The sequence below is a fragment of the Leptodactylus fuscus genome, chromosome 8 (genome assembly GCF_031893055.1).
Source record: "Leptodactylus fuscus isolate aLepFus1 chromosome 8, aLepFus1.hap2, whole genome shotgun sequence".
Taxonomy (NCBI): Eukaryota; Metazoa; Chordata; class Amphibia; order Anura; family Leptodactylidae; genus Leptodactylus; species Leptodactylus fuscus.
This window is the reverse complement of record NC_134272.1, coordinates 20,368,396-20,502,675: the sequence shown is the minus strand read 5'-3', so window position 1 is coordinate 20,502,675 and position 134,280 is coordinate 20,368,396. Positions and strand designations below refer to the sequence as shown.

The following is a 134,280-nucleotide window of genomic DNA, read 5'->3' as shown; positions in this document are numbered from 1 at the left end:
GTCTTGGGAATGTTCAGACTATGTGACTTAGGAAAAGGGGGGATGACTTCATTTATTTTTTACTTTTTTTTTTTTTTTTTTTTTTATTACTTTTCTCTATCATATCAAGAGTTTCTCTATTATTTGCTCATCCCGGTGACCCCCGCGCCCAGCTAGGAGTCCTGGTAACACCCCTTCCCCTAGATACTAGGAGTCCTTGTTTATCTCCCCTCCCCCCCCACCAAGCTACTAGGAGTCCCGGTGATCACCCCAGCTACTAGTAATCCTATAACACGAGTCGTCATTTTAGCTCGCTCTTGTATTTGAAGAATCGAGACCTGGTGGGAAAATACGCTGAAGTGGTGAGAAGCGTGCAACGTGTTTGCGCAAGTGTTTTCGTAACAGACTGATTTTCCAGCACTTCTCCTGTCTAGCTGTTTCCCCACTTGTCCAAGGTGACAATTTCTTAGAAGGAAGCTTGGTCAATCGTCGTCTGTTCCTCTTTCAGTCTCTGAAAATAAGAGTCTACATGACATGGTCAGAACTGGTCCTCTGCAGTGTACGGTATAATCTGCAAGTGTTTAGACCCAAACCCTGCTGCAGACCCCCAGTTTTGGATTATTAGTCCTCCTACAAAATGGCTGCCATCTGCCCATTGTCAGATCAGACTGTGCTCGGCCTGTTTATACAGGTGCAGGCTCTGGCAGGTCCTGTGTGTACAGAACATAACAAAGGATGTGTGACTGATGGGAAAATACAACCTGGCTCCTAATTCAGAAGATTAAGAGCCAGGTATAGCTGTAAAGCCCACAAACAAGGGCATAAAGAAAGGGGAGGGGGTAGCCCAAATTACAAGCCCACTTCATAGACCATGATCATTCAGGTTAGGACGGAGCTCTCTGCTAGGACTGGTGTATCTATAACAAGGGGGGGGGGGAGATCCTTTACACTTCCAAGAAAAACTAAGTGAACCTTGGATTTCTGAATAGATTAGATGTGACCTGATTGTATCCAAGTCACATTTATAGACAAACACAATGTAACAAAATGAATAACAGGTGCATTGTTCCAGTATTTTATCGAGCATATTGAATAAATATCCACATTGCAGGAAGGGAAAGTAAGTGAACCCCTGTGTTAATAATTTGAAGAACAAATGAATAAAACATGTTTCATGTAAGGAGACGAAATGTGCAATGTGGGTTTCACTCTTTAAATAAAGGCACACCACGCCTGGTTATTGATAAATCTGTTATTTTCTCGAGAAAGATTAGTGAGTGTGACCCATACTTCGAAGCAGATAACTTTCTGACGACTTGTTATAAAGAGGTATGAACCATTGCTAAAAATCTGGGTGAAAATTCACAATTAGAAAAATGTCTACAACTAGAGAGAATTTGGGATTGTTGCTGTATTCCCTATGTAATCCAAGAATACAATTGGCTGTTCTGAAGGAGGTGAGAACAAACCAAATCTAACAAAGATAAGACCCACAGAAAACTCTACAAACTGAAAAAAAACACACCATGAAGGAAGCCGCTGCTGGCCACAAAAAAAAAAAAATTACCTAGAGAGATGGCCCTTCATGGTGTAGTAGATCCATTGCAGAGATCAGTTCCCAGAACAGGCCAGCGGCGGTGCGCTCTTGTGAAACCGGTGGATATATTGATGATGTATCTAGTAGAGATGAGCGAGTACTGTTCGGATCAGCCGATCCGAACAGCACGCTCGCATAGAAATGAATGGACGTAGCCGGCACGTGGGGGGTTAAGCACACCGGCTACATCCAAGCGGAAGTACCAGGTGCATCCATTCATTTCTATGGAGCGTGCTGTTCGGATCGGCCGTTTTGAATAGTACTCGCTCATCACTAGTATCTAGTCTTTAGCTGCTGCTACTTCTCAGGACCAGAGATGGTCGTTGGTACAAATGAAGAACAAACCACCACCCCCCACCTCCCAAAAAAGCTGGGTTTTTTGACCTGAAGAAGATGCTGGCGCAGTGATGAAATGCGTTGTCCTGTTTCAATAAAATCTGCATCATGTACCAAGTGCCATCATATCCACTCTGACTTCCTGTGAGTACTATTTGAAACTCCCGTTTCGAATAGCACGCACCCATAGGAATGAATGCACGCAGGGGGTTAAGCGGCCGGCCGCCGGCAAAATCGGCGTGCCGGCTGCTTCCATTCATTCCTATGGGTGTGTGCTATTCGAAACGGCCGTTTCGAATAGTACTCACTCATCTCCAGTTATGATCCCACAAACTGGGGATCTCCTCTTATTATTTATATGCTTCCAATTCCTAGCTACCCTGTGAAGGGTGATTGATTCTAGCTGGAAAGGCAGGCGCAGGACTCTTCTGCATGTTTGAAATCTTCTCTATGACCTCATAGCAATCTCTTTAGTTTATAGTAATAGGTCTTGCAAATGTAAAGCTAGATTCCATCCAATGGGAATGATCCTTTTATGGCGTCTCTTCTAATCAGAAATGCTATACCATATGAAGAATTCATATATTAAATCATAACTAAACTTTTGGACACGTTGAGATTTTCTGACAGTATTAGTATCATTAATAAATTTTGGAATACCATATACTTTATTGACAATAATGGGTCCTTTCTGTCAAATCCTACAGTTTTCACTCTCTCTCGCTTCTGTATTGAGAGCTGTTCCTGCCTCGCACTGAATGTTACTGTGTACAGGAGTGCGGGGATGTGTAACATGTCGAGAAATTCGAGGGTGGGGGTCACCTCATACAGTTATATCTTAGACATTATAAAATGTACACACTTACACTTAGGTTACGGCGCTGTCTATATTATTTCCAGAGATATCACTGATTGAAAACACAGTCAGGATTAGGAAATTTCTATGCAGCTGTAAAAATCAGTGGGGGTCCGGGATGTTAAATCTGATCTCTGAGGCCCGGTTCACATCTACGTTCGGGTTTCCATTCAGAGAGTCCGCTTGGGGACCCCCCCCCGAATGAAAACCTACACATATTAAAAAGTGCTTACCTAAGGAAACCCGTGGACCCCATAGGCTATAATGGGATCCATGTGCTTCCCGCACGAAATGTGGAGAGAAAAGTGCTGCTTGCAGAACTATACGCTCTGCATGTTTTGTGTCGAAACTGAGCAGAAACTACATGTACCTTATAGTCTATGGGGTACGCGGGTTTCCAAGGTAACCACTTATTAATGTGTATAGGTTTCCGTTCTGGGGGTCCCCTGAATGGACCCTGAACGCAGATGTGAACCGGGCCTAAGAGGTCTGACAGCGCCCCATGTTCAAGTCAAAGCTGCACATCTAGTTGCCTAAGGACCTCTGGTGAGGTTTTCACAGGTCCTTAAGCAATAGTAGTGACACACAGCTCTGCACTGCTACACTGAACCCGAACGCAGATGTGAATAGGGCCTTAGTATTGTTTACATGCCTGCGCTGCTCACTCACCATATTCTTGATGTCCCCAGTTGTGGGTAATATACCTAGTTGTATCTCTGTCAAGTATCTGAGATACCTCTGCAGCATCCATAACCATCACTATTAAGAATAAGTTGTAGGGATGGGGTCTTGGTACAAGTTCGCACTTGGGGCACCAATAGTTTAGTTGAAGGGGTACATTATAGCATGTGGGAGCCACTGATGGGGTATTATCTGTAAAGCGCTGCAGAATATGATGGCGCTATGCTAGTAAGCTAAATATATAATTTGTGCGAGTCAGGTATGTCTAAGGTGCGGTGATGGGAGGGGGGGGGGACATTAATGAAACCTTTGCACTGAGTCCAACAATGTGTTAAAACAGCCCTAACTACCACCCAGATAACAGTGAAAGATCAGTAACAAAGTTCATGAAGGTTTAAGCCTGAGGTTCTGGAGCCAATGTGAGCACATGTGGTGCTGCGTCTTGTCTTCCATTAGACGACCAATAGAACTGACAGAACTGCAGCAGGTTTAGCCCCCCATTGACCTGAAAGTAGAGCTGACCCCAAATTAGAATTTCTCAAAACAATGTTCCTTAGAAACAAAAGTCCCTCAGAACATCACAGGAAGCATGGAGTGCAGAACAGGATGAAGTTTGGCTTATGATGTGCGTCGGAGTCTCCAGAATAAATAGTAAGTTTAAGACCAAAAATAACATCGGCCTTGCGGTTGTACTCCGCAGGATTGTGAGTGAGAATTAATTCAAAACAGGAAAAAAAAAGTTATCAGCATCTCTTGAAGATATCCGATATCACTGGAGACGTCTCCTTGTAAAGATGGCACCGCTCTTCTAAGACAAGATTGACAAGTTCTTGGACACCAAAAACCACAATGTAGGATTCTTGACTGTCATGTTGTCGTGAAAAGAGGTTTCTGCGTCCAAAAATAACGTGCCAAACGGGAGCGAAATCTAATCCAGAAAAGATCAAGGGCTCTCATTGTGGAGGCGGAGGTCTACACCTGTTTTCGGGTAAGAGGTGCCACCACCTGGAAATGATTTTTAACAAACCCAAGGAACCTCTGCAGGACCTTCCAATATGGCGGCAGCTTGGAGTGTGGCAGAATCTGGAACAGTGGCTGTGAAAATTCAGGAGAATTCCGTATCGTTAGTTGTATAAGGCGGCCATGGAAAACAAAACTGTTTCCTTTGTGTGGTTTGGACAGGATAACGGAAGAACAATCAACTTAGCCAATATAGGACATACTAAAAACTGTTTGTGCCAGTAGTTTCGCACAGTTGTGTCCGCCTTAGGGTCCATTCACATCATGCTTTTTTTTTTTTTTTACATCTGTTTAGCAGATCTATTTAATGGACGTAAAAAACAGATGATGCGTATATATATATATATATATATATATATATTAGCTTTTACCTGCGACTTTGTCCGCGGAACCCCGACCCCCTGCGGGACCCAACTGGAGCGGTGCGCAGGCTTGTTCCTTTGCCTTGTGTCCGCAGCGGGCCCTTCCTACACCTATGGGTCCATGGACCCTTGGAGACCACCCTGCGGCCCGCTGGAACTCTTTACCTGGTCTCCCCCCTGGCGCCCACCACCCCCCTTTGTCCCTACCCGCTTCCCCATGTGGTCACTCCTTCCTCCTACCCCATGCCCCCTTCCTCGGTCTTACATACCCCATGCCCCCTTTTCCCCCCACCAGACCCTGTCAACCAGAGCCGCACCTCCCATGAGGCGACCTGAAGCGAGCGCTTCAGGCGGCACTATGCCAGGGCCTCAGGGAGGGCGGCATTTTTGCTAACCTAAGTCAGTCCAGGATAAGCTGTCCTGGACTGGCTTAGCACGGAGCGGTGGTTTGGGGAGGCCACTGGAGCAGCGCTGCTCCAGCAGCCTCCCCGCACGCTCAGGCAGAGAGCAGGCAGTCTCCGGGCCTGCTCTCTGCCGGCGAACGGCGCTAAGCCCCGCCCCTCCACTAAGCCACGCCCCTCCACTAAGCCACGCCCCCGCTCCCGCTCCACCCCCTCCCCGGGAGGCTTTCTGCACTTCGCCTCGGGCGGCGAAAGGGGCAGGTTCACCCCTGCTGCCAACCATGTGTCCCCTTTCCCCCTACCAACCTGTGGCCCCATCCTCACCACACCCTGGGCTTCCCGTGCACCGAAGTTCCGACTTGTAGTGTCCAGAGACGGCAGACGTTGCGGGACAGCTGGCCGAACCAGCATTCCAGAGTGCGGCACAGGCGACCCCCTGTCCGGCCGCGGCAGAGTACTGCGGTCCCGTGGTGAGGCCAAACAGGTGGGGCAGCGTATGGACTTGTCGCTGCCCCAGAGTAGAGGCCCTTGTGCAGGATGCTCTGGACCTCTCAGAGATGCCATGTTGGTGTGGATGGCAGCCGGACGATAACTCTGCCCACATAGAGAAGCGGCACCCAATCAGGTGAGCTGCTGAAAGGGCTGGGATGATGTCATCTCAGGTCCTACAGCGTGCCAGGTCCTGCAGCGAATTGAACTGTAAGAAGCATCGGGCACGAGAGTGAATTGCGGTGGTGTACGGGAATTCCATGTAGCCTATCGTTCAATCTGGGACCGAAGGTATGTATGTGCGCAATTTCAGACAAATCTGTTCGCCCATCCAGGTGTAATTGAGGAACAAACATCCAAACACACAAACATCCAAACACACATACTTTCACCTTTATAATATTAGTAGGATATATATATATATATATATATATATATATATATATATATATATATATATAGTCCCCACGGGCCGTAATCACAGTGCTAAAGCGCTGCGGAAAGAACCACAGCGTGATCACATTGCGGTTCTTTCCACAGCGCATTGAAGAGAAAGTTCACGTAGTTTTCCTCCGCAGACATTCTCTTACCATTATATCTAATGGAAAGCCACCGGCGTTTCCGTAGATATAATTGACATGCTGCAATTTGCAAAGCCGCATGAATCCCATCCCCTTTGCTTGCACTGTAAAACACCCCGATTTTTCCCGCAGCGTCTCTGGCGTTTTACAGTGCAAGCAAAGGGGATGGGATTCATGCGGCTTTGCAAATTGCAGCATGTCAATTATATCTACGGAAACGCCGGTGGCTTTCCTGTAGATATAATGTTAAGAGAAAGTCCGCAGAGGAAAACTGTGTGAACTTTCTCTTAAAAGCGCTGCGGAAAGAACCGCAATGCGTTCATGCACCCCGTGGGGCCCCGGCCTTAAAAAGATTTTTCTACCAAAGCAAGTTATCTCAGAACCATAGGATAGTGGATGACTTGCAGATCAGTGGGCGCTGACCTCATAGACCCCACTGATCAGGAGAATGGGGGACTGTCAGTGGGAGTGCTGGGGAGATCTTGAAGTACAATGCTTGGCTATCTCCAGCACCCCCATTGAAATGAACAGAGCGATGCGCGTTCTGCCTGACCATTGCTCCCGTCAGGAGAACAAAGAAGGGGGGGAACACCGAGCGTACTTATAGTGTAGATGAGTTTGCAATGGATGTTGGAAATAAAAATGAACAGAGAAATGGACCAGTTGGCCCTCACCTTCAGGTGTTGTGAATGAGTCACCACACCAATGGAAGCCTAGAGGTTGAGGTGGCTGCAGAATCCAAAGACTGGTCTCCAAGGACCACACGGTAATGGAAGGAAGATGGCCAGTGGCTAGAGATGGGCATCTGCGCTCTCTGGTCGACAGATTGGAGTGTCGACAAGGTGAATAAAATATATGACCTTTACTGGACAAAAACCTACTGCACAATGAGTTTCGAGCTCCACAGGCTCTTCTTCAGGTGCACAATTACTTGCCAGCTGAGGTCACATGTGTGTTGCTCTATTCAGAATGAGTCTGCAAGTTATCCCCCACCCTATGGATAGACCATGGTAACTCCTTGCTACTCCTGCTTTGTGTGGGAAGGAAGGACAATAGGGCATGTGCACCTGGTGCTGGTTATTGGGGCACGCTCACGCGAGGGGTGTTTGTGGGAGTTTGGGGTGTTGTCAAAAAGCCATTATTTATGTATTCGGATACAGAGAATTGAACCTTTGCTTTGGGTGATGGAAAGCCTAGCTACAGCTCTGACATGCACCAGGAGGATCAGGAGCGCACCTCCACCAAGCCCACCACCATGGCGCATGCAGAGTGACATTGCTGTACTCAGAGGAGTCTTAGTTTTTTTGGTTGACCCTCTACCCCCTTGATTTTATAAAACAAATTAGCATATGACATAACTTATTTATCTAGACATTACGGAAACGCTGAGGACACGAACCAGCCTCTACATCTAATGGGAAGAGGAATCATATTTGGGCCACCCTTCTAGAAAAACCCTGCCTGTGCCCCTGAAGTTCTCGGAGTGTTGTCAGCAAAAGGTGAAAAGAGAAATAGAGATTCTTGAGGAGTCTGGAATTGAGAAGGCAGCTCTGGAAGTGACTGGGGAGGTACATGGGAACACAAATAAGTCACTGATAAAGTCACTGCACGTGCTCAGTAGCCTCCCCGGGGTGTGTGGTCACTCCTGGTTACATCACTGGGATTACTACAGCTCTGGGCGGATCACTGGTTTTCATGCTAAAGGTTACAGTAAAGATTTTCTTTCTATGGAACGTCATCAACAACAGCAAACTCATGTCTGCTCCGTGCAGTGATACGAAGATCTCTAATATATAAGTTATATCTCTATATACTATATACCGTGGGTGTCCAGACTAAAAGCGAGTCTTAACTACATATATCATCAATGCAGGCGATGATAATAAATTTTAATATATTTTATTCAAGAAAAATGCTTCTTTCTCCTGATACTTCCCTCACTGTATCTGTAATAAACTCACCCGATGTGCCCACTGAAGTCTATGGAGAGAGGAGAAGGAGCAGACAGAGGGCTCAGAGGTAAAACAGGGTCTAATCTACCCACACTTTATAGCTCAGCTCTGTGAGGAGGGTCTCCCTGACCAACTACATCACCTGCCTTTTTTCTTCCCCACCTAACCTCTCCATAGACTTCAATGGCTTAAGAGCTTATCTCTGTGTATCGGAGACAGTGTTCAGTCCAGGAGAAAGGGAAGGGGAGTAAAGAGGAAAAAGAAGCATTATTCTTTAATAAAAAAAAATATATATGCCCAGATTATTTATTGATATGCTTTTATACCCAGGTTATAGCAGCACACGTTAGATCTGGATTTCTTTGCTTGTATTTGTTTCTACTGACCATCGGTTACAAACATAAAGTATTCCGTAGAAATCTCAGACAATACCAGGAAGAGCGTGGGAACTGGCAACTTGTTCCTGAGAAAGCTTTATTATGTTGTTTCAAGGTCACTCCATGTTCAGCTTCAACAATATTAAAGTGATAAATCAGAATATAAAGGGGAACTCCACCTTATGGGGCTTAGAAATAAAGTGTCTGGCCCATGGGCTCGGTAGTGACTTTAGTGGAGCTTTGTCGCAGTACCAGACACAGCCACGGCATCGCAGATCATGAAAACCTTTTTCTAATTCGGGACAATTCTGGGTGTCCGTGATGTTTGACCTAACCAAATCCCACTACTAAGGGCTCAAAGCAACTGGAAAAGCCCCACATTGACATGACGTGACTCCCACTGCGATATATCCTGAGGTCTAGAAGTTTCTAGGTTGGCTTCAATAATCCACCCCCAAATAGTGGTAACACAAGAAGATACAGTACATAGAATGGATGTGCATTGCACATATGTGATCCTCAGCCGGGTGCAGTGTATATAAAATAAACCCAAGGATTAGTAAATCTTGGGCGTCTTCCATAAACTATACTCCGCCACCTCTTATGTGGCCAATCCTCATGTACGCTCCTTTAGCCATAAGGCTTTAGGTTAATGCTACGGCATAAGCTTTATTCTGTCACACCCTCTATCCACGGGTGTATCCTAAATACACTGCTCCCAATTGAGGATCACATAGGTACAAAGTAGAACCATTCTATGTACTTTATCTTCTTGTGCTGACACTATTTGGGGGTGGATTATGGATTATTGAAGCCTTTTCTGAGTATTATGGGAGGGTAGGATCAACGGTAGCAGCAACGGACCTAGACAGTCAGAGACAGACACAAAAATTCAGGTACAAACAGCTTTTACCCTGTACATTTATGTTCCCCAAAATGGCTAAACAAAATAAGTCTTAACAGTCAGGCAGGCAAAACAATAACAGAAATCCTGCTCGTCTGAGCTACTAACTAAACAAAGAAAGCCCTAACTGTCCATGTGGCTTGCTTCAACCACATGGTCAACACTCAGGGTAAAAACAAAGGCGAAAGTTCATACTGGTCTCTCACCAGTTTTCAGAGTGTTAGGGCTCATTCACACGGGGCAAGAGGGGGCAGATTTTGACGCTGAATCCACCTCAAAATCCGCCCCCTCACAATAGAGGTCTATGTAGACCGCTAGCGTAATTTTTTCCGTGAGTGGTTTGTTCCCGCTCACAGAAAAAACAAGTGAGCTGACCTTTCTTCAGGCAGATTCCGCGGCAGATTCAGCCGCGGCGTCCGCCTCACGACAGCAGCCTCTGGACTAGGCCTATTCATTTGGGCCTACTCCAGAGCGGGAAAATCAGGGACCAAAATAAGTGGTCCCTAGCCCCATGTTAACGGGGCCTTAGGACAGAACCCGACTCCTCCTCTCTCCCCAGGAACTGCCCAGGCCTGAGGTCTTGACAACCATTTCTAGGCCTTTTAATGAGGCCCAGCTCCCACCTGTGCTTGCAGGACAAGATGGGGTTATCAGAAAGGCCTTTTCACAGCTGAGGTTTTTTAGAGATCTGTGTTGTATCCTCTCTTAGGGCCGGTTCACTTTAGCGTTTGGCTTCCGTCTGGAAGGAGTCCGCATGAAGACCCCCCGAAACGGAATACCAACGCAACTGCAAGCGCTTTGCAGTGGGATCTGTGTAGGCAGTGCGCGGCAAGCACACGGACCCCATTATAGTCTATGGGATCCGTGTGCTTAACTGCACAGCGCTTGTATTTGCATTGGTATTCCATTCGGGGAGGGGGGGGGTTCCTCATGCAGACTCCTTCCGGATGGAAGCCGAACGCTAATGTGATCCGCCCCTAGCCATACAGAATCTGGGGGACATATAGCGACCTTCCAGAACTTTACCTGTCACCTTCTCACAGTATCTACTAGAAAAGTTACGTTTCCTATTGATAGGTTCCAGTTTCCTTTCCCGTAATTTTATTCAGTTTGGTGAAACGTTCCCTCAGCGATTGTACAGAGTTATTGGGTGATTTTAGAGCCTTGTCCATTGTGTACGTGACAATTCCCGACATTCTTGGGGCCAGCGAGACCCTCTTATCAGCCGGTCGGCACTTTCTGGAGGAAGGAAAATCATACAAGAAAATGAAAATGGCCGATAAGTGACACAATCAGTCTGATAACCAGGAATATAACTGTAGGGGGTGCAGGGGTCGCCACCATCACTCCAGGCCCTCTGGCACTTTATAGCTGCCAATAAAATCTGGGGCACTTTAGCCCCAACCCTACCCCTTTGCAGTTGACCATGCCCCTTCCCACCCAATTCCTGGGTTTCTTCGCTTTTATGCCTCCAAAGACACCAGTACCAGGTAAAGTGATGTCACCAGCTGCAATGATTTAACCGTGCACAGTGATGTCACCAGACACAGTGATGTCACCAGGCACAGTGATGTCACCAGGCACAGTGATGTCATCAGCGATCTCCCACAATCCCCTGCTCTTCCCTTTCTGGATGGGGCCTATAGCCCTGTTCATCCAGAGCGTTCTAGTTCTACACTGAGCCATGTTATTTAGATATAGGGTTGTGAAGCTATTCCTTCCGGATAAGCAGTGCCATCACCGTGATCTGTCGCCATGTTCAGTGCCTCCATCTTGTAACATTGTGTGTGTGAACTGAGCCTCAGCTGGGTGATTGGGCATTAAGAGACACGGTCTGTCACGGGGTTAATGACTGGAGATAAATAACCAGATCTACATTGTGCGGTGTCGCTGTCACTGTGTATCAGAGGTCACAAGGAGACGAATGCCCTGCTGTGTGCGTTGCGTTACCAAACAAGACGCTAGGTGTGGAGATAAGTCTAGCGCAGGTCAACTGACCAATCTGATTTCATCTAAGGGCGTCTCCTGCAGTCACACTTTAAGCTGCAACTATATTTTACTATTTTTATACTACTGTCACATCCAGAGCTGCATTCATAGTTCTGCTGGATTTCTAGATGGAGATGGAGGCAAGAGTGTGAATCATGTTTGCCGGCGACTCGTGACTCATTTTCGTTAATAGATCCCACATTGTGGTCTCAAAAATTGAGTCTACACATGAGGCCTGGGTGCAAGATGTTTACTACACATCATCGGAGGGCAAAACTGACAATGAGGCAAAGGGACGCAGTCATGTCATCGTCCCTATCTGCCCTCCCCCATAGACTACAGGCCTGTAGACTCTCATGCTGTATCAGGGGATACTCGGACAATCTCAGAGGGTATCTGAGACACTAGACAAAAGGTCTTAGGCCTTGCACTCACGATACCCCTTATATGCATCACTTACCTGGAGAAGTAAGTGCCCCCTGCACCAGAGGGCACTATGAGAAGCAGGTCCTGGCTCGTGGCATCTCCTACACACTGCCCTGACTAAAGCTGATACACAGAACAGACCGGGGGTTTTCCTGCAGAGGATGATACTGTATATACTTTATATCCTCTATACATTATATCATCTACATGCAGCATCCCAGAAGGGCTTCTACATAAGGTGTTTGTCCATTGTACTTCTGGGTCGTGTTGGTATGTCCCGTCCTATATGTTTTATGCTTTATGCAATATTCCCATATTATTTTCCCCACTGTGCAGTTTAAACCAGTGCCTTGGTCTGGCCCTGGCCAATCACAGGCCATTGAGCGGGGTTGTAGGAGACCTGCGAGGAGAAGAATAGCCTTTCTTAAGGCTATTCCTACGTTTTAGTTAGAAAAAAGGGTATCCATTGATAGGATCCCTTTAAATTGGTGGATGATGGAGGGGGCAATTAAACTGGGGCAGATGAAGGGGGACATTAAATTGGTAGCAGATGAAGGGGGACATTACTCTGGTGGCAGATAAAGGGGGACATTAAACTGGTCACAGTTCAAAGAGAGTAATTATACTGGGGGAAGATGAAGGGGGATATTAAATTGGTGGTAGATGGAGGGGGCATTAAATTGGAACAGATGGAGGGGGACATTAAACTGAGGGCAACTGGAGGAGAACATTAAACCATGGGGGTAGCTGGACATATCTGCCTCCAGCTGCCCCAGTTTAATATCCCCCTTCAGCTGCCCCAGTTTAATGTCCCCCTCTGTTTGTCCCCAGTTGAAACTGGGCCACGAGGAGGGGGACTTCATACTGTGGGGCAATTGGAGGGGAACATTATAATGTGGGGGCAATAATGCTGGGGTAATTGTAGGAGCATTATACTGTGTGGGGGCATAAAGAAAAATGGGTCAACATAGAAGTGGGTGGAGCTAAATTTGCTGTGGCACGCCACACATTCTGTCCCTCTTTCTGTCCTTGGAAAATTGGAAGGTATGGTATACTGTATCCTAAATACACTATATCCTCTATAAACTATATCCACTATATACTTTCTATCTTCTATATACTTTACTATTTTCTCAGATTGCAGTCTTTCATACAAATAAATGACACAGCTGAGGATATAACTGAAATTCTTCATCATGTGTTTGGAACGTCTTCTGCTGCCAAACAATTAAAGGGAATCCCCACCTCGACTACTCCCAACAATCCTCAATATACTATACGCTCTATACACCATATCCGGCCCTGTATATACCCCTTGTGTACTGTGCTGTTACATCTTATTGCTCCTTCGGGATTTTTTATCCCTTTGACTTTTTTTTTATTTTTTCCATCTGTTTTCTCAGATTGCAGATTTTCCTACAGATAAATTACACAGCTGAGGATATCATTGAGATTCTTCATCTTTTTGTGATTTCCGACGGAGGGAAGAAACTGCGCCATAAACATAGAACGTCTTCTGCTGCCAAGCGATTAAACGGTTAAAGGGAATCTCCGTGTCAACTACTCCCACCAATGTGAGGATGTCATATGGGGGCACCCCGGGGGACACGTACATACCTGACATACCTCATACCCCACATATGGAAATAATATGTAACTAGCAACCACAACAAACATCTATATACTGTATATATGACAACTGCCCTCGCCCAGTTACAGCGGGATCATGACTAATACTCGCCTACTGAGGATCTAAGCTAATGCGCCACAGACCCTGCGAGGCTTATACATCAACAACATTAAGGAGACTTCAATTCCCTGGTTTTACTTTCCGTCTACTCGCTGTGTTTCAGTCTTCAATGACTCTTCATGAAACAGACTGCTCAGGATGGACAGGGCTGTGCATGGCTTATGGGAGGATGCAGGCTAAGTGCCCATTCACACTATGTGTAACCTGCAATTACAAAGCTGCATTTGTGGGGTCTGTGGGAAGATGGCGCTTATGCAGTATAAATATAGACTGTTTGGACATACAGTAAATACTCCGTTTGCTCGACGCACTCGCTGGTATCAGCCCCTGCCAGGGAATTCGTCTTCTTCCTGCCAGGTGACGGCAGCCAATAAACAAAAGAACTTTCCACTTGTTGTTAAGTCAGAAATGAACCCGAGACCATCACGTTAGGAAAGTCCTTGTATAATTAATGTCATAGGACAAAGCCGGAGAGACAGTGTGAAACACAGAGCGTTAGACTGCGAGTTGTGCAGGTCATAGATGAGACCAAGAGCATTAGACTGCAAAATGTGCAGGTCATAGATGAGACTGAGAGCATTAGACTGCAAAAAGTGCAGGTCATAGATGAGACTGAGAGCATTAGACTGCAAGTTGTGCAGGTCATAGATGAGACTGAGAGCATTAGACTGCAAAATGTGCAGGTCATAGATGAGACTGAGAGCATTAGACTGCAAGTTGTGCAGGTCATAGATGAGACTGAGAACGTTAGACTGCGAGTTGTGCAGGTTATAGATGAGACCGAGAGCATTAGACTGCGAGTTGTGCAGGTTATAGATGAGACCGAGAGCATTAGACTGCGAGTTGTGCAGGTCATAGATGAGACTGAGAGACGCAGAGCGTTAGATTCTGGCATTCATAGATGAGATGGAGAGAGACAGACTGTTAGACTGCGAGTTCTAGCATTCATAGATCAGACGTGTCTGCCACTAGGAGGCGCTCATTGTATACAGAGTTCACAGGAACCTGCGTATATTTGTATACGTTGTACTTCTTCATGTGGTGTGCTCCGCCTCCATATTGGGAACATCACCCATACACTATTCCTCTTTAGTGGCGCCCCCTATGGCTGTTCTGTGCTAGAAAAACAATCACATGATAATCAGAATTCCTAAATTATCGGACGTGTCCTATATTCTTGTCATTCCGGTGTAGCCCTTTAAGTGTCCATAGTCAGGTATTTCAATGTTTCTGGGCATCGCCACAATGTGCCCCTCCTCATGGTGTGCACAGGTGCGTAGTGATAACTGTTTGTTGGACATACAGTCCTATGAAAAAGTTTGGGCACCCCTATTAATCTTAATCATTTTTAGTTCTAAATATTTTGGTATTTGCAACAGCCATTTCAGTTTGATCTATCTAATAACTGATGGACACAGTAATATTTCAGGATTGAAATGAGGTTTATTGTACTAACAGAAAATGTGCAATATGCATTAAACCAAAATTTGACCGGTGCAAAAGTATGGGCACCTCAACAGAAAAGTGACATTAATATTTAGTAGATCCTCCTTTTGCAAAGATAACAGCCTCTAGTCGCTTCCTGTAGCTTTTAATCAGTTCCTGGATCCTGGATAAAGGTATTTTGGACAAACAATTCAAGTTCAGTTAAGTTAGATGGTCGCCGAGCATGGACAGCCCGCTTCAAATCATCCCACAGATGTTCAATGATATTCAGGTCTGGGATGGCCATTCCAGAACACTGTAATTGTTCCTCTGCATGAATGCCTGAGGATTTGGAGCAGTGTTTTGGATCATTGTCTTGCTGAAATCTCCATCCCCGGCGTAACTTCAACTTCGTCACTGATTCTTGAACATTATTCTCAAGAATCTGCTGATACTGAGTGGAATCCATGCGACCCTCAACTTTAACAAGATTCCCGATGCCGGCATTGGCCACACAGCCCCAAAGCATGATGGAACCTCCACCAAATTTTACAGTGGGTAGCATGTGTTTTTCTTGGAATGCTGTTTCTTTTTGGACGCCATCCATAACGCCTTTTTTTATAACCAAACAACTCAATTTTTGTTTCCAAAATGAAGCTGCCTTGTCCAAATGTGCTTTTTCATACCTCAGGCAACTCTATTTGTGGCGTACGTGCAGAAACGGCTTCTTTCTTATCACTCTCCCATACAGCTTCTATTTGTGCAAAGTGCGCTGTATAGTTGACCGATGCACAGTGACACCATCTGCAGCAAGATGATGCTGCAGCTCTTTGGAGGTGGTCTGTGGATTGTCCTTGACTGTTCTCACCATTCTTCTTCTCTGCCTTTCTGATATTTTTCTTGGCCTGCCACTTCTGGGCTTAACAAGAACTGTCCCTGTGGTCTTCCATTTCCTTACTATGTTCCTCACAGTGGAAACTGACAGGTTAAATCTCTGAGACAGCTTTTTGTATCCTTCCGCTGAACAACTATGTTGAACAATCTTTGTTTTCCGATCATTTGAGAGCGGGCTGTCCATGTTCGGCGACCATCAAACTTAACTGAACTTGAATTGTTTTGTAGAAAGAAATGGTCCAAAATACCTTCATCCAGGATCCAGGAACTGATTAAAAGCTACAGGAAGCGACTAGAGGCTGTTATCTTTGCAAAAGGAGGATGTACTAAATATTAATGTCACTTTTCTGTTGAGGTGCCCATATTTTTGCACCGGTCAAATTTTGGTTTAATGCATATTGTGCATTTTCTGTTAGTACAATAAACCTCATTTCAATCCTGAAATATTACTGTGTCCATCAGTTATTAGATATATCAAACTGAAATGGCTGCTGCAAACACCAAAATATTTAGAACTAAAAATGATTAAGATTAATAGGGGTGCCCAAACTTTTTCATAGGACTGTATCATGTAGTTGAGGCTTTTTTTGTGGCATTGCCTCTATAAAGTGACAGTCCCGATCACCGGACATGGCAGCTAACAGGGTGGACGTATCTGCGCATGATGAATTATAGAATCTTTATCCTTATCTGCAGGTGGATGTCACTTCCATCTTCGTCATCATTTAGATGGAGGAAACAAAGGACATCCGGGATGTGCGGACAACAAAGGCGCTGAGGATGTGAGGCAGAGTGCTAGGCTCAGATGATTAATAGGTAAGTGAGGAGCATTGCAGAAATGGTGTCATCATCATCATCACCACTATCACCATCACCCTCATCACCAGCATCACCCTCATCATCATTCATTGTCACCACTACCACCACCATCATCCTCATCAACACCATCACCCTCATCAACACCATCACCCTCATCATCATTGTCCCCACTATCACCACCATCACCCTCATCATCATTGTCACCCTCATCATCATTGTCACCACTATCACCGCCATCATCACCAGTATCACCCTCATCATCATCACCATTATCACCACCATCATGATCATTACCATAAGAAGGGTACAAAAATGTAGGTGAAACAAAATATTTGGCTATAACATATATAATGTACTGGGAAAAAAGATAAAAAAAGAATGGGAAACAAAAAGGAGAAGAAGAAGAAAAAGAAGAAGAGGCAAAAATTAGAACAAAAGGTTAAAAAAAAGGCCAAATCATAAAAATAGCAAAAAAAATAGAGGCAATAATTGTAAGATTACAGAAAAGAAGAAATCATCGCGAAAATATTTTAAAAAATACCAGAACTGTCGGGTTATTTGCAGGTCCCTACATAGGAGATTTCTGGAAGCTCAGAGTCCAATTCTTAAAATTACAAACTGACTGAAAAATGCCAAATATTTCCGTGACCTGGAGCAGGAGAGGAGTTGACTTATCTGCAGTATCTCCCAGATCCTCCACATCTCCACCTGTTATAACATAAGCATCTTACTCAGTTATTTCCTTTTTGCCACCTGGAAACTGTCAGTAAGCTGAAACAGATCTGTTCTTCTTAGAAAATGTCTCTGGGTCCGGGACATTGCCAGTTGGTCCAAGAAGTAACAACCACATATCTAAGGGAACAAGCTGTAGCTTCACCAGATGTGTCACCAGAGTACTATCCCTCAGGTAGACTGTAAGTCGGAGACCACCATAAGGTCTGCAGTCTTATCAAAAAGGGTCAGACGTATCGAGTTGGGGTTGGCCAGAAAGGTTCCCCAAGAAATCTTGTTTTCTCAATGATGGGTTGTTGTAGGTACCTTGGGCATAGCCAATAACATGAAAGTCTTATAGACCTTGGAGATGGAGAGCAGGGTGGTAATAAGACCAAAAGATGAAGAACCCACTGGTTAACTGGTTAGACTTGGTACCTCAAACATGGAGAGGTCAAATCTGTTCAGACTGATTTAAGGAAGATTTTGGGCGGGCAAATCATTGCCCTATCAGAAGAGATACTTACAAGATCTCTTTTTATCAGATCTATAGGTTCCCGAGAACAAACCCAAGACTATAGAGTTGGCTCTATGGGTTGTGGGACATCCATGTGACTATGGCCAGAAGACCACATAACAGAAGACCACCAAGCAGTTCTCCCTCATCAATATAAGAGCCACAGACTGATTCTCTCTTGGGATTACAGGTATTAGGCTAGTTCACATCTGCGTTTGGGTTTCCGTTTGGGGTATCGCTTGGGGACCCCTGAATGGAAACCTAATCCACTTAAAAAAGCAGTTACCCGCAGAAACTATGTAGACTATCATGAGGTCCATGTGGTTTCAACTCGGTTTCCGCCCAAAAATGCAAAAAATTCAGAGAGAAAAGCACTGCTTGTGGAGAGGGGAAGGGAATCCCCAAACGTAGTATAGGGGCTGGTGTGAACCCAGCCTTACATATAATACAATGCAACTCAAAAAGTTCCAATCAAAAAGAGGAAGCTTCTCTTCAAGACAAACGGAAGGCTGGTCCTGATGTTAGGGGAAGTGTTATACACAGGGAAGATTTTAAAAGTCAGTCTAGACCAGAAGTCTTTGCAGAGACCATATAGGGGTGTCATAGCATTTGGCTCCTCCATAGTTCCCTACATGTTCACAAGAGTACAACGGGCTCTTTTCACCCGAGACTATGGCCAGGAACAGCCCAGAAGACCACACAACAGAGGATCTTTCTCCACAACCACCAGAGACAGCTCTGACCCAACAACAGCTTCAAACAGAACCATTTCAGGTAAGGCCACACATTACTTCAATCACGGGGTCTTAAAGGGGTTGTCCAGCTTCAGACCAATATTAAGAGACAAATGTTATTGTTTGTAGAATAAAAGGTTGTTAAATTTTCCAATATTCTTTTTTTTTCCCCCTATAAAAATTTTATTAACATTTTCAAAGAATTTACAACAGAACTATGAAGTAAAAAGTTGGACGAAATGGTCTGAATGACTCTGTGGACCTCATGCCAAAATAGGTGGAGTTGTGGACAGAGCAACGCCAACATCGGTCAGAGGAAGGAGGGAAAATATCATAGAGGAAAGAAGGAACTCGATAGATAGATAGATAGATAGATAGATAGATAGATAGATACCCACAGTTATGTCATGTACGGTCTGGCGGACACAGGTGTCTGTCACATGACTGTGGACTGTGTATAATATGACCATGGACTGTTTCTTATACACTGAAAGTAAGCAGAATGTATGACAGCGAGCAGAGACCTAGAAAACTGTGAGGAATTGATACAGAAAGTATATTGGAAAATTGTACAACTTCTTATTATATTAACAATAACATTTCTCTCTCAGTATGGGTCTAATAGTGGACATCCCCTTTAATAATACTAAGGACGGGACCTTACTTACAGTGCCCTCAATGTAACTAATCTGAGGACTGTGCTGCGCCCGGTGTACAAAGATGCCGTATTAGTTTTCTACCCAGAGAACAAACAAAGATGATCCCATCAATACTCAGTCAGACAGGTTTTCACTTGAATGTTAATTCTTTGTCCAAAGTATTTGGAGGATTTTGCGCAGATATAAGGTTCTTCCAATTAGACACAGCCAAATGTCGTGGTGGGAGCTGGCGAGACTCCCACGTTGTGCAAGAAAATGCAGATAAGGCTAATGAGTTCTCTTACATGAGGTCACACAAAGAACAAAGCAAAAACATTTCCCTTAGGAGCAATTAAGGAGTTAATTCAGAATTATTGGAAAGTCCCTCTCGTCATAATTAAGTTCACATTTGCGCTGGGCTCTGCATTGTTCGGGTCCGCTGGGGGACCCCAACAACGGAGAGCCTGTCTGCTAAAACAGAGGTTACCTGCGGACACCTGCAGGCTATAATGAGATCCGCCAGATGTCCATTGGGTCTCTCTCTGTTGATTTTCGGCAGAATCTGTGTTGGGGTCTCCTATGAAGACCCCAACTCAGATGTGAACTTAGCCCAAGGGGAAAACTCCAACACATTTGGATAGTTGGGCAGCCAGAAATTGCTGACTTTTATCTTACATGGGGGCCTTTAAGGGGTACCACCATCACCAATGCAGATTATGACTGGATCTCACCCATCTTGAGATAGTCGAGCACTGTTCTGAGTTGTGCAACATCTGCCAGCCCCCCAAAAAAGAAGTGGCAATGTACATGCATGACTTGCCACTCCACTCACACAGGGGGACGGGACCATATTCAGGGTCACACTGGGCCACCAGAGCTCCAGAGGATCCGAGGCTTTAACACAACTATGGTCCAATTGGAGACACCCAACTTAAAAGGGTATGATGGTCTATTTCCTAGAGGTTGTTGGAATTATTTTATCTGGTGGGCTCAAGTAACCCCAGTCTGACCCTGACCATTAATGCTAATAAGGGGCATCCTAACAGTGGATAGGTCATAACTTGCTCCGGTGGCACAACTCCTTTAAGTGGGGTAAGACTATCTTGTCAGACAGTAGTCGGAGAGACAACTATCCACCAGCAGTCCTGATGGCAGCCATAGATTATTTAGGCAAGATGGAAGGATCAAGATTGAAGAAGTTCTGTCTCCAAGAACTAGAATTCTGGACTTAGGCATTAGAGCCCAATATGGTCTCACAAGAGAAACCACATCTAGTTACAGTTGCCTTCACAGTACAGTTTCTCAAGGATCAATCAGAAGGAAACTCATGACTTATCTTCCTTGGAGACAACCATATAAATCCAAAAATTTGCAACTTGGTATACTAAATTATGGAGGTTAGACTGTCTATCCTTTCTGTGGGACAACCTTCAGAACCTATATGCATTAAAAATGTTAGACTGAGGTTCCTTGGGTCCGCTAAATAAAATAATTCTGGAGGCCAACCTTCCAACAACCCCTAGGAAACAGAACACAGTACCCTTCAAATTGGGTTGTCTTTTGCTAGTCCATTATTGTGGACGAATCAGAGAATTTTCTGGTACACTTGCCTAGTCCGGGCTCTACAGTAGAAGGTGCAGATATCACAGTTGATTCTCAATATACCCTATGTCTGGGCTGTGATACCACCGATTCCTTGAGATTACTGGGATTGACGTCAGACTGTTTTCATGCTCCATAAGACTTCCTAGCACAACCGCCGCAGCTCATGTGGGTTGGACCATCGATCATTTCTTCTTCTTCTACCCACAGCCAACAGAACAGATGGACGAGCTCATAAACTGGTACCTTACACAAAAGATCCATTGTAGATATAAAGCAATAATTTCAGAGCTCCAATGGTGGAGACGTTTGTAGCCGGGGTTCTCCAGAATTGTGGGCAGTACTAGAATTTTTGCCTTGCAAATTTCATTTAGGTCTATACAAAGAACAATTGGTTTGACATTAAACATTATAGTCCCTAGTTTGATGGACTATAGAATATATGTGAGACTCTTATGGGGTAAGAGTAGCGTCACGGCCTGTAGTCCTGATATATACATGACTATAGGATACAGAGCCCTCCTAGATATTCTGAGGTCTCTTGGGAGTAGAGCTGTCTATATCATGGCAGGGAGATATATACTAGTCATGGCAACATCTACAGCACCGACTGATGTCTATAAAAATAAGTCCCAGCTCTCTTCTAGAATTTCACATAATCCTCAATGGAAAGGCTAAGGTGTCTCATATCGGCAGCTGTCTGGTAGAGGTTACTAAAACAATAAGAGAAGACGCCACCATAAGACTGACCATACATGACCGGCGGCTGATTGGTCCCCCTGGATCAGTTATTCCTTCTATCTTCCATATACACATGTTTGGCTGAGTATGCATGTGTCATGAGTAGGGAAGGAGATGCAGAGAAGGGAACATGCGGACAGGAAAGTACTTCACAATCTACCTTCCTCCGTGTTCCGTGCGGAGATCTGGTGACAAGCACACGGACCCCATTATAGTCTATGCACAGCGCTTGCAAATGCGTTTGGTATTCCGTTCAGGGGGCCCCCATGGGAATCCCTGAAGGGATTACCAAAAACGCAGATGTGAACGAGGGCTGACACATCTGTCAGGGAGGTAGTCAGGGGTCAATTCACTCCACTCACTCTATCTTGCACTCACCGTCACTCAGGCTGCAAATTAGCGTAAGTTACACTCCAACACACTCCGCCACCATCACCAATTGTATTCAGAATCATGATCAATAGGAATCTCAGACATACACTACTGCTCCCAGCAGTCAGACACCAAACGCACTTCATAAAGGTAATGGGTTCATAGAGCAACACAAAGTACCATTAAATTTAATAACCAAGGGGATATGAATAAAAGATGACAAAACAAGCAAAACAGTTTCTACAATAAAAAGAAACAAAATTGACCAACACTGCGCAACCATTTACTGCATTAGCATGTCATATAAGCGGCCGTTCATTGGTGGAAATTGGCTATTTTGGCCAGAACTTCTGGTCCTGACAGCCAACCCCAAACTTTAGCCAGCCAAAAATAATTTCTCTTGCTGGATGCATGACATCTACTTACCGCCAGGTGACAAGTGGGCGTGGTTTCTTGCTTCATACACATTTATAACATGTAATTTTCTGCAGTCTCGCTCTATAGGCAGGTTGGGGCCGCCAAACTCAAAGCCATATATTGGAAGGTGCAGAAAATTTCTCATCATTGTGCATATTTCCAAAAAATTGCTGCATATAATAGCAGCGCTGCTGCCGGCAAAACTGTGTTTAAAAATAGCACCCGTGATAAAATCCCCCTGATGGTCATTGATGAGACATGACAGGAGACCCCCCCCTCGGACGAGGAGCGGAACGGGCTACTATCAGTCGTGTCATGTGCTCATTCACCGCCAGCTGGTGCTCGGTGGGAATCTGTCAGCCATGCTGGTATCTGATGGATCACATATGTAAAGAGTATATACAAATATCCATAGTAATAATGGCAATATCTATAGCACCCAATATGTAAGGGGTTAATAGAGACTCAGCCTCCGGCCCCTCCTCTGCTCCCTCCTCTTGGCTATTACATGGTATAGCAGTGTTGTGCAGTGTTATGCAGTGTGAGCTGAAGCAGCCCAAGCAGTAAGGTAAGAGCACTATGTGCATGAGGATTCTGCCTATATAGGGGGTCACATACTTTCCTGCTGCACTGCAGCGTCTCTAGAGCCTGTCCTGGCCTTCCGGATTTATTTAACGCTCTCTCTTTATGCCAAGTGTTATTCTCACCTGACTGCATCAGAGGGTCGACCATAGAGCTGACACTTTGCTGCACCGCCTGCAGGGAGCGCTGTCACCACCAGTGGTAGATGTTGGAGGCTCAGTACTGCCTGGCAGGTGCAGCTCCTGCGTCACCTGCATCTTGTTTGTGAACTTACTGATAGTTTCTGCTGTGGGTTTGTAGCGGCTTTAGATGGGGGTACGTTTGTGGTGTCGTACAATATACCCCTAGAGGGGGACGTCCGCTATAGAAGACAGAGCAGCCTGTACGAGGTGTGATAATATGGTATTAATACATTCTATCACACGGCACTTTATATTGGCAGTATATACTGACACTACATTATATATAGGGCTATTTGTACCCTTCAAATTGTACAGCGCTGCAAAATATGTTGGTGCTATATAAATAAAATTTATTAATATGTTTTGAAAAGTCGGTCTGATCACAGGTGACCCCGTTTTCATGGTTGTTGAGGGTCCGAGCCCCATGTGAATGGAGCAGTAGTGTGCGTGCAGGACCACCACTCTATTCACCTCTATAGGACTGAATGTATTGGTGACCCCACATGACCACTATGGCTCTGTTCACACAGGTGACTTGGGGACCCCGTTCTGGTGATTGTTGGGGTCCTGGCGGTCCTACATCCCACCACTTCTCCTTCATACAGAGCGTATTACCCTGACACCGCACTCTATGTAGGTTATAACCACAGGTGACAGTAGGAGCAGCATGCGGTGCAGCGAATAATTGACACGCCATACTGATAAGTCTCCAGCTCGTGTTGCGTGTCTTATGACTGCGGTGACTCCGTGCGGGGTCAGTGTGTCACAGTAACCTTGTACTATGATCATGTTCAGCGCTGATAAGATATAGCAGCAGAGATAAGGAGCAGACTGTGCCCCCCCATTACTGTCACTATGGCCCCCTCAAATATAGCAGTAATGTACGTCACAATGGTGCAGAGGAGGGGCAGGAAACGCATGACAACCACTTCCTACCACAATTGTTACTACAGATTGTGGGTCACCCTGCCAGGAGATGGTAAAGCGGGAACAGGTGGCAGTATAAAGCATGGCCAGGGTGCCCACTGAGACTGGTATACAGTCACCTGTCAACGCATGGGGAGAATCTGACAACTTTCACTGTTTTCAAGACCTCTGCTTGTTGTCAGTGATACCTGACATAATTAGACAGTTGTATCCTCTGGTCTATATATATATATATATATATATATATATATATATGTGTATATATATGTGTATATATATGTGTATATCTCACATACCCCCCAGCCCAAGACAGTCACATGTGCATGACTGCGGGTGCCAACCTTACTTTAGAGTCACGATGAACCTTGCAGGATTAATTTTGTGAATCTTCTTAAAGTTCGCCTGCCAGGTTTGTCTCCAAAAGTGATATTATTATACCCAGGGGTCTCCTCGGACCCCGGAATATAATAAGCGGAGGGTCCAGAGGTGGTAAAATAATAAACCCTGATATTCGCCTGTCCCAGGCTCCCTCGCACCTTCCGATGCTCTTCGATCCTGCACTGACCTCCTGGGTGACATCATGGACCCCTGATTCCTGTGATCGGGCCCCTGTAGCCATGTGGAGCAGGTTGGCGTCATAAGACCCAGGAGTATAATAATGATTTGTGGGTGGCGAACCCCAAAATTCTTGGGTTCAGCTGAACCCAAGATTTTTAGAAGATTCGGAATGAACTCTGCTCATTACATTCGCTCATTCCTATTGCTGATACTCACAGAGCATTGTCTGGACTGGATGCAATTGTAACAAACCCTCCGCTGAGCGCAGGACTAGCTATGTCCAGGGATACTGCCTCTGGAATCTTTTTACTCACTGAGTAGAGATCTGGAAAATCTTTGGCCAGGAATATCAGCACTAAATAGAACTAAAGCCATAAGAGAATGTGTTAACCTGCTTGTTGACAGTTTCCATGTAGTAATGATAGATATTTTGTACATACATAGGAATATGACAGTCTCCTTTCACTACTATAGTGACCGTGTTAGTCAGAGTCCTGGCACGTGGCATGGACAAGGAGATTGTGCTGAGCTGTTATGTTCAGCGCTGCAGGGGAGGGGTACAAGCTGACCAACCCGAACCCACATCCCGAGAGTGACTGCCATACTGAGCCAGCACATAGCAGAGGTCATCTACTCCCCTGAGACTGTATCACACAGGATAGGATTAGATACATGGCCTAGCAGCACATAATGGGGGATGTCGTACCCTCTGCCTCATGTACCTCATTTCTCTTTCACCCACAGATGCCAGTTAAGGAGGGCCAGGTGTATGTGGTGACGGGGGGCTGCGGTTTCCTGGGGTCCCACCTAGTGCGGATGTTGGTGGAGCGCACCAGCGATGTGTCAGAGATAAGAGTATTCGATCTCCACCTGGACGAGACACTCAAGAAACTAAGTAATGGTAAGTTTGGGTAGAGACCTCTGGAAGGTTAAGATAAGATAAATCCTTTAATAGTCTCACCATGGGGAATGTCGGCATGTTACAGCAGAATGGATAATACAGTAATATATTACAAGAAAGATCACATACAAGCTTAGAATAGTAGATAGGGAAGATACTAGGAGCCGTAGCAACTGAAAAGAAAGACTTCAGGATCATTTAGTTCTCTGTGCGGAGTGATCTTCGTTTAGTCTGATATTAATTATACAGCCTGACCGCGGTTGGGAGGAAGGATCTCAGATAGCGCTCCTTCTCACACTTGGGGTGAATCAGACGGTCACTGACAGTACTGCCCAGTATTGTTACAGTCTCATACATGGGGTGGGAGTTGTTCTTCAGCATGGAGGTCACCACGGACAGTATCCTTCTGTCACCCACCACCTGTACTGGGTCTAGGGGGCTCCCCAGGACAGAGATGGCCATTCTAACCAGAATCTTAAGTGTATTTCTGTCCATGGCTGGTATGCTACTCCCCCAGCAGGCCACTCCGAAGAATATGGCTGAGTTGAAAAAGGCCTTAAGAAGTGGCCCCTGGACTCCGAATGCCCTCAGCCTCTTGAGCAGGTAACCCAGGGGTAGGGAACCTTCAGCTCTCCAGCTGTTGTGAAACTACAATTCCCAGCATGGTCCATTCACTTCCATGGGCGTTCCAAGTACAGCAGAGCAAGTATGCATGCTGGGAGTTGTAGTTTTGCAACAGCTGGAGAGCCGTACGTTCCCTACCTCTGAGGTAATCCCTAGTTGTCAGGTTTAGGGTCACCTAATTCTGACCACAGCAGGGTGTGAGCTTATAGACTAACATAATGTAAACTGGGGATCTGTATAGTGATGTCATCAGGCTCCACCCAGGAGCACAGAAATCCCACCCCTGCTTATCAGTAGATATCTAACATATGCTTGTTCTTTATGATTGAGCAGTACCTGGAGCTGCCTATAGGTGGTGCTGTGTGTGTGTGTGGTGGGATCTATAAAAAATCTTCTGATCCCAAATGAACTCAGCTATTGCTAAAATTCTATTATATAAGGTTAATATACAAATCGGTGATTTTATAAATTTTCCAAGTTTCAGTGATCTCGCTTTTTTTTTTTTTGTCAATCCCGTATCCTCCATTACAGCATACTCCAGTCACATCCAGAGCAGCATTCACAATTTTGCTTTTCTACACCTTGCATCTAAGTTTAGATCACAGTGTATTGCAATGAATGATAACAGGCAAGCAGAGAATTGTGGCCGCAGCTCTGTGTGTGACTGGAGTATATTATGTAATTACGGATCTGTACAAGATAAAACAAGGCTGTGTCTCGTATGTAGTCTGACACTGCAGCAGTGGATTAATGTGAAGTATCTGGGTTGGTAGCTTTACAACTAGCATATCATTAGGGGGAGTTATACCGCAGCTGATTATACCCAGGGAGGCCCACGATACCACGCTTGCCATCGCCCTCCGCTGGTATAATGAGCTTTAATAATACCTTCCAGCTGACCTCTAATCCCAAATCCACCTGAGCAGAGACGTAATAACCTCTCACATGTGATGGTGGCATTTAGCACATGTGAACGCACTGAAAGAGATACAGGCTAAAGTTCAGCTGATGTGATGCTCTGCAGGGATACAATACTCTGCACTGTGTATAATTATTACTAGGGGAAGTGGCCGAGAGGGAACTGCGGTTGAGGTGAAATTCTGCTTTTGACAAATAGATCTCAATAAGGTTTCACTTCTACTTGGGTCAAGGATGAGAAACTGAACGTTACGTTATATAAAACATAATGCACTGTCTAATAGGGTTTTATGGTGGGGACCCTGCACTGTGTAATAGGGTATTATGGTGGGGACCCTGCACTGTGTAATAGGGTATTATGGTGGGGACCCTGCACTGTGTAATGGGGCACTATAGCGGTGACTCTGCACTGTGTAATAGGGTTTTATGGTGGGGACCCTGCACTGTGTAATAGGGTATTATGGTGGGGACCCTGCACTGTGTAATAGGGTATTATGGTGGGGACCCTGCACTGTGTAATAGTGTATTATGGTGGGGACCCTGCACTGTGTAATAGTGTATTATGGTGGGGACCCTGCACTGTGTAATAGTGTATTATGGTGGGGACCCTGCACTGTCTAATAGGGTGTTATGGTGGGGACCCTGCACTGTCTAATAGGGTGTTATGGTGGGGACCCTGCACTGTCTAATAGGGTATTATGGTGGGGACCCTGCACTGTCTAATAGGGTATTATGGTGGGGACCCTGCACTGTCTAATAGGGTATTATGGTGGGGACCCTGCACTGTCTAATAGGGTATTATGGTGGGGACCCTGCACTGTCTAATAGGGTATTATGGTGGGGACCCTGCACTGTCTAATAGGGTATTATGGTGGGGACCCTGCACTGTCTAATAGGGTATTATGGTGGGGACCCTGCACTGTCTAATAGGGTATTATGGTGGGGACCCTGCACTGTCTAATAGGGTATTATGGTGGGGACCCTGCACTGTCTAATAGGGTATTATGGTGGGGACCCTGCACTGTGTAATGGGGCACTATAGCGGTGACTCTGCACTGTGTAATAGGGTTTTATGGTGGGGACCCTGCACTGTGTAATAGGGTATTATGGTAGGGACCCTGCACTGTGTAATAGGGTATTATGGCGGGGACCCTGCACTGTGTGGTGAATGCTGGTGTTGGTGGGGAAAGTGGGGAGGGGGATAATACTGCTTTCAATGTAGTGGTGGTGGGAAGGAGGAGATTACTGTTTTGGGGTGAAAGGTTTCAGTAGGAAAATGCTACTGATAGGGGTGTAATAGGGCAAAACTGGTGTTGGTGGGAAGAGGGATAATACTGTCAAAGTGGTTGGGGAGAGTCACAATGCTGTTGTGGTATTTTGGGGAGGTACTTTGTCCTGGACTGTGTTATTTGGCGCTGCTAGGAATAACATGAGTGCTGTGTCTTAGTATGTGTTTGCTGGTGTGGCCTGGTCCAGGTGCTTGTGTACAGGTAGCGGATAGCCGCCCCTGACTATATCACCGGTGTTAGGGAGCCTTCACACGGAGTTTACACTCTGCTCATTCTGAACGTAAACTTGTTCAGAGTGAGCGGCGTAAAAAACCAGATCCCGTTGACTTCAATGGATGCCGGCATACGCGCGCTACTCATTGAAATCAATGGGAGGCTTTTTTACCTATTGCTTTCAATGTGATATGTGCATATACCGGCACCCATTGAGGTCAATGGGATCTGTTTTTTACGCCACTCACTCTGAACGAGTTTACGTTCAGAATGAGTGGAGCATAAACTCCGTGTACTAGGCATCACTTTCACTTTCTCAGGTTTTAGGCATGCTCTGTACAGGCTAACTTTGGTCGTCACAGTATGTAAGCGCTGCCCCCCCCCCGTGATGAATCACAGACGTGTGTTTGTTAATATTATAATAGGAAGTTCTTGTCTCCTTTTGGTTTCCTGATTCCTTCACCTTTTGTATCATCTTCCTTCCTTTTTTTTTTTCTAAACGGGAAATGATGATAAAATCAAATATTTTCCAGAATGTAGAGAAACACAAGAGATTCCCAACACAGTGTAGGATCATCGCTATAATATCCTTTAACACAGTGTAGGGTCACCACTATAGAGCCCCATTACACAGTGCAGGGTCACCGCTATAGTACTCTATTACACAGTGCAGGGTCACCACTATAGAGCCCCATTACACAGTGCAGGGTCACCGCTATAGTACTCTATTACACAGTGCAAGGTCACAGCTATAGCGCCCTATTACACGGTGAGGTCACCGCTAAAGCGCCCTATTACACAGTTCAGGGTCTCCATTATAGTACCCTATTACTTAGAGCAGGGTTACCACTATAGTACCCTATTACACAGTGCAGGGTCACCACTATAGAGCCCTATTACACAGTGCAGAGTCACCGCTAAAGCTCCCTATTACACAGTGCAGAGTCACCGCTATAGTGCCCTATTACACCGTGCAAAGTAATCACCATAATACCCGATTACATATTGAAGGGTTACCACTATAGTGTGCTGTTAGACAGTGCAGTATCTCACAACAGTCTCATGCAAAGAAGCAGGATCGGTTGTTCTGATACCCAAAGCCCCCATATAACCATAAGTTCTCTATAATATTTCAGCCATGTTACTGCCCTTCTCATGTTTTAGTTCCCATATAATGTTATTCCCAATCACTTTGCTGTTTGGGGTTTAATGTTTGATCACATATAGAGCATGGCCCAGGAAGATTAGGGTCCTGCTTTATGAGCCATGCAAGTCCTAAGCAGGAATTATGATTGGAGACAACCCTAACCGTCTGCCAGGGACTTGTCCAATTATTATGATAAGAAATGACATATGATTACGTCCTGGCAGTGCATAGTGGGCGGAAAGCGAAACGTCATCGGTGCAGAAATCAGCAAATGCCTAGCCAAGAAAAATATATAACACCAAATGTGGTGCCCCGTCTTCCCTCCGGAGCCAACAAAAACTACAAAACTATCCAGGCTCTGAAGCAATCAGGAGAAATTTGATCAAGATCTTTATGACTCCTCTCTTCATCTTCTATATACCCATAGATTGTAAGCTCTTGTGACCAGGGCCCACAATCCTCTTGTGTTCTCCTATGTTCTCATAGAGTGGTCCTGAATTTCCCGATAGGACAATGTTCGTGTAGTGGGATTGTCTTTACAGGTCGGACATTGGTAAAGATGTGCTGACTTGGTTGGGCTGTTGATGGGTTTATCATATGTCATATCACGGGTATCTGATACAAAGGTGCGGCAGACTGATGTAACTCACATTAATTTCACATTATGTCATGAGCATTAAAATTGATCTGTCGATCGAATTTCAGGCTGGGATATCGTGTAACACCGCAGTGTCCTGGCACTGACGCCATGTACAGAATTAGAGCGTTATGCAAGTTATGGTAAATAATCCCAGTAAATAGGAGATCTCGTGTCATCGCCTCCAGTTTACCTGGTAATGCTTCAGATTAGTCCTGGGAAAGATTTCTAGTGAACTGTCCCAAATAGGTCCAAACTTTCTCAAATTTTTTCAGAAAATTTGGGTTGTCCATTCTCAAAATGGTGAGCCAGGGGACGAGACTTAAATATCCCTATTTGTTCCATGGCACATCCCTGTGTGAGACGTAGACATGAAGCGTACAGTCATGACCCTATTTTGTGACTGCAAGCCCAGAGAACATTTGACCGGGCCTTGGAGGTTTGTCCACTCCCCCGCGTCATCCCATTTTACAGCCGTCTCCAGGACATCTCAGGAGAGTCTGATTTAAAGGGGATGTTTGGTCCATGCTGTTCATCATCACATCACCTCTGCAGCCAATCGGTGGACTTAGTAGTCACCGCTGAGTCCACTGATTGGCCGCCAAGGCCACGTGATAACGAACGGAATCTCGAAATCTCATCACTTGGGGTTCTTTACGATGTACACTGTGTCTTTAAGGACTTTGTAAATAAAGTTCATTGAGGGGCCTGATAGCAACCTATAAAAATGTAACTTTTATTTGCAAACAAATGAAAGTTAGAATCTGATTGGTCGCTATGAACTATTCCAGGCGTGCACATGCTGTGTGGTCTTCAATAAACTTTATTTATAGAATGTCGATGTTGAAATTTGGTCATGCTAACGGTTAAATAAACGAATATACTGACATTGTGGATGACGCTACTCGCCCTGGGCAGATATATTTATTTTCTCTTGTCAGTGAACACTCGGCTCTGATGTGACGGCAAAGGACAAAGAGTCCCTGTGTTTACACGAGGGGGAGGGTAGATTTAGCTGTGTATTCAGGTTTTATACTGTACCCATGCCAGGGCTTTTATACGGGACAGTTATTGAGAACTCCAGTACCTAGGAATGAGTCTACATATTGGTGATCAATGAGGCTCCATGGTCATATATCAGTAGGACATCACCTTGTGTGAATATGAAGCCAAGGACAAGGAGGAGAGCAGTGTTGGACTGGGCCCCTGGGTACCAGAGTATCCTCCGGAGGGCCCAGGATCTAATACAATAATGGTCTAGCAGAAGAATCCCACATTTGAGGGGTACTAGGGTCTATCCACTATGGGTTATTGGAGGATGGGCCCCAGAATAATTTTATCTGGTGGGTACCAGGAACCTCCATCCAACACCAGAGCTTTGTGTCTGACACCATGGATTTCTTAACAATACATCTGGCCTACTCGGAAGTTCCCTGGTTTCACATGCGAAGAGATGTGCGGGAAGAAGGAACAAGGAACAGGAGGAAAGGAACAATGGCACTGCACAAGACAGTAACAGGGAACTATAGAATATCCCCTGCATAAATCCTCTAACCCAAATAAAACAATGAACAAGAGCCCACCACCCCACACTATGTAATGATCCAGTGACCTTCCTAACCCTTATTGTGCAATCGCATCCAGAGCTGCGTTCACAATTCTGCTGACAGTCCTAACCCTTGACCCATCCAGTAGCGTCCCACAGTCTACAAAGTAATTGCAAACATAAATAAGCAGAGAGAAGATAGACAGGGTAGAATGCTACTTTGGATGTGAGTGGAGTATAAGACAGATGATGGCGAAAGAACCAATAATAATGTAGCAGACGACCTATAAATACTCCTCAGATCATCGAACCGGACACCTTCTACATAAAAGAGAACCTACAAAGCAAAAAAGTCTACTTTGGCTGTGTTCACATCTGTGTCTGAGGGTTTGTTGCAGAAAGGGTTGAGCGATCGGGATTGGAAAAGATCGGATTCTGATGGGTGATCGAGTAAATGTCACGATCGCGATTCCGATCCGGATCTTTTCCGGCGGGATCGAGGTCGGAGGTTATCTCAAGATTGGCTCGACCCTATTCATAGATATATCGTTAATAGGGTTGAGCGATCGGGAAAGATCGGATCCCGATAGGTGATTGAGCAAATTTCACAATCGGCTGGAAAATGATTGAAAATCGGATATGAAAAACAATCCTGAAATCTCAAGATCGGCTCAACCCTAGTTACAGAGTGTCAAAAATCAGCAAAAAAACTCCTTCATGCACCATGTTTTGTCCATCCAAATGATGGTCATCCTAATGGATGCCCTTTAGACATGTTGTAGAAACAGAAATGTAGACTCCCTTCTAACTGCGTGGTATTACACAACATATACAGTGTGAATACATGCCAACAATACACAGCCCCATACTGTTCTAGTACACAATCTCCAAAAAGTTGACGAGCCTGTTACAAAAGCTCACCAAAGGCGATTACATGTTATCGGGATTATTTATGATAAAAACTATCAGATGACTTCCACGTGTTTGGCTTGTTTTCATGGTCGCTGCCCAATATAACAATCTCCCCGTATAGGTTATGTAATATGTCGCTGTTACACGGGTGTTCACGCTTTCGTTTCTAAAATATGTTGGACTCAAGATAGTAATTAAAGGAAGTGATCTGGTATCTCCGCTCCCCACCCTGACGCCTCAGCCAAAAAATCTCTGAAAATGCGCATTTCCCTCTAAATGTAGGAAACATTTCTAATGGACATTAAATGGGTGTTCCCATCTCATAGTTATCTGCTATGTCAACTTGCACCTGCATTGAGGACGATCCCCGGGGCCCACATTTCCTAATAAGTGAAGTCGCTGCCGCTATGTGTACGCCTCTCCATTCTCTTCTGTGTAAATTAGGGAAGCTGCCAAGTAATCGCCCTATTTTTTTCTGAAACTTCCATAGAAGTAAATGGAGAGAGCTGTGCACGTGCTGTAGTAACCTCATCAGATTTGGGCGACCCCCATTCTCCTATGGATAAATGTCAGAGATGGGAATATATCTTCTATATCCTCCAAAGTGGTAGTCATTAACTGCATACATAAATCTGGAGTTCCCCTTTAAAATTATTATGGGCAACCATCTTTCCTAAACTTCTCTGCACTGTTAACAGCGCTTAGTGATATGCTTTACAGCACCGAGATGACCATAGGCAGCAATAGTCTGGATTTTCTAGATTTGGTCTGTGCAGGGAGGAGATAAACTATGACATCATCTATTGTCAGTAGTGATGTAATGATGGGTCAGTAGTGTTACGTATAGAAGAGTTAGCGTTTACTATAACTTGATAGGATTGAGGTGATGGCTCCAAAGAAAACACCTACAAAATTGTCTAGTGTATATTAAGGGTAGTGGTCAGAGTGAAAATTGAAGGATGTACTTTGTTTATTTGTAGTAAATTGGTTTATAGAATTATTATTTTTTTGTGTGATTCCTCTTTAAGTTGTGTTGTGAGCCTCCAGGAATACAACCATTGTCTTTATTCTCCCATAGATCGTGTAAAGGTCAGTCTGATCCAGGGGGATATTTCGTCTCTGGAGGATGTCCGCGGCGCCCTCGCTGGTAGTCACCTGGTCATACACACGGCCAGCCTGGTGGACGTCTGGGGTCGTGTCCCGGCCAGTAAGGTCACAAAGGTCAATGTAACAGGTAAGAAATAATAGTGAAGAACGTGATGTCTTGCCATGACCGGCTCTATTGTAAACTTACTCAGCTTGTGGAATGTCTTATTTCTGGAGCCAAGAAATTATTTCTCAACCACAAGATGTTACTGCTGGAAGAAAAAAGTGAATTCCCTGCCAGTCTCCACAGGGCAAATAAAGACCACCTAAAAATACAACCATATGAGGAAGAGCTGGGGGTAGGTATATAGCACAACGACAGCCGGGGGTGACCTGAGTGTCATGTAGTGGAATATATCACAAGGGGAAAGTCAGTATAAACTACGCACGAAAACCTGGAAAAAATGTGACCGGAAACACAGAGCTCCAAATAGACACTAAATATATCAGTGTGACGTGATGTCTGACCAACGGCCAATCTCTCAAACTTCATGACCCAGCCACAAGCCTGATCCTAATGTATAAACCTTCCCCGGACTGTTATACTGATGGAAAAGCATTCCCCATCCGAGGAAGATTATCCACTTAGAGAAATCCAAATGGCATCTACCCCGGGCGGGACCTCCATAGCTCTGGTTACTACCAGTAATACTAATGATTTCCCTGAGCGATGTCTGTGGGAGGAAAAAAAATATTTACTTTACTGTATCGTCTTCTCCATGAGGCAAGTGGTTCAGGAAGAGGAACTCCCAAATATAACTGCACAGGAAGAGTTGAACAGATATAATACTAAATATAACTACTGCCCCTATGTACAAGAATATAACCACTATAATACTGCTCGTATGCACAAGAATATAACCACTATAATACTGCCCCTATGTACAAGAATATAACTACTATAATACTGTTCCTATGTACACAAATATAACTACTATAATACTGCTCCTATGTACAAGAATATAACTACTATAATACTGCCCCTATGTACAAGAATATAATTACTATAATACTGCTCCTATGTACAAGAATATAACTACTATAATACTGCTCCTATGTACAAGAATATAACTACTATAATACTGCCCCCTATGTACAAGAATATATCTACTATAATACTAATCCTATGTACAAGAATATAACTACTATAATACTACCTCCTATGTACAAGAATATAACTACTATAATACTACCTCCTATGTGCAAGAATATAACTACTATAATACTGCTCCTATGTATAAGAATATAATTACTATAATACTGCTCCTATGTACAAGAATATAACTACTATAATACTGCTCCTATGTACAAGAATATAACTACTATAATACTGCTCCTATGTACAAGAATATAACTACTATAATACTGCTCCTATGTACAAGAATATAACTACTATAATGCTGCTCCTATGTATAAGAATATATCTACTATAATACTGCTCCTATGTACAAGAATATAACTACTATAATACTGCTCCTATGTACAAGAATATAACTACTATAATACTGCTCCTATGTACAAGAATATAACTACTATAATGCTGCTCCTATGTATAAGAATATAACTACTATAATGCTGCTCCTATGTACAAGAATATAACTACTATAATGCTGCTCCTATGTATAAGAATATATCTACTATAATACTGCTCCTATGTACAAGAATATAACTACTATAATACTGCTCCTATGTACAAGAATATAACTACTATAATACTGCTCCTATGTACAAGAATATAACTACTATAATGCTGCTCCTATGTATAAGAATATAACTACTATAATGCTGCTCCTATGTACAAGAATATAACTACTATAATGCTGCTCCTATGTACAAGAATATAACTACTATAATACTACTCCTATGTACAAGAATACTGCTCCTATGTATAAGAATATAACTACTATAATACTGCTCCTATGTACAAGAATATAACTACTATAATACTGCTCCTATGTACAAGAATATAACTACTATAATGCTGCTCCTATGTATAAGAATATAACTACTATAATGCTGCTCCTATGTACAAGAATATAACTACTATAATGCCGCTCCTATGTACAAGAATATAACTACTATAATACTACTCCTATGTACAAGAATATAACTACTATAATACTGCCCCTATGTACAAGAATATAACTACTATAATACTGTCTCCTATGTACAAGAATATAACTACTATAATACTGCTCCTATATACAAGAATATAACTACTATAATACTGCCCCTATGTACAAGAATATAACTACTATAATACTATCCCTATGTACAAGAATATAACTACTATAATACTGCTCCATTGTACAAAAATAGAACTACTATACAACCAGGACCCCATATATTTGTAGACTGATTGTTGCTCATGTATCTGCAGGGACGGAGAATGTACTGACTGTATGTGTGGAGGAGGGAATCCAGTACCTGGTCTACACCAGCAGCATGGAGGTGGTGGGGCCCAATATACGCGGGGATCCATTCTACAGGTAATATATATTCGGTAAAGGGTCACTACACCCCCAGCCTGTCTTACGCTGACTGTAGTGTTTGTAATTATTACTTCTTGTCCAATATCTCCAGTGCTATATATCCGCACCCCGTTTAACACCTCTGCACTGAGTACAGGAGAAGCTTTCATAAATCCCTTTAAAATCTTTATACCACAGGGGTAATGAAGACACAGAATATAACATCTTCCACAACCAAGTGTACCCGCAGAGCAAGGCCAAAGCTGAAAAGATGGTGCTGGAGGCTAACGGAAAGAAGGTAATACCAAAAGTGTCCTGTAGGGGGCAGTACAGTACACATTGTTTATGATGTCATTGTTTATGAGTGAGATGATCATTTGTGTTGTGCAGATAAAGGGCGGGAAGACGCTTTACACCTGTTCGCTGCGTCCCACAGGGATCTACGGGGAAGGACATGAGCTGATGCGGCAGTTTTATCAGCAGGGGCTGAGGACGGGTCGCCGGATGTTCAGAGCCATTGCTCCAGCCACAGAACATGGCAGGGTTTATGTTGGTAAGAAAATAAGCCTACTCCTACAAGTTGACTTTAACTCCCTTTTACTGATCCTGAGTTACATCATGTGCTGTGGTTTAGTCATAATCAAAGCTGTAGTCACACTTCTCACTGCTGCCTCCTGGTGGCTCCATTGGCTTGATCTCTCTCATACCTGTTGTCCTTCTCTATCCCCTCAGGTAATGTGGCCTGGATGCATCTCCTTGCGGCCCGCAAGCTGCAGGACTGTCCTTCTGTCTTGGGTGGGCAGGTGTACTTCTGCTACGACCATTCTCCATATAAGAGCTATGAGGATTTTAATATGGAGTTCCTGTCTGCCTGTGGGTTTCGGATGATCGGCTCACGCCCACTGGTGCCTTACTTCATTCTTTACTTAGTGGCGCTCTTTAATACACTTCTACAATGGCTTCTACACCCGTTCTGCACCTACGCCCCTATACTCAACCCATACACCCTGGCCATAGGCAGCACCACATTCACCGTGCAGACGGACAAGGCGGAGAGACACTTCGGTTACAAGCCGCTCTTCAGCTGGGAGGAGAGCAAGCGGCGGACGGTCAACTGGGTGAGGAGCTTTGAGGAGGAGGAGAAGAGCCGATGACGGGAACCGTAACGGGATATCACCGCTCACCCTCACAGACCAATCATCTCAACAGGTTACGGTCCGTAGACATTTTAAGGACACAATCTGCCCTTCTAGATGTGACATATCTCATTGGGCAGACACATCTGATCACGGCAGTAATAGATTACACAACACCGGATGGTGACAACTATTCTAGGGAGGGATTGTCATCGCTCCACCCTTAAGCAATACTAGTGATGGGTGAACTTATGAGATTAGTTTCGCAAATATCAGACTGAAATCCAAGTAAAATTGATTATTATAGTCTGGGTTCTCCTCCGGCCCCCGAGTATAATATTCGGGGGCCGGCTTTCCTTTTCTGTAGTATCCTCTGCTGTTCTTCTTCCTACCAATCCCTGGTATTCTCTGGCTGTCTATGATTGGGTCTCAGCTGTCACATAGGGGGCGCTGATGTCATTGACCCACAGGCCCAATCACAGCTCTCAGTGGTGACCTGGGGACCAGGAAACATGACAGGGAAGACCAGAACTCCGGACGAGGCCACATAAAGTGGTTTTTAATTTTACACCCCTTCTCTGGCCTCCAAAGACCCTAGAGTATAATAATCAACTATTGCGAGTTCTTCCAAGACTATCAGTTGGTTACGAGCTGCTTCACTTATCTTTATCACATACCTAAAGTGCAATAATCTTGTTCAACATTGGTCACACCGTCATGTCGCATCTACAGAGGAGGCATGGAGCTCACCAAGCATTTCATATTGGGCTCCGAACGTTATTTTAAGTTGGATAATCCTGTAATTTAGCCTAATTGATTCTTGAGGTACAGACCACAAACCACAGGAACCTCAGGAGCTAAAGGGAAAAGTGATTTATTATAAGATTGAAATCCTCCCAGGCACAAGGTCTTGTTCAGATCCTAAATCATTTATAAGAATAGGTTGCAATACCACTCATGACCTATTGGTGGAGTTCTGCTTTACTTTCCTACAGCACACCCTAGAGGCAGGAATCGGTTCTGTAAAAGCAGAATCGGCAGATTTACTTTTCCATATGTACCAAAATTCTGGTGACAAAAAGAAAAATGGCGTCATAGACATTTATTATCTGTATTAGATCAGTTTTGCACCTTGTTATACAATAGGGAAGTGGGTGTGACGAATTTATCATTGCCAAGTCTATTAGCTAGACTCAGCACTATGATAGATTCAATTTTAGGATTAGTAACTCTGCCCTGACATGTCTAGAAATAGTAGAAGCAATATTCAGCAAAGTCTGGACAACAGCCTATAATAAGTTTGTATTCATCTGTATATCGTATATTTTTGTCTTCTATATTAGTCATTCAGGTCTAGATATAGACAGTTTAGCGGAGTGCGGTTTATTATATAGCTGTTATTGTGACCAATATTATCGGGGTCACCGGATACTTCTAATATGTAGATCTATAGTAACCAGCAGGGAACGTCTCACTTACATAATGGCTTTAACGTGGGCAGAACTGGCGAGTCTGAAGGGACTTTGTCCATGTACAAAGAGAGTCACTCCATGGAGTCCTCGAATCTTCTGTAATGACTCTGACTAGGATGACGCAATCTGAATGAAACGTGCCATGTGCTCCTGGACGGCGGCGATAGCGCAATTTTTCCAGCTATTGTTGACATGTTGATCGGCATCTCAGGGGTTTTGGAGACCACTTGGGAGGATGTTACGCATCGTTGATGGTGTCCTACGACTTTTTTGGACGGCCTCCGTCATGAGAAGGGATTTCATGATCCCATTGTTTCCAGTTTTTATACAATCTTCCGAGTACCACTCTTTGAGGGTACGTCACAAACACTACCTGACATCACTTAAACAAATCGGTGACCAAATAGGTTGACACCATGAAGACGCACTACTCGATATTGTACACCAACATCCCGATGAGAAGTTGAATGACTGAAGAGGGCATGGGCACGTATTTGGAAGTCACAGAGGTTTAACGTTGTAATGGCTTTACGGCAGCTACCTGATCTCTCCATGGGGGCATCCCAGCTTTTCCAAAGTTGCATATACTGATCAGCACATTGCATGTTCTATTTAGATTGCTTTGTTCTAGCGACCGTTATTACAGAATATTCGGGGCCTTTTTGGAGTGAATCTCCCGGTATAATGTGGACATAATGGGCGAGCCAGTCAGGATCTTGTCCATGTATACAGAAGCTGGGCACCAAAGTAAAGTTTTGTCTTTGTCTTAGTGGGTCAACGCTCAATCTCAGCAAGTCTCCCACCCATAATAAGCTATGACCAAGAATGGTCTGTCCAGAGCGCTTAACGTCTTAGGCCCGGTTCTCATCTGTGGGTTTCAGGGCAGGACTCCCCGAACAGAAACCTAGTCCTCTTAAAAAAGACTATATAGACTATAATGGGTTCCGTGTGGTTTCCGCACGAAAAATGCAGAAAGAATTCAATTTTCATGCAGATAGGGGAACGGAATGGCCTGAATGCAGATGTGAACTGGGCCTTACTGGATTGGGACTGGATGAGATAGAGGCAAGAATAAGAGATGTTGACCAAATATGGGAATAAAGAGGTACAAAAGACGGAGTGGGCACAAAACGCGTTGAGGAGCATCTTAACGGATGGATTAGGAAAGTGAATAGGCCCGAGAACTCGTGAAGATTTGGAGCTCTGTATCAGAAATGCAAAGCTCCGACCGTAAGGCTGTATTACTCAGTACGTGTTGGTGTTAAATTGTGGATATTTACTTTAAAGCGGCTGTACCAAGATCTGAAGTTATTCCGTATCAATAGGAGAGGGGTTAACTTCATGATCGGTAGAGGTCCGACCACCGATCCTCAAAATGGGGCCTGGTTCACCTGCCCTGATGGAGTGACAGTCAAGTGCGAGGTAGGTACAGTGCTCGGCTATAGGAGTGAGCAGCATATAGAGAATGAATGAAGCGGTAAAGCATGCGCTGTCTCTAGCTCCATCAAGACAGGAGAACCGGAGCCCCATTCTCAGGATCCACAAATCATGAAGTTATTGCCTATCCTAATGTCGTATCTTACTAAAGGATTCTGAAGGACAAAGAAGATATGAGATCCTAATAGGGACTCGCAGGTAAAACCTTTCTTTCATAAGGGACCACAGGAGGAGGAGGAGGATGAACGTGTTTACATCTGTACATTTACAGTTAATATCAAATGCAATACAAGTGCAATAATTTATATTAATTTATTTGTATCAATGATAGTAATTTAATAAATTATACCAATTGCAGTATGTTGTGGTGTTTGTGCGTCAATTTATGGGAACCTGAATTGTAATCATCTAAGGTGACAATGGTGAGAGAGCTCGATCAGAGACTGGGCGGCCATATTACTTTACAATGGTTTACACTGAATGATGGCGCCTTCTTGTGGTCATTTTGTAAACTACCGCTTCTGTCAAAACTCTAAATATCAACACTAAAGGTCATCGACTATGTTGCACATCACTTCCAACTCCTACAAAGAAGCAATAACTACAACCCCTGGTAAAAACTATGGATTCCCCTCATCATGTAGAGGACAGTCTCCGATCTACAGTCTAGAAAATGTACAATTCAGATATAACCCACAGCAATGTGTGTAAAACAGAAGAACATACTGGTCAGGGAACACCTCCAATGTGTAAATGATTGTAACGAATTATTAGAGACTCCTCCATACAATATGCCACTTATCTTCATTCCTCAGTTTGGCCCAGGAGAACTTTATCTCACTAATAAGAAGGCCATGTCCGTGTAGGGAGGCTTTTTAACCATGCACGCTCTCCCAAACATTTTGGAAAAGATATGCAAATACGTTTTCCGTGATAAATGAAAGAAATCTGTTCCCCTAGTGACATCTATAGGAAGGCAGCTCCTTACAAGTCATACTCAACTTTCAAGAAGCCTCAAGACATTGAATATAAACCAAAGCAGAAAATCTTTTAGGAAAAGGTACCTATCTGAAGATGGCTGTATAGGGATTCCTGCCATGAATTTTCAGATTGCGTTTTAGGCAGTTTGACTCCATGTCATTGAGATGACATGAATTTCCTTGCTACCCAAGATACCTGGTTACCTCTGCCTGCACTACTATTTGGGTAAGGATTAGTGTGCTCACCTGCTAAGCTTCCTTCTGCCAATCCCTGTCTGCCTATGTCTGTTTCACTAACCATGTCCTCCGAGCAATGCTTCCGTTTTCTGTTCCATTATCTGCTATTTGGATGCAAATTGTCCTTCTGTCTGACCAAAGTTGTAATTTCTGTATTCTTGCATCTATCTGCCAAAAATGATGCAGGAAATATAGCCTAAATTATGTGAATAAAAACTGAGAATTAGTCTCCAGGTATTTCTGAGCCCAGTGCAAATGCTTCTCTTTGTAAACTTTGGTTAGAGGTAGCCAAGCTACTGGTCTATGCACAACTGACCACTTCTGGAGGTGTATGGTCCTCCATTCAAAGATTGGTGACACCAGCATCTTCACATACAGTGGCCTGAAAAAGTTTGGGCACCCCTGTTGAAAATTACTGTGAACAGTTAAGTTGAAATGATCTCTAAAAAGAATAAAGACACATTCCCGTTTGTATTTTAAGCAAAAACTATTTTTATTTCCATATTTTACATTTTCAAACTAACAAAAAAAGGAAAAGGGCTTGAAGCAAAACTTTGTGCACCCTGATGGTCAGTACCTTGTAGCGCCCCCTTTGGCAGGTATCACGGCTTGTAAATACTTTTTGCGGTCAGACAAGAATCTTTCGCTTCTAGTTTGAGGGATTTTCATCCATTCTTCCTTGTAGACGTCTTCCAGTTCTGAGATTCCTTAGCCTTTTTGCACACACTGCTCTTTTACGGTCTTTCCACAGATTTTCAATGTTCGATCAGGGGACTGTGAGGTCCGTGGTGACACCTAAAACTTGTAATTTTTGTGGAGTTTGAGACGTTCGGGATTATTAGCCACGAGAAGAAGCCATCCTCCTCTTTCCAACTTTTAGCTTTTTTTTTTTTGTTTCCAGAATTTGGGCAAGCATGATTGATTCCCCCCCCCCCCATGCTTACTGTTTCCCAAGGTGTTTCTGTGCCCTTTTTTTCTCCAAACATACCTTTCATCACTAAAGCTAGAGTTCTATTTAACCTCATTGGTCCACAGGACTTGTTTCCAAAATGCATCAGGCTTGTTTAGCTGATCTTTTACAAACTTCTGAATTTTATGGTGAGGACACAGGAGGTTTTCTTCTAATGACGCTTCCATGAAGGCCACATTTGTGCACGTGTCACTGAACAGTAAAACAATATAACACAGCTCCAGAGTCTAAGTCTTCCTGGAGGTCTTTAGCAGTCATGTGTGGGTCTTATTTTGACTTTCTAAAAATCCTGTAGGTCTTTCTTGGTCTTCGAGACATCATCTTGACCTCCACTGTTTCTGTTATCTATCATTTTTAATTCTATTTCAAACAGAGGAAATAGTAACCTGGAAACTCTTTTCTATTCTCTTATAGCCTTCTCCTCCTTTGTAGATTTCAACCATTTTAGATGGTTGCACATCTGCTTAGAACCCCATGGCTGATGTATTATTGGAAAAGAGGAGTCTGATGATTTCCCAATGATGATTTTGTTTGAGCCGTAGCTAGAATAGGCTACTCACAGAGGACCTTTAATGTCCTCATAGATGTGCGCTATTACATACTAGAAAGCCAACACTTTTCCTCATATGTGTCCAAGTACTGGAGATATTGGTGCCATTAGTTTCTGCACTCTACTGTCCAAAGGGCAGGCCCTACTACTCGGCGTCTTTGCTGGGCTGTGAGGAACAATCTCCACCCCACCCGACAGTGTAAGGCTCTGGAAGATCTGACTGGGAGGCGTTCCTCACAGCCCAGCAATGACGTTGAGCTGTAAGGCCCACCTCTCTGTAAGTCAACTTTCCTGATATGGTGCTGGTGATATCCGTGCCGTTTCGGCACCAATACCTCTCCACTGTCAGAAAGGCAGGACTTACAGCCTTGCGATATCGCTGGGCTAGGAACCCCCCCCCCTCCCCGACATACAATACTGTGTGTGTGTGGGGGGTATTCCTCACAGCTCTGTGATGACACTAGGCTGCAAGGCTGGCCTTTCTGACAGTGGAGAGACATCCGTGCCAAAACTAATGGCACCAGTAACTCCAGGACTGAGGTGCATAATACTGGGAAAGCTGAATTAATTGCATTGCCTGCTTTCTAGTGGTAATACCGCACTTCTCTGAAAACATGAATGGTCCTCTTTAAGATCTGAGCCCTTAGTCATTTACCCGAGTGCTCAAATCTTCTAGGGTTCCCATACTTTTTCAAGGTACTCCTTTCCTTTTTTCCACTTTAAAATTATACAAATCCCAAATAATACAAGGATATTGCTTAAAATATTGCAAAGTGTGTTTCATCTTTAACATTATGTCTTTTGGAAATGATTTTATGCTTAACTGTCCACAGTAACCGAACGTTGGACCAGGCATGCCCAAACTTTAGCAGGCCGCTGTATCTGTTTATGCGCATCCGCCAGCCTGTGGAGGATTCTAAATCGAGGAAATCAAAAAATCTCTTCACATACCTATCTACGTCCATCTACCAGCCAGAGGTTGGGGACACTCCGGAGACACCAGCAGCTCCACATACTTGTTTGCAGCTTATCGGTGCCATTTTTACAGCCCCCCTTTAATATTAAGTCTTTATCAGATGGGATATGCCCCCACTGCGAATCGCTCACAAATCTTCTCCCACTTCATTGATCTCTTCTCATAAACTATTGTCTTCTGCTGTATTACACTATTTCACCTACAGAAAGGTCTTTCTGGAAAACCGTGACTTGCTTAATAATGTGGAACAATCTTAACTTACTTTGCCTTTAACAAAAAAAATACCCCGAAATCTAATTAACAAAGTCATCTAAGATTGAAATCCTAAAAAATAAAACAAACAACTAAAACCTAAACACTCCTCTTACCGAAATCCTAATAATATTGAATGGCATAATAATCTGGAACAGTGTAAATTGAGCAAAATTTTTCCAATTTGCGGAGAGAAGGGGCATGACATAAGCGCCAAAATGTGCCATAAATGCCGTAAAATTGTGTCCTAAAATTCTGCCTCAAAGTAAGTTAACTATAACTAAAAAGGTGATATAAATGTAGACTAGACGGTGCAAACAGACAGATTTATCATCCAGCAACAGTCACTGTGATAAATCTGGTGTAGTATCAGACTGCCTACTGTCTATTTCATTACTCTTCTGTATTTTTAGCTCCTTTTGTGTCAGGTATCTGGTACATTCTGCTTAATAAATCTCCACAATAAGGCCAAAAAATTATATATATATATTGTCACGGAATAACACATGACATGACCAACCTGTGTCTATGGAGGAAAGCAGGTAAGCGTCTCCTGGACACCTCTGATGTTGCTCATCTTATGGGAACCTATAGGATCACAAAAACTAAGACTAACTAGTCTGATCCATTTACTCTGTCGGGAGGCAACAAGAGGAAAGAATCCTTCGCTGCCATCATAGACTGGATTGTTTACTACAAGAGCATGACTTTCTGTTGTGATGGCTGATCCTTTGTAGAAGTTCTGGAAGGACCTGCACGGCTTTCTTGTAAGTAAATAATATCACCGGTTATGGGAACTAGATGTTTGAGATGGGACGCTGATGCGGGGATTTATTCTGATCTCCAGACTTACAATCAGGAAGGATTGACATTCTTTTTGTCTTCTTCTGCATCGACATGACGGTATTATAGGTTATCTCTTATGTTTCTAGGGATAAATAATGGAAGAAAAATGACACCTTATTTATGAAATATCCGGGCCGAAATTTATCCACTGCTGTTTCTTAACCCTTTAATGCTTTTCTACATTGTGTACCATCTCTGGCATTACTGACCTGATCCATCGTACAGGGGGAGGCTGTTTTCATGGGGGTTTTTTTGTATCTGGCGCCATGTTTGGGGCCCTTAGTTGACAGGATCTTCAGGATAGTGTGTTATGTCTGTAGGGGCCATTATCGTGCCACTCGCTGTGGATCGGCTCAGCTGTCCCCTTGTCACATGGTATCTGGATGGATTGTACATACCAGACAGCCGAGATACCTCAGTCACCTCATAGATTTTCTGCCGGCTCGGTTTTCCTTCAAGATTCCCTTCTCCTCGTCGGTTTATTTTATCCAAGTATCACCGATGCTGTGGAATTATTCTAATGTTACATAAAGTGAATGTGAAATCCTGGACACCATTTTTTTTTTTTTAAAGTACAAAGAGGTTCAAAATACTGAGATGTTAGACTGAAACTCCATAACCTGTTAGGCTGTATTCACACAGAGGAATTGCCTCGGAATTGGGGGTGGATTCCCCCCCCCCCCCCAATCCCGGGCAAATTCCTCCCGAAATCCACCTCCCATAATCGGCAGCGGGATGCCACGACAGAATGTGGATGTCCTGTACCAGTGTCCCGTCGCAGCTAGACTGCAGCAAAAATGCCGGCGCAAACTGAAGAGGAATTCGTCCTTAATTTCCACCGTGTGAACATACCCTAAGGCCGGCTTCAGACGGGATTTTTTTTGATCCGGAATTTGACGCGGAGGCTGCCTCAGATTCCGGACCAAAAAACTGGTAGGTGCAGTGCACCGGCATCCAGTCGCAGCACTCCGCTCCATATTAGGCCCAAATGAATGGGAGTGTCTTCAGGCGGACGTCCAGGGCTGAAACGGCCGCGGAATCCGCCTGAAGAAAGAGCATGTTGCTTCTTTTTTTCCGTGAGTGGTTTGTTTAAAGAAATGACAGACACCCATTGATTTCAATGGGAGATAGGGGTTTTTTTGGTCAGGATTTTTCTGCGTCAAAATCCTGACCAAAAAACTCCGTCTGAACTCAGCCTAACAGCTCCAAATCCTCTGCACAGACATTACCATATGATAAAATCTGCATCCACCTCTAGAGAGGGAGCCCAATAGTTGAGCCCAAATTCTGGAGTCCAATAATCTCAAAGTAGGGATTTTCTGTTTTTAGGCCAGTCTCTCCACTTTTGAAAATGTGGGTGGGAAAATGGGTGTGGTTATCCTTGGGAAAGTGGGAGTGGTTGCCCTAGGAAGTGGGTGTGGTTAGCCTTGGGAAGTGGGCGTGGTTGTACAGGAAGTGGGCATGGTTAGCCTGGCGAGCTGACGTACTCCAATACAACTTTTTAAAAAGCGACATAGATTGTTCCAATCTCACTCCAGTAAGGTGGTGGTATAGAAGGAGAAGGTGGAGGAACATCTCAGGACAAAATTTATGAAACTGTGAGACTGACAAGTGACATTGACTAACAACTGATAAATCTCTCCCATGTCTACGCAGAGGATTTAGAGCTTTGTATCAGCAAATGGAGCTCTGGCTGCTATAAAGATTTATTATGAGATTATTCAGCGGAGGATAACGTCTTACGAGAAGGAGATTCCCTTTAAGACGAATATATTAACCATTTGCTAGCCCCTAGTTGCAGGGTGTTGATATGTCCTGTACGCTAAGTCACATGATCACACTTGGACACGACTGTAGACACGGGTCACCCACATACATGAGCCACAGGATAGCCGCACACGTACTCTTAAATTTGTCCTCCATTTATCCATGTGTACTCTAGAGGTAAGTGAACTCATTTAGGCCGGGCGTACTTTATCAACCATTTATATTGTTCTCATTCATCTAAAATGAAAAAATAAAGCATTAAAAAAATCTACCGTTTTGTGTATGCAGCTTTCATGCATGCCTGTGTGAATCCGTGTTATCCCATATGTAACTATATTTGACCCGCCTCTAGCCAATTACACAACGAGGCTTGTTTATAGTCTGTAGGAGACGCCTAAACCTGCATTAGGGCCGGGCGATGAATCGAAAAATAACCAAAACCGAACATGATTTTGTTCAATTTGGTTATTTCGCTTCGGTTTTTACAATATTTGCAGTTTTGTCCTGAATTAACCCGAAATGGCTATTATTATACTGTTTCCCTGCTGTCTTGGGCGCTTCCGGGCGACATCACATGGCGTTGCAATGCTTGTGTCTATGTGTCACAACGCCATGTGACTCTGAGGCCCAATCAATGGTCTTTGACATCAGTCAGAAGCGCCAAAGTCAGCAGGGAGTCGCATCGGAGAGGTGAGTAACACTATTTTATGTTTGATCACCTAGCCCTCTGCTTATTATACTCTGGGGCCAAAAGAGACCCCGCAGTATAAGGGTGCATTCACACAATGTAAAATTACGGGCGCAAAATAACGTGGCGTATATGCTTGTAACTCCCATTGAAATCAATGGGATCTTTTTGAGCGCGCAAAATGCTGACACGTGTATACGTGCCAGCTTGCGCTCCATTTTACATCGTGTGAACGCACCCTAACAATAGCAGTTTTGGTTTGCAAGGCAAACCTCGTGAGACAAATCTCACAAGGTTCACACAATACTTAGAGGACCTTTCACGGTCTCAGGCACATGTGGTTTTATATACCACTAGAAAGCGGCACTGTCCATAGCTCTGTAGTGTCAGAGGAGGCGTATCTTACTATCCAGCGATGATGCTGAGGGGTGAGGAACATTTTCCCCCAGTACTAGTCTATGGACAAGTACTGTCAGGAGGAAGGGGTGTTCCTCACTGCTAAGCGTCGTCGCTGGGTGGTAAGGAACGCCTCCTCTGACAGTACAGAGCTATGGACAGTGCTGTTAGGAGGGGCGTTCCCAGCTAGACTATCAGGAACGCCCTTCTGATGGTGAAGAGTTATCAGTAAATGCACCAATATCTGTTCCCCTGGGGCACGTAACGGGAAAACCCACTGTTGGCTTTCTAGCGGTATATAAAACCGCATGTGACCGAGGACATGAAACGTGCCTTTAATCATACTGTATTGGGGCGTGGTTTATCGGAATAATCCCTGTTAATCTTAATCAAGGTAAAATACCCGATTAATTGCTATTATAATTTATGTCCTAATCCCCCAGCTGGAGGCTGCATACACAAAACAGGAGGAGCTTCTATATACTATAGTTAGAAAGTCACTTCAAATTTTATTTTAGGTGCCTGGAAGCAAGAAATAAAATTGGTTGTAAACGTCTACGAACCCTTTAAGAAGGATTTACCCATATGGACCATTATTATTAGTGCTAAAATACATTCAGAACTAAAGAGATAAAACCATAATCCAATTTTCTACTCATTCAAAAACATATAAAACCCAAAAATTTCAATTGACCTAGGCCAAAATAATGGTCGCGAAGAGTTTAGCAATCTACTATTTTGGACAGAATCTTGGGGGCAATCTCAACAAAAGAGTTTTCTTGTACACACTACGAGGCCTGACACCTGACTATATTACAGCTCCGTAACCCTTCTAGGCGTCATTACACAATCTATACACTTCAATACGGCCCTTCTGTATCTCTAAGAATTTTTAAGTAAGTAAAAAAGATCATGGCTTCTCCACTGGGGCTGTATTATGGAGGGATAAAGAGAGAATATGAAACTATATGATATGAAGTGACATTACTGGTCTACGTCACTATATGGCGGCAAACTATTCATCTATGTGACTATATGGCAGCATACTATCAGTCTATGACACTATATATCAGCACACTACTGGTCTATATCACTATATGGTGGCAAACTATTCATCTATGTGACTATATGGCAGCACACTACCAGTCTATGACACTATATGGCAGCATACTATCAGTCAATGACACTATATGTCAGCACACTACTGGTCTATATCACTTTATGGTGATACCCTACTGGTCTATGTCACTATATGGCAGCAAACTATTCATTTATGTCACTATATGGTGGCAAACTATTTGTCTATGTCACTATATGGCAGCACACTACCGATCTATGTCACTATATGGCAGCACACTACCAGTCTATGTCACTATATGGCAGTACACTATCAGTCTATGTAACTATATGGCAGCACACTATCAGTCTATGAAACTATATGTCAGCACACTACTGGTCTATATCACTATATGGTGGTACCCTACTGGTCTATGTCACTATATGGCGGCAAACTATTAGTCTATGTCACTATATGGCAGCAGACTACCGATCTAAATCACTATATGACCGCACACTATCAGTCTACGTCACTATGTTGCGGCACACTACCAGTCTATGACACTACTGTATATGTCGGCACACTACTGGTCTATATCACGATACAGCAGCACACTACTGCTTTACGTGACACCACCGGTCTGTTGCAATATGGCAGCACACTATTGTTCTATATCAATATATGTCAGCCTACTAATGGTCTATGTCGCTATATGGTGGCACAGTACTGGTGTATATCACAATACAGGTCTATGTCACTATATGGCGGCACACTACTGGTCTATTTCGGAAGCATAGAGACTTTGTGGCCCTATGTACTCGGCTCTGAAGCTTACTGGGTGTATGAATCTTCCATATATAAAGGGCATGAGGACACTTTTTGGGAGGGTTTGGCTATGTTTGGCCAGTAGACCACAATCCTCTAATCTCTCATGAAGCTGCATTGATAAAATAGACATAACGTGTTATAGTCTTGGGTTGGTAACCCCCTCCCTCCCAGACAAAAGACATCAGGTAAGTACACACACAAAGAGACATGACTGTTTACTTCACAAAAACACATTAGGGTGAGGGGATTTTCTGATGGGTTTTTTTTTTGTTCTTTTTTTTTTTCAGCAGCACAATAAAAAAACACGAAAAACAACAAACAAAAACAAATAAAGACGACACACTTTTTTTTAAACCGAGAATTCAGATTTTTTTTTTTCTTCTCTTTTTCACGGTTTCTGCTGTAATTTTTTTTTCACATTTTTGTAACATGCAAGCAGTTTTTTTTTCAGAATTTTTTTTTCATTTTCTGATAGTTTTCAACCTTAAAACAACTTTTTTTTTTTTTTTTTTTTTTTTGCAATTCACATTTTTTTTTTTTTTTCAACTGAGACGTATTTAAACATCAAAAAATTTTCATACGGGAGGGAGGGAGTAAAAGGGAGGAGAGGAAGCGGAAGAATGGACACCCTGGTCTGTTAGATTAGGATGTACTGCAGGCCCCAGGAGCAGAAAGGTGTCACGTGCCACGCGTCGTCTTCACCAGGGAGTGCTTGGTACCCCTCCCCTCCACCACCGGGTTTGGAAGGCTCGCTCACGTCTCATTCACTTAGCAGGTCAGTCATCTTTCCAAGGACTTTTTGATGGTAATTTTTGGAGTCAAATCTTCCTCAGAATGATCAAGTCAAGACTTTTTTTAAAAATAAAAATAAAAATTTCACCCCGATTTCAAAATATTTCAAGCTTTGGTATCTAATCTCTTGCAGGACGACCATTTTGTACTGGGAGCAATGGTTTCCACGTTTTCTTGGACAATACTGCATAAAGTCTTTGGAGACCTGTTGGCAAGTTCTCACTTTTTGTGACTGACTCCTTCATGGGTGCGTTATCTCGGAGACACACCTCAGCGCTCACCATGACACGCTGACCCCCTCCCTCCTGCCTCGGACTCTGCCGCTCCCTCTCTGCGCGATCCCTCCTTAATACTCATTGCAATTTCAATGATCCTCGCGACCGGAGACGCCCATTAAAATGAAACAAACATGCAAATTTCAAGGCCGCTAACGGAGAAAAACATTTACAGCAAATCCAAAGACGAAAAAAGCCAATTAGACACCCAGAGATCCAAGGGCACAACACACACAATGGGACCAGAGACGTTCATACGATATGGCTGCTGAGGGCGGCCATTTTGAAACTTGCTTCCTACTGGACACTCTTATTTGAACATGCTTCTGTGTTCGTCAAACGCACCGTAGTAATACACATTCATCACTCTGTTCTCCAATAAGTCTATACTAAAGAAGGAAGGTAGAACACGGCCGGTGCCGAGCACCTGATCGAAGACACTGGTAACAAAGTCGAGAAATGATAAAAAAAAAAAAAAAATCAAAAATAGAGAAAAAAAATTAGATAAGGCTTCGTAAGGAGAGGAACAAGTTCGGCTGTGATCTGCATATTAAAAAAATAAAATAAAATCCATATACCACACACAAGAGGACGGTAACTACCTCCCGCTAGATCTAGAGGTCCCCTTTAAGAAAAAAAAAAATAAAAAAATTCAGTTGCCACGGTTAGACATCAGACAGTTTTCTGACACATCCCGATATCGGACTGAATTGCTCGTATGACTATCATTAGATTTATTATATATATATATCTTAATTTAAATCTCTATATATTTATTTATATGAAATAATTCAATATTAAAGCTGAAGGCAGGACGGACCACGTGTCACTGTGGTGTGTAAAAAATAAAACAAAAAAAAAAACAATGAAATCTGCATAGATACAGTAAAGTAACCCTCCTCGTCTGCTGGGGCAGCCATTTTAATTCGTGACCTAAGCTACTCATGATGGCTGACACGGACAGGCGGGCGGCGGATGGTTGGCTACCCTCTAGCGGATGTAGGGAAATGAACAAAATAAAATATCGTCTAAACATATCTGAGACGTCACGCTCTGAACACGACACGCTGAGGTTTGTTGGCTTTTACCAAAATGAGTTCAAAATGGCCGCCCCGGTTGAGTTCTTGGCCGGAGCTGTAGATTCTTGCATGCACGCGAGAGGCTGACTGTCCCTTTCTCTCTCCCCTTTTGTAAAGGTTAGTTTTTGCTTTTAATTTTTTTTTGTAACTTTTCTTTTTTATTTTTTGTTGTCGTTGGGACAAAAAAAGAAACCAAAAACTTGTAATATCCACAGAGACGGGCTAGATACATGCAAAGGCGACGGCGAGACGAACAGACAGAACGGAGGAAGAGCGCTGAGGAGTCGTGTGTGCTGCTGACTGTATTTTTTTTTTGTAATCTCTGCATTAAAGTTTGTAACACTTCTGGCAGGGAATGGGGACGATGGGTGACCTGGACACGCGCAATGTGAAGTAGATTTTGCTCGTTCTCGCCTCGTGTGATACTGTTAGCCCCCACTAGATGTCTCTGTGCTAATCCCAGCACAGCGGTGATGGACACGCACCTACGCTACGTTAGTGTGCACATCACGCGTCACGTCATTTGCACGGTGGTACATTGAAAGAAAATAAAAACTTTTAAAAATCTGACAAACACTCGGGCCCCGACCGACGCTCCACCATTCTTTTTGCGACACCGCGACGACGTCCCGGACAGAACAGCTGTGAGGTCAGAGTACTTTATTGCTGTATGACGAGATGAGTATCACACTCGCGCTGCCTGTTCTGTTGCTGCCGGGAGTGGAGGGTCGGGGGAGGGATATCGCTGAACATGGGGGGGACAGGGATGAACTTTGGTGGGTTTTTGATTGTGAAAATGATTGTGCGCAGATTGTAGACGACCGTTTCGTGCATATTGGGTCAAGTTTTCCCATAGAGCAGCATTCAGCGCCACGGCCCATCTGTATATGGCGACAGGCGTCTTGGTACTAGACCCTACCCTATAACTATTCTGTAAGTGTCCAGGAAGTGAGAAGTGCAACACAAAAATACTTCCTACACATCCACACAGGATGGTTGCAAATACTGATTAATATAGGAGCGAACGGGGAAATCCATAAGATCACCCGCATCATGGGGTAAAAGGGTTATTATATATGGGACTGGGGTATATATGGGGGGAAGCAGACAAAGCCTTTTAATATACACTACCGGCTATTGCTGCTGGATAAGACATTACATTAGGATAGTCGATGACTTGTGGCTGCGCAGGTCAGAAGGCAATAAGAGAGGGGGCGGGAGATGAGAGGAGTCGGATAGTTCAGGTACTAATGGAGGGCGAGCAGCAGATCTCCTCGTCTTAGCGCGGAGAGAAGATGCAGCGATGCTTCCCCTGCCTATTGCTACAGCTGCAGAATACACAAGTACACACAGTTTATAAGGAGCTCAGCCACACGGTGTCAGCATGCTATTCACGTAGTATCCAGCCTCTCCCCGCCAGCGACCGCCAACTAGAGGACGCCGACTTCCCAAGATGGACGCACATCTCGCAGCTCAACACCGCCACCCAACCCCCACACACACACCACCACCTGATCGAGAAGACGGAAGAGATTTGAGCGCACACACAAGACAGACAAACACTCAGCCACCAGTCAAGAGGAAAGGACAATTTAAAGCGCCAGGTCGGACCCTCTGTCATCCCCACACGCTCAGGGGTCCCCGCGGAACACGTCCAGCAACGTCAAATACAATTACGTTTTTGTTTGACAGACGGGATAACAAAGAATAAAAATGACGAAAAAGTAAAACAAATAAATTAAAAAAAAACGAAAAAAAAAACAGGAACAGACACAGGAAGGAAAAAAAATATTTGGGAATTTTTGGCCCTTTTTTCGCCCCCAGCTCCTGTGGGTGACAGGTGAAGATCTGGCTTTAGGTTGACGTCAGTTAACACTGCTGAGGGGTAGAGTGACTCCATAATATGCGCCCCCATAAGACTGAATTAGCTGATGGTAACCTAACTCCTGAGTGAAACCCACAGAGGCGAAAATGGGCGGCCGCACTCACAGCTTCCTGATCTGTGCGTAAATTCCAATACTTGTCATGTACGTAATATTGTATCTCTTTTTTTTTTTTGTTTCTTTTTGTAATTCACTATTTTCTTTATCTTTCCTTTTACTCTGCTTTGTGCATTTGTTTTTATTTCAGAATCCCAACGTCCCCCCGATAGAGGAGGCGAGTACGACACCCAGCACCACACAACAGATTATGATCATGATCTTCTTCTACATACCCAACGACCATCAGAAGCAGAGGAAAGAGCAGAAAACATGAAAGATGGGAGGAAAAGAAAGAGCATGACCCAGGGAGAAAAAGGGGTCACAGTTGTGAAAGGAGAGGGAGAATGAAGAAGAGGAAGGGAGGTGCAAAATAGAGAGAGTGTAAAGGGAGAGGAAGAGGATGAAGAAGGGGAGAAAGGGAAGAGAGATGTCAAATAAGAGCGGAGGGGGAGGGGGTAAGGTGGGATTCAAAGAAGGAAAAGTAGGAATTGATCAAAGGAAGATGAATGTGGAAGAGATGGGGAATAAATGGATGAAAGAAGGACAGTGGAAGATATTGGGGGAAGAGGCAAAAAATAGTAAAAAGTGAGTTCAAGGAAATGACAGATGAGCAAAGACGGAAAGTGAGACGGGATTACATGTAGAGTTAGGTAAAGGAAGGGGAGGGACAATGGTGGGAAGAATATCAGAAGGAGACGGTGAAGACAGAGATGAGACGGTGAAGGGAGAGAAGAGAGAAAAGAAATTGTCAGCGTGTTATAAGGACAGAGACAGACAATGCAGACCTGTAATAACTACATTATATCAGTCAGCCCTGACGTCGCCGTCCGCTATGGATATTGTACACGTTAGTCCGTGTCCGTCGTGTGTCCTGATGGTCGCTGTGTGGACACGGGATCTACATTCTCCTACCAATCTGTGCAGTGTGTCCCTACAAGTCCACTCGTCTACTCACCCTTCGTGCTTTGCTCTGGTATTTCACAGCTTTCTTGGTATCAGACACTGCTCGCTCCACATAGTCCACCGAGTGCTCCACATTATACTCAATGCGATCTATCATCTCCCCCTGGAAATCAAAACAACAACGGGGTCATTAGGGGTCCACCATGCTTTTATAGGCCACAGTCGAGAGTGTACTTATGGGCTGGTCCCCCTCACCTGACTCTCCACCAGCATAGCCATGTCTACAAACATGTCATGGAGCTCCCGAATGCTGGTCTCTAACTTGATGATCTCATTGTGTCGGGTCTCGATCTCGTTCAGAGCTTGTTTGGTCATCTGAGAGTCCATCTTGATCTGTGGGGAGAACAAGGTTGTCACTTTATGGTTTGGAAATGGATTATTGATTTTTATTTATCTCCTTATGTTGATATTGGAAATGTATTGATGGTTTGCACCGCACTTTAAGGGTCACAATAACTTCTTTGAAGGGTGCAAAATATTGGTCCCTCCAATGGAGTAAATACAGACATTGCCATCTCTTCCTATTATGTCCATTGCTCCAGGGTCCTAGTTTATACTGTAACCTATGGATGGTTTATGATTGTCAGGTAGCATACTCCACCCATACATTTCGATGGCATTGTACACGGGCACTTATCGGTCACATCATATGGTCATCAATACACAACTTCCCCCTTCCCCGGCCCCATTACACACATCGTCTGTAAATATGGCCAGTTTCCCACTCTCCAACATGTCTTCCAGCTCCTCATTGGTCGTGGTTCTGCCAGCTGCCGGAAAGAATTGAAAAACAGAGTCAGTATATGACTACTAAAATATTCACTAATTTATGAATCTCTCACCTGACAAATTTCACGCCCCTTCCCACTGGAATACGTACTGATCTCGAGTTGTCTCTGGATACGGTCCTTGCAGCGGTCTCTGTATTTGGATTGCGTTGCATTGTATTCTGTCATCACTTCCACAAATTTACGGGACAGAGTGGAATGCTGGAAAGAAGATGGAAGAGCGTGAGAATAGGAGAAATCACAAATCAGGGAAACAAGTGGGACTGACATTCACTCTGAAATCTCTGCTGAACTTGCCTCGGTCTGTAAAGACAAACTTCAGCTTACAATCGTATCAAATTGCATTTGGCCAGATATGGCGTTACCCTTCGTCTACACACACATGGCAGCTTATCCTGAAGATTAGGTACAATCTAACTTTTAAAGATTTGCTATTAAGGAGTTCACCTTGTGTTATAAACAAATGTGACAAATTGGTGATATCTAATACCCCCAAAGACTACATCATTTTTTGGAAATGACGGATCAGCAACTTTGAGATCGCCACAATGGAACCCAATGCAGAATCACTTCCACCGAGCTCTCACCTGTGTTTTCCGGATCCGCAGGTCGGCTGAGGAGCGGTTCAGTCCCTCTTCCTGCTCGATGCTCTGCTCGATGGCTGTAAGGATTGAAGGAGATACGGTGAGACACAGCGCTAATTCCTCAGCAGTGTGCAAATAGACAACCAGAGAGATGACCGACCTTTCAACTTGGAGCGCACTTTGTTGGCCGTTTTCTTGATGTCGGCTGTGAGATCCTCCAGTTCCTGCTTGGTTTCTGGAGAAAGGAGATAAATGAGACAGAAGGTGACACCCTGCCATATCCCACCACAGTATATTTACTCCATAACTTCTTCCTTGCAGTTTTCCAGACCTCTGTTTGCCATCAGTGGATGGAAACATCCTTGTTTCCATCCAGAAGCCAAAAGCCCATACAAACCTCAAATTACCTACCTACCTATGTCTCAACTGTATCCAGTTTAGGAAATTATCTGTGAGGTAAAGAATTTGGACTTCTGATGATACACTGTATCAAACCGTCTGTATCTAACTAAGATGTGTAATAAGGCCCTTTAGAACAATTGGAGAGGAATCTGAGGTGGTCTTCTACCTCAAACTTCTCTCTGCAGAACCGGTAGTGAAAGGGCTAGTTCACACGGGCCACGGAATGGCGTATTCTGGTCCTGATTCTGATACGGGAGGACGCATCAGAATTGGACCAAAATGCGCCTGCTACGATTGTCGCGGCATCCCCCTCCAGAGTAGGCTCAAATGAATGCGCCTAGTCCGGAGCGTGCTGTTGCGAGGTGGACACCGGGGCTGACTCAGCCGCGGAATCCGCCTGAAGAAAGGACAGCTCATGGAAAAAAAGAAGCTAGCGGTCTACAAAGACCTCTATTGTGAGGGGGCGGATTCTGAGGTGGATTTGGCGTCAGAATCCGCCCCTTCTTGCCCCATGTGAACGAGCCCAAAAGCCAATTGAAAGCAATAGGAGACGCGCGTATCACATTGAAAGCAATAGGTATAAAAGCCTCCCATTGATTTCAATGGGGAGCGCACGTATGCCGACACCCATAGAAATCAATGGAATCTGTTTTGACGCCGCTCACTCTGAACGAGTTTACGTTCAGAATGAGCGGAGCGTTTACTCCGTGTGTAGGCTCCAATAATCTGGAGCCTGATGTTGACTTTCATGGAGAGGTTCCCTTTAATTTTCCCACAATCCTCCTGTCACTCACTCTCATCGGGATTGGGTGCTGCCAAGATGGCGCTATGCTGTTTCTTCACTTGCTCCACATCCTCTGAGAGCTTCTCGATGCATCCTCGGATCTCTTCCACCTGCAGACGGAAAAGGTCATAATTCAGGGAAAGGGGGCAAAAGCTGGACAGACTGAGGAACGTGGCGAATATTACCGGGAAGTGTTCAAAGAAGGACGGCTCTTCATTTACTAGACTCAGACTGTAATTACTTTAATCTGTCATGTGGCCGGCAGCGACAGGCGACTTCCCCGTACCTGGAGCGCGGACGTCTGATTACTCCACGCACTGATTATCAGTAATAAGGAAACCCCTGGAGGTCATGTGTAGCATTACCAGGGAAAACCAGATTGTTAGGAAAGTCTTAGGCCTCATTCACACCCTACAAGCACCACATAACCAGCACCGTATTCACACACGTCATTTTTGCTGCAGTTTCACAACTGTTTATGTAATGGTAACGTAACCTCACCTGCTCGAAGAACTCATCCATAAAATGGTCCCGATCCACGTGAACGATCTCCTCATCGTCATCGCTATCTTTAGCCTGTGAGGGAGACAAACAGAATCAGGAAGGAGTCTTCACTGTCACAGCACTGTCCAAAGCACGTACACTGCAGAAAAAACGTTGCAGAAAATGCCGCATTCTTAAGAACTAATACGTTTTTGTAAAACATTGATTTTTCGTTCTCTTTTTATCGCTGCATTTCTTCCGTGGCGGTTTTTAGTTGCAATTTGTTACATGTGCCCCTAGCCCAAAAGGGTTAGTAATTGTCAGCATAGTCCTGGGATAGGTCGCGCGGGTCCGACACCTCGGTTCCCTGCTGATCAGCTGTTTAAAAAATGCTAAGTAAGCGTCCATTTTCTTGTGGCCTGTGGGCACGCGTAGTTGGCTCTGCCCAAGGCCTAGAAGTTTGAACCTAGGACGGAAGAAGAGGCCGTTCCTGAAGAAGATGGAGGCTGTGCTGGAGAGTTCTCTCGCAGTGTTGGGGACGCCTCCAGTCCTGCGAGAGAACTCATATGCATACCAACGAAAACTGGGATTTCCACTGAACAGCGGCGCGGAGAAGACATCTAAAGGTAGGAGAAGAATAGCCTTTCTTAAGGCTATTCCTACGTGTTAGTCACAAAAAAAATTGCTTTTTAATGATAGGATCCCTTTAATGACCTATCTTTGGTATTGCAGCTCAGCGCCATTTACATGAATGAGACTGAGCTGCTGCGACAAGGCCACATGACTGATGAACATTACACCACAAGGCCTATAACACTAAAGGAGCTCTGCTACCACAACAAATAGGTGAACCACAGCTGTCCTGAGGTTCAACCCCCTCCCCACAGGTCTGTCCTAAATTATACTAATAAAAAACCTTAAATTTCAACATTTATCACTGTATAGGTTCTGGGAACACAACTACAGTGTGAACATGGCCTAATATTGCTCAAAAAATGGCTCCTTACAGTCTGAGAGCAAACATGTCCTGATGCCCACAGCAACCAATCAGATCTCAGCTCTCATTCTGCCACTGCAGCTTATAGACTGAGAGCTGTGATATGATTGGCTGACTGCCTGACTGAACTAGGTTTCTATAGAAATTTGTTGCCATCTGCTTGGAGGTGAAGTGTTCGGTTTATTACCACAGACATGACCCAGACGAGTCGTGATAATGGGATTACTAATGTGACCCTGCTGGTTACTTCTGTCCGCCATTTTGGTCATGAATATTTTCAATGTACTTCCTGTCCAGTGAAGACTGAGGTAAAAACATCTTATATAATCAATATTTTACTGTCAGCCATAACCCCAGGAGCCCCCGGGTCCCTGTGGTGTCAGGTTCACTCAGTTACTGGGCAGGCCGTGCTCACAAAATGGCCGCCGGCACTAGTACAAGCCATATCATGGACACAGCCTGTAATATAAGCTACTGAGGATATACGTGATAACTAACGCACTACTCATTCTATGTAACTGTTATATCTGATTCTGGAAAAGCTGGGTTACAATAACTGTAATAATATCTGTCCATTTATGAGGAAAGCTGGGTGCAAAAATGTACTGGCAGCCATATTGGATCTGAATCTACAGATCTGAATGGTAAACTAGGACTACAGTGTAAATATGGGTGCACTATATGATGTAGGCCGACGAAAGACACTTACCAAGGAATGTAAGGGGTTAACACGGTCTGGGTGGTATATTTAGTAACTGGCTGATACATCACAGGACGGAGACGGACAAGGTCACACAGGCAGCGAGTAACACAAGCCGTCAGAGGAACGCAAGCAAAACACACGTGGGCTAGTAATGGCCGCAGACATTGATCTGACGTCACACGGTAATAATGATGAATGTCACTGAACTAACTATCCCAAAAATCACAAGTGATGCAGAGGTCAGGTCATAAGAGTGTAATACCGCACACAGCCTGGAGGTGTCACTGTGATATACAACACCACAACCCGAAAAATCACATGTAATATAGAGGTCAGGTCATAACAGTGTAATACCGCACACAGCCTGGAGGTGTCACTGTAATATACAGAACCACACCCCAAAAATCACATGTAATGCAGAGGTCAGGTCATAAGAGTGTAATACCACATATAGCCTGGAGGTGCCACTGTAATATACAGAACCACACCCCAAAAATCACAAGTAATACAGAGGTCATGTCATAATGTGTCATGATACTGCCCACAGCCTGGAGTTGTTACTGCAATAAACAGGACCACAACCCCCAAGAACACAGGTAATGCATAGGTCATGTTATAAGAGTGCAATACCGCCCACAGCCTGGAGGTGTCACTGTAATATACAGAACCAAACCCTAAAAATCGCATGTAATGCAGAGGTCAGGTCATAAGAGTGTAATACTGCACACAGCCTGGAAGTGTCACTGTAATATACATGACCACAACCACAAAAATCACAAGTGATGCAGAGACCATGCCAAAAAAATGTAATACCGCCCATAGTCTTGAGGTGTCACTGTTATACAACAGAAACACAGCCCCAAAAACCACAAGGGATAAACAGGTCATGTTATAGGAGTGTAATACCACCTACAGCCTGGAGGTGTCACTGTAATGTACAGAACCACAACTCTAAAAATCACAAGTGATGCCGAGGTCATAACAGCATAATACAGCCCACAGCCTGGAGGTGTCACTGTTATATACCAAGCCAATATCGCCAATATTACCAATAATGAACTGGTCATGTCATAGGAATGTAATACCACCCACAGGCTGGAGGTGTCAGTGTTATACGACAGAACCACATCCACAAAAATCAAAAGTGAAGAACTGATGTCATAAGTGTAATTTTGTCCACAGCCTGGCGGTGTCACTGTTATATACAGAACCACTGCTCTTTTATCACAAGTGATGCCGAGGTCACATCATAAGAGTGTAATATCACCAACAGCCTGAAGGTGTCATTGCTATACTACAGAACCACTATTCTTATATTACAAGTGATGAGGTCATTACACAAGCGTGTAATACCGCCTACAGCCTAGAGGTGTCACTGCTATGCTACAGAACCATAAATGGGGGTTCCTTTAATAATTCAGCAGCTATGAGTTCGATTCCCGGCATGTTGAGGAGATACTGAGGGTGACATCAGATGCAGAATGTTCCTTCTGATTATTCACATAGTCAGTCTGGAACGGTTCAACCCCCTAATACGGGAAGGAGGCGCAGCAGTAACATAAACCTACGGTATGGCTGACGGTGGAAAGTCTGACATCCAGAGCGGTGTTTCTTGTGAGTCAGCTGATGTAAAATGTAATCAGAGGGAACAGCGGGAGGGAAGGAACAAAAGGGCCGATGACGGTGTCTGCGGGAGCCGTGGCCACTCTACTCGTGTGTACTCACTGACTCCGACTCATTCACAGCATCAATGGCCCGCTCACGCCAGAGCATGTGACTCACGAAAAATGTCATGTTCAGGACCGCAGCCGCCCGCTCCTCAACCGCATGCCCACACTCCATTCATCTGTAGTCATGAATAGAGCCTGCCAGCCCCTCCGCCATGTCACCCCCGGCCTGAACTGACATCTGCAAATAAGGTTTTTGCAGAAGATGTTATAATAACCAGGTGATGGATGTAATAATAGAGAACTGATGTCATCAACGCAATACAGACACTTTATCTAATCCTTCTGAGCTGTGTATCTAATCCTATCAGGTGTGATACTGTCTGCTGAGCTGTGTATCTAATCCTATCATGTGTGATACTGTCTGCTGAGCTGTGTATCTAATCCCATCATGTGTGATACTGTCTGCTGAGCTGTGTATCTAATCCTATCATGTGTGATACTGTCTGCTGAGCTGTGTATCTAATCCTATCATGTGTGATACTGTCTGCTGAGCTGTGTATCTAATCCTATCCTGTGTGATACTGTCTGCTGAGCTGTGTATCTAATCCTATCATGTGTGATACTGTCTGCTGAGCTGTGTATCTAATCCTATCCTGTGTGATACTGTCTGCTGAGCTGTGTATCTAATCCTATCATGTGTGATACTGTCTTCTGAGCTGTGTATCTAATCCTACCATGTGTGATACTCTCTGCTGAGCTGTGTATCTAATCCTATCATGTGTGATACTGTCTGCTGAGCTGTGTATCTAATCCTACCATGTGTGATACTGTCTGCTGAGCAGTGTATCTAATCCTATCATGTGTGATACTGTCTGCTGAGCTGTGTATCTAATCCTATCCTGTGTGATACTGTCTGCTGAGCTGTGTATCTAATCCTATCATGTGTGATACTGTCTTCTGAGCTGTGTATCTAATCCTATCATGTGTGATACTGTCTGCTGAGCTGTGTATCTAATCCTATCATGTGTGATACTGTCTGCTGAGCTGTGTATCTAATCCCATCATGTGTGACACTGTCTGCTGAGCTGTGTATCTAAGCCTAACTAGTGTGATACTGTGTTGCGCTGTGTATCTAATCCTATCATGTGTGATACTGTCTGCTGAGCTGTGTATCTAATCCTGTGTATCATGTGTGATATAGCCTGTGTAGTATCTAGCATCTACAGCTATATGCACTGGGTATATTTCCCTTTTCCTTCCCATATATATCTATATGTATATATATCTACACACTAATTCCCTCCTCCCATCCTCCAGTACCCATTGCTATAATTCTCGTATTTTGTGGTGCGTTCTGGGCTCATAAACCTCCTCATGGAAAAAATGTATTCCTCACTTTAAAGTTTTGCCTCATAAACTGCTGAAGGAGAAATCTCAGAATTAACCAAACCGGGGAAGGCGCGAGCAGCAGTGAAACGCCCATAAGCAAATCCCCTGCGGTCCTCAGTGGGCACAGCTGAATGTGGGACCCCCAGCAGTCACCCCTTCACCATGTCCATTCCTGTGGTCAGGTCACTCACACACTGGTGTATATATCTGCTGTCACCACCATGTGGCGATCTGTGTACAACTATACATAGCTTTTATTCAGGTAAAATGGAGGTGCCCCCTAGTGGTGGAAACAGTCTATAGTGTGAGAGGAGAGGCCTGATGCTACCGTATATATGAAAGAAACGAGCAACACAGCCATACTATGTATACCAGGAGGTGACTATCATCTGTGGGTGCAAAATGGGGGGCAAGACCTGCTCACCGGAGGGGCTACAATCTTAGTGGGGATGTCTATGGTGGGCGCTGACAGCCTTAATGGAGGTGGCCTGTAAGATCACAGTGATCTACATGGCAAAGATGGAGACCGACATGGTGAGATCCTGATAAATTTCCAGAATCCCCATTCAGTAATAAATATCACTGCAGCTAAATAACCATACCGTAATAACTGTACTGTAATAACAATCAAAACCATACCATAATAACCATAACTATACGGTTATAACTGTACTATAATAACGTACTGTAATAACTGAACCAACAAAACCATAATAACCACAATAACTGTATCATAATAACGGTACTGAAATACCTGTACTATAATAGCCCCGCCGTAATATCTGTACTGTACTAACCATACTGTAAGAACTATAAAAACTGTACCATAATAACTGTATCACAATATCCATAATAGCTGTGACATTACCATAATAAATGTAATAACTAAAATGTAATAACCATAATGATTGTACGTTAATAACTGTTATGTAATAATCATATTAACTGTAATAACTGTCATTAATAACCATACCGCAATAACTACCATAATTACCATGTCATAATAACTGTACTAAAATATCTGTACCGTAATAACTATTTACTGTAGTGTAATAACCATAACGTTACCATATTAAAGGGATCCTATCATTAAAATGCTATTTTTTGTCCCTAACACGTAAGAATAACCTTAAGAAAGGCTATCCTTCTCCTACCTTTAGATGTCTTCTCTGCGCCGCCGTTCAGTAGAAATCCGGGTTTTCTTTGGTATGCAAATGAGTTGTCTCGCAGCACTGGGGGCGGTCCCCAGCGCTCAAACAGTAAACTAGTGTAAGTGGCCATTTTCTTGTAGCTGCTTACACAGTAAGCTGGGGTAAGCAGCCACAAGAAAATGGCAGACACAGAAGACGCAGGGAGAGGCCGTTCCAGGAGAAGATAGAAGCGGCGCTAGAGAGTTCTCTCACAGCATTGGGAACGCCCCCAGTGCTGCAAGAGAACTAATTTGCATACAGAAGAAAGCTGGTAGGAGAAGAATAGCCTTTCTTAACGCTATTCCTATGTGTTACGGACAAAAAAATAGCATTTTAATGTATGTAACTGTAATGTAATTAGTGTACCTTAAAAAAAAATACCGTAATAACCATAATTGTAGTGTAATAACTGTACCATAATAATTGTACTGTATAGTGTAGTAACTGTACCATAAAACTATACCATAATAACCATAAAAACTGTAGTGTAATAAATGTACCATAAAAATTATATTGTAGTAAGTATAACTAGAGCCTAATAAACAAATCACATACAACTATACGGTATAACCGTAATAACTGTAGTGTAATACCTGTCCGGTAATACACAGAAGGAGCTTTGAGGAGGTAAATCGTCGAATACCTACGTCTTACATAAACTCCGCATTAGGCCTCCAGTTAGTAATAATCACCCGCCACTTCCTTACACCGCACATTACTCCCCGCGCTCAGTGCACTCTGATCGATGGAACGGTTCTCATCGTGACGAGTGCATTAGAAAATGTAAATATTTCATCAGTCTCCGGAGCCCCCACTAATGGCTTATATTAACAAGAGCGAGGATGGCGGCGATGTCATGTATGAACGCAAAGCAAAGTGACTACAACCCAGCACCGCCTGATCCTGTACTAATAATACTCAGTTAGTAGACCTCTGTACATTGTACGTAATAAACCAGTGCTACCTAATCACATCCAGGTCATATCCAGTCAGTAGATCTCTATATATTATATTATATATAATAACCAAATACTGTCTGATCCCATCTTGATAATATTCAATAGATCTCTATATGTTATATACTATATATATTATGTCTGATCCCAATCTGATAATATCCAGCCAATATATCTCTGTACATTATATACTGCATAATAACCAAGGACTGTCTGATCCCAATCTGATAATATCCAGTCAGTAGATCTCTGTATCCTACTATTATAAATGTGAAAGTTTGTGTGTTTGTTACTCTTTCAAGCAAAAAAGCCTGAACCGATTTGGATGAAATTTGGCACATACATCGTTTGTAACCTCGATTAAAACATAGGCTACTTTTTATTTCGGTAAATGACATGATTTCACGACTGTTATGAATTTATGTTCATATACTATATTACAATGCTCCTGCATAAGCTTATCTGAGGTTGCTGATGAAGCCAGGTCTGTTATCTCTCTATGTAAACACACAGATAATCCTGAGTCCATTGTGTGCAAGTATTTGCATATCTGCTCCAGTGCTGATACACTGGATGGGAAATCACCTTTCATCCAAATTGGTAGTTTGCCAATTTTAAACATGCCAGGAAAAAGAAAATCTAATTTGTCGCAAAATTCTAAAACCACGAGAGCTATGAAGGAAGCCAGAAGTCACAGAGTTCTCCTCAAGCGGAGCTCAAGAGGATTGAGCAAGCTAGGTATCAAGCAGATCTCAGAGCAGCCTAAAAGCCAGAGCAGGCGGATCATTAATGCCAACAGCACACTCATTATATGGCATCCCAGCCAGCTGCTGAGATACCGGAACAATCACAGACACGGTGCGAGGAACAAGTTCAGCGGCAGGCCAGCTTGAGAGCTGGCCGAAACGCCAGAGTAGGCAAATCATCAACGCCAACAACATGCTCATTATATGGTGTCCCAGGGAGCTGCTGAGATGCCGGAACAATTACAGGCACAGTGCGAGGCATAAGTTCAGCAGCAGGACAGCGTGAGAACTGCCGAAACGCAGGAGCAGGCAAAACATCGACAGCAGCAATTTGCTGAATATAGGTGGAATATCAACGCCAACAACACGCAGACGAAGTTGCAGGCATAGGCTAGTTATATATAATAACACAGCAATGTCTGATCCTATCCTGATAATACCTGGTTAGTAGATCCTTGTACATTATAAATAATAACCAAACACTGATCCCATCCGGAAAATATCCAATAGAACTCTGATATTGTATAAAATAACTCAGCGCTCTCGGGTCACATTCTTATAATAGTCACTCAGTAGATTCCTGAACATTATATCTCAGTACTGTCTAATCCCATCCTGATAATATCCAGTCAGAGGATGTCTGTACATTATATATATATTAACCCAAACTCTATCCACTGGGCCATGGGGAACCAATGAAGGGATTGGCAGAGGGGAGCAGCTGATGAAGAACGGGGAAAGAGGTGAATTACCCGAGCAGCACAGGTTAATGTGGACTGGAAGGGGGGGGGGGGGGGGGCCTAATCCCATCCAAATACCCAGTCAGTAGATCCAAGTACATTATATATAATAATGCGCCATTGTCTGATACCATCCTGATAATATCTACCTTATATATAATTACCCAGCGCTCTCTAATCGCATCCTAAAATCCAGTCAGTAGATCTCTGTACATTATATTAAATCTATAATTACACTTTCTCAGTGTAAGGCTGAGGCCCCACATTGCAGAAAAGTGGCTTTTTTGCTGCAGATTTTGTTTTAGCTAAAGCCAGGTGTGGATTGAGCTGAAGGTAGAAGAATAAGAACTATATACTCCCCATTCCTATTTTAGCCACTCCTGGGTTTGGCTCAAAAATCTGTAACAAAATCTGCAACAAAAAAAAGCTGCTTTTCCGCACTGTGGGGCCTCAGCCTTGTACAATATGGTAAGATCGAGTAAAACTTCCCGATCACTTTCCATTTGTAGCCACGGCACATTCAGTCACAATTTGGTCATTCCTTGTAGAAGAGATATTTTATGAGGGCCTAAAAATTCTTATCGACATTATCACGTTTCGTATTGTGTACACAGGCATCTGATGGTCAGTAAAAGACGAGACAAGTGATTCCAGACCAGATCTAGACTGCAAACATCCCTAACATTATTGTCAGATATCCCAAAGCTATCCTGACACGTAAAACACGTAAGCCTTCTATGAATGAAACCGAAGACCAATTATAATAAGAATACTGAAAAGAGACTAAAGACCCCCGGGACAAATCCTGCACTGCACAGAGAGGGCCGGGCAGATGGACGGCCTCAACTATACACCCTCACATTGCCTTTGTCTCTCGCTCGCCGAAGCCGTTCTCTCCTTCTAGCTCTTGTGTCATATCTGCATTCTGTCGGAGTATTAGTGTTCTCTAATGTGTGCAATGCACCAGGCTGAGACTGACGGCACAAGAGAGAGAAATACTAGCAGCAAGAGAGACAATCAAACCAGATGATGTATGGGGAAAAAAACAATAGAGAGAGGGAGAAGCATCAGAGCAGACGGAGCCAACGTCAGGAGAAATGAAGGAAAATCAGCCATCGATGAGGATGGACAGAGCGAAATAAAAATGGCGCAGGCCAGAAGATACACCGAGGTCAGGGGAGAAGCCTCTGGTCACTGCTCGTCCTTCATCGTCCTTCTGTCCATCAGCAATACAAATCTTCCCATCCTGCCTCAGCACACCTCAAGCCAAGACCCCGGCCAGATCAGTCCCTGCGTCCATTAATCCTAAAGGTCAAAGGGTCATGCATGCTTTGCTTAATATCACGTTAATGACCTGAAGCCTCCAGGTGGATCAATAGCTCTGCGGGTGTCGTACCACGGGGACAGTCTGGGTGATAGGTCCCTGGTGAACATCTGCAGCTGATCGGCCATCGATACACAGGGAGGGGGCGGTAATTACACCGTCACACTGTATCTGTGCACACGGATTGCTTCATCCCATGCTATTGATCAGTATGGTTTTCCTAAAAAAAGACATCTGTTCCTTCCAGCTGGAGATATGAGGGTCACCACTGATCTGATGATACCTCAGGCCATACAGTGTGCCCTTCTTAGGACCATAGTAATGAATGTATAAACGAATCCACTTTATATGGCTAGGACAAAAAACATAAAAACGAGAAACAACTCTGATGGTCAATATGTGAAGTATACACCCATTACCTTCATAGCGTATCCTATAGGTGTCCCGTAGGCCTATATAAGCACTGTCATATATGTCCCACAACCCATCTACGTTACTTGACAGAGGTGCTCTTTAAAGACCGACGGGGACAAGTGTGTCCGGCCTCTCATGCTGTCTTTTCTACGTATATATGTACAATCATCCATTTGCTGTTGATGTAACTCCGGTGACTTATTTAACGTCATTCTGAGCTTATCGCCCCATTCAAATGAGCAAAATGTTCCAGTTCAAAGGAATTTTATTGTATTGTAATAATTAAAACACTCAACTATGGGAAGAGAACGGTTCCAATACACGGTGGAAAGTACAAATGGTACTTGCTACGGACATCCTGGATGGTATGTTAAATGGTTAATAAAACTCGAGCCCTAATACAAGGTTGGGACTTCTAAAAATACAGACTAAATAAAAATGGCAACGAATCTGAAAACCACAACCAGTCTCGTAGAATTAGTAGGTCAAACCACCCCAATCCTCTATTTTTCCACAGTCCAACTCCAACTCCTTCATAAATGGCAGCCAAAGTCAGGCAAGAACAGCAAATACCTAGTTCACAAAAAAAAGCCAGTGATTGTATAACGCAAAAGGAACGAATCACAAAAAAGAGGCTTCAACGCGTCTGAGACGAATCTACGCAAGACCCCGAGATGATGTCCGATGATATCAGTAAATGCAAGCACTTTATTTTGACGCTGTAGTTGGTAACTTTTTTCTGACGCCAACTAACTATAATAGTATTCTTGAGACTGTCACCACGATTTTCTTAAGGTTACATACACTTGACGGTTTCTTCATCATAAAAATCACCTCCGAGTTCGTGACAGACATCTGAGGCTGAGCCTTGACTAAGCGCTCCTATACACTTACCGGCCACTTTATTAGGTACACCTGTCCAACTGCTCGTTAACACTTAGGGCTAGTTCACACGTGAACTGCCCGCGCGGGTTTTGACACAGAGAGAGACGCGGCGAGCCGTGTCTCTCTCTTGTCAAAACCCGCCCGCCGCGACCATCGCTGTCGCGGCTTAACCCTCTGCTGTCGGCTCAAATGAATGAGCCGACATAGGAGGGAGCTGCGGGGGGCGGAAGCCGCGCGACTGAGACAGCGCGGCTTCCGCCTGAAGAAAGGACATGTCCTTTCTTTTCTCCGCTAGCAGCAGCTCGCCGCTAGCGGAGTACAGAAGCCCGGCGGTCTCCATAGACCACCATTATAAGGGGAGGTTTTGGACGCGAAATCCGCTGTCAAAAACCTCCCCTTATACTCACGTGTGAACTAGCCCTTAATTTCTAATCAGCCAATCACATGGCGGCAACTCAGTGCATTTAGGCATGTAGACATGGTCAAGACAATCTCCTGCGGTTCAAACCGAGCATCAGTATGGGGAAGAAAGGTGATTTGAGTGCCTTTGAACGTGGCATGGTTGTTGGTGCCAGAAGGGCTGGTCTGAGTATTTCAGAAACTGCTGATCTACTGGGATTTTCACGCACAACCATCTCTAGGGTTTACAGAGAATGGTCCGAAAAAGAAAAAACATCCAGTGAGCGGCAGTTCTGTGGGCGGAAATGCGTTGTTGATGCCAGAGGTCAGAGGAGAATGGCCAGACTGGTTCGAGCTGATAGAAAGGCAACAGTGACTCAAATAGCCACCCGTTACAACCAAGGTAGCCAGAAGAGCATCTCTGAACGCCGCACAGTACGTCCAACTTTGAGGCAGATGGGCTACAGCAGCAGAAGACCACACCGGGTGCCACTCCTTTCAGCTAAGAACAGGAAACTGAGGCTACAATTTGCACAAGCTCATCGAAATTGGACAATTGAAGATTGGAAAAACGTTGCCTGGTCTGATGAGTCTCGATTTCTGCTGCGACATTCGGATGGTAGGGTCAGAATTTGGCGTCAACAACATGAAAGCATGGATCCATCCTGCCTTGTATCAACGGTTCAGGCTGGTGGTGGTGGTGTCATGGTGTGGGGAATATTTTCTTGGCACTCTTTGGGCCCCTTGGTACCAATTGAGCATCGTTGCAACGCCAAAGCCTACCTGAGTATTGTTGCTGACCATGTCCATCCCTTTATGACCACAATGTACCCAACATCTGATGGCTACTTTCAGCAGGATAATGCAATGCCATGTCATAAAGCTGGAATCATCTCAGACTGGTTTCTTGAACATGACAATGAGTTCACTGTACTCCAATGGCCTCCACAGTCACCAGATCTCAATCCAATAGAGCATCTTTGGGATGTGGTGGAACGGGAGATTCGCATCATGGATGTGCAGCCGACAAATCTGCGGCAACTGTGTGATGCCATCATGTCAATATGGACCAAAATCTCTGAGGAATGCTTCCAGCACCTTGTTGAATCTATGCCACGAAGAATTGAGGCAGTTCTGAAGGCAAAAGGGGGTCCAACCCGTTACTAGCATGGTGTACCTAATAAAGTGGCCGGTGAGTGTATAGACCCATCCAAATGGGCTAATCTGCCAATGACCACCCACCTCGGTCTCAGCAGAATTTCACAATTCATAATCTGCAAAAAAATTAAGTTGTGTGAATTTGTTCTAATGAGAAAACACTGAAGATCTGTCAATCTGAGGCGTTGCGCTGATAAATATGGCGACTTCTGACAGATCCGCACCATTTTTCTGTCACGGCCTGATACCTTTGCCACTAGTATTAATATCTGCCCGGACAGAAGGACGAGACAACACACAATACCTAAAGCCATGAGGTCCGTGTGTCTAATTTTTTTGCAGCTTACGTAACGCACAATATGCAACGATAACGGCCTCCACTTATGTAATTTCATAGCGGCTGTTGAGAAAAGTCACATTAATTTTACGCTCTGTAACTCCGGGCACAGGGAAAAAGAATGAAGCGGGTAGAATAGATTTCACCAGCCTTCCATTAGTGCGTGACGTTCAATTAATTAGCGAAACACCTTCATTTACTGTCCCCCCCCCCTCCCCTTCGTGCTGTAGTACATCCCGGGAGCGCGGAGAGACTAGTAATATGAGCTGCTACTTTAGATGGAGGCATTCGGACCCCATAGTAGAACCGTCACATGACAATGATTTACCGTGCCTGCAATCCCACCGCGTCGACCTCTATCCTGAACGCAGCCTCCCGGAGAGACCCTCATTATTAGACTCCTGCCAGCTGCAGAGACCGCCAGTCCCCTAAATACCACGATTACCTCCTCCTCGCAATCACCTGACATTAATCTTAGTAGAAAAGACGTGAATTCCGCAACCAGCCGGGACAGAGGTCAAAACAGACGGCAAATCCAGAAACTCGGCACATAGAGTTATATTAATGTCTCTTTATGTTCGCCAGTAGAAAAGTGTAGTCACTAGCGAAATACACCCAATGACGTCAGCGAGGGAATAAGGATATCAGCAAAATTCAAAATGGCTGCCAAGTCAGCCATGTTCTTCATGTTTTACCTCACACTGAAAATGACAGAAAACACCTCGATAAGGATGGGTTCACACTGCTGCTTTTGTCGAGCTTAAAATATAATCCTCAAAAGCAGCTCCGGTTTTCTGAAGCACTTTTTTTCTTTTTTACATTCAGTCCATCACTGTTTTTAATGGGATTTGGAGTGTTTGGGGTTTTTTTGCCTCAAGATAGGGCAGGACAATAGATGAAGAAAACATAAAGAATCTCGCTGACTCCCAATGAAGTCAATGGAAGAAATTTCAGTCAGAAAAACTTCCGAAAGAATCAGCGTGAACTCGAGCTGGACGATTATTACCTAAATTTTAATTTTCCCTCGTCTACGATTAATGAATGATTATTGTAGGATACATACCTTTTTACACGCCACATCCCCTATTTATAGGCCACTGAATTTTGGTTTAGGTTATTCACTTATAACCAACCAAGACTGGATATCTTACAGCTAGTCACATGTCTTAAAGCCAATGGCAATGTGACACAGGATGGGGTGAAGGCAAAATACCGTAAGTGAAATAATTGATGTGAGCAAGTTCACCATAACTAAGGGTAAGTTAACACAGGAAGCGTATAGGCGGATTTTGGCAACGAGAGCGTCACTCTCGGGTCAAAACCCGCCTGCCTCAACTGTTGTGGCTTCCGACAGTCGCGGCTTCCACCTCCGGAGCAGGCTGAAATGAATGGGTCGACTCCGGAGGATGCTTCCGCGAGGTGAACGCCGCGGATCAACGAGCCCTGGAATCTGCCTGAAGAAAGGGCAGCCCGCTTCTTTTATCTGTGAGCGGCAAAGTAGCCTGGCGGTCTCCATACACCACCATTGTGAGAGGGCGGATTATGACATGGATTACGCGCCATAATCCGCCCCTTCAGTGCCCATGTGAACTGGTAACACTAGTGTTTTTTTAACTCGGTACCCCATTCTGCTTAAAATATGAGGAGAGAAAAGTCCTGCAAGTAGAACTTTTCTCTCTTTCCATGCGGAAACCCAGTGGAACCCATTAGAAGCGGACAACCGCTTCTTAAGCGGATAGGATTTCCGTTTTTTGGGTATAAAGAACGCAATCCCGAACACTGGTGTGAACCTAGTGTAATTGAGATGACTTTCGATTGAGATTATATTACAATTAATTACCAAGCCCTAGTGTGAACCCTGAAAACTCCCGAGCCCCAATGCCAAGATGCTGTAGAAGGGCCTAAATCTCTCCAATTAACGGTCTAGGTTAAAACCATCTACCAATCAGTTGCTTATATGCAAAATTACACAGCCAATCAGCTTACCTGTGCACAGACCTACCCAGCCAATCATCACCTTGAAACTGCCTGGAGACAAACTTACCCAGCTAATCAGTGGCCTGCTTACAAATCCAGCCAATCGGCTGCCTGCATATAAATCCACACGCCCACCCAAGCAATCTGCTGCCTGTATATAAAGGCCTTGTCTCTCTCAGGCCAGTTATTACCTCACAGTTACGGGAACCTACAGAATGGGAACATGTATTATTGTCACATCCCCCAATGATGGCTGACTTGACTGAGCTACTGAGTGACATTGTGGCCCCAAATCACCATCAAGGGCCCCTAATGCTGACTGTTCCCATAAATAATGACATTTCATGTGGAAATAATCAGCAATCCCATCCCATAACACAGGTTCCACATATACAAAACCATTGAGGGCTAGCCCCACCATTACATACTGTGACTATAGTTTCATGAGAAGACGCTCGAGACATAAATCTACAGTCATTGAAATCACTGCGCCAAATAGTTACGTGAAAGAAAACGCCACCTGGTTATATTATAAGACGCCGCATGTAGTAAATGGGCAACCAATCAAAAGTCAGCTTATGGCAGGACTTATTATAGATAACCTAAACTGTGTTTAGGATAGCTCATCGACTGAAGATTAGCGGGGTCCAACGTTCGGGACCCTCGTGGATCAGCTGTCTGGAGTGGACATGGAGTTCCCTGAGCACATCACATCCTGATCGCAGCGCAGTCAAGTGAACAGACGTGGGTTGTGATACCAAGTACAGCCATAAAACACAGCACTGAGGTTGCCAAGCGGTAAAGAGGCCGCAGCGCTCACCAAAACACTGTGGGGTCCCCAAACAGCTCCAACAGCCAGGACCCCTGCTGATCTTCAATTGAAGACCTATCCTGTGTGTCGCCCCACCACGCAGAAGTCGTCACTCCATGTTCCAGCTATGAACACTTCGACCTCATAACTTGGCTGCTGCTTCCAGTGTAGTACAACTCCAGTAACCTCTACGTCCATGAGTCCCGGTACATCATCGATGTAGCGCCCCCCATATATACAGTAAGACAAGTTTACTGTATTGTGACTACAATACACGACTACAGGAATAAATGTCACTCCTGCAGCATCGGGGAAAAGCTGCAATGAAACGTAATCTTTGTCAGCTGGACAACTTTTTATACTGCAAAATAGATGACATCATGAGTCCCAGGGTGACCTCATGCAAAATTTACCAGATGGAGGATGACAGGGCTAAATCTCACACAGAGGACTGATGAATGTCTCCACAACCTCTAGGGAGAGAATCCTGAGTTGGTTCTAAAAACTGAAGCTTGTTTGTCAATGACTCCAGTCTGAACAGGCATTAGAAACTGAATCTCTCCAGTCTGTGCAGGGGTCAGTAAATGACTCTCTTCATTCTGTGGAGATGTCACTTACTGTCTTTAGTCTGTGCAGCTGGCAGTTACTTTCTTCTATCTGTGAAGACGTGAAGGTGTCAGATACATTCCACGGCTTGCACGGTTGTCAGTAACTCTCTACAAGCTGTGCTGGTGTCAAATACTCTACAGTCTATGATGGTGTCAGTTACTCTATATAATCTGTGTAGGTGTTAGATACTTTCTATAAACTGTACAGGTGTTAGATACTCTCTGCAGTCTGTGAAGGTGTCATTTACTCTCAATAGTCTGTGCAGTTGTCAGATACTGTCTTCAGGTTGTACAGTTGTCAGATTCTCTCGACAGTCTGTGCTGGTGTCAGTTACTCTATATAATCTGTGTAGGTGTTAGATACTTTCTACAAACTGTGCAGGTGTCAGATACTCTCTAGAGTCTGTGCAGGTGTCAGTTACTATTTACAATTTGTGCAGTTGTCAGATACATTCTTCACTGTACAGATGTCACATATTTTTTACAGCTTGCACAGGTGTCAGTAACTCTCTACAATCTGTGCAGGTGTCAGATGCTCTCTTCAGTCTGTACAGTTATCAGTTACATTATATGGTCTGTGCAGGTGTCAGTTACTCTCTAAAACCTGTGCAAGTGTCAGCTTCTTTCTTCGAACTGTACAGGTGCCAGATACTCTTTACAATCTGTGTCGATGTCATATACTTAATTCAGACTGTACAGGTGTCAGATACGCTCTAAAGCTTGCGAAGCGTCAGTTACTCTCTTCAGTCTGTACAGGTGTTAGTTACATTCTACAGTCTGTGCGGGTGTCAGATACTTTCATCAGACTGTGCAGGTGTCAGATAATCTCTAGCGTCTGTGCAGGTGTCAGTTACTCTACAATCTGTGCAAGTGACAGATACTTTCTTCAGACTGTACTGGTGTCAGTTACTCTCTACAATATGTGCATTTATCAGACACTCTCTTTACTCTGTACAGGTGTCAGATACTCTCTAAAGTTTTCTAAGATATCAGTTTCTCTCTAGTGCAGGTATCACTAATTCACTCTCTCTAGTCTAGTCACAAATAAGACGCACCCTCCCATATCATATTTGGTGTAGATTTGCAACATGATTTGCACCAGATTTCTGGTATAATTGATAAAAACTCTGGTGGGTGTCAATGGTCCTATTCCCTGTGTGTCCTCATCAAGCCCCCTTTTTGGAAAAATGGAAACGGCAGCATAAAAAAGAAAAAGTTGTAATTCCTCTCCTATCTGTACAGGTGTCGATGACTCTCTCCTATCTGTACAGGTGTCGATGACGCTCTCCTATCTGTACAGGTGTCGATGACTCTCTCTGTACAGGTGTCGATGACTCTCTCCTATCTGTACAGATATCCCTGACTCTCTCCTATCTGTACAGGTGTCACTGACTCTCTCCTATCTGTACAGGTGTCCCTGACTCTCTCCTATCTGTACAGGTGTCGCTGACTCTACTATCTGTACAGGTGCCGCTGACCCTCTCCTATCTGTACAGATGTCGATGACTCTCTCCTATCTGTACAGGTGTCGATGACTTTCTCCTATCTGTACAGGTGTCGAAGACTCTCTCCTATCTGTACAGGTGTCGATGACTCTCTCTGTACAGGTGTCGATGACTCTCTCCTATCTGTACAGATATCCCTGACCCTCTCTTATCTGTACAGGAGTCGCTGACCCTCTCCTATCTGTACAAGTGTCGCTGACTCTCTCCTATCTGTACAGGTGTCGCTGACCCACTCCTATATGTACAGGTGTCTCTGACCCTATCTTATCAGTACAGGTGTCGCTGACTCTCTCCTATCTGTACAGGTGTCGCTGACTCTCTCCTATCTGTGCAGGTGTGGCTGACTCTCTCCTATCTGTACAGGTGTCGATGACTCTCTCCTATCTGTACAGGTGTGGCTGACTCTCTCCTCTCTGTACAGATATCCCTGACTCTCTCCTATCTGTACTGGTGTCTCTGACCCTCTCCTATCTGTACAGGTGTCGATTACTCTCTCCTATCTGTACAGGTGTCACTGACTCTCTCCTATCTGTACAGGTGTGGCTGACTCTCTCCTATCTGTACAGATATCCCTGACTCTCTCCTATCTGTACTGGTGTCTCTGACCCTCTCCTATCTGTACAGGTGTCGATTACTCTCTCCTATCTGTACAGGTGTCACTGACTCTCTCCTATCTGTACAGGTGTCGCTCACTCTCTCCTATCTGTACAGGTGTCGATGACTCTCTCCTATCTGTACAGGTGTCGATGAATCTCTCCTATCTGTACAGGTGTCGATGACTCTCTCTTATCTGAACAGGTGTCGATGACTCTCTCCTATCTGTACAGATATCCCTGACTCTCTCCTATCTGTACAGGTGTCGCTGACCCTCTCCTATCTGTACAGGTGTCGATGACTCTCTCCTATCTGTACAGGTGTCTCTGACTCTCTCCTATCTGTACAGGTGTCGATGACTCTCTCTGTACAGGTGTCGATGACTCTCTCCTATCTGTACAGATATCCCTGACTCTCTCCTATCTGTACAGGTGTCACTGACTCTCTCCTATCTGTACAGGTGTCCCTGACTCTCTCCTATCTGTACAGGTGTCGCTGACTCTACTATCTGTACAGGTGCCGCTGACCCTCTCCTATCTGTACAGATGTCGATGACTCTCTCCTATCTGTACAGGTGTCGATGACTCTCTCTGTACAGGTGTCGATGACTCTCTCCTATCTGTACAGATATCCCTGACCCTCTCTTATCTGTACAGGAGTCGCTGACTCTCTCCTATCTGTACAAGTGTCGATGACTCTCTCCTATCTGTACAGGTGTCGCTGACCCACTCCTATATGTACAGGTGTCTCTGACCCTATCTTATCAGTACAGGTGTCGCTGACTCTCTCCTATCTGTACAGGTGTCGCTGACTCTCTCCTATCTGTACAGGTGTGGCTGACTCTCTCCTATCTGTACAGGTGTCGATGACTCTCTCCTATCTGTACAGGTGTGGCTGACTCTCTCCTATCTGTACAGATATCCCTGACTCTCTCCTATCTATACAGGTGTCACTGACTCTCTCCTATCTGTACAGGTGTCGCTCACTCTCTCCTATCTGTACAGATATCCCTGACTCTCTCCTATCTGTACTGGTGTCGCTGACCCTCTCCTATCTGTACAGGTGTCGATGACTCTCTCCTATCTGTACAGGTGTCACTGACTCTCTCCTATCTGTACAGGTGTCGCTCACTCTCTCCTATCTGTACAGATATCCCTGACCCTCTCTTATCTGTACAGGTGTCGCTGACTCTCTCCTATCTGTACAAGTGTCGCTGACTCTCTCCTATCTGTAAAGGTGTTGCTGACTCTCTCCTACCTGTACAGGTGTCGATGACTCTCTCCTATCTGTACAGGTGTCGATGACCCTCTCTTATCTGTACAGGTGTCCCTGACCCTATCTTAACTGTACAGGTGTCACTGAATCTCTCCTATCTGTACAGATATCCCTGACTCTCTCCTATCCGTACTGGTGTCGCTGACCCTCTCCTATCTGTACAGGTGTCGATGAATCTCTCCTATTTGTACAGGTGTCGATTACTCTCTCCTATCTGTACAGGTGTCCCTGACTCTCTCCTATCTGTACAGGTGTCCCTGACTCTTTCCTATCTGTACAGATATCCCTGACCCTCTCCTATCTGTACAGGTGTCGCTGACTCTCTCCTATCTGTACACATGTCCCTGACTCTCTCTTATCAATACAGGTGTCGCTGACCCTCTCCTATCTGTAAAGGTGTCACTGACCCTCTCCTATCTGTACAGGTGTCGCTGACCCTCTCCTATCTGTACAGGTGTCGATGACTCTCTCCTATCTGTACAGGTATCGATGACTCTCTCCTATCTGTACAGGTGTCGATGACTCTCTCCTATCTGTACAGGTGTCGATGACTCTCTCCTATCTGTACAGGTGTCGATGACTCTCTCCTATCTGTACAGGTGTCGATGACTCTCTCCTATCTGTACAGGTGTCGATGACTCTCTCTTATCTGTACAGGTGTCACTGACTCTCTCCTATCTGTACAGGTGTCCCTGACTCTCTCCTATCTGTACACATGTCCCTGACTCTCTCCTATCTGTACAGGTGTCGCTGACTCTCTCCTATCTGTACAGGTGTCGATGACTCTCTCCTATCTGTACAGGTGTCGATGACTCTCTCTTATCTGTACAGGTGTCACTGACTCTCTCCTATCTGTACAGGTGTCCCTGACTCTCTCCTATCTGTACACATGTCCCTGACTCTCTCTTATCTGTACAGGTGTCGCTGACCCTCTCTTATCTGTACAGGTGTCGCTGACCCTATCTTATCTGTACAGGTGTCGCTGACTCTCTCCTATCTGTATAGGTGTCGATGACTCTCCTATCTGTACAGGTGTCGATGACTCTCTCCTATCTGTACAGGTGTCGATGACTCCTATCTATACAGGTGTCAATGACTCTCTCTTATCTGTACAGGTGTCACTGACTCTCTCCTATCTGTACAGGTGTCCCTGACTCTCTCCTATCTGTACAGGTGTCGATGACTCTCTCCTATCTGTACAGATATCCCTGACCCTCTCCTATCTGTACAGGTGTCGATGACTCTCTCCTATCTGTACAGGTGTTGATGACTCTCTCCTATCTGTACTGGTGTCGCTGACTCTCTCCTATCTGTACAGGTGTCGCTGACCCTCTCCTATCTGTACAGCTGTGGCTGACTCTTTCCTATACGTACAGATATCCCTAACCCTCTCCTATTTGTACTGGTGTTGCTGACTCTCTCCTATCTGTACAGGTGCCGATGACTCTCTCCTATCTGTACAGATATCCCTGACTCTCTCCTATCTGTACAGGTGTCCCTGACTCTCTCCTATCTGTACAGGTGTCGATGACTCTCTCCTATCTGTACAGATATCCCTGACCCTCTCCTATCTGTACAGGTGTCGATGACTCTCTCCTATCTGTACAGGTGCCGATGACTCTCTCCTATCTGTACAGGTGTCCCTGACTCTCTCCTATCTGTACAGGTGTCGATGACTCTCTCCTATCTGTACAAGTGTTGATGACTCTCTCCTATCTGTACTGGTGTCGCTGACTCTCTCCTATCTGTACAGGTGTCGCTGACTCTCTCCTATCTGTACAGATATCCCTGAATCTCTCCTATCTGTACAGATATCCCTGACTCTCTCCTATCTGTACAGGTGTCGATGACTCTCTCCTATCTGTACAGATATCCCTGACTCTCTCCTATCTGTACAGGTGTCGATGACTCTCTCCTATCTGTACAGATATCCCTGACTCTCTCCTATCTGTACAGGTGTGGCTGACTCTCTCCTATCTGTACAGATATCCCTGACTCTCTCCTATCTGTACAGGTGTCCCTCACTCTCTCCTATCAGTACAGATATCCCTGACTCTCTCCTATCTGTACTGGTGTCTCTGACCCTCTCCTATCTGTACAGGTGTCGATTACTCTCTCCTATCTGTACAGGTGTCACTGACTCTCTCCTATCTGTACAGGTGTCGCTCACTCTCTCCTATCTGTACAGATATCCCTGACCCTCTCTTATCTGTACAGGTGTCGCTGACTCTCTCCTATCTGTACACATGTCCCTGACTCTCTCCTATCTGTACAGGTGTCGCTGACTCTCTCCTATCTGTACAGGTGTCGATGACTCTCTCCTATCTGTACAGGTGTCGATGACTCTCTCTTATCTGTACAGGTGTCACTGACTCTCTCCTATCTGTACAGGTGTCCCTGACTCTCTCCTATCTGTACACATGTTTCTGACTCTCTCCTATCTGTACAGGTGTCGCTGACCCTCTCTTATCTGTACAGGTGTCGCTGACTCTCTCCTATCTGTACAGGTGTCGATGACTCCTATCTATACAGGTGTCAATGACTCTCTCCTATCTGTACAGGTGTCGATGACTCCTATCTATACAGGTGTCAATGACTCTCTCTTATCTGTACAGGTGTCCCTGACTCTCTCCTATCTGTACAGGTGTCGATGACTCTCTCTTATCTGTACAGATATCCCTGACCCTCTCCTATCTGTACAGGTGTCGATGACTCTCTCCTATCTGTACAGGTGTTGATGACTCTCTCCTATCTGTACAGGTGTCCCTGACTCTCTCCTATCTGTACAGGTGTCGCTGACCCTCTCCTATCTGTACAGCTGTGGCTGACTCTCTCCTATACGTACAGATATCCCTGACCCTCTCCTATTTGTACTGGTGTTGCTGACTCTCTCCTATCTGTACAGATATCCCTGACTCTCTCCTATCTGTACAGGTGTCGATGACTCTCTCCTATCTGTACAGGTGTCCCTGACTCTCTCCTATCTGTACAGGTGTCGATGACTCTCTCCTATCTGTACAGGTGTCGATGACTCTCTCCTATCTGTACACATGTCCCTGACTCTCTCTTATCAATACAGGTGTCGCTGACCCTCTCCTATCTGTAAAGGTGTCACTGACCCTCTCCTATCTGTACAGGTGTCGCTGACCCTCTCCTATCTGTACAGGTGTCGATGACTCTCTCCTATCTGTACAGGTATCGATGACTCTCCTATCTGTACAGGTGTCGATGACTCTCTCCTATCTGTACAGGTGTCGATGACTCTCTCCTATCTGTACAGGTGTCGATGACTCTCTCCTATCTGTACAGGTGACGATGACTCTCTCCTATCTGTACAGGTGTCGATGACTCTCTCCTATCTGTACAGGTGTCGATGACTCTCTCTTATCTGTACAGGTGTCACTGACTCTCTCCTATCTGTACAGGTGTCCCTGACTCTCTCCTATCTGTACAGGTGTCGCTGACTCTCTCCTATCTGTACAGGTGTCGATGACTCTCTCCTATCTGTACAGGTGTCGATGACTCTCTCTTATCTGTACAGGTGTCACTGACTCTCTCCTATCTGTACAGGTGTCCCTGACTCTCTCCTATCTGTACACATGTCCCTGACTCTCTCTTATCTGTACAGGTGTCGCTGACCCTCTCTTATCTGTACAGGTGTCGCTGACTCTCTCCTATCTGTATAGGTGTCGATGACTCTCCTATCTGTACAGGTGTCGATGACTCTCTCCTATCTGTACAGGTGTCGATGACTCCTATCTATACAGGTGTCAATGACTCTCTCTTATCTGTACAGGTGTCACTGACTCTCTCCTATCTGTACAGGTGTCCCTGACTCTCTCCTATCTGTACAGGTGTCGATGACTCTCTCCTATCTGTACAGATATCCCTGACCCTCTCCTATCTGTACAGGTGTCGATGACTCTCTCCTATCTGTACAGGTGTTGATGACTCTCTCCTATCTGTACTGGTGTCGCTGACTCTCTCCTATCTGTACAGGTGTCGCTGACCCTCTCCTATCTGTACAGCTGTGGCTGACTCTTTCCTATACGTACAGATATCCCTAACCCTCTCCTATTTGTACTGGTGTTGCTGACTCTCTCCTATCTGTACAGGTGCCGATGACTCTCTCCTATCTGTACAGATATCCCTGACTCTCTCCTATCTGTACAGGTGTCCCTGACTCTCTCCTATCTGTACAGGTGTCGATGACTCTCTCCTATCTGTACAGATATCCCTGACCCTCTCCTATCTGTACAGGTGTCGATGACTCTCTCCTATCTGTACAGGTGCCGATGACTCTCTCCTATCTGTACAGGTGTCCCTGACTCTCTCCTATCTGTACAGGTGTCGATGACTCTCTCCTATCTGTACAAGTGTTGATGACTCTCTCCTATCTGTACTGGTGTCGCTGACTCTCTCCTATCTGTACAGGTGTCGCTGACTCTCTCCTATCTGTACAGATATCCCTGAATCTCTCCTATCTGTACAGATATCCCTGACTCTCTCCTATCTGTACAGGTGTCGATGACTCTCTCCTATCTGTACAGATATCCCTGACTCTCTCCTATCTGTACAGGTGTCGATGACTCTCTCCTATCTGTACAGATATCCCTGACTCTCTCCTATCTGTACAGGTGTGGCTGACTCTCTCCTATCTGTACAGATATCCCTGACTCTCTCCTATCTGTACAGGTGTCCCTCACTCTCTCCTATCAGTACAGATATCCCTGACTCTCTCCTATCTGTACTGGTGTCTCTGACCCTCTCCTATCTGTACAGGTGTCGATTACTCTCTCCTATCTGTACAGGTGTCACTGACTCTCTCCTATCTGTACAGGTGTCGCTCACTCTCTCCTATCTGTACAGATATCCCTGACCCTCTCTTATCTGTACAGGTGTCGCTGACTCTCTCCTATCTGTACACATGTCCCTGACTCTCTCCTATCTGTACAGGTGTCGCTGACTCTCTCCTATCTGTACAGGTGTCGATGACTCTCTCCTATCTGTACAGGTGTCGATGACTCTCTCTTATCTGTACAGGTGTCACTGACTCTCTCCTATCTGTACAGGTGTCCCTGACTCTCTCCTATCTGTACACATGTTTCTGACTCTCTCCTATCTGTACAGGTGTCGCTGACCCTCTCTTATCTGTACAGGTGTCGCTGACTCTCTCCTATCTGTACAGGTGTCGATGACTCCTATCTATACAGGTGTCAATGACTCTCTCCTATCTGTACAGGTGTCGATGACTCCTATCTATACAGGTGTCAATGACTCTCTCTTATCTGTACAGGTGTCCCTGACTCTCTCCTATCTGTACAGGTGTCGATGACTCTCTCTTATCTGTACAGATATCCCTGACCCTCTCCTATCTGTACAGGTGTCGATGACTCTCTCCTATCTGTACAGGTGTCCCTGACTCTCTCCTATCTGTACAGCTGTGGCTGACTCTTTCCTATACGTACAGATATCCCTGACCCTCTCCTATTTGTACTGGTGTTGCTGACTCTCTCCTATCTGTACAGATATCCCTGACTCTCTCCTATCTGTACAGGTGTCGATGACTCTCTCCTATCTGTACAGGTGTCCCTGACTCTCTCCTATCTGTACAGGTGTCCCTGACTCTCTCCTATCTGTACAGGTGTCGATGACTCTCTCCTATCTGTACAGGTGCCGATGACTCTCTCCTATCTGTACAGGTGTCCCTGACTCTCTCCTATCTGTACAGGTGTCGATGACTCTCTCCTATCTGTACAGATATCCCTGACTCTCTCCTATCTGTACAGATATCCCTGACTCTCTCCTATCTGTACAGATATCCCTGACTCTCTCCTATCTGTACTGGTGTCGCTGACTCTCTCCTATCTGTACAGGTGTCGCTGACTCTCTCCTATCTGTACAGATATCCCTGACTCTCTCCTATCTGTACAGATATCCCTGACTCTCTCCTATCTGTACAGATATCCCTGACTCTCTCCTATCTGTACAGGTGTCGATGACTCTCTCCTATCTGTACAGATATCCCTGACTCTCTCCTATCTGTACTGGTGTCGCTGACTCTCTCCTATCTGTACAGGTGTCGCTGACTCTCTCCTATCTGTACAGATGTCGATGACTCTCTCCTATCTGTACAGGTGTCGATGACTCTCTCCTATCTGTACAGATATCCCTGACTCTCTCTTATCTGAACAGGTGTCGATGACTCTCTTCTATCTGTACAGGTGTCCCTGACTCTCTCCTATCTGTACTGGTGTCGCTGACTCTCTCCTATCTGTACAGGTGTCGATGACTCTCTCCTATCTGTACAGATATCCCTGACTCTCTGCTATCTGTACAGGTGTCGCTGACTCTCTCCTATCTGTACAGGTGTGGCTGACTCTCTCCTATCTGTACAGGTGTCGATGACTCTCTCCTATCTGTACAGGTGTCGCTGACTCTCTCCTATCTGTACAGGTGTGGCTGACTCTCTCCTATCTGTACAGGTGTCGATGACTCTCTCCTATCTGTACAGGTGTCGATGACTCTCTCCTATCTGTACAGGTGTGGCTGACTCTCTCCTATCTGTACAGATATCCCTGACTCTCTCCTATCTTTACAAATGTCTCTGACTCTACAAATGCTACATCTATAGTACTCAACCATTCATTGCCATACAATAAAGTATATAAATACATTCCAAATATCATACAATCAGATCTCATGTATATAGGCCGGTCTATACAACCAGATTTCATGCACTAATGTAGACCAATACAGACGCCCAATCATTTATGATCCCTGTATAAATGTGGACTATCGTTTGGTTGCACATACAACAGACAATCTTTTACAATTTCTTAAATTCTTCCCAAACCTTCAGATTTTTGTCACATTTGATATAAAACTAATCAGAATTCATGACATGACAGAGCTCCACACATGTCACAACTTATTTGTATCTCCACAAGTCTGTGAGATTATATTGTCCAACCTTGATCTGACACATGTACAGAGTACACTCCATCCACACATGTACAGAGCACACTCAATCCACACATGTACAGAGCGTACTCCATCCACACATGTACAGAGCGCACTCCATCCACACATGTACAGAGCACACTCTATCCACACATGTACAGAGCACACTCCATCCACACATATATAGAGCACACTCCATCCACACATGTACAGAGCACACTCCATCCACACATGTACAGAGCACACTTCATTCATACATGTACAGAGCACACTCCATCCACACATGTACAAAGCACACTCCATCCACACATATATAGAGCACACTCCATCCACACATATATAGAGCACACTCCATCCACACATATGTAGAGCACACTCCATCCACACATGTGCAGAGCACACTCCATCAACACATTTACAGAGCACACTCCTTTCATACATGTACAGAGCACACTCCATCCACACATGTACAGAGCACACTTCATTCATACATGTACAGAGAACACTCCATCCACACATGTACAGAACACACTCCTTTCATACATGTACAGAGCATACTCATTTCATACATGTACATAGCACACTCCATCCACACATGTAGAGAGCACACTCCATTCATATATGTACAGAGCACACTCCATCCACACATGTACAAAGCCCACTCCATCCACACATTTACAGAGCACACTCCACTCATACATGTACAGAGCACACTCCATTCATACATGTACAGAGCACACTCCACTCATACATGTACAGAGCACACTCCATCCACACATGTACAGAGCAAACTTTATTCATACACGTACACAGCACACTCCATCCACACATGTACAGAGCACACTCCATTCATACATGTACAGAGCATACTTCATTCATACACGTACAGAGCACACTCCATTCATACATGTACAGAGCATACTTCATTCATACACATACACAGCACACTCCATCCACACATGTACAGAACTCACTGCATGCACACATGTACAGACCACAATCTATCCACACATATATAAAGCACACTCCATTCATACATGTACAGAACAAGCTCCATATATGCATGTACAGAGCATATGCCTTCCATGCATGTATAGAACAAACTGCATCCACACATGTACAGTGCACACTCCATCCACACATGTACAGAGCACACTCCATTCATACATGTACAAAGCACACTGCATGCATACATGTATAGAACTCACTCCATCCACACATGTACAGAGCACAGTCTATCCACACATGTACAGAGCACACTCTACCCACACATGTACAGAGCACACTCCATTCATACATGTACAGAACACATTTCATCCAGACATGTACAGAGCATACTCTCTCTCTCTATATATATATGATAAATCATATTTCATCCACATATGTACACAGCACACTCCATCTACATTTGTACAGAACATGCTCCATATATGCATGTACAGAGTGTATGCCTTCCACTCATGTATAGAACAAACTACATCCAGAGAACATGTACAGAGAACATTAAATTTGCACATGTACAGAGCACACTCCATTCATACATGTACAGAGCACACTCCATTCATACATGTACAGAGCACACTCCATTCATACATGTACAGAGCACAATCCATTCATACATGTACAAAGCACACTCCATCCGCACATTTACAGAGCACACTCTACTCATACATGTACAGAGCACACTCCATTCATACATGTACAGAGCCCACTCTATCCACACATTTACAGAGCACACTCCACTCATACATGTACAGAGCACACTCCATTCATACATGTACAAAGCCCACTCCATCCACACATTTACAGAGCACACTCCACTCATACATGTACAGAGCACACTCCATTCATACATGTACAGAGCCCACTCTATCCACATTTACAGAGCACACTCCACTCATACATGTACAGAGCACACTCCATTCATACATGTACAAAGCCCACTCCATCCACACATTTACAGAGCACACTCCACTCATACATGTACAGAGCACACTCCATTCATACATGTACAGAGCACACTCCACTCATACATGTACAGAGCACACTCCATTCATACATGTACAGAGCACACTCCATTCATACATGTAGAGAGCACACTCCATTCATACATGTACAAAGCACACTCCATCCACACATTTACAGAGCACACTCCACTCATACATGTAGCGAGCACACGCCATTCATACATGTACAAAGCACACTCCATTCATACATGTAGAGAGCACACTCCATTCATACATGTAGAGAGCACACTCCATCCACACATTTACAGAGCACACTCCATTCATACATGTAGAGAGCACACTCCATTCATACATGTACAGAGCATACTCCATATATATATATATAGGACAAAGCACACTTCATCCACACTTGTAAAAAGCACATTCCATCCTCACGTGTACAGAACATGCTCCATATATACATGTACAGAGCATATGCCTTCGACACATGTATCTGTTCTGTAGATGTGTGTATGGCGTGTGCTCTGTATATATATAGATGGAGCGTGCCCTGTACATGTGCAGATGGAATGTGTTCTGGACATGTACAGGGCATGCTCCATTTATATATGTACAGAACACACTTCACCAACAAATGTATAGGCCATGCTCCATCTACACATGTACAGCACACACTCCATCTATCCATGTACAGAACATACTCCATCCTCCATCCACATATGTACAGTGCATACTTCATCCACACATGTACAGTGAACACTCCATTCACAAATGTATAGAGCACACTACATCTATTCATGTACAGAGCACACTACATCCACATATATGCAGAGCACATGCCATCCACATATGTGCAGAGTACACTACATCTTCACATGTGTGGATGGAATCTGTTCTGTACATATGTGTATGGAGTGTGTTCTGTACATATATAGATGGAGGGTGCCATGTACACGTGCAAATGGAAAGTGTTCTGTACATGTCATGCTCCATCTATATACGTACAGAGCACACTTCATCCAAACATGTATAGTGTGCACTCCATCTGCACAGGAACAGAGCATATTCTATTCCTACAGGTACAGAGAACTCTCCATCCAAAGAAGTATAGGCCATGTACATATGTACAGCACACACTCCTTCTATACATGTATCGAACACACTCCCTCCCCATTATATCCTTCTATACACTCCCTCCCCACATGTACAGAGCACACTCCATCCACACATAAACAGTGCACACTTCATCCACACATGTACAGAGCACGCTACAGCCACACACGTACAGTGCACTCCATCCACACATAAACAGTGCACACTTCATCCACACATGTACAGAGAACGCTACAGCCACACACGTACAGTGCACTCCATCCACACATAAACAGTGCACACTTCATCCACACATGTACAGAGCACGCTACAGCCACACACGTACAGTGCACTCCATCCACACATAAACAGTGCACACTTCATCCACACATGTACAAAACACACATCATCCATACATGTAAAGTGCATACTCCATCCACACATTTGAGAACACACCATCATCCACACATGTACAACACACGCTTCATTCACAGATGTACAGCACACACTCTATCCCCACATGTAAAGTGCACACTACAACCAAACATGTACAGCACACAACATCCACACATGTATAGAAGACTCTCCATCCACACATGTACAGTGCACACTCCATCTATACATGTACAGATCATACTCCATATATACATGTACAGAGCGCACTCCATCCACACATGTTTAGAGCATACTCCATATATACACATACAGCACACAATCCATCCACACATATACAGTGAACACAAAATCCACAAATGTAAAAAGCATGCTCCATCCACACATGTACAAATAACTCTATCCAAACATGTGCAGATCATGCTCAATCCATACATGTACAAAGCACGCTCCATCCACATATGTACAGAGCACACGCCATCGTCTTATCTACAGGGCACATTCAATCCAAACACGGTCTGCATACTGATCACACACAAGTTATCAATCTCCCTCTGGAACATGTGCTCGGCAGCTGCCGGCCTGGCACACACACGCACACACATGAATGAGCCAGAGCGATGAATGAGGGGAGGCAATGAATGAAGCCACAACTACACAGTAACCACACCTGATGTATAGTGCACACTAAGCAGTTACCACACACTGACACAGTGCACAGTATGGCGGCGTATACTGTATGTAATGTCATTCATGTAGAGCACAAGCACCACTCCATCTCACATGTACTGCTCACAATTACTAATCATCACACTAACCACATTACAAACACACACTACTCACATATGTACACTCTGATCACCCTACAGAAACGACAGCAACACACAATGTATATACCGCTTACACACATAGAGGCCATATCACACATTCACACCTGCTAGACACACACTATTCACATTACCACCAGCTATACAGACAATGGTCACACAAGTCACACACACACACACTAGCTTCACAAACGTAAGTCAAACACACTGATCACACACTGCGTACACAAGCATACACCTGCTACACACACCAGTCTCAAGCATACATATTCATTACAAATACAATGGTCACACACACCAGTTACACACACTGGTTACATACACACTCACAGGTCAGTAACACACACCAGTCACAAACAGATTGTTCACACTTATTAGTAACTCATGCATCGGTCACATCGTGCTCACACACACTGGTCACACACAATGGTCATACATCAGTTAGTTGTGTACACGCATTTGTCACACGCACTGATCAAACACATATTGGTGACACAGACATCGTTCATATAACGGTCAGTAGTGCAAACATGTTAGTTACAAACTAGTCACACACTAGTCAGTTGTGCACACATATTGTTCACACACACACTCTCCACAAACCAGTCAGAAACCCACATTGGTCACACTCATATCAGACACACATCAGTCATAAACACATTGGTCACACTCATACTGTTCACAAACACACTGGTCACACACACATCAGTCACACAGACAAAATGTTCACACAACACATTGGCCAGATGGCAGTCAGTGTCACACACATTGTTCACACACATCGGTCACACACACATATTGGTGAGATACACACACATCGGTCAGGTATATACACTTTGGCCACACACATCAGTCACAGACATCGGTCAGACACACACACATTGATCACACACACACACATCGGTCAGATATACACACTTTGGTCACGCACACACATATTGGTGAGATACACACACATTGGTCACACACATCAGTCAGGCATATACACTTTGGTCACACACACATTAGTGAGATGCACATACATAAGTCAGACACACACAGGTCACACGCACATCAGTCACACACATATTGTTGAGATACACACACATCTGTCACACACACATATCAGTCACACACACATATCGGTCAGATACACACACATCGGTCACACACACATCGGTCAGATACACACACATCGGTCAGACACACACACACTTTGCTCACACACACACATCGGTCAGTCGGCGGTCAGTGGCACACACACACGTAGCGGTCACACACGTAGGGGCGGTGGGCACGGATTCTCCTGCACTGAGCGGCTGGGCTCATAAATCAGTAAGACACAGACCCGCAATGCACCCTCCTCACCCCCTCCCCTCTCACACACAGCCCTCCCCCTCCTCCTCCATGTTGCCCCCCACCCCTCACACCACCAGGGGGGTACCGTCAGCACTGGGGGGCACAGGGGACACAGGCAGGGGCTGCAGCTCTTACACTCCTCAGCTCCTGGGTCCGGTCCTTCATGCTTCTTCTTCCTTCCTGCGGGGACTGACGATGGTGACAAGTCCTCCTCCTCCTCCTCCTGGTGACTACTCCCCCCTCACTGCTGCAGAGTCCGGGGGGGGGGGTGACGGGTGCGGGGGGATGGAGCCCGGGTACTGGCAGCTGCGGGCACCGGGGAGGGGGGACTGGCAGCAGCAGAGGGCAGCAGGGGGCAGCTGGCAGCGGGTGCTGGGCGGGAGGACGCGGCGGCTCTGCTGCTCTGGTGCTGATGCTGCTGCTGCTGCTGCAGACGAGGATGCGGGAGAAAGAGACAGAGCGGAGAGGCTGTGCGCAGGCGCCGAGTGCAGGGGCCCCGGGGGATCACGGGAGTTGTAGTCTCACCAGCCCCAGCATCTGCAAGGCATATGGCCAGGAATAGATCTCTGGAGCTATGTATATCCAGGCGGCGGAGAAATATATATATTTATGTACAGGGGGATAATTATAGACACCAGCCGGGCCTGCGCCCTCCACACCCGGCCACAGCCCACAGCACAGGTGGATCCCCGAACAGGGCAGCTCCGGGGGTGGGGGGAGGAATGGGGCTCAGCAGCACCAAACACTATAGTCTGGACACCACCTGGCTGCAGATATATAGAGGTCACCAGATATAGAGAGATCACCAATGGATACAGATCACTACATACACATAGATCACTAGCTATAGAGGGATCACTACATACAGAAAGTTCATCACTGGATACAGAGAGATCATACATATAGACAGATCACTAAATGTAGAGGGATCACTAGATACATAGAAAGAGATCACTAGATGTAGAGAAATCAATAGACATAGAAAGATCACCACTGGATACAGAGAGATCACAAGCTGTAGACAGCACACTAGATAGATCACTAGATATACAGTAGTGAGAGATCCCTAAATATGGAGAGATCACTAGAGAGGCCACTAGATAGAGAGATCACTAAATCGAGAGATCACTAGACATAGAGAGAGATCACTACATAGATCACTAGATATATAGAGAAATCACTAGACATGGGGAGAGATCACTAGATAGAGAGAGAGATTACTAGATATACAGTTAGGCTGAGTTCACACAGAGTTTTTTGGTCAGGAGTTTGTTCAGGAATCTGCCTCAAAATCAGCCTAATACTGTCAATGTCTGTAAAGCGCTGCGGAATATGACGGCGCTATATAAGTAAGCATAATAAATAAACACCTACGCAAGATATAAAGATCACCACTGGATACAGAGGTCAATAGATAGGGAAAGATCACAAAATACAGACGGATAACTAGATACAGAGGGATCTCTACATAGAGAGTGATCACTATATATAGAGAGAGGTCACTAGATATAGAAAGCTCACCACTGGATACAGAGAGATCAGTAAATACAGATATCAGTAGATTCTGAGATCACTAAATATAGAGAGAACGCTAGATACAGAGAGATCACTAGATATATCACTAAATATAGAGAGATCACATCTGGATACAGAGATCACTAGAAAGAGACAGACCACAAGATACAGAGATCATTAGATAAAGAGAGATCACTAGACACAAAGAGATCAATAGATATATAGAAATCACTAGATGGAGAAATTCACTAGCTAGAGAGAGATATGTAGATAGAGAGCGAAAGATCATTAGATATAATGACAGATCGCTAGATATGGGGATCAATAATAATAATAATACATTTTATTTATATAGCGCCAACATATTCCGCAGCGCTGTACAATTTATAGGGTTCAGATACAGACATACATAACAAAGAACGTCATTTCACACAATGGGACTGAGGGCCCTGCTCAAAAGAGCTTACAATCTATGAGGTAGAGGGGGTGACACAAGAGGTAGCAGGGGCGGCATTGCTTATACAGTGTTCAGACAATTTTGTGCATTAGGAATTGTGATAGGCTTGTCTGAAAAGATGCGTCTTTAGTTTGCGTTTGAAACTGTAGAAGTTGGGAGTTAATCTGATTGTCCGGGGTAGAGCATTCCAGAGAAATCACCAAAGGTGTAAGGAGATAACTAGATATAGGAATCACTAGATATAAGATTACTAGATATACACACTAAATACAAAGAGAGATTATTACCCTAAAAATAAGATTACTGGAGATAACAAGGAATGGAGATCAATAGTTATAGAGATGAATAGATATCGGATGCGTTCGGACCATTCTGTTCCTGCAAGCAGCGCTTTTCTCTCTGCATTTTTCGGGCGGAACCACATGAACCCCATTATAGTCTATGGGATCCGCAAGTTTCCTAAGGTAACTGCTTTTTTATGCGGATTAGGTTCTGTTCGAGGAGTGATGTGAACCGGGCCTTAGACAGGAGGTCACTAAATATGAGATTGCTAAGTAGATAGATCACTAGATATGGAGATTACAGGATAAAGGACAACTAGATATAGAGATCACTAGATATAAGATCACTAGTTAGGAGATCGCAGGATATGTTTAGGGGCGTTAGACCGGAGTAGTGTCGCTGGTCGCTGTAGTTCCTCTGCTCCTACTCTCTACAATGTGGCTGCTAGTAATTTAGTTTGAAAGGCTCTGGAGAACATGGCAGGAGATCCATCAATATGTTTCGCCACATGTGGCTTCACCTGATGGTTTGTGTAGGCCTGTAGATTATTGGATGGATGGGGACTGGCCTTGCACCGTGTCGCTCGCTGAGATTCTGGTGCAGTGTTGAGTATTCTGACATAAAGACGTTGCATCTCCATCACTTTGCCCTTCTGGAGAGAAGTTTGTACAATGGTGAGAAACTGGATACTGCCTGACCACGGCCAGGACTGGACAATGTGTGGAAACCAGGGGTGAACCTGCCTTTTTCGCCGCCCGAGGCGGAGGGGGCGGGGCAAAGGGGGCGTGGGGGATCGGCGTTAGCAGGCAGAGAGCAGGCACGGAGAGGACCTGCTCTCTGCCTGAGCGTGAGGGGAGGCCCCTGGAGCAGCGCTGCGTCCACAGGGCCTCCCCAATCCACCACTTGGTGACTGTGACGCTAAGCCAGTCCAGGACAGCTTGTCCTGGACTGGCTTAGGTAAGCAAAAATGCCGCCCTCCCCGGGCGCTGGCATAGCGCCGCCTGAAGCAGTCACTTCAGGTCGCCTCATGGGAGGTGCGGCGCTGGTGGAAACCTACAAGATTAGAATCAAGGATTATATCCACACAGTGGCACCACCCGAGGAGCAAAACCAGAAGTGCGCCACTGTTCGCGCAGCGTACACCCCCTCAGTATCCATCATATAGATTTATACTTCTTCTGCCCGGTGAATCATGATATTGTACGGATTGAGTCACATCACCTTCCCCTTACCCATGAGTCACGCGATCGATGGGAAAGTGCTGATAAAGCGACGGCTCAACTTTACGTGACAAAGCCGAACGTGATGTGGCATCTGCCCAGCTGTGTGGCAATACAAACCCCCGCTCCTGCATTGCTATTTGGAAATGAATTGGGATGGCGGCCCTGTTGGATGTCACCCAGCTTTCTTAGAAAGAGATATAACATACAACATTACAGAAGTGGAGGAATGATCTTGACTGTTACGGCAGAGCCCGTGATGGTTATTTGACATTTTAGCACCTGTCAGCAGATGTCCAGCTCCTGTAGCCATCTCTATACTATGCAGGATGTAAGCAGATGTGGAGGGAGCTGTCATCAGAGCAGCAGGCAGGAAGCCCCGCCTATCATCCTATACTATAACGCCTGCCATTGGCTGCACAGAAACCTCATCAGCAGCATTAAGAGCCCTCTCCTATCACAGCACTCTGCACAGCCAGAGGTGGACACCCCCTTTAAATCAGCAGCGGCTTCAGCTGTCATCTCCTCCTGGCTGTCAGCACTCTACATAGAGGACAAGCACGACCTCTAGTGTCAGCACAGCAAACTGCAAGATCACCAAGGAGGGAAATCATTGGACACCTGCACTGGATCAGCACAAGATGAAATGGGAGTCCTGATTGGATCACCAGGGACATATACCCTAACGGTTCCTGCACGCCTTTAGCGTTGTTTAGTGTCTCTATTGGCAAGGTGCAGAATGCGGATAATATTATTCTAGGGAGGTGTTCACATGAAGCATGTGGTTTCTTCAGTGGTTCCCTTTAACGAAAGACATTCACAGGCTTATAATACTGTGCAAGCGGCCATTTTCTCGTGGCCTGTGGGCATGCGCAGTCTGCTCTGCCCAAGGCCCGAGGCCTAGAAGTTACAAGCCACCGCCGAAAGAAGAGGCTGAAGAGGACGCTGCTGAAGACGATGGAGGCGGCACTGGAGAGAGTTCTCTCACAGCATTGGCGACGCCTCCAGTGCTGTTTGAGCACTGGAGACCGCCCCCAATGCTGCGAGAGAGCTAATTTGCATACCGACAAGAACCGGGATTGTAGACGAACGGTGGCGTGGAGAAGACGACGAAAGGTAGTAGAAGAATAGCCTTTCTTTTTTTTTATAACTCAAACTTTATTGAAATTTTTTTTTTTTTTATACAATAAGAAAAGAAAAAACAATTACAAGTTACAGGGCGAACACCCGCCCTGCGAACAGAAAAAGCACACAGTGCAACACAAAATACAATCATAGAAGAATAAAAAAAAAATAAATTAAAGACAAAGAAAACAACATAGAAAAAGGAAAAAGGGGGGGGGGAGGAGGAAGGGGGGGGAGGAGGGAGGGGGTTAGTGGGACAGATGGGTGGGGGAGAGGACTAAATGTGGGGGGTGAAAGGGTAGGTAGGGGTGAGTGTGAGCAGTCACGAAACCAGTGAGAGCGCTCGTCAGGTCATCCATACCACAGCCAGTTGGGAAGGGCTCGGGAGGAACCACTGGTCAAATACCTGAGACGAACAACAAGAGTATCAATCAGAGGAGGGGTCAGAGCCCAGAAGCGTCCGGTACTCTGCAGACTGTTGAAACCTGAACCAGTAGAACCAGGTTTTGATGTACGCCTCAGTCGTGCCATGCAGGAAAGACGTGAGATTTTCCATGCGCATTATCTCGTTGACCTTCGAAATCCAGAGGGAGAGAGCAGGAGGATCCACTCGTTTCCAAAAAAGGGGGATACAAGCCCAGGCAGCGAGGATCAGGAATCTAAGTAGGGAACGCTTAAAGACCTTTACAGAAGACTCACAATGATTAAGGAGGAACAGGGCAGGGCCCAAATGGTGAGAAGTTTCAGTAAGCTGGAGGGTTATCCGCTTGACCCCCTCCCAGAAGGACGAAAGGGCAGGACAGGACCAAAAAATGTGTAGCAGTGTGCCTTCCTCGTCGCCACAGCGCCAACATAATGGGGAGACCTGAGGAAACATAGCATGGAGTCTTGTAGGAACCCTATACCATCGGGACAAGATTTTGTAGCTGGCCTCCTGGTGGCGAGAGCTGATGGAAGCAGTATGAGAAAGGCGAAAAATGCGCCTACGCTGCTCCTGAGAGAGGGAAAGGGACAAATCAGATTCCCATTAGAATAGCCTTTCTTAAGGCTATTCTGACGTGGTACCTAGAAAAAATTGTGTCTGAGTGATAGGATCCCTTTAAGACTTCACGGTACGGTAATACAGGTATTTCCATGTAGAACTTAAAGTGGTTGTCCAGGACTGTGATATTGCGCCAATGACATCATGTTCCGTGGTCACATGACCATGCTGGAGCTCAGCCCCATTGAAAAAAAAAAAATGGAGCTGAGCTGCAATACCATGCACAACCATTATACAATATATGGCACTGTGTTAGGTACGGTAAGTAGTGAAAACACTCCAGCAATGATATCATGTTCCCGGGCAACCCCTTTAATGGCTATATCCATGGGATACGCCATAAGTATCCAATACATGTGGACCTCATTTCTGGGACCGGCATCAATCTTGAGAAGATGAATGAACTGATTTGATGTGAACGTTTCAAAAACTTTGGGCTTAAACAAATCCAAACTTTTTGTGCTTTAAGTCACGCCAAGTGAAAGCAGAGAAGAATCACAGGATCTCAGGGATCAGGAAGGATCACCTATAATGTCTTGCTAGAAGCCAAGCAGAACATTACTGTACTGTATTGTCTTTCCTTGCCAAACATGAAAACTCAGTGAAGTTATACACACTACATCTACAACTGATTCTTGTACTATAATATTTGATCACACCACAAACCCCCCAAATGTGAAATTTTAGAAGATGTAAATTTTTCTCCATGTCAGTGTGATATTCACCAGGCTGTTATTGCTGACTGACATCCGTTTACCCATTGCCATATCAGTTACTGTTACTTTGGCATTACTAAGGTTGTGCTTGTGTTAGGGTAAGTTCACCCGGAGTTTTTGGGCTGGATTTTGATGCAGAATCCATGTCAGAATCCGGCTCAAAAAACCACCTCCCATTGAATTCAATGGGTTTCTTTTTCCGCGAGCAGTTTGTTCCTGCTCACAGAAAAAAGAAGCGACATGCCCTTTCTTCTGGCGGATTCCGTGGCTGATTCAGCCGCAGACATCCGCCTCGCGACACTCCCTCCAGACTAGGCCAATGCATTTGGGCCTAATCCAGAGCGGAATGCCGTAACTGGATGCCGGTGCAATGTATGCACTGCAGCGGCATCCGGCTGCAGATAGCCGTTTTTTGGACTGGATTCTGAAGCGGCCTCCACCTCCAAATCTGGTCCAAAAAACACTGTGTAAACGTACTCTTAAAGAGCTAGAAAAAGGGTAGTGAAAGCCCCAGGAGCCCTCAAAGGGTCAGACATGACTTTTTAAGGCAATTCTTGGTTTAGACCAAATCAACCAGTCAAACCTGAATCGGAATGAATCCTGAAAGGTTTGCTCACCCCTCATCTTGGAAAAAGGGATCAGCTGTCTACACGGCTCTTTTTCAGGATTACTGTAAAATTTATTGAGAGACCTGCACAGGCCCAGCCGTCTTTTCCTCTGACCACGAATGGCAGTCAAGGGCCCCCATTCTCATGAGAGCTCCAGTATATTCCGCAGCGTTTTACAGACATTGTCAGGCACTGTCCCATATAGGGCCCACAGTCTATATTAATGCATAGCCCGTCTATCCACAGGATCCAGAAAGGACTATCTTATAGTTGCAGATCGCACCTCTGTAATCTGCACCTGTCCAGAAAATGGGGTCCCCCAAACCCTGATCATGGCTGCTGTGAGTGGAGAGGTAGCCGCGCGTGCTTGAGTCTCTCTATCCATTCCTATGGAGGTTCTGAGACTAGCCAGATGGGGCACATAGTCGTATCGGTTTCACTCCATACACCAGGTGGAGCTATTCTTTCCACAGAAGTGTAAGTGCTGGTCTGGTCACATGTCGTGTCCCTGCGCTTCTTTATTCTATGTTATGAGTTCCCTATTCATGGGAAAAGGGAAGAGAACATTGCAGATGGCTCAACAGTTCAGACAAAGGGAGATTATTCTTCCATTTACTTACAATATATAAACATAGTGCTTGTCACATAATACAACATATTGTGCTGACCCCTGCCCTGTCCAGGGCATGATCAGTGTGCTATATAGCCTCACCGATTACTGTCTTTTAACTGCATATTCCTATATAACATTGTTGAACTACCGCTCCTATAATGCCCCCTTCCACTAAAGCAAAAGGAACCTTAGGGGGTCCATAAGCACTGGCATCAGTATTGAGATTGGCCATAAGCCAAGGAGACGCCATATAACCCTAACCACACTAAGGTGGATTAAACTCCTTAGCCCCTGTAACCATCACTATCAAGAATTCGCTGTAGGGATGAGGTAGGGGCCCGGACAAAAGATTGCACCGCAAGACTTTAGTTACGCCACTGGGCGCCTACATAGGCAAATAACTATTGTTCACTTCCTAGTTTGGCTCTGTATCTTGATTGTTTTCTTTGCTTCATACTGACCCCTGGTTTGTTTGTTTTTTGGATTCTCTATTGTCTACTAATTTTGCTTGTGACATGCCTATTTGGATTTTTGACCCTTGGCCTGTTCGGACTTTTTGTCCTTGTTGCCTAATTTGGTCTCTGATGTCCTCTCCTGGTCCTGGCCCGTGCCTGTACTACTAGTCTCTTGTCACCACTCCACTGTGTAAGTTAATAGTGGGTTTTGTTTTGGTTCCAGTTAACAATGCGTTTATTATTGGTACATCTCCCTACTACTCCCAGATTCAGCAAAAGTCCATCCAGCTTTGCGGCAGGTTCTGGTGAAGGTTTCTGGGGGTCTGTCTTGGCTCGCACAACTGAGTTGGTGTGATTTGAAACGCAACCAATGGAAATAAGACTCTGAAGTGATACTTTGAGAAGTTACAACCTGGTTGCAACCTTATAAATAAAGGAGCTTGACAAACCCACAGTGGGAATCTTGCTGAGAGCCACACCCGATAGTGGGCACCTTTATTTCTTCTAATTCACTAGCTAGACGTAACTATGTTTTCCCCAAGATGACAATGCCGCATCATCTTCTTCAATAAGGAGTCTGATCCTCATAATCTGATATTTATGGTCTATTCTAAGGAACGGTTATCAATACTTGAGCAGGAAATCCTCAGGAAAAGTGCAAGATCTGTGCAGGACTGTGGAGTCGAGTCAGGGTAAGGGACAAATTTGGGTGGAGTTGAAAGAAAGTTACTGACTTGGACACCAAAATAAAATTATTATTTTAATGATATTAGAGAACTATTAATAATGTATAATTAGTTAGATGTATAGTTTGTTACGTATTATATGACACAATTCTTGATATTACATAATTAAATTCATAGTATGTTACCTATTTACAGTCATAGGAATCAATCACTAGATTTTTAATGACTCAGAAACAAGAACGTTCCTCTATCGAGCTGTGGAAGGAGAGAGGAGTTGGTAGTTTGGCCTACTGACTCCATAGACCTGGAACTGTGACACAAAGTTCATTTCTGTTTCCCCCTCCGTGAGAGTAAGGGTGAATTCACACTGAGTAAACGCTAGCTTATTCTGAACATAAAACACGTTCAGAATAAGCGGCGTCTAAAGCAGCTCCATTCATTTCTATGGGAGCGGGGATACGAGCGCTCCCCATAGAAATGATGGGCTGCTTCTTTCACTCCGTGCAGTCCCATTGAAGTGAATGGGGAGTGCCGGCGTATACGGCAAGCTCTGCTCATGCCGGAGCGTACACGCCGGCACTCCCCATTCACTTCAATGGGACTGCACGGAGTGAAAGAAGCAGCCCATTCACTTCTATGGGGAGCGCTCGTATCCCCGCTCCCATAGAAATGAATGGAGCTGCTTTAGACGCCGCTTATTCTGAACGTGTTTTACGTTCAGAATAAGCTAGCGTTTACTCAGTGTGAATGCACCCTTAAGCTGGAAAACTTTGGTTTTGATATCCAGAGTAGCCACAAAGTCTTCTGAAACTGTTTAAAGGAAGCAGCTGAGGACTCTTCTTACTCTTTCTATGTTAGCGTCTCTGGATTCCTGGAGGTCTGCGGTTTCCGATTGCTTGTTATTTGCTTATATTTTGCAGAAGTGAAGAGAATAAGACAATGGACCATTGTGTAACTGTCCTCTGCTGTGCGCTGTTCACACCTCAGGACTGTGAGCCTTATTGGCAATTTATCCGAGGTGAATATTTCTAAATCCAGACCCTACTCCTTCTATTTCTGGATCTACTCCTACTTCAGAGACCCTGTTCGCAACAATCTCAGCTCCTCTGTACGCAGACTTACTCTTAGGAGTCCTGCTCACACCAAATGACATACTCACACATTTTGCACATTTGAAATCTGATCTCACCAGGGTGCACGTCAGGCCTCCAGACGGAAAACTCCCCCATAGCGAACCTGCCACAACTGACAGCACACTCTGTCTACAACACCGCAGGTCACCCTCCTTCATAGTTCCATGTTCAAAAAGCTGACCCACTCCATTCCAGAAACTCACTCCAACACTCTAGGAGACCCCCTTTCCTCAACTACTACTTTCCTGTCCACCACCAAGTGTACATCAGTCTCTAGTATACTACCCAAGGTGGATCCCAGACACATGTATCTCACTTTCCAACAGGCGTCACACACTGATCATCTACAATCTCTACTACTGGCACCACACTCCTCCCTTTTGTCTTCTCCTAGCCCCGACATGTCACAGTATGGTGGCGTAGGACATCATGGGCACCACCTACATCTCTCCAGCAACTTCTCCTGGGCCTATTTTATTACCCATAATGCCCTCTGTAGCTGGGGGCCCTCCACAGCAACAGCATATTGCAATGTACTGTATGTATATATATATATATATATGTGTGTGTGTGTGTGTGTGTGTGTGTGTGTCAACATTTCCGGTCCAAGTAATCATGTCCACTTTACTTTCTATTGTCTGCGTCCCCAGGCGATACTCAAATTTCAGATCAGTAAGTAATACTGTATATACTGTACAGTACATACAAAGTATAGACAAGCTCATTTACAGAAACAGGCAGCCAATAATAAAGAATATACACTAAAGAGAATACAAATCTAATATACTGTACAGATGTTTTATGGCATTCGCTGTGTATATTTCATCAGACTCTGTATATCACCCTGTATTCCTCCATGCCACAACTGTACAGCTAGGGTGCTGTATTATATGGCTCCAGTACAAGACAGGACTGACTGTATATTGCAGGGCCCCTATTTACCATGTGATCTCTAAAATTCTTATGTGTTCTTATATTGGGGCATTAGGGCCACCTCAGGCTCCAGGGCCCTGCACCAATTACATGGAAATGTCTCTGCACGTTATAGCTCAGCTGATGTCCTGCAGTCTTTAGGTAGGATATCAGCATGTCTGATCCTGTGCAGACAGGACAGAGGAGGAGAGGAGCAGAGGCTGGAGAGAAACAGAGATGCCTGCAAGGGCTGAGGAGTCTGGGGAGCAGTAGGAGATTATAATATGGATGTTTTGTCAGCCGCCCACAGTCCAAGGATCCTGGAAGGTCCATGGCTGCCCAAGTCTCTCACCAGTTTTGTGTATGTGACTTCAAAGTGCTCAGTTATGGCAGTAAAAAGTTACATGTACCTGTAAATAATTGCATTAGTGCATGTACTCTTCCTATAAGCAAGGGGGCAACATCATAGTGTGGGCAGTGTGTGCCTACTCCTGGTATAGTGAAGGAGCCTGCTTTCCTACCAGGGTATGTTCATATGGCAGAATTTTTCCTAGCAGATATGAACATCTTCAAGAATTTGGAGCTGAAACTTTCTGCTTGACCAAATTCTGCACCTGCCGGGCAGAGTTTTCTGCCTTTCATTTATTTCAATGGGAGTTATTAGACAGAATCCACATGAAGATCGAGCATGACACTAATTTAATTAGCCATCTGAAAAATTAGCTCGAGGAAAACGTTAGCATCTGCCTCCCACTAAACTTAGTGGAGGCTGGTTTCAGGTGGAGTACGGTACAGATTTTGAGGTGTAATCCACCTTAAAGTCAGTGTGATGTTCAACAATTGATTTTACTCATCCAATCCCTGGGTGTGGCAGAATCCCAGGTGCAAGTGCAACAAACAGGGGGTTTTGGAGGGGCCTGCAGGTGACAAAGGAGTCCAGGGGTGGGAACAGGATCTGCAGGGGATTAAGAAGTTTAGGGGTTGGGTATAAAAGATCTGCAGAGGGCTGAAGAGTCCAGGGGGTGGGCATAAAAGGTCTGCAGAGGACTGAGGAGTCCAGGGGGTGGGCATAAAAGGTCTGCAGAGGACTGAGGAGTCCAGGGGGTGGGTATAAAAGGTCTGGGGAGTCCCGGGGGTGGGTATAAAAGGTCTGCAGAGGACTGAAGAGTGCAGGGGGTGGGCATAAAAGGTCTGCAGAGGACTGAGGAGTCCAGGGGGTGGGTATAAAAGGTCTGCAGAGGACTGAGGAGTCCAGGGGGTGGGTATAAAAGGTCTGCAGAGATCTGAGGAGTCCCGGGGGTGGGCATAAATGGTCTGCAGAGATCTGAGGAGTCCAGGGGGTGGGCATAAATGGTCTGCAGAGGACTGAGGAGTCCAGGGGGTGGGTATAAAAGGTCTGGGGAGTCCAGGGGGTGGGTATAAAAGGTCTGCAGAGGACTGAGGAGTCCAGGGGGTGGGTATAAAAGGTCTGCAGAGATCTGAGGAGTCCAGGGGGTGGGCATAAATGGTCTGCAGAGATCTGAGGAGTCCAGGGGGTGGGTATAAAAGGTCTGCAGAGGACTGAGGAGTCCAGGGGGTGGGTATAAAAGGTCTGGGGAGTCCAGGGGGTGGGTATAAAAGGTCTGCAGAGGACTGAGGAGTCCAGGGGGTGGGTATAAAAGGTCTGCAGAGGACTGAGGAGTCCAGGGGGTGGGTATAAAAGGTCTGCAGAGATTCGAGGAGTCCATGGGGTGGGTATAAAAGGTCTGCAGAGGACTGAGGAGTCCAGGAGGTGGGTATAAAAGGTCTGCAGAGGACTGAGGAGTCCAGGGGGTGGGTATAAAAGGTCTGCAGAGGACTGAGGAGTCCAGGGGGTGGGTATAAAAGGTCTGCAGAGGACTGAGGAGTCCAGGGGGTGGGTATAAAAGGTCTGCAGAGGACTGAGGAGTCCAGGGGGTGGGTATAAAAGGTCTGCAGAGGACTGAGGAGTCCAGGGGGTGGGTATAAAAGGTCTGCAGAGGACTGAGGAGTCCAGGGGGTGGGTATAAAAGGTCTGCAGAGGACTGAGGAGTCCAGGGGGTGGGTATAAAAGGTCTGCAGAGGACTGAGGAGTCCAGGGGGTGGGTATAAAAGGTCTGCAGAGGACTGAGGAGTCCAGGGGGTGGTTATAAAAGGACTGCAGAGGACTGAGGAGTCCAGGGGGTGGGTATAAATGGACTGCAGAGGACTGAGTAGCCCAGGGGGTGGGTATAAATGGACTGCAGAGGACTGAGGAGTCCAGGGGGTGGGTATAAATGGACTGCAGAGGACTGAGGAGTCCAGGGGGTGGGTATAAAAGGTCTGCAGAGGTATAGACAAGTCCACAAGGGATAGAGAGCACACAGGAGTCCGCAGTGAATTGAGGAGTCCAGGGGGCAGTCCTAAGGAGAGGTCATTAATACCTAAATCTCAGAAAACCCATTTTTCTCAGTCGGTACCCAAGCAGGTAACCGAGCTTGATATATAATTGTTCAACCGGTATTATTATAACCGATAAGCTCCGCCATGTACATCACACACTGGTCCTCAGGATGCCTGACATAGTATTCCTATGTCTCACACATAAGAAGTCTTTAAGACTTTAGGACTTGCCTTCTATCCACCATCTCCATGTGTATTATTACAGGAGCTGAGACATTAGAGCCGCTTTATATAGTGAGCGCTCCGGTCCTCCAGTGTCCCGGCATGCCCCGCGCCGACACTCCCTCTCCCCCTCTCTTATCTCCTCTATGGCGCTTCTGCCGCAGGAAGGTGCAGTGGGCGTGACCGGGGCGGAGCATGCGCAGAAGTGGTGGAAGTGGCAGAAAGTTGTGAGAACTGAAGTGTCTTGAAAGATCTACCCAGCGGCAGAATGAGGGACCGGACCAAGGAGCTGAACGAGGTGAGTGACAGCTGCGAGGGGACTACAAGTGCCAGCAAACCCAGCCGGCACCATTATAGCTGTCTGCACTGATGACTGAGGCTGAATGGCTTACTCGGGTGGTTCAGGGAGACATAGTCCAACAAGTGGTGATTTAGAATTACATATCCCAGCATGTCCCGCTCAGGTGTTGTAGGACTACATATCCCAGCATGTCCCGGTCCGGTGTTGTAGGGCTATATATCCCAGCATGTCCCGGTCCGGTGTTGTAGGACTACATATCCCAGCATGTCCCTGTCCGGTGTTGTAGGACTACATATCCCAGCATGTCCCGCTCAGGTGTTGTAGGACTACATATCCCAGCATGTCCCGCTCAGGTGTTGTAGGACTACATATCCCAGCATGTCCCGGTCCGGTGTTGTAGGACTACATATCCCAGCATGTCCCGCTCAGGTGTTGTAGGGCTATATATCCCAGCATGTCCCGCTCAGGTGTTGTAGGACTACATATCTCAGCATGTCCCGCTCAGGTGTTGTAGGACTACATGTCCCAGCATGTCCCGCTCAGGTGTTGTAGGACTACATATCCCAGCATGTCCCGCTCAGGTGTATCATAGCAATAATAAAGATGTCAGAGGGATGTTTGGCGCCCCCTCAGGGTCTAGGGCACGGTAGTGATTGCTTCCTCTGCACCCCCTATAGCCCCTGCTCTCCAGGGTTTGCACATCTTTAGACTTCTTGTTGCCCTTTTGCACAACCAAAATATTTAATATGTTGTTCCCCAAAATGATCACAATGTCTTCTATATCCAGAGGCTACACCGACAAGTGTCCTGACCCACAACTGAGGGTATGTTACAGTGTATCCAGTCTAGACAATCCTCTGTCATTGGACTGATATGTGTTACTTACACTGAAACATTGTAACAGACTACGAGGACATGAGAGCTTTGTGTAGCTGATGTCTTATATAACAGAGGGTTGTCCAGACTGGATTCGCTGTGGGAAGTATTAGGTCAGGATAGATCTTCAGCCCCTAAATTTAAGTAATACATTTGCCCGTTCCAAAAAATAGTGAAGAAGGTGCAGAACAGTATACAGAATAACCCTGATCTAAAAGACCCGGCCCTTTAAGAAAAACAAAAAACTGTGTCACCAAGTGACAGGGTCCTGGGAGTGATGGGGGAATTCTTGTGTGTTCGCCTCACACTCATTGTGACTCTCTGTATGGGTAAGTGCCAGGGGGCCCTCTTGTGGTTGAAGGGGTGTTTGGTGGGGTCACTCTTGTGACTGGAAAGTGCCCTCTTGTGGTTGGAACAGTAGTTAGTGGGTCTGCTATTGTGGTTGGTGGGTGCCCTGCTGTGGCTGACAGGCACCCCCTTGTGGTTATAGGGGTTGTTGGTGGCTGCCCTTTTCTGGTTGGAGTGGGGGTGACAGGTTAGGTCACCACGGTGGTCTGCGGGCAACCTCTTCAAGACTACATGTGACCCCTTTTTCTTTTAGGGTGACAGTGACTCTGAGGCCGATGAACAGAAAATTTTCATCCCGATGACCAATGGCGGCAGCGATGAATCCGAGACCGACTACCAGTTCTTTAAGATGGTAACGTGTGTTGTCATTTCTCCTTGATGCAATTTTATATGGCGGCCCGCAGGGGGCGCCTCTCCTGTCCTCACTCCTTTCTCTGTGTTCTTAGGTTCGGGAGATCCGGGAATCTATGATGGTCCTGAGCAACAAAGTAACTGAGCTGGAGACCAATCAGGTGAAGATCCTGAGCCAGCCACTACCGGAGGACAGTAAGTGACAGCATTGGACCGGCCGCAATGACGATTGGGCTGTCAACTATGACCTGTGACCTTGAGTAGTCACTGACTGACCGCTCATCACATGACCATGTGCTCCACCTGTGACCACATTATGATGACCCTATGCCCATGACCCCTGACTAGTCACTGACTGACTGCTCATCATGTGACCCTCACACGTTACCCATGAGTACATTGCAATTAAGACTCGTGACCCTGACTCCTGAGTACTGTATGGCGGTAGTGCACTCACATCACCAGGGAACTTTTTGGTGATGAAAATTTTGGAGAACCCAAAAAATTTCAGGTTTAGCTGAAACCGAAATTTTTGTAAAGTTTGTAGAGTCCACTATGGAATATTATAACGTGTGGAGCCACAACGGGACATTATATTGTATGCTCTATGGGACTTTATTCTTAAAGGGGATTTCCAGGAATTGGATAAACTCTGAAGGGCCTGGTGCAAAAGTAACATTAAATAAACCTAAAAAAAAGAAAAAAAATCAAAAACATACTCGCCTGTTACTGGTGCGCTGACGCCTGCCACCGCAGCCCAATCCGTTGCGCACGTTGCCTACTTCTCCAGAAGCCTTGCACCTCACATGGCCACTAAGGGGGCATTCACACTACGTAACGCCAGCGTGTATCACAGCCGTACACGCCGGCGTTACAGCAGGGCTGCCGAACACTTCTCATTCATTTCTATGGGAGCCGGCATACGAGCGCTCCCCATAGAAATGAATGGGCTGCTTCTTTCACTGCGAGCGCTCCCATTGAAGTGAATAGGAAGTGTCGGCGTGTACGGCTCGGCATGAGCAGAGCTAGCCGTACACGCGGGCACTTCCCATTCACTTCAATGGGACTGCTCGCAGTGAAAGAAGCAGCCCATTCATTTCTATGGGGAGCGCTCGTATGCCGGCTCCCATAGAAATGAATGAGAAGTGTTCGGCAGCCCTGCTGTAACGCCGGCGTTTACGGCTGTGATACACGCTGGCGTTACGTAGTGTGAATGCAGCCTTAAGACTACTCAGCAGCCTAATTTGGCCTCAGTGGCCATGTGGGGCGGAGGGCTTCTGAGTGACTAGTCGCTGACTGGCCACTGATCACATGACCCTGCACTCTTCCATGGTAACTGTCCTTCTAGCGCTCACTTCCATCGAGTATATTTCAGTACTGACTGGTCGCACTGTTCTGACCATTAGACCTATTTAGTCCATGTGTGTGGGTTCACTCTAGGGGGCGCAGGTCACCAAAAGTCTTACTCCTAGGACCCTTGGGGGCTCAATTTGTCTTTTTTGTGTCTCTTTTTAGATATGAAGAAAGACCTACAGTCTCTGCGGGAGGAGATTAAACGCTTAGCAAAGGAAATCCGTGGCAAACTGCAGCGTGAGTGCACAGGGATGGGTCAGTCTGGGGTTAGAAGTGGGTATTGTTGGGTGTGAGGCTGCAGCAATGTCTTCCTCTGTATCTCGTTGTCTCACTGCGGTTTCTCCTCTATTACAGTCATTGAGATAAAGGATGAGGAGGAGGTCAGAGGGTCGGTCCATCTGAGGATGAAGAAGACGCAGGTATGTTCCATGTATCCTGCATGTGTGGTAGTTTTCTGTTCATCCATTGTCCCGGGGTGCAGGACATCGGGTTCATTTAATGACTTGCCTCTCCTCTTGCAGCACTCTGTATTGTCGCAACAATTTATCGACATCCTAAACCGGTGTAACATGGTGCAGACCCAGTACAGAGACAGCAACGTGAAGCGGATCAAGCGGCAACTCCAGATCAGTATGTGCCTATGGGTGGAGACATCTTGTGTATGATGGGGGTAGTAGTCATTGATGTTCCTTATAGTAATTCTTCATGTGACCGGTTTATGTTTGGGGCTGGAGTGACGGCTCGAGGACACTGTTAACTTTCCTGTTGTTGTCTCATAGCTGGACACAGCGTTACTGATGAGCAGTTTGATGAGATGCTGGAGAGCGGACAGACGGATGTGTTTACCTGCAATGTAAGAGGGGGTGGCGGGTACAGAGGAACTGGGGTATAGTGCGGATGGGGAAGGGGAGGGGAGAATCTTGGCTGTGGTTAATGTCAGTCTATAGTGAGGAATGTGAGGACCAGAAGAAGTGGTGATTGATGGAGAATGCAGAGGCTAGAAGGGGTGTTGGTGGAGGAAGCAGGAAATAGAAGGGCTGTCGGTGGAAGATGCTTTAATTCTTGCGGTGTCGATGATTGGTGAAGGATGCGGACGCTAGAGAGCTGTAATTGAATGTTGGAGAATGGAAGGAATAGAATGGATTTTGGGGATTGGTGGATGCATGGATTAGGGAATTGTTGGTGATTGAAGGAGGATGCAACAGCTAGATCAGTGATTGGAGAAAGATGCTAGAGAGGTTCCTGATTGGTGGAGTATGCAGAAGCTATAGAGGTGTCAGTGATGGTCGGTGGAGGATGGTGGAGCTATAGAGGTGTCGGTGATGATTGGTGTAGTATGCAGAAGCTATAGAGGTGTCAGTGATGGTCGGTGGAGGATACTGGAGCTATAGAGGTGTCGGTGATGATCGGTGGGGGATGGTGGAGCTATAGAGGTGTCGGTGATGGTCGGTGGAGGATACTGGAGCTATAGAGGTGTCGGTGATGATCGGTGGGGGATGGTGGAGCTATAGAGGTGTCGGTGATGATCGGTGGAGGATGCTGTAGCTATAGAGGTGTCGGTGATGATTGGTGGAGGATGCTGGAGCTATAGAGGTGTCGGTGATGATTGTTGGAGGATGCTGGAGCTATAGAGGTGTCGGTGATGATCGGTGGGGGATGGTGGAGCTATAGAGGTGTCGGTGATGATTGGTGGAGGATGCTGTAGCTATAGAGGTGTCGGTGATGATTGGTGGAGGATGCTGGAGCTATAGAGGTGTCGGTGATGATTGGTGGAGGATGCTGGAGCTATAGAGGTGTCGGTGATCGGTGCGGGATGGTGGAGCTATAGAGGTGTCGGTGATGATTGGTGGAGGATGCTGTAGCTATAGAGGTGTTGGTGATGATTGGTGGAGGATGCTGGAGCTATAGAGGTGTCGGTGATGATCGGTGGGGGATGGTGGAGCTATAGAGGTGTCGGTGATGATCGGTGGGGGATGGTGGAGCTATAGAGGTGTCGGTGATGATTGGTGGAGGATGCTGTAGCTATAGAGGTGTCGGTGATTATCGATGGGGGATGGTGGAGCTATAGAGGTGTCGGTGATGATCGGTGGAGGATGCTGGAGCTATAGAGGTGTCGGTAATAATCGGTGGGGGATGCTGGAGCTATAGAGGTGTCGGTGATGATCGGTGGAGGTTGCTGGAGCTATAGAGGTGTCGGTGATGATCGGTGGAGGATGCTGGAGCTATAGAGGTGTCGGTGATGATTGGTGGAGGATGCTGGAGCTATAGAGGTGTCGGTGATGATTGGTGGAGGATGCTGGAGCTATAGAGGTGTCGGTGATGATTGGTGGAGGATGCTGGAGCTATAGAGGTGTCGGTGATGATTGGTGGAGGATGCTGGAGCTATAGAGGTGTCGGTGATGATCGGTGGGGGATGGTGGAGCTATAGAGGTGTCGGTGATGATCGGTGGGGGATGCTGGAGCTATAGAGGTGTCGGTAATAATCGGTGGGGGATGGTGGAGCTATAGAGGTGTCGGTGATGATCGGTGGAGGATGCTGGAGCTATAGAGGTGTCGGTGATGATTGGTGGAGGATGCTGGAGCTATAGAGGTGTCGGTGATTATCGATGGGGGATGGTGGAGCTATAGAGGTGTCGGTGATGATCGGTGGAGGATGCTGGAGCTATAGAGGTGTCGGTGATGATCGGTGGGGGATGGTGGAGCTATAGAGGTGTCGTGATGATCGGTGGAGGATGCTGGAGCTATAGAGGTGTCGGTGATGATCGGTGGAGGATGCTGGAGCTATAGAGGTGTCGGTGATGATTGGTGGAGGATGCTGGAGCTATAGAGGTGTCGGTGATGATCGGTGGAGGATGCTGGAGCAATACAGATGTTAGTGATCGGTGGAAGATTCTGGAGCAATACAGATGTTAGTGATGATCGGTGTTAGATTCTGGAGCTATAGAGGTGTCAGTGATGATCGGTGGGGGATGGTGGATCTAGAAGGGTGTTGATGATTGGTGGACGATGTGAGTGCTAGAATGGTGTTGATGATTGGTGGAGGATGTTTTCCGCTTGAGGATAGTTTTTGTTGATAGCTGGAGGTTGAAGTGACTGGTGGGCATCTCTCTGCAGATCCTGAAGGACACACAAGTGACCAAACAGGCCCTAAATGAAATTGAAGCACGTCACGATGAGATCCTGAAACTGGAGAAAAGCATTGTGGAACTTCATGATATGTTCATGTACCTCGCCATGGAGGTGGAAGCACAGGTGATATATGTGTCTATAGATGGAGCTGAAAACTAGGACAGGACTGGCCAAAATAATTTGGGAGATGGGCAGGGTGGTGGGTGGGTGAACCTGGTACCAGCAGTTTATGAACAGATCTTTCTCTGGCTCTTCCCTTCCCGTGTTCTCTCTTTACATTGTCCTGACTTTCTTCTGACTCTTGGCCCATCTCAGGGGGAGACGGTAGACAACATTGAGAAGAATATTTTACATTCCACCGATTATGTAGAAAAAGCCAAGAAGCAGCTGGGGCAGGCGGTGGAAAACAAGCAGAAGGCCCGTAAGGTGAGTACCGGCCTGTGACTTGTGTGATATCTTCTGTCTCCAACGTGTTTTACACCCCCGTTTCTTTTCCCTGTAGAAGAAGGTCTACATCGCTATCTGCTTGGCCATTTTCCTCATTGTCATCATCCTCATCGTCACCGTGTCTCTCACGACCTGAAAGGAGATGAGTAGACGATGATCCCATGGACCCCCCACCCATATATATCTGTATTATACTGGATGCCGTCCCGATCCCCACAGCTGCCACCGACAAGGTTCTTTACTGGTTGAACTGTGCGGCTTCTGAATACAGGGCCAGTGGTTTCCGGTGTGGCTGAGGGATGGTAACTGAACCCCTGTGGTGACCTAATACCGACACTATGTGCGTTTTCCAAGTGTGCCTTATACTTTACTATTATATTGTATATCTGTGTGAGGAGTGTGGCCGCCATTACTGTTTATGCATAGACACGATAGCTCGGCCCCAGCTCTCATGACTGGAGGTCAGGCCCATGACCTGCCCCCTGCTGGTGTCCAGGTGTCTCTGGTGCTGGATCCTGCTCAGAGTCTGTCAACACTGTGGACTGTATTGTAGGACATAACGTGTCCTCTATACCCCACTTCTGCACATTGACTGGACAGTATAACCACAACATCTCACACACAGCACAAGCAGAATTGTGAATACAGCTCTGGCTGTAGTTTGCCGTCTCATCTCACCTGTCATAGACTTTGTCCCGCTTACTGCCAGAGGAGATTGCACTTTGTTTTTATCTTGACCCCCACTAATGGCAGCATCTTTTGCTAATTTGAGGCTCAATTTATTCTACTTGCCCTGGTGCTACCTATGCATTGACTGCCGGTCTCACTGAACATCCAAGTGACAGCGCCAGTCTGCGTCTTCACGGTTTAATGCTGGACTTCTGTGTCCGTGGAGCTCAACCCTTGTCCTGACCGCTCCACCCGGTTTTCTTTTTATAAAGATCATGTATTAAATAAACTATTAATATAACATCGAGGCTCCTCCGCTGTGAACGAGCCGGTCACCATGTCTGTTATTCAAAATGGCAATGGGGGAAAAAAAATAAAAAATCAACTGTTATAGGATGATAATGACTGATCAATGGCCTCCGCTCCTTAAAGGGGTGAATAAGGCCTGGGCTGCACTACTGCAATATCCTAACATATGCCCCCTAACTTCTACCAGACCCTACATCAGGGGTAGGGAACATGCGGCTCTCCAGCTGTTGCAAAACTACATCTCCCAGCATGCATACTTGCTGTGCTGTTCTTGGAACTCTCATGGAAGTGAATGGAGCATGCTGGGAGTTGTAGTTTCACAGCATCTGGAGAGCTGAAGGTTCCCTACCCCTGCCCTACATTGTTGTAGAGACTACACATTGCTCCCCCCACATCCATGTCAATACTGCACCAGGAGGGGCAACACGGTGGCTCAGTGTTTAGCACTGCAGCCTTGCAGCGCTGGAGTCCTGGGTTTGAATCCCACCAGGAACAACATCTGCAAGGAGTTTGTATGTTCTCCCTGTGTTTGCGGGGATTTCCTCCCATTCTACAAAGACATACTGATAGGGAACAAAAATGTACATTGTGATCCCTATATGGGCCTCACAATCTACAAAAAAAGTTACTGCACCAGGATACAGAACAGGGAGAAAAATACTGTCCTTGGGATTTCTCAGTAGTGCAGCCTCAAAATCTCGGCCTTTACCTGATCAGCTCAGCACAGAATGGTGTCTGATATTCACTTCTCTTTTCCAAGTCATCCAATCATTCATAGCCATTTGGGAAAATCTGTGGCAACAAATATGGCTTTTAAATGGTAAAATCGGCCTAGTAACATAGTGACTGTTGAACCAGGTGATTTGCTATTCAGAAGTCAAAGAAAATTGGATGACCATCCTGCAGAAGCTTCAAAAGGTGGCCATTCAAGCGGTTCACACAGCTTTCCCGGAATCGGAGACAAGTAAGCCGTTGATCTATAGAAGTGATAACACTATAACTGATGGAGAGGACTTTGGGGATTTTATTAAGTGGGGACGAATCTTTAATAATCTGAATTGTGTTCAAATCCAGTCTCAGAACATGACCTGCAGGATAAACGCATAATGTCTGCTCTGTATAAACAACTTCTATATAGGACTGTAGACATTAGACATGATCAATCAACGTCTGCTCTCTATAAACAGGATATATATATATATATATATATATATATATATATACACACACACACACACACACACGTATATATAGAGAGACATCTACACATACACCTAGGTAGAGGTACACATTCGACATGACCAATCCATTCCGCAGGATCAACTAGTCAGGTCTTCTCTTTAATTTTTTATATATATATATATATATATATATATATATATATATATATATATATAGCTATGAGGATGTACAAATGGCCAATCAATCTCAAAGGATTGACTGGTTAGGTCTGCCCTGTATAGATTGCACATTCCAGTGAGCGCCCTCTATTGGTTTGCAACACTGAGGCACCTGACTTCCTAATTACATCATGGAAGGCAGATTTGCATATTCTTCCCATAGTCCCTTGCAAAGTGGAGTGCTAAAGGCTTAATAAGTCTCCACACACCTATATGGTGGTCTCTCCCTAAGGAGTAACAATACTCCCCTTACCCTATCTAAGCCTCTCACCTCTACCAGGTTAGTCCTCTCTACATCGGGCTGACGAGATGCAATAACATCGAAACGGCCGTCCTCAGTTGAGAGACTATACCTGGTAATAATCCCAGCATCATTGCAAAACAAAGGCCTCTTGGAAGGTTAAGCATGATGTTAAAGGGAACAGCCTTTATTGGGCTATATTACTGAGATTCTGTCTTCCTAATTACATCAGGGAAGCCAGGCTTGCACATTCCAGTGAGCGCCCTCTATTGGTTTGCAACACTGAGGCACCTGACTTCCTAATTACATCATGGAAGACAGATTTGCATATTCTTCCCATAGTCTGTATAGGTTGATGATATACCGGGTTATTTGGATAAACAGAACAGACCTATGACAAGTAAATCTGACCGGCTTAACTGCTCATGTCTGCTCGCTATAGCCCGGTCATTACAGAGCTCTCTGGAAATATAGAACAGACCCAACCAATAAATTTTGCAGGATCAAGTGGTCATATCTGCTCTGTGCAGACAGGTTATATATAAGACCATGTGTATATATAGATTAGACATGTCCAATCAATGCTAGAGGATCAGGTCTGCTCTGTGTAGACAAGTTAGCTACAGGGCAGACATGACCAATCAATCCCAAGGACGTCTGTGAATAAAATCTTGAGCAGCCCTGAAAATTTATTTTTCTGGGTCAAATTTATATCATTATGTCAGTGTAGGGGGCGCTCTGACCTTATTGATTATAAAATATGAAGAATTCCTTTAAATTCATGACATCCTCGTTCATCACCATTTGCACCCTCATGAATAATAATAATTCCTTTTACAAAATGGCTGCCGTGTGAGGGTAGATGAAGGCAAAATCTTTATTATATTCAGGAGAAAATACTGAATGTTATATCCGGTCACATGACCTCTGTTTATCATAGGGTTATACATATGTGCAAATCTCAGCTTCACATTACTCTCTGTCAGTCCAGGACAAGGGGCTCTTTATGGTTACCCCACAGACACATCGCCCGGCAGATACTGGTGTTACAAATTGGCCGCCAATCTCCTGTATCGGTAATAAGTAACTGGCTTGCCCAGAATTGTTCATGTGATGGGGTCGAGTGGGAATTTCTCCAAGTTGAGGTGGCCATTTTGGAAGATAAACCTACCGAAACAATCAATGGTCAATTCCCACTGAACTAGAAACATTAAGGCGTCAAGTCCCTTCTAGTATTGGACTGAGGGTTGATCTTGCACCAACAACATGGCCGCCTGTGTTGTATGTAGTAGATGAGGGATGCATGGAGTCCCCGAATGGTCATAAACAACCTCTGCGGGAGAACGTTCAGCTTGATGTAGGGGACGGCTCTATCACCTCCATGTTTCCTTCGGCGACTTTCTCTAAGAAGGAGACCAGAGGATCAAACAGAGGCTGAGGCTCTACAGAGGCCGGGTGGAGCGTCAATGTGGTGATCTCCTCTTCATCCTCCTCTTCTTTGCTCTTGACCTCCTTGCTGTGTGTCCGCTGGTGCTTACGAAGGTCTGAGGGTACGTGAAAGCCCTTTCCACACTGCTGGCACATATGGGGGCGAACATCACTATGTATCCTTTGGTGCTTCTTCAGTCCAGCCTTATCCACAAAGCCCTTGTCGCACTGGTCACAACGAAATGGCCTGAGCTCTGGGTGGGTTCTCTGATGGTTCCTCAGGTCCATGACACTTTGGAAGGTTAGGGAGCACTTGTCACAGGTGGTTGACTCTTCCTTCTTCTTATTGGCTTCCTGTTCAGGTTTCATGTGGGTACGTTCATGTTTCCGTAGACTTGAAGAGACAATGAAGGTCTTCCCGCATTCCTCGCACTTGTAGGGTCTTTCTCCACTGTGGGATCGTTGGTGTTTACTTAGTCCGGAACGTTCGGCAAATCCTTTGCCACATTCCATGCACTGGAAGGGCCGCTCTGTGCTGTGCGACAGCCGATGCCTCTTCAAGTCCCAAGATGCTACAAAGGTCTTGTCACAGTCCGGGCATCGAAAAGGCCTCTCGCCTGTGTGGATACGCTGGTGCATGGCCAAGTCAGCCGGTTGTCGGAATGGTTTGTCACACTTGTCACATCGGTATGGCTTGACGCCCTGGTGAGCTCGCTGGTGCCGCCGGAAACTAGATGGGTCAGAGAACATGCGGCCGCACTGAGGGCACAGGTAAGGCTTCTCACCAGAGTGTGTGCGTTGGTGGCTCTGGTAGGAGGACAGTTGGGTAAAGTCTTTGTTGCATATAGGGCACTTGTACGGTTTTTCGGCAGCATGGATTCGCTGATGACATGTGAGAGAAGATGCACGGGAGAACGCCTTACCGCAATCTGAACAAAGGAAAGGCTTCTCCCCCGTGTGGCTCCGTTCATGGTTCTTTAGGTCCTTCAGCTCGCTATAGGACTTCTGACACAGCTGGCACTGATAGGGTCGCAGTCCAGCATGGCTCCGCCTGTGCTTCCGAAAAACAGATGGGTCTGCAAATCCTTTCCCACAATCGGGACAAGAGAACGGTCGCTCACCAGTGTGCAGCCGCTCGTGAATTCGCAACTTTGAGGGCGTGGCATAGGCTTTACCACACTGGCTACATTGGAAAGGGAGTTGCCCGCTGTGTGTGGCCATATGTACCCGCAAGCATATAGGCTGCATGAAGGAACGGCCGCACTCTTTACATACAAAGGGCTTCTCCCCCGTGTGGCTGCGCACATGGCTCTTCAGCAATGAGGCGGTTTTGTAGGACTTGTTGCAATGGATGCACTGGTGTCGCTGCTCACTCTTTGGCCCTTGAATGTTGGGTGTCAGAGATTGGGAGTCATCTGCTGCAAGGTGCACCAAGCAGTGGCGCTTGGCACGGGGCTCGTTGGGAAAGGTCTTACGACAGGTCAAACAGCAAAAGCGACGACCACACTGCACGAATCCAGGAGAGTCTTGAGGTTCTTGCTCGATGGCCACCTCAATCTCTCCTACAGGTTCCTCCTGCTCGGAAGACATCATGGTGGAGGCCTGAAAAGAGGAAGCCAGGGTTAATTCTAGAAGCCAAATAACCCTCAAAGAATGGGACATCAGAACGCAATGCTAGGAAATATGGTCCACAGCCAATGTATATGGAGGTGAGCATAGGAAGTGCGTTTATGTCATATATATCATTACCACAACCAATGTATATGGGGCTGACAATATGGAGTATGTTCATGTTATATACAGTATATCATTATCACAACCAATGTATATGGGGAAGAGCGTTCATGCCATATACACTCACCGGCCACTTTATTAGGTACACCATGCTAGTAACGGGTTGGACCCCCTTTTGCCTCAGAACTGCCTCAATTCTTCGTGGCATAGATTCAACAAGGTGCTGGAAGCATTCCTCAGAGATTTTGGTCCATATTGACATGATGGCATCACACAGTTGCCGCAGATTTGTCGGCTGCACATCCATGATGTGAATCTCCCGTTCCACCACATCCCAAACATGCTCTATTGGATTGAGATCTGGTGACTGTGGAGGCCATTGGAGTACAGTGAACTCATTGTCATGTTCAAGAAACCAGTCTGAGATGATTCCAGCTTTATGACATGGCGCATTATCCTGCTGAAAGTAGCCATCAGATGTTGGGTACATTGTGGTCATAAAGGGATGGACATGGTCAGCAACAATACTCAGGTAGGCTTTGGCGTTGCAACGATGCTCAATTGGTACCAAGGGGCCCAAAGAGTGCCAAGAAAATATTCCCCACACCATGACACCACCACCACCAGCCTGAACCGTTGATACAAGGCAGGATGGATCCATGCTTTCATGTTGTTGACGCCAAATTCTGACCCTACCATCCGAATGTCGCAGCAGAAATCGAGACTCATCAGACCAGGCAACGTTTTTCCAATCTTCAATTGTCCAATTTCGATGAGCTTGTGCAAATTGTAGCCTCAGTTTCCTGTTCTTAGCTGAAAGGAGTGGCACCCGGTGTGGTCTTCTGCTGCTGTAGCCCATCTGCCTCAAAGTTGGACGTACTGTGCGGCGTTCAGAGATGCTCTTCTGGCTACCTTGGTTGTAACGGGTGGCTATTTGAGTCACTGTTGCCTTTCTATCAGCTCGAACCAGTCTGGCCATTCTCCTCTGACCTCTGGCATCAACAACGCATTTCCGCCCACAGAACTGCCGCTCACTGGATGTTTTTTGTTTTTCGGACCATTCTCTGTAAACCCTAGAGATGGTTGTGCGTGAAAATCCCAGTAGATCAGCAGTTTCTGAAATACTCAGACCAGCCCTTCTGGCACCAACAACCATGCCACGTTCAAAGGCACTCAAATCACCTTTCTTCCCCATACTGATGCTCGGTTTGAACCGCAGGAGATTGTCTTGACCATGTCTACATGCCTAAATGCACTGAGTTGCCGCCATGTGATTGGCTGATTAGAAATTAAGTGTTAACGAGCAGTTGGACAGGTGTACCTAATAAAGTGGCCGGTGAGTGTATATCATTATCACAACCAATGCATATGGTGATAGGTATACGAGCATGTTCATGTGATATATATATACACACATATATACACACACACACAGTATATATCTTATTCATAACCAATGTCATGTAAATCATTATCATGGGTGTGCTCTGGTTACCTCCCACACCCCAAAAACATGCTGATAGGGAATGTAAATTGTGAGCCCTATATGGAACAGTGATTGACAACATTCGTAAAGCACTGTGGAATATGACTATGCTATATAAGTAAGCAAAATAAAAATAAATGAGTACATTTATGCCATATAGATATATCTATCTATCTATACACACACCATTATCACAAACAATATTAAGATAATTTTTGATATCCAGAGGTCAAAACGTCAATGTCAATTCAAAAATAACATATATGTCTGAGTGGTAAACATCTGATAATCCAGTATCCTCCAGACAGCTGCTACTAGTGATCAGACATTCCCAAACAATGGACGCCTCTACACATGCACACATGTCATATGGATCCAGAAGTTATTACAGTCCCTCTCATAGAATACACAGCTTATTACACCCAAGTTGTTACAGCCCAGGGGGTATAATTCCCAAATAATTAGAGCCCGGGGTGTAGAATTTCCGGGTCAGTACAACCTGGGGCGTAGAATACCCAAGATATTATACCCCGATGAGTATAATACATAGGTTATTACAGCCCAGAGTTTATAATACTCACATTATTATAGTCCGATTTGTCTAATACTCAGGTTATTACAGCCCTCTGTGTATAATAACTGAGATATTATACCCCAGTGTGTATAATACACAGGTTATTACAGGTATACACAGGTTATTACAGTCTGGTGTGTGTAATACTCAGGTTATTACAGTCCAGGGTGTATAACATCCAGTTTATTACAGTGTGATTTGTATAATACCCACTTTATTACAGCCTACTGTGTATAAAAAACAAATTAATACAACACTGTGTATAATAACTGAGATATTACACCCTGATGAGAATAATACACAGGTTATTACAGTCCGGTGTGTATAATAACTGAGATATTACACCCCGATTAGTATAATACCCAGGTTATTACAGCCCGCTGTGTATACTAACTGAGATATTACACCCGATGAGTATAATAAACAGGTAATTACAGTCCGGTGTATATAATACTCAGTTTATTACAGTCCAGGATGTATAAAAACCAGGTTACTACAGCCCGCTGTGTATAATAACTAAGATTATTACACCCTGATGAGTATAATACACAGGTTATTACAGTCGGGTTTGCATAATACCCAGGTTATTACAGCCTGCTGTGTATAATAACTAAGATATTACACCCTGATGAGAATATTACTCAGGTTATTACAGCCCCCTGTGTATCATAACCAAGATATTACACCCCGATGAGTATAATACACAGGTTATTGCAGTCCAGTATGTATAATACCCAGGTTATTGCAGTCCGGTGTGTAGAATACCCAGGTTATTGCAGTCCGGTGTGTAGAATACCCAGGTTATTACGGTCCAGTGTGTATAATACCCAGGTTATTGCATTCCAGTGTGTAAAATACCCAGGTTATTGCAGTCCGGTGTGTATAATACCCAGGTTATTACAGTCCGGTGTGTATAATACCCAGGTTATTGCAGCCTGATGTGTACAATAACTGAGATATTACATCCCAATGAGTATAATACACAGGTTATTGCAGTCCGGTTTGCATAATACCCAGGTTATTACATCCCAATGAGTATAATACCCAGGTTATTACAGTCCGGTGTGCATAATACCCAGGTTACTGCAGTCCGGTGTGTATAATACCCAGGTTATTGCAGTCCGGTGCGTATAATACCCGGGTTATTGCAGTCCGGTGCGTATAATACCCGGGTTATTGCAGTCCGGTGCATATAATACCCGGGTTATTGCAGTCTGGTGCGTATAATACCCGGGTTATTGCAGTCCGGTGCGTATAATACCCAGGTTATTGCAGTCCGGTGTGTACAATAACTGAGATATTACATCTCTATGAGTATAATACCCAGGTTATTACAGTCTGGCGTGTATAATACTCAGGTTATTACAGTCTAGGGTATATAACACCCAGGATATTACAGCCCAGTGTGTTTAGACCCATACATGCCATCAGTTGAGGGTATACAGACATACATTGTACAGGGCACCTACCTGAGGGCTGAGCCCGCACTGACACCCTCTACACCCCACACTCAGCCTGAGCTCTCAGGTAGCAGACAAAGCTGAACATAGCCGGACCTAGGACCCTGGGGGCTGGAGGTGGAGCCGATACCGGAAGTTCCCTGTGCTTCACTATAATCTTCCTCCCTGTACGAGCCATAAATCGGATTCAGGACACAGGGTACAATCGTAATGGAGAAGCGAGGGCAGAGCGACCGGCCTGGGGTCACAATCCCACCACCGCCTCATAGCTGCCTCCTGTACACATTGATGGTTCCTCACCCGGGCGGTACTCTTCTTATCGCCCTATATTTCCAGTGGGAAGACATTGAGGTGGCGCACGGGGAGGTGCAGGAGGGGTTGCTCCTGTTATCTGATTGGTCCGTCCAAAGTCCCCCGCCCCTAACCTCATCCAGCAGCCAATCCGCTGCCTTATGTCTCCGCACTTGTTGAGTGCAGTTCCGCCATCTTTGAAGCGGGACACTTACGTACCGCCATGTTACAGCCGGGCACGGGAGGGAGGAAGACATTTGGGAATGCACACTTCCTGTTTCCTAGCAACAAAAGGAAGTGTTTGTTGTGCAGGGAGATGCTATAAATGATCTGGGATTGATTCCTCGGGCCGGGCCCCTCACCGGCAGGGCCTGGGGCATCACCTACAGGGAGAGGAGAGCGGCTGCCGGGGCCCCTGTGTGTTCTAAGGGCCCCACTTACTGGCAACATCCTTCAGACTGACACTCACTGACCCCCTCACATACAAGGAGCTGGAGCTGTCACTGCCATAGCTGGACCCATGGTGAGCGCTGTAATATATGGGATTATTACATGGTGATCATGTGACCATTAGCACTGCGGCTATAATTTGTAGCATCTAGTCTGTCACTCCTGAATTACGTAACGCCATGGAGCGTTGTGTGGCGTGTCGCGTTATGGTAACCATGAGGGGGGCTTAGTCCTGAAACTGGTGGGTTTTGGTTGATATCGCAAGAGGCGGGGCTTGTTTTTACAATATAAACAATTAGTTTATAGGTCGTTTTAGCGTACGTTTTTTTTATTGCAGTAGAGGGCACCGCCAATGGGAACGCGACCTAAAGATGGCCATGGAAGCCGCGGAGGGTGAGCAAGACCAAAGGGGACATTCACGATAGGGGGGGGGGGGGGTGTTCAATGTTAGTTGTGTGTTTGGCGTATCTATAAGTCTGATATTTCTGTCCTATGATATTCCTTTGCCAATTTTTGTGACTTTTTAAAGAAATCTGGCGCACATCGCCTCGTCAGGGTGACCACACACGTTTTTCAAGCGTAATATTGCAGAAGGGTTATTTTTAGAGTGCAGAGATTGATAAATGTTACTCGCTGTCAGTGAATTCATACATCTATTACTAAAAACCATGCCCTGATCTCATGCTTGTCACCGCTGGGGGGTTTATAGGGACTCTTCACACAGAGGAAATTGAGGCTGGCTTCTGCCCCAAATACCGACCCTGTGAGCCTTTCCACTGTAGCCAGGGCAGTGAGTGGCCATTGCAGCCTTCAAGGAGATACAGTGTATCTGGTCTAGACAATTCAGAGGTAAAAGCATCTGCAGAACACATCTCTCCGCAATTCTGATTGTTTCATGTTAATCGCATGAATACATTGTAACGAACAGAAGATTTATGCCGATGCCGCTCATAGACAGTACAGTTGTGAGGCCCAGTTCACATCTGCATTTGGGGACCCCCCCGAATGGAAACCTATACACATTAAAAAGTGGTTACCTAAAGGAAACCCGCAGACCCCATAGACTATAATGGGGTCCGTGTGGTTTCCACATTAATTATGCAGAGAGAAAAGTGCTGCTTACAGGAATTTTCTCTCTGAATGTTTCGTTCAGGAACCAAGCGGAAACCACATGGACCCCATTATAGCCTAAGGGGTCCGAGGGTTTCCCAGGTAAACGGTTTTTAATGCGTAAAGGTTTCCATTTGGGGTGTCTGGAGGAAACCAAAATACAGATGTGAACTGGGCCTCACAAACTCTCAGCTATGATCCTTTAAATAGTCCCATCATGGGGAAATTCAGTAACAGGTGTGTTCAAATTCACAGACGAGATCTGAAAAATAATGGGAGGGATGTATCATGAACATTGTATTTTTCACCGGTCTTGATAATCCCTGTGCATCAGAGGATTTGCCTAATTTGTGACATCCTCCGGATGGTCATGGTCCTGCCCTTAAATGTACGCCAGGCATTGTAAACTACAGAGAACTGTCATAAATGATAACAAATATGGCAGCGGCGAGGCCTTTGGTGTGTGACTGTTTTCCGCCATAAAGTGGTGCAGGGGGTTAACCTTATACAGCATCTGCTTAGACTCTGCAGTCACAAGATGAGCCAATTTCGTCATGGTGGCTCCCAGCATGTGATAGAATTGGCGCCTCTCAGCAGATGTTAGTCACGCTTGTTCAGCCATCGCTTAGTTGGCTAGTTTAGGTTGCCATGATTTTGTGATTGGCGCTTCCCAGTAACAAGTATGGCGTCTTCTGGATCTAGATATGTGGCATACCCTAGTGTGTAGACATGTTTGTGACGTGATCTGTTCTAAAGTAATACATTTGTGGAAACTGAGTGGAACCTAAAGGTTATTGCAGTTTATACCTTGGGACCTTTGTAAGCACTACTAGAAAGCCATGGAAGAGAGTGTCTTGTGCAGAGCGGAGATCACCCCGGACATTAGGGCGCTTTATAGGTTTTTGAACTTTTTCTCACCCCAGTGGCAGGACTGGCAGAGGAGAGGTTCAGTGGTCCTGTCGAGTCAGAAGGGGACGGTGGGGATCTGCATAAACTGTAGACGTGCATGTCCAGCAGTCAATGGCCAGTTCACTTTACAAGCAAGTACTCCAATTGGGGAGTCCATCCCCAGATGTGTTTATAGACTGGCTGCTATGTTTGGGGAGCCTGCTCTATAGGAGCAAATTCACCTATAATATGCATTTTTAGCACAGTGCTGCCGAAATTGTCTTCAGATTTGAATAGAGACGTTTCCCCTTCACAATTCTTCTAGAAGGAAACAAAAAATTGGGAACATGCTTCAGTTTTACAGCAACTTGTGGACAACCATATATTACCATCGAACTCTGATCTGTAGGTGGCTGTGGAATCTGTGGTGGGAAGGAGACATCATGTAGGGCCAAATCGGTCGGTGATCGGGGATGGACATTCCTAGCAATGTTAATTTTTTATTGTTGCTTGCATTTCTATGTAGCTAGCATTATATCGAACGTTTCATCCCCATACAGTTTGTAGGAAGTGCATTGACTTGTTTAAACAGAGCAATGTGCTGCCATCAAACAACGATGTATTGAGCCATATGGGGTACCTGCCGCAGCAGAAGAAACGTAATCCGTGCTGCAGCCGTCAGTGCCTTCACGTAAGTAAAAGTATTAAGTGACTACTGACTTTCCCAAATCACTGCTCGCAAGGTTGTGCAGGTTAGTGTGTGGCCGTAACCTGGGAAATCCGGTATTCATTTAGTACTTTGCACCTCCGTACAAAAAAGATTACAAAAAATTGCAAGTTTGGATAAACACCGACTTTTACCTGATTCATCAAGGGCTTCACTAGCTTACCGATATCCAGAATTCATCACCAAGGTGTTTATTGAGGCCTTGAGGGAAAAATAAAGGTTTCCTGACTAGCAAATACTTTACAAAGGTGTTAGAAAATGGGAAGAGGTTGAGTGTCTCAGCACAGTCTTCAGTGGTGACCAGAGGACTCTTATTGGAGAATATTCTCAGCTGTTATTTTGGAAAATTCAGCTTTTTGGCCCTATTATTATAACCCAAACCTCCTGTGTATGAGGGAGGTTTTTCCAGTCTCTCCGATGACTCCTCTTACATAATATTATTCATCAGCTGCTGGAGTTTAAGGCTGGTCTTGTCTATCTGCATCCAGGACCTCAGGGCAGGATCAGTCAACAGCTGGGAATGTGTCTTGTGGGAAGACGTCACTGAGTGATCTGCCCTGAGGCCTCCTGCCTGACAAATCACTTCATGACTCCAATGGCATTGTTTCCTCTACGTGAAGTGTACACAGTCGTGATTTTGGTGACGCGCCACGCTCACATATGTACATGCTTAGCGGTTTAAAAAGACAGAGGTTAATCTTCTTATATGTGCAGTCTTAAAGGGATTCTACCATTAAAATCAAATTTTTTCTCGATCACACGTAGGAATAGCCTTAAGAAAGGCTTTTCTTCTCCTTCCTTTAGATGTCTTCTCGGTAGAAATCCAGGTTTTCGTCTGTATGCAAATGAGTTCTCTCACAGCACTGAGGGCGGGCCCAATGCAGCGAGAGAACTCTCCAGCGCCGCCTCCATCTTCTTCAGGAACAGCCTCTCTACGCTTCTTATATAGCTGGGTTTAAGCTTCGGGCAGAGCTGACTGCACATCCCCGTGGCCACAAGAAAAATGGCCGCTTACATGGTCATCCAGGGGGTACCCATTTTTATGAACCCTTATAAACTTTATAGGCCTCATAGAGGTTCAGTGATGTGTAGGCAAAAATAGGATGTGTTTGTTTTGAAAATGGTCCACATATGACCATTTTTAATCTACATGTGAATAGACCCTTACACTGCTCGATACCGCTTTCTAAGCTAATCAAAAACGAAGGACAGGGTCTACCCCTTCATCTTCGCATTTGGACCTCCATGAAACATGTCTGATGTGTTTTTGATGTAGAAGTTCTTTATGACTTTGGAGATGGCCTGACTATTTTGTAGGCTCTTTTATGATTGTGGACTCTTGTCACCAAGCCTCGTGACATCTACGGGCTCTTGTCCCGTTCAGCAGTGATGTGCTGTATACTTACTGTTTCTTGTGAATTGATCCTCCATAGAATCTGTTTGCCTTGAGTTCACAGGCCACTTCGTAGTTGGGTGCGACGTGTACTCACCTGGGGCACAAATGGCGAAGGGAGAGTAAAACTGTCTGGGACACATCTGTCCGTAACGGAAACAACCCTGCGTTTATTAGGTGTGCTCCATACTTGTCCCCAAGTCACCTGATGGGGCACATTCTTCGGTCAGGATCACATATAAACATTCTGAGAAATTCGGCACTTACTTTGTGGTCCCAGTTCAAAGCCCAAGTTCTGAGAAAATATTTTTAAGGGAAGATCAAAACTTTACGACAGTCACGAGAGACTCCATGTGTTGGACATGATATCCCCCTTTTGATATAGTGAGTAGGTGCTCCCTGCTACCCTTGTTCTCCTACATGCCAGATCTTGAAGTCGAATTACTGCGATGCACCTGAATATGTTCACCAGGAATTCAGGCGTTATGCGTTGGGTGTGTTCACATCCATGAAGTAATATGTTCCCACTAGCTGAAGAGAGTGGGGTGTATAGATGGGGTGGGGTCCAGGCTTACTACTTAAATCCGATAATCTCTAAGATTACATAAAACATGTGTAGATGGGACAACACATGGGGAACACTCAGGCCACACTCATCTCTGGCTACACAAACAATTGGGCATGCTGAAATCCAGTATGTCTAATTCTGTCTTTCCCTTTCTAACAGGAGGCCCCCTGTGCAAATAAATTTGTCTGCGGTCCTGTCACCATGTTTAGGCCATCTATTGTGGTATAGCTACTTACACGCTTCCACAAAAATGGTTTCCCTGTCCCCACACAAAGATATGTAATGTAAGTTGTAGTGCAGGTAATCTTCTGGTCCTTAGCTGTGTCATTTGCTCTCCAACCCAGACAGTGTCATGTGGACAGGTAGTCGGCTTCGCTATTCATCCCCACGAGAGTCTTGATGTGAGTCAGAATCTTAAATGAAGAATAGGGTGGAATGGGGGAAAACTCTTACTATTCCGCCATTGTATTTTAGGCTTCTAGTAAATAGCATTTTGTAAAGATGACATATTTAAGGTGTTTGTCCCGAAATTAATGTTCTGTTGTCCACTGGTGATTTTTTTGGTCTCATGCCATGCTCTTGTCGCTAGAATTGATGTGTAGGACTTCCGGCAACAAGGGCATGGCCCGAGATGGCATGAACACCAGCAGCAGACAACATGGCACCTGGGAGAGGTGAGTTTGAATTTTTTTGTTTGTAATGTTCCATCTCCCACAGCCCACACGGGGGCAAGCCCTTTACCTTTCTGCACGTCTGTACAATTACAGCAAAACAAAATTTGTATTTGTACTTTAAAATGAGTAAAAAAAATTGCTTTGTATTTGAGAGCTATTTCTCAGACTTTTTTGTGCGGCAAATGTAGTTTTGATCACTTTTTTACTCCACAGTTTTTGAGGGAGGGGAGGATGAGGATGCTGACAGTATTTTACTCTATAGTGTAGGATAAATAATGTGATATTCTAATAATTTAGACTTTTATGGACATGGTGATACCATGAGGTTAAAAAATAAAATATTATATATATAATATATATTTATTTATTTTTTTTAAGTTAAAGGGTTTTGGCCAGAAAATCATCAAAAGGATAGGGGATAAATTGCAGATTAGTGGGGGTGCATCCGCTGGCACCCACACCAGTCATGACAAAATGGGGTGCCGTGTGTCTCTGCTTCATTCTTTTCAATCAAACCGCCAGAGATAGCTGAAGTGCAGCGCTTGGTTATTTCTAACAGTCCTATTAATATTAATGGAGTGGAAGTGCATCCTGCAGACAAGGGTAGACAGTTCTTTTCTATAAAATCAGATGGTTTTTTTTGGTCCGTGTAGCGTCATAACACTAATAAATTCAACTTTTTTCTTTACAGGATGAAGATGTAAGATGTGCAACCAACCAGCCAATGATTGGGCATGCAAGAGATGCATCAACCTTGACACAACACCACAGTCTGAAGTGAACTCATGAAAATGTAGCTAGATCCCTGCTGATCAGAGGAGATCCTATGTTTTGGAAGACCTCCTACATTCCAGAATGAGCATGGAGGATGAGACTGACCAGGCCGATGGCTCTGTACACCAGAATCTGAACTGTGACCAGTACCCTATGGCATTCTCTGGTTTGACAGAGTTAGAAAGTCACAAGGAAGATAGACCATATAAATGTAATCAGTGTGACAAGAGTTATAGGCATGCTGGCAGCTTGGTCAACCATAAGAAGACTCATCAAATTGGTCTCTACACTTGTCTGATCTGTCAGAAAGAGTACTCTAACCCCATGGGCTTGAAAAGTCACTTGCGCACCCACTCGGAAGAGAAACGTTTTAAGTGTGAACAGTGTGGAGAAGCTTTCCGGATGTCCCAGCAACTTTACAATCATCGGAGGTCTTTACATGGTTATTATTCTACACCCAACGGGGAGAAAACTACCAGAAGCCCCAAATTTGAAGTGCAATCCCCAGTATTAGTGGAAAGTAGCAATCTGATGAGTAACTTGGAGAACTATATTGCCGAATCCATGTTGCCTGTGGACTTTCCTCAGCTGGTCTCAAAATATTACCCAGATGAAAAGACTGAAGATGACAGTCCAGTTAAAGAAGAAGTTGAAGAACCTGAAGTTTTTACAGATGAAAAAGATCAAGTGAATGTCAGTAATGTTGAGGAATATCGGTACAAGTGTAACCAGTGTGGGAAAGCTTACAAACATGCAGGGAGTCTAGCCAACCACAAGCAGAGTCATATGGTTGGTGTGTACCAGTGTGCGGTTTGTTATAAGGAATTTTCAAACCTTATGGCAATGAAGAACCATTGCCGTCTGCATTCAGACTCTAGAGTACGACGAAGTTGTAAGTCCCCGCGATCCTCTGCTAAGAGTGTTGGTGTTCACATAGAAAGATCTGATCCACCACAACTTAAAGCATTACAGTCAACTGAGGAGGGAGAGAACCCAACCAGTTTTCCTGATTTCTCTGAGAACGCTAAATGTGAAGAAGATAATGAAGCTGTCTCCATACCTCAAACCCAATACCAAGAGAATTTTACACCTTCAATAAGTCCTCCTGCAAAGCCTAAGATTGATGATCTGAACGATACTTCTTTCAGTTCAGACTCAATGACTGAGAGGGCAAATGAAGATGAAACCAAGGAAAAGGTAAATGACTTTCTAGGTGAACAGCCTGAATATGAAGAGGCACATGAAGAAGATGCAAGGTCTGGAGATAGACCTTTTAGGTGCCAGGAGTGTGGAAAAAGCTACAGGCATGCAGGGAGCCTCATAAATCACAAAAAAACTCACCAAACGGGTGTGTACAGCTGTTCATTGTGTTCCAAACAGATGTTCAATATGGCTGCCTTAAAAAACCATCTTCGAGCTCACTTTAAGTCTAGAGCAGGGAGAAGGCTAGGAGAGGCCTACTTTCCTTCTGCCATCATGTCTGATGAGCTGTATCAGAACCAAGAAGACGCGTATCAGGGTGGAATCTGTGAGGACGTTTCTACTAATGAGAACGACTTTTTGCAACATCAGTTCCTACAGCAGAAGCAAGAAGTGAATGAAATGTCTAGCGATAAACAGGTAGAAGAAGCCCTTGAATCTGGCAATTGGCAACAAACTCCTCAAGGCAGCAGCAACGACTCTGCTTACTCAAGTGGTCCCGGCTTTCCAGACGTTAAAATAGAAACCAACAATCTAACTCTTCAGCAGTGGAGTCAAGATGATACCTTAGCAGCTCCACATGAAATGAAGCTCGAAAATGGAGAAGCTGATGTCCGCAGTGCCAGTGCTAGCTTTGAGCAGCCTCAACCTGATCAGATTACTCTGAAAGAAGCTGAATCTTCAGGTTTGGAAGAACACAGCCAATTGACAGACGATCGTCCGCATAAGTGTGAAATTTGTGACAGAACATATCGGCACAAAAGTAGCTTAATAAATCATAAGCTAACACACAAGACTGGAATCTATCAGTGCTCTCTCTGTCCGAAGCAATACTCTAATCTAATGGCCCTCAGAAACCATGTTCGTTTTCACAGCAGATCATATGTAGGAAGAAGAGGTCTAGTGTCCAGACGAGGCCGCCAGTTTTTTCGGACCAAGTCTAGATTTTTGCAAAATAAAAACAGCCACTCTTTGCCGGACTCTGTAAAAGTAAATGATCAAATACCCCATGAAGCAACCACAAGTCATGGAGCTCTTCAAGAACCTATAAATGAGTCTCAAACCCATAGTGAGAGCGGAATGTCCTTTGACTGTTCAGAGCATTTACATGTACACATAAAGAGTTGTCGGAGTACAACACCATCTCCTACAAAAACATCCACAAATGTTCAGTGTGATGTTTCTATATCCACAAGTACAATAAATGATCTTTCCAAAGTAAAGGAACCTGTAGAACCTCAAGAGAAAGTTACAGGGCCCTCATCAAACCACAGAAGGAGAGTGTATGAATGTGACCTCTGCGATAAATCGTATAGACATTCAGGAAGCCTAATCAACCACAAAAGAACACACCAAACTGGAGACTACATGTGCCCTTATTGCTCCAAGCATGTACATAACATGGCTGCCTTAAAAAATCATATCCGAATTCACCACAAAGTTAAAAAGGGCCAACAGGGAGAACTCCATGTCGACCATACGCTCCTATATTCAGATTCTTCTTATCCTCCTGACTGTAAAGAACTTTATGGTTGTGTCAGCTGTGAAGAGATGTTCCATACCGAGAATGATTTGCTGGCACACCAAATGTTGCACATACGTTTAGAGGAAAACCAGTGGGATCACCCGGAAACCGAATCCAGTTCCCCAGAGGTTAATAAAGAGACAACCTTTAGAGCCACCTGTGACTGGGATTGTTCCAATAACCTGCATTTCCAAGATGATGACCATAAACACTCGGACTCAACAGAGGACATACCGCCCGAATTCACATGTGTAGAATGTGGTGAAGTATACGACCATATAGATGATTTAAACATCCATAAACGTAGCCATCAGGCAGGTATATACCAGTGCTCATTTTGCCCCAAAGAATATCCTAATCTTCTTGCTCTGAGAACTCATTTTGAGACCCATACTAAGCCTCAAACTCTCAGGAATACAAGCTTAGATGGTTCTGATGGGCATGAATTTGTAGACAGCCAGGACCCGGCAGATCACCATTACGATTGTGGTCACTGTGGTTTAGTTTTCTCTAATGAAGTTGACTTCCACCAACACCAGGTTGCACATGAGAAACAAGTACTGGATGAATCGCTCCCAGGACTACATGATGAGCAAGAGACCGAATTCTCCTTCTCCATGCATTCCTCTGAGAGAGAACTATTAAGCAGAATAAAAAGCGAAATTGAAGAAACTGAGCCCTGTGAAGTCAGTGATGGTGGGTCCTTGCTCTCCCACATTTGTGGATTTTGTGGGAAAACCTATGATGATCTAGAAAGCTTGAAAGCTCATAGTTTTAGTCACCGTAATGAAGAAGAAGAAGAATGCTCTGCAAATGAAGATATCCGTCCTGAAACAGTCCAAGAGGAGACTCCGACAGAACCCAATCCAACATTAAAGGAAGAGGAAGTTTCTGGGTCAACCGTAAAAAAAGAAACCCAAGAGTGTCGGCCTTATACGTGCGAACAATGTGGAAAGACTTATCGTCACGGGGGAAGTTTAGTAAATCATAAAAAGACTCATTTAGTTGGAAATTTCCAGTGTGTAGCTTGTTCTAGACGTTACCCTAACCTGGCAGCTTATAGAACTCACTTGAGGCACCACCCAAAGTGTAAACCGGCGGCATTGAACAATCACAATGAGCTACAAACATCGACTTTAAATAACCATATATTACCAAGTGGGGATAAAACCCGGTTAAGTTTTCCTCTGTCTGGCGTACCTGTCAATTCTGCCAGACGAGCTGGTGACATGGTAAAATATACAACTGAAGATGATTTCATCCAAGATCCTCCTATGTACCAGTCTTACAGCCAGTTGCCTCTAAACAATAAGAATTCAAGGAGACCATTTTCTAGACGAAGTGGTAGGAGAAGCAGAGTCCAGACCAGTCCACAGATTACTTTACAGAATTCCTTTATGAGAGAAGCTTTAAAAGTGTCTGAAGTAGAAGATAAAAGGCTTCAGGCTTGTAATTTCTGTGGTAAGAAGTTCGGGGCTAAAGGGCTAGCCCTCCATCTTACTGGTTATTGTGGTTCTCACTCCGGTGCTAAACTTGGTGGCGCTGTGGTTGAACTTAAGAAGGAAATTCAAGACTTTCCAATTTTGCCCAACTCCTCTCTGTTAGAAAATGAAAGGGAATCTGGATTTCATCGTCGTCCATTTCGATGTGAAGTGTGTGGCAGGAGTTACAGGCATGCTGGAAGTCTTATTAACCATAAACAGACCCATAAGACTGGAATTTTCCGCTGTTCTGTCTGCCAGAAACGCTTCTTCAATCTAATGGCAATGAAGAATCACAACCGCATCCATTTTGAGTTGAAGAGACACAAATGCCTGGATTGTGGTAAAGCTTTTCGACTACGGAAACAACTCGATACTCACCAAAGAATACATCGGCAAAAAGCCTCAGTCAAGAAGTTAGGAAGACGCAACCGCAAAAGTAGATACAGAAGATTTGCTCAAGGGCAGCATCGTAAGTCAATAGTACACGTTTCAAGTGAAGGCTCCTTTGTAGGTAAAGCTAATGACACCGGAGATAAAAGCTCTGATTCTCGTGTTAAAAGGGAAATGGATGCAGACTCCCGCCCGTACCAGTGCGAAGAATGTGGAAGATCCTACAGACATGCTGGAAGCTTGTTTAACCATAAGAAAAGCCACAAAATGGGACAGTACCATTGTTTGATCTGTGACAAAACCTACTCCAATCTAATGGCTCTGAAGAACCATCAGCGCACTCACTATGAAGCAAAGAGACATCCTTGTTCTCAATGTGAGAAAACATTTAAGTGGAAGAGACAACTTCTCAGGCACCAACTTGTCCATAGTCAAGAGGGATTCCAGCCTGACTCCCAAATGCCCTCAGGAACAGAAGAAGCGAAGACCATCGATAACCACCAGGAGGAAAACTCCATTTTGGGCCATGAAGCACATAGCTTTAAGCATGAGGCTGTTTGCAATGTTGTAGACAGGGTAACCTATAAAGAAAATGACTCGGCCTCAACAATAAAACCTGAATGTGTATCTTGTGGAACGTCATTTATTGACTATACTGAACTTGAGAGCCATTCATGTAAAGAAAATGGCCTTGACACATCGGCCACTAAATCGGAAAAGAAAGATGAACGGCCCTATCGATGTGACATATGCAACCGTACCTATCGCCATGCTGGTAGTTTACACACTCACAAGAGTACACATAAACATGGAAATTATAAGTGTTCTGTGTGTAACAAAGAGTTTCTTAACCCCATTGCTATGAAGACCCATCTGCGGACTCACACGGCTAGAAAACGCGCTCAGCGTGTGGATTGTGGACAGTCATTTCAGTCTTCCCAAGAGCTGTCCAGTAACAACACAGTCCATGCTGGAGAAAAATCCTTCCATTGTCCAACTTGTAACCGTAGGTTTAGCTGCCAACTTACTCTTAGACATCATCAACGGACTCATGAACCATCTCCACCTTCCTCACTAGTTTCGACAAAATCAACCCGAACTTTTTCAACAAACAGTGAGAAAAAGATGTTACAATCGAGTGGGAAGTTACGAAGTCACAAAGATCAAGCCAACCCAGAGGATCGGAAATACAAATGCAAGCAATGCGGTCGTTCTTACCTCCATGCTGGTAGCCTATTTAACCACCAGAAAACCCATAACATTGGGGTCTACAAGTGCCCAAACTGCCTCAAGGTATTCTCCAACCTGCTTGCCTTTAAGAATCACCTCCGAATCCACAGATACAACTGCACGGAGTGTGGAAAAGCCTTCCGTAACTCTAGTGACCTGGTCGCCCACACGAAGATCCATAAGGAAGGTTCCTTCACTTGCTCGCTCTGTAATAAACATTTTCTCTGCCGCTCCAGTTATAAACAACATCAGCGGATTCACAATCACCAGGACGGTGACATTTTAGATCCTCAGGCGGTATCCAATTTTATGGTTGAAGTAACATGACTGTCATAATGGTGACCACCATCACCAGGTGTAGCACAAAGTCTACACAACAAGTACTGAGCAGACTGGATTCCATTATTTTATAAATTAGCAACCTCAAACGTGTGCCATTAACCCTTTCCAGGCTGTCCGGATGTAGATAATAACTTAATATTGGACAGGCCTACAGAAGTGACGTGGTACAGGTTCCTTTTCTGTTACATTGCCTTTTTGTTTTTCACACACAGGACGATGAGGAGTTAAGCTTCCTTTTATAAATGCACTTGTGTCAGAATATAATGGTGCTTTAACGAAACACTTGACACCAGGGTGTCTATTACAGCAACGTGACGTTGCAGCTAGTTCCTCCCTGTAGCTAGTTTATCTGTTTACGTCCTCCAGACCATTCCAAGGGAGGATTAGGAACTCTTCTGGGACTGAAGTATGTTGTAAGCAATTTGGGGTGGGCTACACGATGGGACATAAAACGGGTTTACACATCTGCCAAGCTTATATCTTCCCTTGGAGCCCAGAACTGTCTAGCAGATGGGTCTTCTTATTTATATTGTACAGGGTTCCTGGAACCTGCACGCTGACCGTGTCAGATGGGGAATATGCAGATAAAGACATTTGGAAATGCTCTGGTTGTATTGTCGTTCTTTGGACGTGGTGAGAAATACAGAATCCCCTGGATATGGTGGTCTACCTGTGAGATACATTTTGGATTGCCAAGTTACATTCTTGTCTTATACTTATGATATCAATTGTTACCATGTAGGACACAGATCTATCAAGTAGTGCGCTGGTCCATATGCAACTTAAAAAAAATTAAGCCATGTCAGTTGTCCTATATTGTGGATTTTGCGGTTCCTACCGACCTCTAAATACTTGGTAACGTTTGAGGGTTATTATGAGAATTGATGCATTAACCCTGTCCTGCTCCATAACCCATATATACATAATCAGTGAGGGTTACTTCGTGATCCATGATGGATATAGACGTTATGGTCATGGCATGTGTGCTCTCAAACAGTGCAGTCATGGGGTGATATTACACAACCCTATGCCTGTCGCAACTACTGCCATCTCTTAACATGGCAATTGCACCCCTTAGATACTGCAGTCAATAGCGAGTGCAGCATCTAAGGTGTATGATAGCGGGAGAAGGGCTTCCTCTGTCAACCCCTTACAATC

General features: G+C 45.0%; 5 protein-coding genes across 7 annotated transcripts; 3 read left to right on the top strand and 2 right to left on the bottom strand.

Moving 5' to 3' along the window:
• The first annotated feature begins 23,096 nt into the window (after nucleotides 1-23,096).
• HSD3B7 (hydroxy-delta-5-steroid dehydrogenase, 3 beta- and steroid delta-isomerase 7) lies at nucleotides 23,097-40,995 on the top strand. Of its 2 annotated transcripts, XM_075286107.1 has the most exons (7): nucleotides 23,097-23,138; nucleotides 25,564-25,720; nucleotides 34,085-34,240; nucleotides 36,533-36,641; nucleotides 36,822-36,921; nucleotides 37,014-37,176; nucleotides 37,356-40,995. In XM_075286107.1, exons 2-7 carry the CDS (start codon nucleotides 25,564-25,566, stop codon nucleotides 37,775-37,777), a joined length of 1,107 nt encoding a protein of 368 aa, XP_075142208.1. In that variant the 5' UTR covers nucleotides 23,097-23,138; the 3' UTR covers nucleotides 37,778-40,995. The 2 variants fall into 2 exon arrangements, with proteins under 2 accessions (XP_075142208.1, XP_075142207.1); XM_075286106.1 differs by lacking the exon at nucleotides 23,097-23,138 and having other exon boundaries at nucleotides 25,459-25,720.
• Nucleotides 40,996-54,039: 13,044 nt separating this feature from the next.
• Nucleotides 54,040-91,027, bottom strand: STX1B (syntaxin 1B). Its single transcript, XM_075284778.1, has 10 exons — nucleotides 90,741-91,027; nucleotides 58,366-58,440; nucleotides 57,875-57,974; nucleotides 56,839-56,913; nucleotides 56,682-56,755; nucleotides 56,187-56,295; nucleotides 56,003-56,076; nucleotides 55,502-55,639; nucleotides 55,299-55,409; nucleotides 54,040-54,568 (listed from the first exon to the last, which is right to left on the bottom strand). Exons 1-10 carry the CDS (start codon nucleotides 90,768-90,770, stop codon nucleotides 54,488-54,490), a joined length of 867 nt encoding a protein of 288 aa, XP_075140879.1. The 5' UTR covers nucleotides 90,771-91,027; the 3' UTR covers nucleotides 54,040-54,487.
• Nucleotides 91,028-104,172: 13,145 nt separating this feature from the next.
• On the top strand, nucleotides 104,173-111,802 carry STX4 (syntaxin 4). The gene is made up of 10 exons (XM_075285560.1): nucleotides 104,173-104,268; nucleotides 105,749-105,847; nucleotides 105,942-106,041; nucleotides 107,362-107,436; nucleotides 107,554-107,618; nucleotides 107,721-107,829; nucleotides 107,979-108,052; nucleotides 110,314-110,451; nucleotides 110,644-110,754; nucleotides 110,831-111,802. The coding sequence occupies exons 1-10, from the start codon at nucleotides 104,239-104,241 to the stop codon at nucleotides 110,909-110,911; spliced, it is 882 nt and encodes a 293-aa protein (XP_075141661.1). The 5' UTR covers nucleotides 104,173-104,238; the 3' UTR covers nucleotides 110,912-111,802.
• A 2,467-nt stretch (nucleotides 111,803-114,269) lies between these two features.
• On the bottom strand, nucleotides 114,270-120,366 carry ZNF668 (zinc finger protein 668). The gene is made up of 2 exons (XM_075285850.1): nucleotides 120,086-120,366; nucleotides 114,270-116,424 (listed from the first exon to the last, which is right to left on the bottom strand). Exon 2 carries the CDS (start codon nucleotides 116,413-116,415, stop codon nucleotides 114,742-114,744), a length of 1,674 nt encoding a protein of 557 aa, XP_075141951.1. The 5' UTR covers nucleotides 116,416-116,424; nucleotides 120,086-120,366; the 3' UTR covers nucleotides 114,270-114,741.
• A 251-nt stretch (nucleotides 120,367-120,617) lies between these two features.
• On the top strand, nucleotides 120,618-133,720 carry ZNF646 (zinc finger protein 646). Of its 2 annotated transcripts, XM_075285825.1 has the most exons (3): nucleotides 120,618-120,890; nucleotides 121,155-121,210; nucleotides 126,869-133,720. In XM_075285825.1, exon 3 carries the CDS (start codon nucleotides 127,033-127,035, stop codon nucleotides 133,105-133,107), a length of 6,075 nt encoding a protein of 2,024 aa, XP_075141926.1. In that variant the 5' UTR covers nucleotides 120,618-120,890; nucleotides 121,155-121,210; nucleotides 126,869-127,032; the 3' UTR covers nucleotides 133,108-133,720. The 2 variants fall into 2 exon arrangements, with proteins under 2 accessions (XP_075141926.1, XP_075141925.1); XM_075285824.1 differs by lacking the exon at nucleotides 121,155-121,210.
• Nucleotides 133,721-134,280: the final 560 nt, after the last annotated feature.

Bases quoted from the DNA above. Each gene is read 5' to 3' on its own strand.
- ZNF646 (XM_075285824.1), top strand. From the start codon at position 127,033: ATGAGCATGGAGGATGAGACTGACCAGGCCGATGGCTCTGTACACCAG.
- HSD3B7 (XM_075286106.1), top strand. From the start codon at position 25,510: ATGGGGGATGTCGTACCCTCTGCCTCATGTACCTCATTTCTCTTTCAC. The intron at 25,721-34,084 runs GTAAGTTTGGGT...ATTCTCCCATAG, and splicing joins ACTCAAGAAACTAAGTAATG to ATCGTGTAAAGGTCAGTCTG. The intron at 36,922-37,013 runs GTAATACCAAAA...TGTGTTGTGCAG, and splicing joins TGGAGGCTAACGGAAAGAAG to ATAAAGGGCGGGAAGACGCT.
- ZNF668 (XM_075285850.1), bottom strand. From the start codon at position 116,415: ATGATGTCTTCCGAGCAGGAGGAACCTGTAGGAGAGATTGAGGTGGCC.
- STX1B (XM_075284778.1), bottom strand. From the start codon at position 90,770: ATGAAGGACCGGACCCAGGAGCTGAGGAGT. The intron at 58,441-90,740 runs GTAAGAGCTGCA...TCTCCCTCACAG, and splicing joins GGACCCAGGAGCTGAGGAGT to GCTAAAGATAGCGATGACGA. The intron at 57,975-58,365 runs GTGAGGTTACGT...TTCCGTCTGCAG, and splicing joins TGGATGAGTTCTTCGAGCAG to GTGGAAGAGATCCGAGGATG.
- STX4 (XM_075285560.1), top strand. From the start codon at position 104,239: ATGAGGGACCGGACCAAGGAGCTGAACGAG. The intron at 107,437-107,553 runs GTGAGTGCACAG...CCTCTATTACAG, and splicing joins AATCCGTGGCAAACTGCAGC to TCATTGAGATAAAGGATGAG. The intron at 110,755-110,830 runs GTGAGTACCGGC...TTTTCCCTGTAG, and splicing joins ACAAGCAGAAGGCCCGTAAG to AAGAAGGTCTACATCGCTAT.